The 141869-nt window shown below is 36.6% G+C and overlaps 12 protein-coding genes and 4 long non-coding RNA genes across 59 annotated transcripts in view; 9 read left to right on the plus strand and 7 right to left on the minus strand.

Moving 5' to 3' along the window:
• Window positions 1-4045: 4045 nt before the first annotated feature.
• On the minus strand, window positions 4046-7438 carry LOC112293994 (uncharacterized). Of its 3 annotated transcripts, none has more exons than XM_073540295.2 (6): window positions 7315-7438; window positions 6598-6736; window positions 5738-6196; window positions 5138-5213; window positions 4796-5014; window positions 4046-4620 (listed from the first exon to the last, which is right to left on the minus strand). In XM_073540295.2, exons 2-6 carry the CDS (start codon window positions 6651-6653, stop codon window positions 4384-4386), a joined length of 1047 nt encoding a protein of 348 aa, XP_073396396.1. In that variant the 5' UTR covers window positions 6654-6736; window positions 7315-7438; the 3' UTR covers window positions 4046-4383. The 3 variants fall into 3 exon arrangements, with proteins under 3 accessions (XP_073396396.1, XP_024399812.1, XP_073396395.1); XM_024544044.3 differs by lacking the exon at window positions 7315-7438 and adding an exon at window positions 7191-7280; XM_073540294.2 differs by lacking the exon at window positions 7315-7438 and adding an exon at window positions 6943-7280.
• Window positions 7439-11201: 3763 nt separating this feature from the next.
• Window positions 11202-18572, minus strand: LOC112294255 (uncharacterized). Of its 2 annotated transcripts, none has more exons than XM_024544541.3 (11): window positions 15153-18572; window positions 14881-14981; window positions 14411-14555; window positions 14042-14110; window positions 13822-13867; window positions 13117-13661; window positions 12880-12959; window positions 12517-12652; window positions 12221-12386; window positions 11895-11977; window positions 11202-11623 (listed from the first exon to the last, which is right to left on the minus strand). In XM_024544541.3, the coding sequence occupies exons 1-11, from the start codon at window positions 17151-17153 to the stop codon at window positions 11513-11515; spliced, it is 3483 nt and encodes a 1160-aa protein (XP_024400309.1). In that variant the 5' UTR covers window positions 17154-18572; the 3' UTR covers window positions 11202-11512. The 2 variants fall into 2 exon arrangements, with proteins under 2 accessions (XP_024400309.1, XP_024400310.1); XM_024544542.3 differs by having other exon boundaries at window positions 13117-13652; window positions 15153-18494.
• A 3342-nt stretch (window positions 18573-21914) lies between these two features.
• On the plus strand, window positions 21915-25774 carry LOC112294256 (protein RETARDED ROOT GROWTH, mitochondrial). Its single transcript, XM_024544543.3, has 8 exons — window positions 21915-22336; window positions 22594-23475; window positions 23735-23852; window positions 24019-24175; window positions 24440-24588; window positions 24806-24957; window positions 25162-25276; window positions 25473-25774. Exons 2-8 carry the CDS (start codon window positions 22751-22753, stop codon window positions 25605-25607), a joined length of 1551 nt encoding a protein of 516 aa, XP_024400311.1. The 5' UTR covers window positions 21915-22336; window positions 22594-22750; the 3' UTR covers window positions 25608-25774.
• A 147-nt stretch (window positions 25775-25921) lies between these two features.
• Window positions 25922-29799, plus strand: LOC149987573 (uncharacterized). Of its 11 annotated transcripts, none has more exons than XR_016498014.1 (6): window positions 25922-27279; window positions 27737-27800; window positions 28003-28118; window positions 28520-28579; window positions 28725-28831; window positions 29191-29799. It is a non-coding gene; the product is annotated as an uncharacterized LOC149987573 (long non-coding RNA). The 11 variants fall into 11 exon arrangements; XR_016498019.1 differs by lacking the exon at window positions 25922-27279 and adding an exon at window positions 27290-27587 and having other exon boundaries at window positions 29008-29799; XR_016498020.1 differs by lacking the exon at window positions 25922-27279 and adding an exon at window positions 27290-27587 and having other exon boundaries at window positions 29155-29799.
• A 1840-nt stretch (window positions 29800-31639) lies between these two features.
• LOC149987574 (uncharacterized) lies at window positions 31640-33444 on the minus strand. Its single transcript, XR_016498024.1, has 5 exons — window positions 33280-33444; window positions 32714-32784; window positions 32484-32595; window positions 32088-32227; window positions 31640-31776 (listed from the first exon to the last, which is right to left on the minus strand). It is a non-coding gene; the product is annotated as an uncharacterized LOC149987574 (long non-coding RNA).
• A 1097-nt stretch (window positions 33445-34541) lies between these two features.
• LOC112294360 (uncharacterized) lies at window positions 34542-39907 on the plus strand. Of its 16 annotated transcripts, none has more exons than XR_012219383.2 (5): window positions 34543-35224; window positions 36064-36263; window positions 36866-37547; window positions 37648-37797; window positions 39029-39907. XR_012219383.2 is itself a non-coding variant. In XM_090243882.1 (5 exons), exons 4-5 carry the CDS (start codon window positions 36991-36993, stop codon window positions 37682-37684), a joined length of 594 nt encoding a protein of 197 aa, XP_090100008.1. In that variant the 5' UTR covers window positions 34543-35224; window positions 36064-36263; window positions 36503-36714; window positions 36866-36990; the 3' UTR covers window positions 37685-38664. The 16 variants fall into 16 exon arrangements, 14 of the variants coding, with proteins under 14 accessions (XP_073396242.1, XP_073396243.1, XP_073396244.1 ...); XR_012219384.2 differs by lacking the exon at window positions 39029-39907 and adding an exon at window positions 38487-38664; XM_090243882.1 differs by lacking the exon at window positions 39029-39907 and adding an exon at window positions 36503-36714 and having other exon boundaries at window positions 37648-38664.
• Window positions 39908-44069: 4162 nt separating this feature from the next.
• On the plus strand, window positions 44070-50319 carry LOC112294898 (uncharacterized). Of its 3 annotated transcripts, none has more exons than XM_090243885.1 (3): window positions 44070-44672; window positions 45099-49788; window positions 49918-50319. In XM_090243885.1, the coding sequence occupies exon 2, from the start codon at window positions 45452-45454 to the stop codon at window positions 49550-49552; it is 4101 nt and encodes a 1366-aa protein (XP_090100011.1). In that variant the 5' UTR covers window positions 44070-44672; window positions 45099-45451; the 3' UTR covers window positions 49553-49788; window positions 49918-50319. The 3 variants fall into 3 exon arrangements, with proteins under 3 accessions (XP_090100011.1, XP_024401649.1, XP_024401650.1); XM_024545881.3 differs by lacking the exon at window positions 44070-44672 and having other exon boundaries at window positions 45301-49576; window positions 49700-49788; XM_024545882.3 differs by lacking the exon at window positions 44070-44672 and having other exon boundaries at window positions 45301-49576; window positions 49705-49788; window positions 49918-50211.
• Window positions 50320-52305: 1986 nt separating this feature from the next.
• Window positions 52306-55189, plus strand: LOC112294308 (uncharacterized). Its single transcript, XR_002973290.3, has 2 exons — window positions 52306-53977; window positions 54139-55189. It is a non-coding gene; the product is annotated as an uncharacterized LOC112294308 (long non-coding RNA).
• Window positions 55190-74544: 19355 nt separating this feature from the next.
• On the plus strand, window positions 74545-78967 carry LOC112294856 (uncharacterized). 3 transcript variants are annotated; one of them, XM_024545784.3, is made up of 10 exons: window positions 74545-74685; window positions 75595-75885; window positions 76059-76233; window positions 76466-76581; window positions 76959-77018; window positions 77458-77584; window positions 77822-77885; window positions 78030-78101; window positions 78312-78377; window positions 78560-78967. In XM_024545784.3, the coding sequence occupies exons 2-10, from the start codon at window positions 75621-75623 to the stop codon at window positions 78677-78679; spliced, it is 1065 nt and encodes a 354-aa protein (XP_024401552.1). In that variant the 5' UTR covers window positions 74545-74685; window positions 75595-75620; the 3' UTR covers window positions 78680-78967. The 3 variants fall into 3 exon arrangements, with proteins under 3 accessions (XP_024401552.1, XP_024401553.1, XP_024401551.1); XM_024545785.3 differs by having other exon boundaries at window positions 74599-74619; XM_024545783.3 differs by having other exon boundaries at window positions 74616-74953.
• LOC112294855 (uncharacterized) lies at window positions 78266-83832 on the minus strand. Of its 7 annotated transcripts, XR_016498027.1 has the most exons (10): window positions 83506-83832; window positions 81747-82107; window positions 81380-81526; window positions 80984-81127; window positions 80303-80629; window positions 79967-80197; window positions 79581-79817; window positions 79141-79241; window positions 78845-79009; window positions 78266-78656 (listed from the first exon to the last, which is right to left on the minus strand). XR_016498027.1 is itself a non-coding variant. In XM_073540440.2 (9 exons), exons 2-8 carry the CDS (start codon window positions 82098-82100, stop codon window positions 79212-79214), a joined length of 1470 nt encoding a protein of 489 aa, XP_073396541.1. In that variant the 5' UTR covers window positions 82101-82107; window positions 83506-83832; the 3' UTR covers window positions 78848-78994; window positions 79173-79211. The 7 variants fall into 7 exon arrangements, 5 of the variants coding, with proteins under 5 accessions (XP_073396541.1, XP_090100016.1, XP_073396542.1 ...); XR_016498028.1 differs by lacking the exon at window positions 78266-78656 and having other exon boundaries at window positions 78848-78994; XM_073540440.2 differs by lacking the exon at window positions 78266-78656 and having other exon boundaries at window positions 78848-78994; window positions 79173-79241.
• A 3056-nt stretch (window positions 83833-86888) lies between these two features.
• LOC112294837 (basic leucine zipper 23) lies at window positions 86889-89854 on the minus strand. Of its 3 annotated transcripts, none has more exons than XM_090243894.1 (3): window positions 89473-89854; window positions 87325-88169; window positions 86889-87089 (listed from the first exon to the last, which is right to left on the minus strand). In XM_090243894.1, exon 2 carries the CDS (start codon window positions 88125-88127, stop codon window positions 87348-87350), a length of 780 nt encoding a protein of 259 aa, XP_090100020.1. In that variant the 5' UTR covers window positions 88128-88169; window positions 89473-89854; the 3' UTR covers window positions 86889-87089; window positions 87325-87347. The 3 variants fall into 3 exon arrangements, with proteins under 3 accessions (XP_090100020.1, XP_024401502.1, XP_024401503.1); XM_024545734.3 differs by having other exon boundaries at window positions 87325-88187; XM_024545735.3 differs by lacking the exon at window positions 89473-89854 and adding an exon at window positions 89334-89452 and having other exon boundaries at window positions 86889-88169.
• A 5-nt stretch (window positions 89855-89859) lies between these two features.
• Window positions 89860-93048, plus strand: LOC141046457 (uncharacterized). 2 transcript variants are annotated; one of them, XR_016498030.1, is made up of 3 exons: window positions 89860-90594; window positions 91429-91920; window positions 92215-93048. It is a non-coding gene; the product is annotated as an uncharacterized LOC141046457 (long non-coding RNA). The 2 variants fall into 2 exon arrangements; XR_012219461.2 differs by lacking the exon at window positions 89860-90594 and having other exon boundaries at window positions 91217-91920.
• An 828-nt stretch (window positions 93049-93876) lies between these two features.
• Window positions 93877-95971, minus strand: LOC112294089 (uncharacterized). The gene is made up of 3 exons (XM_024544239.3): window positions 95339-95971; window positions 94736-94967; window positions 93877-94535 (listed from the first exon to the last, which is right to left on the minus strand). The coding sequence occupies exons 1-3, from the start codon at window positions 95505-95507 to the stop codon at window positions 94166-94168; spliced, it is 771 nt and encodes a 256-aa protein (XP_024400007.1). The 5' UTR covers window positions 95508-95971; the 3' UTR covers window positions 93877-94165.
• A 2326-nt stretch (window positions 95972-98297) lies between these two features.
• On the plus strand, window positions 98298-101063 carry LOC112294679 (uncharacterized). Of its 2 annotated transcripts, none has more exons than XM_024545408.3 (3): window positions 98298-98462; window positions 99093-99837; window positions 100022-101063. In XM_024545408.3, the coding sequence occupies exons 2-3, from the start codon at window positions 99202-99204 to the stop codon at window positions 100637-100639; spliced, it is 1254 nt and encodes a 417-aa protein (XP_024401176.1). In that variant the 5' UTR covers window positions 98298-98462; window positions 99093-99201; the 3' UTR covers window positions 100640-101063. The 2 variants fall into 2 exon arrangements, with proteins under 2 accessions (XP_024401176.1, XP_024401174.1); XM_024545406.3 differs by having other exon boundaries at window positions 98300-98699.
• A 3813-nt stretch (window positions 101064-104876) lies between these two features.
• Window positions 104877-107932, plus strand: LOC112294192 (GDSL esterase/lipase At4g28780). Of its 2 annotated transcripts, none has more exons than XM_024544425.3 (5): window positions 104877-105332; window positions 106036-106347; window positions 106512-106639; window positions 106763-107002; window positions 107114-107932. In XM_024544425.3, the coding sequence occupies exons 2-5, from the start codon at window positions 106098-106100 to the stop codon at window positions 107591-107593; spliced, it is 1098 nt and encodes a 365-aa protein (XP_024400193.1). In that variant the 5' UTR covers window positions 104877-105332; window positions 106036-106097; the 3' UTR covers window positions 107594-107932. The 2 variants fall into 2 exon arrangements, with proteins under 2 accessions (XP_024400193.1, XP_024400196.1); XM_024544428.3 differs by having other exon boundaries at window positions 104958-105332; window positions 106001-106347.
• Window positions 107933-139896: 31964 nt separating this feature from the next.
• The window catches only part of LOC112294017 (TMV resistance protein N), a 2298-nt gene continuing 325 nt past the window's right edge, over window positions 139897-141869 (minus strand). Inside the window, 3 exon segments of the mRNA XM_024544097.3 lie at window positions 139897-140034; window positions 140291-141358; window positions 141584-141869. The exon segment at window positions 141584-141869 is cut by the window's right edge and continues 325 nt beyond it. Of these exon segments, the coding sequence (XP_024399865.2) occupies window positions 140345-141358; window positions 141584-141869 (1300 nt within the window). The 3' untranslated portion in view covers window positions 139897-140034; window positions 140291-140344.

Raw genomic sequence — 141869 nt, forward strand, 5'->3', positions numbered from 1 at the left:
AAGAAAATATCGTGGTATAAAATTATATAAGGCCTTGTATGGTTTAAAACAATCCGAACGAATGTGGTATCAACGTCTTCGAGATTATTTAATTACAAATAATTTTATAAGTGATCCACTAATTCCTTGTTTGTTTATCAAATGAGATAAAACTAGTTTTGAGATCATCGCCATATATATTGATGATCTTAACCTAGTAGATACTACATCTGCATGTGTTACAGCTACAAACCTACTTATATGTGAATTTGAGATAAAAATGCTAGGAAAAATAACTTTATGCATTGGTCTTCAGATTATACATGTAACAGATGGTAGCATTTTTCTCTACCAACTAACGTATATTAGACGAATCTTGCAAAGATTTAATATGATTGATGCTTATCTATTGTCTACACCAATGGTTGGACGTGGTCATGATGGTCATGATCCATACCGTCCATGCGAGGAGGAGGAAGAAATATTGGGAGACCAATATCCATACCTTGCAGCGGTTGGAGCACTTTTGTGTTTAGCTACATCTACAAGACCAGATATTGCATTTGCAATTAGTGTTCTTACAAGACATAGTACACGTCCAACACTACGACATTGGAATGATATCAAAAATTTATTACATTATTTAAAAGGTATTGAAGACTTGGGATTATACTACACAAAATCAACGGATCCAAAATTGGTTGGATATTGTGATGCAGGATATAAATCTGATATTGCAACAGCTAAATCTCAAACAAGATATGTATTTTTAAGACATGGAGCTACAATATCATGGAAATCAATGAAACAAACAATAACTGCAACTTCATCCAACCATGCAGAAATTATTATCTTACATGAAGCATCTCGAGAATGTATTTGATTGCAATCAATTGATAAATTTATTCAAACAACTTGTGGATTTTCATATGATGATTCTCCAACTATCTTGCATGAAGATAATAGTGCTTGTATTGTGCAGATGTAAGTTGGTTTCATTAAAGGCGACAGGACAAAGCATATTGATCCAAAGTATTTTAATTATATTCATGACTTGATTACTGATCAAGCACTTATAATTAAGAAAATTGAATCTACAAATAACCTTGCTCATCTCTTCACTAAAGCTCTCCCATTAAGCAACCATCGTTGACTTACTTATGGCATTGGTATGCAGCAACTTGCTTTTCTTGAATATGAAAGTTAATGAGCTCTTTAAATAATTAAAGAAAATGATGTTGTACTCTTTTTCCTTCATCTATGGTTTTGTCTTTAAATAAAATAAGGTTTTCCTAGATAAGGTTTTAATGAGGTAACTATTGTTGATCTTGCAAGATCACAGAAAAGTATAGATCATAATTCTATACAAATTTTATATTATGTAAATATTATGATGAGCAAGGAGGAGTGTTGAGATCATTAAATGTAGCCGGCGCTCTCCATAATATTTACTGTAGACTATAGTAATTACCATAGCTATAATATTTAGAGTCTAGTGGAGAAGTATTGTTTATCCTCTCACTTTTCTCTTCTTGTATACGAGACACAACCAGATCAATAGAGTTGTGTGTGTGAAGCTCTCTCTCTTTAGAAACCCTCTTGTATATATGACTTACTACTACTCTTGTGTATGTGTATGACTTACTATTATTCTTGTGTCTTTTTAAACATTCTCAACAATAATAATATGGAGGTGTTGCTTTAGTAACTCTCTTTATATATATATATATATATATATATATATACATACATATACATAACTTAAATGTAGAGGTTCCAAAAACAACCAATCTCTCTAAATTCTTTAAATCCATAGGTAAAGGCCAAAATAATGTATAGAATTTTGTAAAAAATAATTAAATTATATTTTATATTTTTACTAATTTTTAGTATAATAATATGTATATATATATATATATATATATATATATATATACACAAGAAAGTTTTACATTATTTATGAATCTTACACTCAAATTGATTGTAGAGTCATATTTGATCATTTATTATGCAAAGTACTTAAAAAAATCATAACTAAAGTTTATATAAGTATTAGTATTATAAAACTTGAAAACTTATTAATTGAAATTAGAATTTTAATCTTAAAATACTAATTATTTTATTTTAAACTAAATAAAATAATAATAACTCAATTTATCTCTTAATTTTCTTTTCAAAAGTTCTATATGTCATAGGCTTTTATTAACAAGTTATATATATTTTATTTCTTATATATATATATATATATATATATAAATAAAATATTGACTTGGTTTTTGAATCTATATTTAAAATTTTGATGGTATTTACATTTTTAAATGTCTTATATGTTTAGATTTTTTATGATTTTAGGTGGTTTTGAAACTATCATGAAATCATGGTTGAAATATATTTTTATTTCTATTTTTACACATTGTATCTACATGTATGAACATATGAACATGTTCATTAGTATTATGAATACAAGCTTGATTAAAATAAAAAATATTACAATATCTAAAAGTGTATTTTATCCTATTTGTTAAAATAAACATATATTATTTTTGTTAAAACATTCTTGTTAAAATATTTTCTAAATTTTAACAAGAATACTTTAACAATAATATTTTCTGGTTCAGTTCATTCTCAGTAAACATGAAGTATTATATGTATAAAATTTGATTACTATAAAAATCTCTTAAATACTCCAGTTTCTTAAAAATGCAATGATTCCAATACATATGAGTTTACAACTCAACCACAGATATTTAAAAATAACAAAACAAAACAAAACAAAAAAGACTTCTAAGAGTGTCCACTTCTACGACTTATGTAGCTAACTTTTATTGTTAAATGGTATGAAGTTTCTAATATAAATGCACCACTACTTGAACATCAATGAAGATAAAGTCTTCAAACAACACAGCAACATCTATCAACTTTGTTGATAAATAGACAATGTGTTATATAGTGAACAAACACAATTTTACACAAATATTTAAACCTGAACATTTTGAACAGCAACTTTACAAATAAGTTTGTCTGGTTACAGACACTTTCATTTTAGGTGAAGGTTCTATTATGCATGTCTGCACCTAAAATGAAAGTGTCTGCAGAGTACGTCGTTGACTGCACACCCACAAGGTATTAATTTGCGTGCAAGGATAGCCAAGATGTGATACTGGTCAGCAGTGGTTGTTGAACTAATAGACATGCACGTATCTCATGAAGTAAAACGTAAAGATGCCATTCCCTTTCATGCATTTATGACAAACCAGTTCGTATAAAGGTTGATAGTACTGCTTCTGTGTAAAAAACTGAGGTCGCTGGTTTCATTAACCATGAGAAAAGACAAATGCTCCTAAAGATGTGTATAACCTTGAAAAGCAGGAAAGATAACTAGACTCAGACTTGACCTGAGGTAGATGTCACGAGGATACTCTTCAATACATTTCTCGTCGATACAATACGTTATATACCACAAATTGCAGTAATTCAAACAAGTCAAAGACCTGATAACTACAAGTATGCCAAACATTCAACACAGAATATTTACGGGAATGGAGACAGATTAAGTCCCTGCAAAATCGACTGTTTAATTGAGGCAGACGTTCTTCATAGCATCAATGATCATTAACAACCAGCGTGGACATAAAATTGACAATCTCGCGGACATTGTTCTTTCATTCTGGTCTCATATGCTGAACTATTCTGCAGAGAAGTAAATAGAGGGTGCAGAAGCCGACAAAGGATTCGAGTTATCATGCACTACTTTGAAATACGAATAGAACGAGCCTACAAACACACCTACAAACTCACACATTCAAAATAATTGCAGCAGCAGCAGCAATAAATAAAATAATACTACTACTACAAAGGAGGAACAGAAGGAGGAGCAGAAGGAGCAGTAGGAGGAGAAAAAACACGAGGAGCTTGAAGCACGATAAAGAGGGTATTCAAAGTGAACAACCACTCTTTGCTTGAAGAACTATCTAACATTGTATTAACCAATAGGGATGACGACTACTTTCAAGGTTGATGCTCCATTCTATGGTAACAGTATCGAAACCACAAGTCATACACGATGTTTACATCATCAATACTTCGTTTTTATACATGAAAGTTTGCATCAGTCTCTTTAACTACAATAGCTTAACGGCGTCAAAAACTAAGAGCAGCTGCAAGGATATATCCCAACGGTGCATAATATTGTCCATTTTCAGAACATTTCACATTTTGAAATTCCCTCAAAAAATATTGAGACCCCGGATATGCTTTCTGGAAGTCTCACCCAAAGATAGATACATAACACACACAACGGAAATTACAGCCAACAGGTAAATTGTTTCAGATGTGTAATGTTCCATAGCATCGCTGGTATTCGATCTTCACCCTTCAAACTTCGGGCTTCTGTCTCAGACAGGATTACGCATTCAAACACTCAGTAAAGGACCCATACCACCCCTCTTGAAGGAGATCTGGAACACCAACGCCGTCGAACTGATTCAAGTCAATTGGGTCATAAAGCTCCTGGAAGGTGCCACGCGACACGTCAGTGCTGGAGATGTTTTGCTTCTTATCATCGAGGGTCATTAAAACACTCCGCGGGTTGTCCTTGGGTTGCTCCACACATGTCCATGAGGAAGCTGCCACTCCCTCATCCTGAAAAAAGAAAACCATCAGTTCGAAATATTGCATCTCACTAGTAAATCAATAAATTAACAAAATAACATTAATTAATATAAAAGAAGGAACTTAAAAGAAACAAAGAGAAATTAAAGAATCTTAATGATGACACAAAAATCTTTAAAAGAAAACTTAGTAAGTTGTTACGTACCATATTGCAGATACTAGAATTCATGCTTTTGATCCCACTAGGATTACTAGAATCTGGTGATCCCTGAGCACAGGGCTGTCGGGCAGCTTCCAGCTCTTTTTTCAACTTCTCGAATTTGATGGCCAACTCGTTCTTTTCATTCTTTAAGTTTTTGGCGAGCTGCTCAGCTATCTTTGACCTGCGGGATAAAGTAGCGTTCTCCAAACGCAATTGGGCAGTCTGCAGGGAAGAGCGGTATCAGATAAGAGACTCGCAGGTCAGTGCTGGAGAAGTTTTGCTTCAAGGAAAATTTATAAAGCACTGACCGACATGAAATAGATGGGTTTCGCAGGGTTCTATCACCAAAATTTCGAGCTCATCCAAACGCTTCTGCTTCCTTTGTCTCGAACGTTGCGCCGACGCACGATTCGATGACATCCTGCACCAAAACCCACACAAAGGTCTCAGTTCGAAAGAATCACAACTCTTTGTCTCTAACAAACAATATTTTCTTCCGTGCATCAAAGGGATATGTTCACACACATCTGTGGAAAATTCAGAGGATACACCGCCCAAAAAGTGGGTATACTTAGTAGCGTTCATCTCAACAGTCATCGTTAAAAGAGACAGTAATCTAGTACCACAGCTCATGCTAAGTAGTGAGCTTTCCCTGTCCTTCAGAAAACTGTGACGACACTCACAGCACTTCCAGAAGTTAGAGAAACTAATCTTCCTGTGAAACTTTACCTGTGCCTGTACTTCACTACACCGACAGTTTAATTTTTGCTCTTCAAAAAGTTCAATTAGAATTGGATGAGCACAAATGGGAGTTTCTCAGAGCCGGAAGTGCTGTATCTGTAGTTGATGAAATAAAGGTGGTCTTGCAATATTTCATGACATGCTCCAAATCGCATACCATTAAGAAACCGGTGCACCTGGTAAAAACAGGAACTCTCAACGTACCTTCTCTTTCTTTTCTCGTCGACTAACAAAGGAGCTACACCATCCATCTCGGAATCATGCACAGCATGATTCCGTCCTTCGGTGAGAGCAGACTTGCGAGTTTTTCTGCTCTTTGGTGCAGCCGCGACTGGGTCTGAAGCATCCTGATGCGACAACTTGACAACCAAGAGAGAAGACTTAGTGGGAACCGCCTTCGGTGCAGTGCAAAAGTCATCCTTGATGCAATCAAACCATGTCGAAAGGGATCCAGTTGACGCAATCGCATCGGCCTCCATGTCGTCGACATCCTCGGAGTCCAATTTCCTCACAACTGTCGAATAGTCGTTGACCATATCGACCAACGTATTATCCGACAAACCCGACGAATCTGGCAGTGTCGAGGTGCTGCCATTGCCATACACGCTTGTACTGTCATCGACATGTGTTTCGTAATCGGGCTGATCCTGGTTTAAGAATCCCCTATTAATACAACCATGGAGCATTCAGTAAAGTTACGAAAACTTCTCCGAGTGTGCACAAACCATTTCTTGAGTTAGTTATGGCCACCGCCACGGTAGCCATGGCGATACGAAGATAATCAAACAACTGCAATGAAAAGAATCACTATCAAATGTCGTTTCCATTTTAGTAATTTTTTTGCATCAGGATATAACAAGAAGTATCGTTTTCATGTTATTTTTAAATTTAACGGCCAATTCATAAACTCAAACTACATGCAAAGACTCCTCAAAGAACCGAGTTCTTCCACTAAACCTGCAATACTTACACGACCATTCATAGGACGTCTTCAGGGCCACACAAGCAAGCACAGACATTCCATGACCCGTAAAACGCACAAAATGGAGAAAACCAAGACTCACCTCAAGAGATCGGGTACACAAATCCTGGCCCGCTCTTCAATCAAACCGTGACACATTTTGCTTCAATTGGACTCCACTTGGCTTCAACTTTGTAGCAGATCTCTTCAACCCTCGAGTTTAGAAAGACTACAGAGAAGTCCTGCATTTAACTAAACTTGTCAACATATGGACAATGCCCCTTGACAGCGCTGTAGCACACATCTCCCTAATCCTCCAATTTCACAAGCACGTTTCAAGCATGCATCAACACCATTCACAAATAATAAGATACTTCCTAACATCCTTAGCACATCAACTCTTCGGACACAATCACAGGACAAGAGAAACCTCACAAATTATGCCAACCTTCACCAATAATCCACAAACCCTTGCACACTAACACCGACGGAACCACTCCTCCGATCACCACCTTTGTCGTCTTGTTCACAATTGGATGTAAAATGATACACTGCCGACCTAGAATCTACAAACTCTCACACAACTCCCTCTCATCGACACTCAACAAGCAATCTAACCCCCACTCCACTCCACTCACACGACCACGACTGCAACCAACACAGCTACGCTAAATGAACACATATCAAGCGACGTACCGCAGAATCAAGGGCACACTACTCGCAATTGATCCACCCACGCTCTTTGATCTCACGGCCACATGCAGCAAGCAACTGCACCAATGATGCACAAATCGATCTGTTCCAGGCTCATGGCTCTTGCCTGAATGCAGTTTTCGCGATTGACGACCGAATCCGACACTGGATTTCTCGTCGGTGTTCGTTGGCTCCTTATTGATGTCGTGATCCTGGACTCGTAGGGTTACGTGGATTCTGCTGTCGTTAATATTCTTAAGAGTCTCGCATCCAAAAACAAAAGAAAACAAAACACAAAACACAAAAAAATAAATCATGAAAGTTATATCTGTTTATTTAGAAATTGCTTCACCACTTCGATGTTGCAATTGACACCTCGAGTCTAATCTTCGTTGCACTATCTTCCACTAAATCCACAATCAGAATACAAAATCCGCATATTCGACCATAACATTTCAATCGCCTTCCGCCGCAGCACTCGACAGCGGTAGCGATGTCGCTATGGGAATGAACAAGAAAACATCAACAATAACAACAAAACCATTTGCGTGCTACAAAACCTGGTTGCGAAGGATGTGGTGGATTAATTAATTGGAATTAGTTGGCTATGATGGCAAATTTTGATTGCTGTGCAGGATTTTGATTGTTCGTTTTAAAGTGTTGGTGGAAATTGGTTTGATTGAGTGTGGAAAAGATTTTCATGAGTTATAGTGAATATCCTGTTGTAAAAACGTTTTAAGCACTTTAGGAACTGAGTTGTAATTCATAAAATCAAATTTGAATATTGCCTAACAAAAGAAAGTTGTTATTTTTTATTACTTTATCATTATTATTTATTTCAAGAACATGTATATATATATATATATATATATATACATATATAATTGTTTACATATTCAAATACATATAATATTGTCAAAAACATGAATCTTTGAGAATTGGTTAAGTGATAGTATATTTTTGTACAATTAAAAATATTATATACATAAATATAAATATATACATATATTAATGCAAAGGTCTTTGGAGATCTTGATAAGTAGGTGAGAGGCCACAACTTTTGAATTTTTGATTGGATGAAATCTAGAAGATTTTTAGTTTCAACTTTTAAAAGATTTAAAGATTGTAGCATCTTATCTTAACTCCTAGATATATAGATCTCAATAGAGTTGTTATTCCTAAGTATAAAGCAATTATTTTGTATTTGAAATATAAGATATCACAACAATTGCTAGTTGTTAAAATTATAAAGCATACATAGATACAAACAATATTCTTATTGGTAGACTTGAAAATTGTCAATTGTTGTACAAATAGTACTATCTTCTACCTACATAGATTGAATTTTGGTTGTAAATGCATGCAAATCGTTTAATACTAGATTTTGTTTTTATAAAAATAATAAATATAAAAATAAGACAAATTTTGCATTAATTATAAAAACTTTGATATGCTTAGAATTTTTACATAAAATAAAAATATACAAAACGAGATATAATAAAAATAAAACATTATAAAAATATTTGGTAAAAAAGTAAGAAATCCATGATCTCTACATAGCTTTGATACATGTGTCTATAAATAATTTTAAAACTTTTTCATTAGAATTATTAGTCATTTTAAATTATTAGAAACATGAAATACTACTAAATAATATATCAATGTATAATTTTTAATTTTTATATTTAAAATAAAAAATATTAACATGACTATTGTCTAGTACAAAGAAAATAAATTTTTTAAAATTAAGACAACAATATAAGAAGGGAATTGATATTTCCATCCAAAATTTCACTATTTCTATCCATCATATGTCTACTACCATGATACAATACTTCCACTATGTACATGGAGTTACGAACATCACATTGCATAGTCTTCACATAAGTCTATGATTTCTATCATCTCATTGCTTTCTTTGCCCACATCATTCGACTCCATGCCTAATTATGCCTTTGTATGCATGGCTAATTGGTGTTGCTATGTAACTTGCAATTCAATCCCACCATGCCTTTGCTAAAAAGGAGGCTTCAATAGCTAGTAACATGCTATTAGAAACCAACTATGCCACTTGGAAATGGTTGTTACAAAAAAAAAATGGCAAGTTATTCTATTTCATGGTCATAGTTATGTGATGAGTTGAAATAGTAATAGTATGAGTAGAAATATTAATTCTCTCTAGAAAAAGTATTAATAGGATTAGATATGACCTCACTTTTATCTTTAAGTATACCAACTAATAAGAAGGCTATGAAAAAGCCTATTCACATCCACAAGACTTGCAAGTCAAGTATCCAAATTGTAGGATGATTGCAAAGATACTACTTAGATATGATTTTTTTTTTTTTTTTTTTTTTTTTTTCTTCCTTCTTATAGTGACATAATGATATTTTAGATTTAATATTTCAAATAATCCTGGAAAAATCACTATTGAACCCTCAATTATTTGGTTTTGCTAATACCTCAAGTTTGAACCCCCTTAATATATGTGTATATAATACATACATGCATTCATTATTATATTAATTTTTTATAATATTAAATAATTAATAATATAGATTTTTTAATATGTTTAAAAATATACATGTTTTAGAACATATAAACATAAGTAACAAATAATGAAACATATACCTAAAAATATAGATAATAAATAGAAGTGTTATTTGATTTGATATCTTGTATATTAACAAAGTTACCAAAAAGTTAAAAATTACAAACTAATTTTGAATATTTACTTTTTGAAAGTTAAAAATTACATGTTTAAATCAACTTGATAAAAATAATTAATCATAAAAGTTTTAAATGAACAGTAAAATTTATACCAAATATAAATATTACTAAATAAACTTCTCTAAAGTTATTTTACATACAATATTCTTAATGTAAATATTATAGTTTTTGTTTATTTTTGTATGCAAATTTTGTTTTCTGTTTTCAGAATAACAACTTTTCTTATTATAATTCAATAAAACAATTTATAAGTTTTCTATGTTTTGAATTGGTACAATAAACTATGATCTCGTATTTTCTATTGAGACTTATAAAACTTTAGAGGTGAAGGATTAACCATTTAAAACATTTGTAAATTAAACTATATTTGAATGTTTTCCTAAATATCTTGTTATAAGTGTTTTTTTTTTTTCTGAAATTCTAAGTTTATTTTCTTAGAGCACGTTTAATGTATATTAAATTCAATATATGCACATGTTTAGAAATTTATAAGAGTTGAATCAAAATTTATCAAACAAATGATTAGGTGTAATTTTATACTCTTATAAAAGATATATAGTTTATCAGTTTATATGAGTTCAAGTTGGGATTTGTGAATAGCTATATATATATATATATATATATATTTATATAGATATATTCATTTTTTAAGAAAAAAATCAACTAAACAAAAATTATTTCATACTTTTTTTTACAAAAGATAAATAATTATTGATGAATATGATAATATCTTTAAAGAAAATCAATTTTAGAAATGTTTTAAACTAAGTAAATAATGGATGAATTCTAAAAACGTAAACAAATCAATGTGTTAATTAAAATGCTAGATATGTTTGTATAGTGTGAAAACTTAAGCTTAAAGATTCAACACTTGTGTTACTTGAAAAGTGTTGCACTGTAAAAGAACTTTATACAAGAAATTGAATTGGTGAAATTGGTGGGATAGATTAAATTTTCATTATTAATGTCACCCAAGAACAAATTGCAAACCATTCTGGTGTGCTGAAAGAATCTTCTCATCAAATTTTCATTATTTGAATCTTCCTACAGTATTGATCACAATCATCATTTTTGATACGGATTCTTGAAAGAAAAGAGCAGATAATGTTTTCTAAATTTTCACTAAATTTAGGAAATGTAACAAATTTCTAAGATAGTTTAGCTGTGACAGATGAACCAGCACTTGCAAATCCTAGCCAAAGACAAGTTTTAAAGATCAACATATCTGCTTTTGCAAAAACAACTGCTCATAAATCCTCAGAACAGGAAGTTGAAGAGATGATATAAGAAAAGCTACCACAAGAAACACGCTTGCGCATAGACTGAATCAAATAAATATTTCCGCACAATTTTATCCACACCCTAACACTGTACACCCACTTTCAGGGGAAAAGTATACTAACTATGGTACTGATAGTCTCAGATTATGGGACTCAGGTTCTTTCCTTCCTTTTTTCCTTGACTTATTAAAAAAAAGTCCTGACCTAGGTTAGAAACACTCCACTTCAATTGCATTTCTTGTGTGAATGTGCCATCCTCAACATTTTGGGGGTACCATTTGCACCGTCATTTTTATCATCCCTGGAGAGCAATCGTCACTTGACGCTGCTCCGGACATCAAGAATCAAATCATGTAGCTCTGGAAATGTAGCAAGTAAAACCGTTTCCAAAAGGTTGTAAGCCAGCTGCTTCATGCACACACTAGCCTGCAAAAGCCGCAAACTTAAATGAATCAGTAAAGTGCGTAAATAGCATACCATTCATTTATTATCAATTAAATATTATACAATTAAGAAAATATATTCTACACAAGATCGGATATTTCACAGGAGTGTCCCTGCTTCCGCCACATTCTAGGACTCGAATGTAAACGTCCGAAACTTGGAGGTAGATTAAAACAGAAATCTAAAACAGAATTTCACGTCTATCTCTAATCACTGTCCGAGCAGGACGTAATTATACTTCATGAAGTCTTACCTGGCTGAAGTAGTAAATGTCTTTCGCACATCTTACATACTGCTTCTTGCCGATAAGACTGACTAATGTGGCAGGTGCTTTATCTGCAGCACGAAATGCAGCATTAGAGTTTTCCAAGACTTCTTCTTTCACTCATTGAAGGATACTCAGTATACTACAAAAAGTAGTTGAATAAAGGGAAGACGAGAGTGACAACAGACATGACCAGAAAGAGATAATAAAAAGGAGAAGAAAATTTAACAAATTATTCACAAAGGAGCATACTGGAAAAGCGAACTATAGCACTGCCTGAAAAATAAAATTTCATAAACAAACACAAAAAATACCAACGATGATCTCTCGCAAAAATGAAGCTCGTCGTGCAGCCTCCCGTCTAAGCTCAAATGAGTTAATTGGTGGATGACCCTCGTCAAGAAATTCATTCGCCGAGTCTTCCACAACCGCTGAATTTTTAGGGTGTTTAGTAATAAAAATGCCATCTGGCCATAACACCTGCAAAGAAACAAGAATTAACAATCAATTCTCTTGCCACAAAGTTACAGCTGTTCATCATTTGAAACTGGTTGATCTGCGCAAACTTACGTTACAGCTGTGCATCATTTGAAAAGTACTGACGACTCACCCCCTTCAACCAATGTACACCCGATGCTACGACGTCTTCATTTCGTAGCCATTGTATTCTCGCAATTAGCCAGTCGTCAAAAGCATCACCCATACCGAGCTGAAGAATCTGCTTGGCAATCCATAGAATTTGACGTCTACAAAACAAACACGTTCAATTTCATCATGCACTTGATCATACTACTGGAAGAATACGTGAATACTGAAAATAGTACAAAAGCCTCGAAGGGTACATCTGACTGAGGGCAAAACCTACACATCATTTTGGTGAGAAACAAGTGGTGCGGTTCTACACAGTTAATAAAGAGGCGCAAATCACCAAAAAGCTCAACGTAACTGGAAGCATAACTTTACATCAGCATACCTGATCCAGCCACGGCCCTGAAGCTGAAAAATCTGATCGACCAAATTAAGAATAGGCACGGTAACTTTTGGCGGAGACCACTGCATTAATTCAATCAAGTCAATTAACATAATTAGCGATGACTCTACTGTCAGTTGACACAAACAGAATCTGAATGATTAAACCTAAGAGAGGATGCACTTCATGACGAAGATTTCCAACTAATGATTGCCGCCAGACTGGACTGGAATTGCTTACCTCCTGAGGAATCACCAATTCATCTTCAATGACATCAGAAGCAAATGAATCCGCGGGTGAATGTCCCTCTGAAAGAGCTCTCTCTAAGGGCCTTCCGAACAGCTGATAACCCCTCATTTCCGACTGGCTACTAAAAACAGGTGCCGCAGTCTTTAAAATATTGACCTCGATAGGATCCCTGGCGGTTTCACCATCTGAGTGCCATTGAATTGAACCCACTCCCTGACCAGAATCCTCTAAATGTGTCCCATAATTTCCTTTACACTCCCCTTCTAAGGTCGAATTACTAAGCGACTTTTCACCAAGGTCTCCGTCAGGAATGGCAAGCATTGCTAATGGACCACTGAGTTGAGATGTTGAACTTTGGGAGGGCAAGGTTGTGCTAATCTGGGTACTGTTTGTGGCAACGGATCGACCAAGATCTCCACTGCCCAACGGAAACCTTTGCCGAATCCCACTCGTTGCTAGCTTCAGGGCTCCAGAGATATCATCTGAAACACCTCGAATCTGGCGAAAGACGTCATCCACGACATCATCTACATTCACTGACACATTGATATATGAATAACACAAGAGTAGAGTCCGAACAAATTGCAAGCAAAAACAATTTCATGCAAATTTCTTTTATCTGGACTTCATTGAAGAGGTGTCGTGTTGCCCTTCAAGGGCTAGTTACGAAGATAAGAGCACCCAAGGATAACAGACCTGCTAACGTCTTCATCACAGACGGTGAAATCCCAGGCGAGTAGATCTGTGAGGAAAATTCAGATTTTCAGAAATTCATTCAAAAGCAGCAAGAATGAATGCATAATTCGAGTGCTAAAAATAAAATCGTGACGGTAACCAAAAACAATACTCACGATCTCATTGAGACCATCAACTCTACCAACAGCCGTCATCAAAAAGTGGTTGGTAGAAGTAATACCTGAGAGTTGACGCTTAGAAAATCCCAAATTTCATGCAATTCTGCTACGCTGGGAATTGTTAACAAATCCTGTTACGCCATAAAAGGTAAATGAAGATCAAAGATGTGCACCAATCACATGCCCAGATATGACAATGTCATGAATACGTGTGCAATTTTCATTAGAGCAACACATGAGAACGTAGACTTGCTGACATTATGTGACGGATTGAATGAACAAGAACAGTTGAGGGACTTGAATTGCTACAAATCCAAGCACACAGAAACATAAACACTCAACCCCAAAAGATCCATATTATCAGATTTGAAGAATACTGCAGTAATACATCACAATTGAGCAATGAGGGACCATCTGCTGGCTGCACTTACTTTCAAGTACTTCTCAAGAAGTACACAACGCTCCCGCACAAAAGTAGTGTCAAGGTTGAACGAGAGAAACCTCTTAGGAGGCAGACAGAGACTGTAAGATGGTACATCTTTCAAACGCCTATGTAGCTGTTCAAAGTTGCGATACCTACCCCGGAAACCAAAAACGACAAATTGTATTCAATAATCCAGAATCGAACTACAGTAACTTCAGTACAGGAAAGCGTTCAGAAATTGATTGAACCCACATACTTCAGCAGAACTACAGAATCTACTTATTGTTACGTATAGAAGTTTGCTGTTCGTATTCACAAAAACAAAACCTTCTAAAACCCTAATATTGAACACGCTAGTGCGCACAGAGTAGAACAGAATAGAACAGAATATAATAGAAAAAACACAGAGTATAATAGACTGTAATGGAATAGGATAGGGTGCATGTCTGAACGACACATCCAAAGCATTATTCAGACCTTCTTTGAACTTGCCAGTTTCGATTATCAGTATGTGTCACCTTTATAGTGTACACTACAAATGCCTTAGATCCATTTTTCTCAAAATGTGCTCCCAGGACCTATCTCACAAAAAATAAAACCACTGCACAAATGAGATATGCGAGAGCAGAGTTGGACTGTAACATGACAGCCTAATTTGAGAAGTCCAACCCCGATTGAACTCTGGAACCGAGCACTTATGATTACCAGGCTTGCTATCACATGCAAAAATGATCTCCATTCAAACTTACCTCACACTTCAGCAACATTTGAGAAGTTGATTCTGTAAACAACAGCGAAGCCTGGGCCTTAAGAGACGGGCGAAGTGATTCCTCCACAACGCTGACCTGTTTGCAGTCTGTAATGGATGGATCCCAACTTAAAGGTCTTTCTAGAAATGTCAAAAGACCCTCTGATGGCCCTTCTTCCGACTCTTGCCACCCATCTGGTTCACCACCTACGTTTCTAGACTTTGGACGTGACAAACATCGTGGAGGCCGCTGCACATTCAGTGGTCCATAATCTGATTTCGAAAGATTCTTATAAACATTGCACTCCTGTTTGTCATTTTCTGTAATCGCTTCATTGTTTCTACGGAAAGTCACAAAATCCCCATCACTACTACATCTCGCAAAGTCTGCACTTTTCCAACTGGGAGCAAGTTTAGTAGAACTGCAACCACCTGGTGTTTCAGCCGCCGAGAATCCTATCCCAGGCATTGTTTCATCTCCATCATTTGCATCTCCAAACAATAGCTCCCTGTACTGCTCGCTAGCGCAGCTGGGTTCTTTCTTAGTGTGCAAATCTTTACTGAGGAAAACGACGGGAGTGGGCACTACATTTCCATAGTCTGAACTTGCAGAACTATCCTTGTTTGTGGCAGAAAGTGTTGATACTTTGGTGCTTGATTTGGTTGGTGTGGATTTCTCAGCATTGGCTTTCTTACTTTGAGTGGTGCCACCAAGAGCTACAGATCGTTCACTCTCTCGCTGCTTGTAGTTTCTCCCTTTAGTCCATAAATTGTCCAGATGCTCAGCAGTGAGTGCTTGTGCTCGGTGTTGGGTTACAGCATCCAGAACTTGGGCCCAATCTGCACGAGGAATGAGTCCCCAGTCTCCTACATCATCAGGCTCAATCTCTTGGGACCTTTTTGAATCTACTGATAGCTGTGACGGGGAAGGCGTCCCAATGTCTCCAACTGAAGTAAAAAGCCTTTCATTATTCTTCTGGTACGGAACAATTTCCAATCCTCTCACGGTGGACTGGGATTTTTCCAAACAAATCATCTCCAGACCAGAAATTGAAGGCTTCCTCTGCAATATGCGCTCCGGGATTCGCTGCTTGGCTACTTCGGCTGCCTCTTCAGCCGCTTGACGCGCTCTCTCCTTCGAAGAGAGTGCCAGATTTTCAATCATCTCATTAATGAACCCAGGATTCGCAAGGTTGATGACAGGCCTCAGCACTACACAAGCCAACAACTCCCGTGCCATGATTCTCAACAGTCCACATTTTGCGTCTTGTCGCTTAAGCACTAAAGCAACTATTCCTCCCGTTAGTTTCTTCAAAACCTTGTATTCAGCTTCTGGGGAAACAAGCGCTGGATGCAACTCCCTAGAGGACATCATTGCATATTTTAGCTTTTCATCTCGCTCTTCTGTAGAGAGTGAGCCAATTATGTCGGGTCCAATCTTCGCCTTCATCCGCCGATAGAGCTCAAACTGAGAGCCCACAACATCTACCACGTCCCGTGAGAGAAGAGTTATCAAGTTCACGCGTTTCACACGCTGGGCAACCACGCCTATCATGCCATTGATGAGAATGCGGAGCTCCTCCGGTGCTTCTTCGTCGGAAGTAACGGAAGAATACCAGAGGTTGGTTACCCATTCATCAATTAAGCTCCTGGTGAACTCATCCACAGCAGCCTCGACGGCAGGAGAGTTGAAGTAGTGGCGCCATCTGTTGGCAGCTGTGTGGGATGCTTCAGAAAGAAGCGGATCATGGCTGCTCAGCTGACGTCGATGCAGCATCGGTAACTGTGGAACTGCAGAAGTTTGAGTTGGAGGAAGCCTCCACCGAATCTCAATGTCAAATGAAACACGGCGCAAAGCAGCTAAGACAATGATTGCAATGGGTAGATTGATCCATACGGAGCTGCTCGTCAAAGACATCATGTAGGCAAGAGTAACGGCGACAGCTACGACCATAATTGCCCGACGTTTAGCTTCCTCCAGCAAACTCATCCAAGTCTTCATGGTTGCTCGGGTGCGTCGGGCGCGCCAATAACTCAGTATTTTACACAACTATATGGATTCGATTGGCGAGCATAATTCGCCACACTTGCAGAGCCAATCAGGAGGTCGTGCCTTGGTGTGGGGCACAGAGAAATGCATCACGGCACTAGTTGTTTTGGCTCACACAAGTGCAGGACTGCAACATAAGTATTTCATTCGGTGCCTCTAATTAAACACTGACGCAGCTTCCCTCTTCCTGCTCCCGTCATTCCAGAGTACATTTACGGGAACGCAAAACACACCTTGATTATTTGCACTTTCACTAGTCTGGTCCTCGACGTATCTTCTCAAACGAGATTTCTTATAATCGCTTCACAACTCCTTGCCCAGCTTTTCTCTTGCGGCTTGCATTCTCTACGTTAGACCTCAGTATCAGACTCGGAAAGCCTAGGCCTAATACCACATGTACGAAGTTCACAACACCCAATTTTTTCTCGAAGATCATGGCGCACTTGCCAATGCCAAAACCTAACAACCATCCTGACCAACCTAAGACGAAATGCTTCAGCCAAGCACAACAACTGTCGGTCGCTGCATTCAAAATGAAAATGAAAAAACAAAAAAAAATCTGCAATGACACTTAAATACCTCCCCCAGACTCCTAAATCATGTAATACGACGACTTTCGAAGTTGCTGAAAACTGTAAAGCCTTTTAGAACCCTTCCATTGACGCTGCTACGAACTCATGAGCCGTGAGCATTCTTCACGCTTCAGCTACGCATCACCTACAGGAAATCCACATAATTTCGGCAACGCTAACATCCAGGAGAATGACATCCAATGTCAATTTCCAACAAGACACAGCCACACTACATCCACTGCCAAAACGATTCTCCCGCTAACACTTCTTTGCAACCAGGCCTTCAACACTGGATTTCTGAACGCCAAACCCTAGCAGTAGCAGTAGACGACGAGAACACCGCTCGCTGTAACTAAAATAAAAATCAGTCGTTCGTAAGAGAATCTTCTATTTCAAAACCTGGTGAGACAACGATCTGCGAACCCGCCCAAGCTCCTTGAATCATCCCTGCTGAGGTAACTGTGACCAAGATATTAATCCAACCCCGAACCTAGTTCTAGAATTCGACTTCCAGGGCATGGGGCATCCTCTCAACCTGAGTAAACAGAGATGCAAACTTCCACGCGTGATCAGTGCTGGGTACGAGTGCGCTTTAGAATACACATTGTTCTAGCTGGTGTCGAGGGGGGCAACCGTAAGACGGCTACTCCATGGCGACAACAACTATGGTGAGTATTGTGAGACGGATCAAGAATTCTGGAGCGACCAAAAAGGTGGCGTGCGAGTAGAGGCGAAGAATCAGAAACAGCTGATGATGAAGCTTCTTCACATGAACGCCGCATCAACTTTAACCGGACGTTCAAGACAATCGCTAAAAAAGAAAAATCCAGGTCATTGAAAATTTAGAAAACCGGAGTGGAGTTCATTGAATTTGGCAGCTAATCGTGCGGTATTCTAAAATTATCCATATCGCTCTAATATCTGGTGATTATATGCCATGCTCGGCTCTGGGATTCGCTCATGTTCCAAACACAATTGGCGCTCCATGCGCCACAAAATGTCTGACCAGCTGCACCTTCGGGATGCCATTCTCATTAGAATCTTTTCTATTTTATCAGTGGTGGTGGCAGGAACAATGTATATTACCTGCCCTTTTGTTGATGCGTAATATAATCGAAACTTCAAAGATCAGCAACTCCATAGGCGTGTTGTCGTCATGCATCAGTCGTCAGGTAGTTTTCTACCGCAAGTAAAGAATGGCTGCGATTAAATTATTAAACTAGTGCCTCAAATAGCAAGCAATTTTGTTGATTTTCGAGGGTGGAGGTCGCACCGTGATGGATCAGTTTGGGTGGCGCAAGTTACTGAGACGATGCACGCCCAACACTCGAAGCCTACATTTGTGGGGCTCACACATTCTCACATCATTTTCCACAACGCCACACGGAACCTTGAACGAATCGCCATCACTCGACCCAGCCTGCTCTTAAATGCCAAATTGTCGACCCTGCTGGACGGAGCTTGAAAGACGACTCAAAACCGATTCGAATTCGAAAGGATGGCCGCAATCTCCAAGTGAACTTGATTGACCGCTAAAACTAGGCACGAGCTCAAAATTTGAATCCTTGTCTTCTGATTGGGACAGATTGCAAGGATGCTTACTGTCGCACCTGACTAAAGTATCGCTAAGTACCCCACCTCAGTGACAAAATTTATCTGTCAAGGGAGAGGTTGCTTGAGCCAGTGTGGAAAAGTGAGGCGCAAGGACGTATCGAGTAGCGGGAGCGTCCAAATGATGAGGTGCACTGGTGATGTCCATTGATTACTGTAGTCTTCCGCATGAGATCACTGATGAACGAGGAGTACCGGCACCATTAGAGAAACAGCCGATCTAAATGCTCACTCCACTGATTCTGGATTAAATCCTTTGGCGAAAAAATCGATCACAAGTTCAATTTAGAATGCTATGAACAGAAGAATGCTAGGCTGTAATAGAGATTAAGCATTGAGCTGCTGGCTGATAATGGAAAGCGTGGGATCTTGGCTGGCTCCACCTGAATTTCATTCTGTTCCTTGGAGAGCAAATGTTGGAGTCTTGTGTGATTGCACAACGACCTCCAGGCTATCATCTGGAGCGCCCGCATGATGCGCCGCTGCTTTTCCTGGTACGAATGTGCCAATCATTACTGCGCTCTTATTCAAGCCGCATAGTCTGTAGTGGAGTAATTACTCCCAAACCCAACAAGGGAATGGACATCAACCTCATTAAATGTGAAGCGACCTCCACTCTTCACTGCTTGTCCGGCAGTAATGTTACAACAAGATTAGGTTGTTAGCACGGCCGCCACGATGAGCGACGTCTGAGCACGGAATGCAAGATTAGATCATAATCGCGCTCGGTAAGCTTCGTGTTTGTTCTGTGGAGACGTCAGTGTTCACCGCTGGAATAGCTGAGGAATGATTGGCTCCGACTCAAGCTTTTGGAAATATACTTTGACTCGTGAGTTTTATGGAGCCGTTCTCTTCACTCCTAGGGCTGTCGTAGCAGAGCTCGAGGCAGTACAAACACCTTCTATCACATATTTTGAAGAGCGGGTCGCATCGATTAACGCAAACTCTCTAAACGTTTGTTCTCGTTGGTTTGTAGAGAGGGTGATGGAAGGCTTCATGGCGACCCACATGTTAGGCAATACGAGCTTTTGACAATGTCGGTCATGATGCACTTCAAGGTGTGTAGATGTACTGGAAGTTGATGTACTGCAAGGTTGTGGAGACTGGTTCTTGCGATGTGAGAGACCAGCCTCAAAACAGCGCAGCGATTTTGATGCCGCTAACTCGAGGGAGACGGCCATTTTCCATCTATGGCCAGCGTCGGCTGCCCTCTCTTGGTATCGTGAAAATGACTTCAACGGACGAAGTGAATGGGCTCTAACGCGATTTGCGCATTTTGGAGCTCAGCGCAAGCATCCGAATGGTGGGATTGATGGCACCGGGATTTGGTGCACTTGTAATTTTAACCGACTTGCCGCTTGTACTGGGCAATCTGCAGAGCACTGTGGAGCTGAATGTGAAGCAGGTTATTGTTTACAGATGTGCAGCCTCCCTGGTAGAACGCGAAAGATGATGTCCTAGACTTGAGTCCTCAATCTATTGACCTCACTCCTGCATTGGACTGCGTCGACACGATCCTTGAGCCTTGTGCTGTCAATGAAGTGGCTCTGCGAAATTGATGAGACAGATAGAGCCAGTGGCACCAGGTATAATTATACTGCTGGCTTCTCGCGCAGAGGGAAGAAAGACGGCCAGTTCTTCCGAATCGCAGCAAGGTGATTCAACGTGGTCGTTGGCTTCAAGCAACCTCTGTAAGGCAACAAGCACACCTGTTTGACGATTTATAATTTCCTTGGAAAAGTCTCTTCGCACTGACAACCAGCAGCGCCAGCTATGGTCCGTGGGCGCATCTTGAAGCTTAGCAGCTGGCACAATTTCATGTGAACGACACAATTTCTTGGCGGCAACTATCAGACGCATTAGAAAGTGAACCGCCACCACGGCGAAATACATTCCTCTAAAATAGTCCCTCGAAAGATCTCTGAGCTAATAAGGATGTTTAATTGCCTTAGCAGCCGCAATCTTCAGTTCAACTCAGCTTCTCCTACCAGTTCAGCATGAAGCTCGAGAGCTTGTGGGGAGTATCATGTAGGGATGGGACAGTACTGCCTCTCAGGTCCACAGTTTGGTGGCTTCTTTGTGGACAGGTGACACTCGAGCAAGCAAAGAAAATATAATAATGACCTCGTTCGTCAGCCTAAGCTCAGCAAATTAATACTGCTCCTGTCAGAATTTCAAACTGTCCGATTGAACTACCGACTCTAACTAAATACAAGATCGGTACATTTTAGGGTGAAACTCGAAGTAATGAACACCCAAATACACGAACTCAATGTAGGGCTCGTTGAGTTGACCAAAAATTTGCACACATGGCGTTTACATCTCCTTCTTGAAAATGCAATTTTGACTGGTATTGGTTGAAAATTCCAGCCACGCCTGGAAAGTGTAATTCGGCGTGTTTTGGTTGAGAATTCCAGAAACACCTCGAAATCAATACCCGACTTGGATCTCTTCTATGAATCCTTAGGAAACACCCGATTAGGGTAAGAGCGTTATAACCGAAATTCACAACAACAAATTAATGAACAGAGACAGTTGCGTGTAGTGGAGTTGGGAATGAGTTTGGATGTTTTATAGCCCTTTGGGTGTTAGAAATCCCTACAACGCATTTGGCGTGGGTCACTCCTCCGATTGGGTGGGGCCCATCAGCATGGTTTCATCCACATTCATGCCGATGCAAATCTGCCAGCAATGGAGGGACAGATGAAGATGGCGAACGAACTAGCCCGTAATTTTCTGCGGCGCCGTTAACCCTTCTATTTGTTAACACATGTCTGTAGACTGTGGTTTCGCCTCGATCCACTCCTAGAGGCCTGTTTGGAGTCTCCTCTGGCCACCGTGTCAAAGGATAGGTTTTCGATTCAGGTTTTGGTCACCGGGTGCAGGTTTGATTTTTAATGCGTGTGTTTGTTGCGGTTGGGATTGACCAAGAGCTCATGAGTGCATCTCAAGGTAAGTTCACTAGAATGACACCTCAAGGGTCTGGAAACTCGCGATCGTTTTTTAGGGTTTTGTGGCGTGCTGTGCGATGAGTATTTTTGTATTCCCGGCCGAGCTATTCATTTTTTGGGTCGCAGCGGCGCCCCGCTCACCATGTATCGAGACTGTTTCGTATTGTTTCTTCGACGGGAATGATGGACATATGTTTTCATGGGATTTTAGAAGGCGCATGTCCTGTCTAATGATGCTGATCAAGTAGTTCGGTGCAGTGTTTGTAATTGCGAGATTGATATCGTGGCTGCTCCGCCTTTGCAACACCTAATTTCGGAACAGCTTCATTTCTGTGAGACGATTGGCATCATTTCAGATGTTGCTGAAGGCGCTTATTGTTTTTATGGAAGTAACGGCAGTGGAGAATAAGGCAAAATGAGATCTGGCAGTCAGTGGAAGCATTTGGGCCAGCTTGGCCGGGCTTTCACGGTCAACCACTTTCATCCTGTAAGATACAAAGAGAACCTGATTAAATCGACTTTTTTTTCATGGAGCAAGACCGTGGAACAATTATGGAAATCGAACACAATACTCCTGTCGGGGTTAGACCTAGGAAACAGACACATTGCTGAAGACGCACATCTGAGCTCCCGAGGAGGCCATGGTAGGCGCTTCCGCTGTACATCCTGTCATGAGTTTGTGGGTCAATCACCTGTTCCCACTTCAAAATCCGGTTACACTGGTCCCATTTCCAGAAAGTATTGCCCTCTCAACCTTAGCCAGTACGGAAGGCTAGGGTTTAAGCTCACGCCGGCTCGGACGCAAGTTTCAAGTGCAGCCAGCAGCGAACCTGATTATTGGGATACGTCTGATTCAACGATCGCTTCTGAGCTAAGTCACGAAAGTTCGTTGGTAGATCAAAACAGGGTACTGCGAGAAAGAGAATGGGACCATGATGATGACGAAGGACAGAAAGTTCGAAAAGACTTCGATGGTATGAAGATGTCGAGTGATGTCGACGGCGACGAGTGGGGGCAAGAGCATTTGGGCGTACACGAGGATGAGACGCGTCAGCGGGCAAGCCATTCTACCAATTCACCTCCTAAATTTCACCACGACGATGTCTACATACCTGTGAAAGCTTGCTACATTTCGCGAAGGTGGGTTCCTTTATTTGAATCACTCGATATCTTAGTTCGCAGTATTTTATATCAGTTTTCGCTAACCCTCTGCATTCAAGAGTGTTCCGTGGTATTTGTTGTTGTTGTTGTTTGCTCTATTACTTAAGCATTTGTGAATCTGAATGACAACTAACTTTTCTGTAACCTTGTTCTGAACGCCTGCACAGCTATGTAGTGTGTTGTGAACTGGTGAGTGCGCCTTTGTTGATGAAGTGTGAATGTTGGAGTGGGAATGCAGCATGGATCTGAAGCGGCTGTCGGAGGAGCCCTTCTTGGAGATCACCCCTTCGCGCAACAATATCATCATTCGATTTACCAACCGGCCTGCTGATGCTAAGCCTACCTCAAACAGACCTGTACAGTTCTCTATCTTGTATCTCCTTACATCCCTCACTTTGTTTTTCATAGCGCATCCTGGAGTGAATATTGTATTTTATGCTGAGGAGATACAGCGGGTCGCGCTCATTACCTCAACCCAATGATTGAATAGAGTGGTTAAATATTTGTAGTATTTAATGACAGGGATTTGCAGAAATAAGCCGCTCTCAGGAAAGATATATGGTCGCATTTCAATATGGATCTATTGTATTCTTCAACTTCGGTGATGACGAAGAAGAGGAAGCCTTGGCTGCCGTGCGCAAGTTTTGCACAGATGAATTCCGGGAGACAAGGAAAGATGGTACATGCCATGCCCTTTATTTCTTTCATATTATCTCTTGTGATTCATTTGGTTACTACGAGTTAACCACTTGTAGCCAGTTATGTTTGGATGGTTGAAAATCACATTGCTTCTAAGGCAAGGATATTTAATCATGAAAAAAAAATCAACCCGCTACTCTGTTGGTAATAATATGATTTCATTTATTCTGTCTAAGGTAGCACTTGTCTTAATACGGACGATGATAATGTTAACTGGTGAAACACGGGTTCGTCTCCTTCGCAGATTACGGGGTGCTGGTGCGGCCAACCCTACGTCAGTGGAGCGAGGGAGGACAGGATCGAATAATGTTGCGAATGCTTGACACAGACAACATCCGAGTTATTTCCAGCATCCTTGGTCAAAGTATTGCCCTTGACCACTACGCCAAGAAGGTTCTTGTGCCACCCGTGGCTCCTGTTCTCTTGTTTTTTCTTGTTTGTTTTTGTTTTTTTGGTATTAGCTGTTAATCTTTTTATTCAGTAGTTGACACTTTTATAACATGGTTGTGGTTGCACACAAGCAAGTACCGTTACCAGGTTAAACCTGCTCAGAGAATCACATTGTGGGATTACTTGTTGAATAATAGAATGATATACATAAATGATGCAGGTGGATGAGATGGTGAATACTTTTAGCGAGTTAAATCGAGGAATGGAGAAGACCGGTACTTTCACGATGACTAGGAAAAGCCTCTTTCAGCTAGTGGCGGCCGCCAACACCACCCTTGCCGACGTTATTCTCCGCCTTGGCCTTCTAGAGAGGTCTGTGTTCTCTGCTTACGTTCTTCTCTACCAGTTCTCCCAGTGTCTTTCTATGATGTAGCACTATGAAGCAATGTCTTTCTCCCTTGGCTTTACACTTGATGATTATTTTCAGGCAGATTGAGATTGTTGCTAGGTTGATTGGTGGTTTAGGCTGTTCCGGTGGTTGCTGATCGTAGTTTGGTTTGCAATTTGTTACGACAGGTCAGATGCTGCATGGAAGGATGCAAATTATGCTCAGATTTGGGAGTACTTGCGAGACGATTTTGAGCTTGATGAGCGGTTCGAGAGTTTAGACTTTAAGCTTAATATTATACAGGTGCTTTATTGATAGGGCTCTTAATAAGAGCTTCTCTATGCTTATGTGTGTTGCATCAATACTTCCTGAGGTGATGGTGGTTTCTTTGGTGGCATTGGGGTCCGTTATCTCTATTCTAGAAGTGAGTTGAGTAATGTTACAGCGTATTATACTCCTGAATTGTTAATTGATGATTACGTTTGCTTGTTTTGTGCAGCACAACGTGCGATTCTTTTTGGAGATTCTACAGAATAGGAAGTCAGATACGCTGGAGTGGATCATTATCCTTCTTATTACAGGAGAGATATGTGTTGGTGTATACCAGATTCTTTTGGAGACCAACGTCATCTAGAGCCCATACATGAAGCTTTGCCCGAGGATAGTTCGTCATACATGGGCAAGAATTCAAATTTCATAGCTTTTTAAAATCTGCAGGTAGCTCGCTGATAGTCTACTTTGGAGCGATCAATTTTGTAAATGTATACTATCATTATTTGCAAGGTTTTTTCATTTAAATAATTTAGAAGCTCCTCAACAGTATTTTTGCACTCTATTTTAGCATGTGGTTACGTTTCCATTGCTCAGATCAACTGCTCTTTTAAGATTTCGTATCGTAGTTCACGTTTCATATACTAAGTGGCTTTACTGTGAATTTGGTAGTGGTCTTCCTCACGTTTTAGTTTTCGAATTTCCTGGTCTTTAAGCATTAATTTTCATATTGTCGCCAACTGAGGATCGATTTGAAGATGCTGCATGGCGATTTGGACCTCACTGGAATCGATACTATTGCAACTGTGGAATTTAACAGCAAGACCACAAATACACGAAGGAATCGACTTGTTCCGGAGTTGCAGTGGTGGAGCCCTAACAGGGGGGGGATATCATTGTTTCCATAGCCCTTTTACTTCAACTCCGCTGTGAACTCTGGTTTCCGCGTCCATCTTCACAGAATTAGCTGCCTTAACACTTCAATGATACCCAGGACTGCGAGCGACCGATCATGGCAACCTACACCAGTGCGCAAGTTGATGTGATTGCGGAGGTCGTAGCTGGCGCAGAGGCCTCATGGCTAATTTCAATGCTCTGTTGCACGAGATCTACATCCTGTGAATACATTGTAGGAAGAGGGTAGTTAACAAGCTCTCCGGATTCTTCTGAAACTGTCTGTCTGTCGGTCTTATCGACATGTTATGACAGAGGGGGAATATATGACGTTGCATGTGTTTGATGTGTAGAATCCCTGGCTTATATCTATCAAGAATTAGGGTGGCAAGTTGGAGAAACGTTTGAGGGATCCTTGTCTATATCCGGATTGTTACCGTAAGGATTAAATTTGGGTTTCTGACGAGAGATTGATGTCCTGTGCACTAAATACGCCAGGAACTTGGAGTTACGCGTCTGCTGGAAATTTGATTCGTGCATATGCTGAAAAGAATGCTTTGAGCCTTGATCTAGGCGACGTAAAAAAAAACTTCCGTTGGCGCACAATGGGGTGCTTGTGTTACCGGTAGTCACCTATTGTGAAAGCGTAGGTTTAATCAATGCCTCCGGAAGCGTCCAAAAGCCGAACAATGAAATCCTCTAGGTCTTATTATGATCCGTGTTTTTGAATTTCAAAATGTTTTATTTGCACTGGAAACTTGCAAAAAACCCACCGTCCCAAGTGCGATGCATAGTTCTTAATGTTTACTGGGTGGTTGGACAAGGTGTTACACCGTTACTCCCGACTCGCATCCCGCGTTTCTGTGAGATGAGTGGCTCAAATTCAGCACCCAAATCTAGTTGACTGCATATTTGAAGCGTTGTATAATTATTATTATTGTCATTTGTACGTACAGACGTTTGTGTGACACAATTTGGAGAGACAATGATTTACACGCTGAAGCTTTCAAACCTTAGGAAACTTCTCCAAGAGAGAACAGGTTGTTGAATTACTCAATTACGTTGTATATATATGATGATCTCGAAAGTACAGAAGGCTTCACGTTAGGATGAAACAGTGGCAATCTTCCGATCAACAGTTGGTACGTTGCAAGCCCCTCCTCTCCACGACCAATATCCAAGTCAGTCGTGCATGATGAATGCACAGGGAGGGGTGTAGATTATCTTTGAACGTCCTCTTCGATTCCCCGTGTCTATCTTCCGTTCTTCAATCATAAACGGAATCTTGTTACTAGCCAAGGAGGGGTAGAATTGCGCACACAGTTGTCACTGGACATAGCAATTAGGCTTTATTTTTTCCGGATATACAATCAATGCAGTCAAATTTGTTGGTCAAGTAAATCCCCGAGGGTGCGTCTTTGCTCTGAAGGTTCTAGTAGGTGAACCACAGGTGAACATATTTCTTTGATACAAGGATTGTTCACAAAATAATGCTCCATCTCACGGCTTTTCGAGTTTGGGTGATGCATTTAATCTCAGCAACAAGTATATGAGCCATACACAGGTGAAGTTTGATTTACAATGACATGTTCTGCGCAGGTTTTTCGTTCATTTGCAGGACCTGAGCAAGCAAGTTCTGGAGTAAGATGCTGCAACAACCAAGGTGCCCTTCTTGCTGCTTTGAAAAACTAGTTTTGGCATGTGGTTCCAGGTTTGTACATGTCACCTACTGATGTGATTATTGGTTTCTGGAATGACCAATCGACCCCCACTTTAATTCAAACAAAAGGATGACGTGAAAATGTGCATCGAGCTTTTCACGACTCAGAATCTAATCTACTCATTCTTTTCGATTTCATTCGCAGTGGCAATGAACGGTCGACTGAAGTCCAATTTTGAAAGGAATGCGTTGTTTCTCATTCATGCTGGTGCCAGACTTGAGTCTTTGGAGCCTTGATCTAAACATGGGACACTCTCTACGGTTAGTCTTTTTCTACCAAAGTCACACCTATATCAGTCATGTAATTTTTGGTAGTTTTTCTGTCGATTGTCATTCTTTGGCTTGGAATCCAGACTCTGGAAAAATGAACGTTAATAAAGCCTGAGGATTCCTCGCATGTAATCTGGGAAGTCTGACAGTTATTCGTCAGACAGGTTTATTTCTGCTATGGTGTACAGTATATCTTATCGAGTTTGTAGAGAATATCGTTCAAGTTTGTTGTCTGCCACTTTTCTTTTCTTTTTCCAGGATAAATATTATTCGAAATTTCAAGTGACTTTTACTTCTGTTGTAGCTTTTGTCTCTGCATGTACAGTGAACAGGCTCTCTGCATGTAGGACTTACACAGCAGGTATTCTACTCTTCAAATTGAGCTATGACAGGTTAAAGGGATATCAGCGAGGGCAGCAGCATATCTGTACGCTTTACAAAAAGAGCGCAGAGTTAAGTAATTAGTTTCTAGATTTTGTGCAACATATGGATAATAAGTTAGATCTATGTGCATCTATCCAGATATCCTAGAATAGAGTCCGACTTCGGAAAGCCGCTTACGTATACTCAGTGTTACACCATTGCGTTAATGTGCAGAAAGTGCATACTCAAATGGTTTTTTTCCTTTTCCTCCGAAGCTGAATGCATGTGGCGACAGAGGGCAAGCCTTCACGTTTGTGGTAGACGATCCTTGAAGGCAACAGGTACATTGACAACCCGTATTTACACATTCCCCAATCTTTTCACACACCGACTAGTTCGTTTTCATTGCTGACTCACGATCTACATATCGGGTATAGATCTTATGGGAATGCTGATGTGATTCTTTTTTATTTTATGGGGAACACTTTCTTACGCTTGTTTGTGTGGGCCTCGTAAGGTCAAGCTGAGTGAGAATCACAACTATATCTCCTTGACTTGGATTAGCAACCATCAATGACCTAATTAGGGTTTTCAACCTTACATGCAAAAATGTACTGGGTTCGGACCCCCTTGACGTCAACTTCGTCCTGTGATCGCACTCCAGAACGGCAACCATAATTGGGTTTTCTTGGTCGGGCAGTGCATCCGACCGAGAACCATGAATCGTATACTTTTTGCTGCAGGCTAAGGCTGTAGGGACCAATGCAGCACCTTGTCCAGTAGCACATGTGAAGTATACTTCGGCAGGCTCAACAAGGATTCACCTAAAATGGCTTGATGGGTCATTCAAGATTTCACCACCCAATTGCTCATAGGAATTTTTACAGCGAAAAAAGATGGCAGCTGCAACATTCAACCACTCGGCACCTGAGGACGTTAGTGTTGATACTCTTATATCTTCTGTTGTTTCTCTCAACTCTGCATGTAATTCCCCCATTGCAAGCTTCGAAGCTCTGTAATTTACATTCCTGGGGAGATTGTCTTATCCACGCAATTTTTTAGCACTCTAGCAAAGCTTTTTGTTCGCTTCTCGCACGCCATTTCCATCATCTTGTGGCATTCTAGGGTTGGGGCGGAGATTCTGATGCTCGATTGGGGCTTTTTTTTGTCTGCTCTGTATCTTAATTTGGAACTTAGCAGTGAACCTCATTGATCATTCATGGTGTGAACTACAGCCTTTTCGAAGGCAATGATAAATTTCTTTGTGTATTTGGTTGATTTTTTTAATTTTAAAATTCGCTTTTTGGGTTCTTTGTGTGACTATTGAATCCTTTTTTATCTTTTTTTCTTAAGTTTTTGAAATCTTCAATTTTCTTTATCTTCTGCTTATATTATTTACTTTATTCTTTTACGGTTATTGTCGAAGCAACTACTTGTGATGCACGTGTGCATCCACATTTTGAGCAAACACATATTTTAAAACTAACATTTGGAATATTACAATCAAATTGTATATATTAAATGTGACTTTAATTACATTAAGCCATCAAAGTAATTGTAAAAAAATATACAATATACATGAGATAAGCTTTTTGACTAAAAAAATTGTACGATTGATAGTTCTCGAATAAAAAATAAAGTAAAATAATTAGAATACTGTGATTTTAAATTGTAAAGAGTAATATATATATATATATATATATATATATAGTCTCATTTTAAAGGCAATCTTATTCTGTTTTGAGTAATTATTTCAATATTACTATTAAGAACATAAAATTTATTCAATCTATAAAAATTAAATTTAAACTAGTAGTTAGTAGAATTTTACAAGGATATTGCATTTTAATGAAAAAATTGATATATGTATATATGTATATAATTATACATACATACACTCATTTATTCATTATTCATTTTGTATCAATTTCGTTTTATATAAATATCATAACTTTTTTTTAAAATAAATCATAATTTTAAAAATTGAATACGTGTAAGAAGGACTATTTAAATTTATAAAATGCATATCAATAGATTTTTTATTTTCTTTATTAAATAAATAATATATTGGTTTTCAAAGCAATGAGATTATACAGCTATTGTAAATGCGTTTTGTGGGTGATTTTAGCATGTCTTTTGACCCCTAAAATGTTACTGCTTGCATTAAAAAAAAAATGGGAAGTATTTGATAAGAGATATTTTTGGTGACTGAAAAATACAATCTTTCTGTGCGTATTTCTCAAACAAGCTGAGAACTATTACGTGAAAGCATAAATTTTTTATTGACAGTAAATTGTAGAAGAATAATTATACGAAATACAATTATCTTACATAATGTAATAGACCTATTCCAAGATCTTGGACTTTGAAGTTGGAAATTGTACTCAAAGTAAAATAAAATGTTCATGAATACTAAATATTAGAAATGTTTTATGCAATTGACAATGATTGGTAAAATTGGGATTTAAATTCAAAACTAGAATTCTAATTTCATTCTATGTTTGCAGTTGATGGTCAAATAAAATTAGTTAATAACCATAGAAAATGTCAAAAAATAACAACTTAAGATTCTCACTTTTAAGTATATTTTTATTTTAGTTTGTATATGTAACTATGAATAACATTTCTATACACACACACCCACACACACACACACACATATATATATATATATATATATATTTATATACAACCATAGCTGAAGTAAAAAAGTGATTTCATAACTCAGGCAATTGTTGTTATTAAAATATATTATCTTTGCAATAAAAGCTGAGAAATTTCATTGGAATCTATTGACAACCTATTACAAAATACACATGGGGTATTTAGATGATAATCACAACAATGAAATAAGTAATTCTAGTTAAAAGAAACAAAGATGTATGTGAACATTACGAATGAAATAAGTAATACATTACGAAAATGTGTACGTAGACATTCATTTACTTACTTATTTAATTATTCACGATGCATATCTGCATAAAATTTCACTTGCACAAACCCAATTGGATGAAGTAAATCCCTGATTTCCTCGTTGCTGGAACCTCTGGCCTTTTCTTGAACAGTGTTGCATATCACAAATTGTACTATCAAAGCCTTTTAATTGATTATGCTTTCTTTCTTCTTCTTTTTCTTTGTGCCTTATTTTTCCATTGTTGTAGGTGTGTGACCAATGGTCAAACCCATGACAGCTTTCCAACAAGGAATTTGAATAAGAAGAATAAGCAAAAGAGAATATTATGCTGCGTGGTCTCCGCAGAGAGCAACAATTAGAAGGTGCAGGCCTCTGCTCACAATGCCCACACATGCACATGGAGCCTTGCATTATTATTATGAAAGGAAAACATTAAAATTTATAAATAAAAATGAATAAAAATTAAATGGAGGAAGTTTATCAAACTCCCTCACGTACCCAGTAGACAAGGCAGAGGGAATCATCATCTTCTGCATCCTTACACAACTTTGACCAACATGAACTTCAAAATAAAAAAAAGAAATCTACATGTATATATACATATGTGAATAAATAAATAATAACAATAATAATAATAATAAACAAAAATATGTTTGGGCGTTGCAGAAATCACAGAGTCATACTTGAATTATTTCCAGTCAAACAAGAGCTTCAATAATCTACATGAAAATTTGAAACCCAAAAGGCTGGTGATCAGGGTACTTGGATTCCTTTTGCCTTTTATTGCATGGGGAAGAGCGTCAAACAACCTCGTGTATCACCACTGCAGAAGATTTCATTTTAGGCCAGAGAGACACCCCCTCCCTGCTGCTGCACAATAAGGCTTATGAAATATTTAAATAAATAATGTGCTCAGAGCTTGTTGGCCCTTTTTTGTGCCTCTCTCCCTTTCATTATTCATTTGTGATAAGGTGCAGGACTCTTGGGGTGGAGGGGGGGCTTGATAACATTATGAAATCATGGAGTCCACATATATATATGCATTATATATATATATATATATACATATATATACATACATATTCTCTGCCACCCAGTTCACTGGTCTTCTGAAGCCTGACTGACTGTTCTTTCTATTCTCTGCTTTGGAGCTGAATCCTTTCTTCTTCTGTTATATTTTCAAAGACGTCCCTTATTTTGCAGTCAACAAGGAGCTCAGATGATGGTCAGGTTTGTGGGAGGAGGAGGAGGAGGTCTGACAACAACAACAATAACAAAAATAAATAAATAAATAAATAAATAAAAATACCTGATCCGCTAGCTGGTGCTTACACTGCACTTGTTCAATTTGTCATTCTTTCTTGTGTTTGAATTCGTGTTCTGTTTTTTTATGTCATTTAAAAGGGAGTATGTTAGCACTATATGAATATCCTCTGGTACTTTTTCTCATTTTTGCATTTAATGAAGACTGATCCAAGCAGAGAAAAAACTATACCCTGCAGTTATTGAACACACATCACAGAGATTTGACTTTCTTTTAATAGAATAGTATATATGCGTGTGTGTGTGTGAGTGTCTTTGTGTGTATATATATATATATATATATATCTACACACATTCACAGACACACACACATATACCCATACCCTCCTTGTAAGGTCAGAGGAGCATAAGCATTTCTATCTACATTTCAAACTCCCTCTGAATTCAAGTAAGGTCCCCTGAATTACTACCCAGTTGTCAAAATCAGAATGTTCAACAAATTAATTGTCAACAATCTCTCCTTACAGTATGTGTGTGTAGATATATATATATATATATATATATATATACACACACACCCACACATACACATAATTGCATGGTTATACATACAGTTTGGAGCATGACAAAAGGGCTTCCATGATCAGGAGAAAGGAAGATTAAAAATTCTTCTTCTTCCACTGCAGAAATGCTGGCAGAGGGTCTTATTCTGCTGGAATAACAGCCCTTCTAACAGCAGAGAGGTAGGTAGGTAGGTACCCAGAGAGGAGCATGACACCAACCAATGCTTTAGTGAAGTGAGTACCCTGGAACAAAGAAAGAAATGATGGAAAGCATGAGGTGTGGTGCCCCATTTAGAAAGTCAACTTCACCACCATAAGTGTATATATATATATATAGCCAACAGGTGTGTGTCTCTGTGTGTGTGCAAATATCAATATTTATTTACATATAAATATATACAAACATCAATCTATCAGCCTTTTTTTATTATAATAGTAGTAGTGATAATACAGAAGGAAAAACTTTGTTGGTTGCATGTGCAAATTGGATGGATTTCAGACTGATTGATTTCTCTGTGGAATGGGATTCAGCAATAAGTTTTAGAGAGACTCTGCAGCTGCTTTATTCACTTGTTTTTCTTGTCATACTGTCCTTGTTTGATTTTGAAAACCTTTGTGTGAGACTCATCACAGAAATGAAACCTTTCTTTTTCTCTCTCTATGAATTGTTTATTTATTTATCTTCCTCCATTTTTCGTCCTTTTTTCCTTTTGATGGCAGAGGGGTATTTGTGTGTGTATTTATTCCAGTATGATACCTGGATTGAAAGCTGTCTGTGTATTTGCAGAATGTGACACCAGCTTTGTCATACCCAATCTCAATCCATGCATCTTCTCACCTTCCCAAACTTCATACCATCAAATGCTCAGATTTTCTGCACTTTTTATGCTAGAAACTAATATCAACACTTCTTGATATCAGCTTCAAACAGTTTCAAACTGGTCAGCAATCACACTGAAAAAACACTGCAAAAAAAACACTTGTAGATCTCCCAACACACACACACACACACACACAGTCCACATGCATTACCAAAATGGCATCAAGAAGCAAGTCAATTCTGCTCAACCAAAAACTGCCAAACTGCACAGAAGAAAGGAATGGGATTCAATCCAAAATTCCTGCTGCCAAGCCAATCAAAGATTTGATGCAGTCAGATTCACTCAATCACAATGATTCATTAATTGGTTTCTCACCTTCTTTTTTTCTTTTTTCTTTTTTTTACTTTTGCTTCTTTTTTATACTTTGGGGGTGATTAGTTGATTTATTCAACCCAGGGTTTAGTTGACTCCATGTCCTTATGGGGTGGTGGTGGTAGTGGTGCCTGCAACCCTCTTAATAGGGAGGTATTTGATAGTGCCCTGGCAGGGATAGAACTGGGGAAGAGGGCTACATCAACTCCACCAGGGGACTGATCAATAATATATCTTTCACAGATGGGATCGTTGCTGGAAGGGGAGCACATGAGAGCAGCAGGCAGGCAGGCAGGCAGACAGACAGACAGATAGACAGACAGGGAGGGAGTGAGCGAGGGGCCCCGCACATTGCCATGCAATTTTAGAGAGACAGCCCCCCCCCTCCCCTGCCAGCAGAACCTGATGGCTCTGAATGCCACACACGCCCCACCCCCCATTCTAGTTGAGAGCTCTCTGTCCATTCACATTCATCTCTGGCACAACCCTAACCCTAACCCTAAACCCCCAGCCTGTCCTCCCTCAAGACCAGAAAATAACCAACTGGGTGAGAGACATTCACATGTGAGTGCTGCATCACTCATTTGCAATGTGTATGACCCCCTCTTTTTGCAAGCTTGTTACAGAGCTGCTGCAATGACTGCGTTCTAGGGAGTGAGTGCTCTTGTTGTCTTAAGGAGGAAGTGGGGGTTCTCAAAAGAGTGCAAGTCATTGTCTAAGGGGGTTAATAGAGCTCTGCCAGGGGAAGAAGGAGGAGTGGGCAAGCACTATTCTCTCATTGATAGGAACATGGAGCCAGTGGTACTTACTCTGACTCCCCCCCCTCCCCATTGTGCATGATTTTGGAGCCCTTGTAATCCATGAAGGCACTTTGTTTTTCTTATTTTAATGAAGTGAAAAAATACCTCCTTTCCCTTGGTCATGGATGTGACTAGATACCCCATTCCATGTTGTCTTTAAACTCTCTTTTTTCAGTGTGTGTGTGTGTTTATTGTAATGTTTGTTATTTGTATTCAAATCTAGACATTTATTAACAAGGCACCACAGAGCAAGGGGAAGGGGTGTTTGTCCAGTCAAAACAACCCTTCATTCATGCAGTAATGATTGTGGAGAGTTAATTTTTTTTTTCATTTTAAAATGCTCTCTCAATGCCCCTCACTGCCAATGGATAAAAGCCTCTAGTGCCAATCCACAAATGCATGCTTGATTCTGACTCTTTACACAGACATTGAAAAGAACAAGAGAGAGAGAATGAGAGAAGCTTTCAGACATTTCCACAAAAGTTGATATTACTTAGAAGGATCAACATTACATATCTTCTTCTGTTTTTTAATGAGTGAACCCAACATCTGCAAACCTACCTGTGTACTAAATAAGTTGACAATTAACCTCAATCTTGATTACAAGTATAAGTTCAAAACCATGAGAATCACTCACATTTACTTTTGTCATTCTTTATTTTGTTTGAATGTAATACTTTTTTTTCTTCTGATGTTGGTGTCTCATATTGTATTGTTGATTACTGCATTATCCAATAGCCTCATTACCCATTTTTGGTGCACATACAGAAAGCCTGCATATATATATATATGTATATATATATGCATGATAAAATTAAATCTGTTCAGGGGTGGGTACAGGGGGTCCACATGGGCCAAGGAGCCCCTTAAAACATGGTTCTGGATTCTCATGGGATAAAGCAAATTAGCTTACAAGTCACCAGGGGTGTTGGCATAGTACTTGAGCCCTTGGCTAGATTTCCAATTGGGCTCTGAGAATGAGTTTAATTGTGGAGTACAGATCAAGGCTGTTTCCAGCAGTTGTTGGTGTGTTCCCAGAGGTACACAAAATAATAAGTTCCCTCTCCATTATTGTTCTGCTGCTGTGCGCATAATAGAGTATATATGTGCTATGTATTTGTTTTGGTGATGTTAAGTAAAGAAGAAAAAATAAATGATAAAATAATCTGATAAACAATTTGATGAATAAAAGAGAAAGAGACAGTCCTGTTGCAGTCTGAGTTCACATGGATCCAATAACACATAAATTTCATTGTCTCAAATGTTGCGGTTTTATCAGATTGCAAACCAATACTTTTCAAGAATAATGAAATCCAATTATCATGTAGAAGAATTGAGTTCATCTTTCAAATCACAACATTTTTTTATTTTCTATTTTTTTTCTACTATAAGAATTTCTTTCTTTCTTTTTTTCGTTTTTTGATACCAAGTTGTATGAAGAGCACCACGCACAAAATCTGCAACACAATCTTGAAATGATAAGATTTCAAGGTATTACCATGCTGTTTTACCTATTTCAAATGCAACCCATGGATGTTTCAATTCATCATAGCAATTCAATCCACAGCACATTGTAAAGTCTTCATGCGTTTAACACCTTGATTTTCTTTTAACAAAACTAACTTAAAACCACAATCTGCAGCTCCTTCACTCACGTATGAATGTTATGAATTTGGAAATTGTTATTCATGCTCTTAAGATTGATTGACGCCGAGTTGTTGGCAATAATGGAGGGTTAGCGGACACAGCTGAAATGAGGGGCATCGGATGATTGAGAAGCAGAGAAGCACCCTGGGATTGGTGGACATGCAAGGGAACATTCCTCATCAATACGTCAGCGCAAAGGCCAACGCGAGCAAGGGATATGGACGAAGACGACGACGACGACGACGCGGCGCTTCTGTTGCGCGTCGCGCAGAGCTCCCACACAGAACTACCGGTGGGTACACGATACCATCTCCCATCAAGCGCGAAAGGAGGGAGAACCCTCAAAGCAACAACAATGCCTGCGCGTACCCACCAGCAGCAGCCGCGACAGTCGAATCGCCATCCCCACAACGGGAAGAAGAGCAGAGGAGGAGGCTCTGGCAGATCCGCATTCGCCCGGAACGTCGTCTCACGACGTGCCCAGACAGACCCATTGCCAGATCTACAACCAACAATGAAACTCGACCTAATCTCCTACCTCCCTCCTCCTGCTCCTCCGCGAGATGGTGTCGATGTCCAGCTGGGCGAGCGATGTGCGCGACGATTGCGACAGAGCAGCAGGCAGGGGGAATCTGGTATCACGAGACCCTGACCCACAATCAGTGCGCGATTGAATCGTGAGTGATTGAGTGAAAGATCGATTCTTTCTTTTCCCCTGTTGAGGGCGGATTCGTCGAGGTTGGTTTGGTTGGACTCATCATCCCCACATGAATGCAGAGCCAGGAGGATTCAAACCTCGTCTTGGATGTTATGAAACACGGAGCCAATGCCGAACGAGGCTTGTGTCGTGGAGGAGGAGCCCCATTCTGGAGTCTCTGGAGACATAGATATATATATATATATATGATTATTATTATTATATAACAGGTATGTTTCTCAATACTAATATTTAAATATATTCTTTAAATATTTAAATATTTAGAGTTGATTCTTTATATGGAATTAACTTTATAATTATGTAAAATTAAATATCTTTAAAATTTTTTCGTTGTTTTTTCCAATTGCAAGAATCTTTGTTTTTGTGTAAAAAAATATATCTTTAGCTCAATGCATATCACTTTTGTGTAATTTTGTTGCTTTTCTCTATGTATGTATGTCTCTCTATATATATATATATATATATATATATATACATCAATTAATGTAAACATCATATTATGTTAATATGTTCTACACTTTATATATGGATTTAGAGAGTTTGAATTATGTGTATATTATAATCTTAGCCATAATTTGTTCTACCCAATTTTAATTTGTATATTTAATGCCCTTTATAAGATTGCAGTAATATATATATGTAAATATGTATATATGTAAATTTAGAAAAATATTTACGAAAAAGTGTTAGAATCAATTGGTTGTATTGCACTGAATTTCCACTTTGGATTATAGTATTTTCATCTTAAAAAGAAAAGTTGCTCTAAATTCTTTCTCTTGGCTTTGAAGCATATTTACTATCATAGTTTGATTTCTAATAGGGCTTAAATATTCTCTCTATCTCTATATACTTTAATTAATTTTAATTGCACTTTTTACATGTATACATATATATAAAGAAACCTTATTAAATTGGTGCTTATCACAAGAGGAATAATAGATGAGATTGCATCATGCAAAATCTCAACTTTAATTCAAAATTTGAATAATTTATAGATTTCATTTATCATTATTCAAAAAACGATGTTACAATTGTAATGTGAATATTCCATTTATCTATTATTTTTCTAATAATAACATATGAGTAATGGCTCATGCATGTATCATCCTTGCACAATTTTTATCTTACAGAACACACATGATAATAATTTTCTACTAAACAAGTAGTTTGTTTAAACTGTATAAACCACAAAATACATAACATAAAACACAGTAATTTACATAACATTTTTTTACTTTAAAAATGATTACGAATCATGCCAAAAGATGAAAAATGATCCTTATTCATTAAGTATGGTAAAATAAAAAAGGGAATGAAGTCAGGAAATTGTTCATGTTAAGCTTGTGAAGCAATGGTACCAACAACCACTCACTCACTACTCCACCATCCACATGATTTAACCTTTTTCTTTTCCTCTTTCTATTCTATGTTAAATTCCAGAGATAACTGCTATGGTTGCACCCAAGGCAACAACAACAACAACAACAACAACAGCAACAACCCAAGTCATTAGAATTTGTAAATAAAAAAAACTTCCCCATTGGCTCTGTTTCCAAAACATGCTTCTGGCTCAAAGCTTTGAATGAATGCATCATTCATTGATTCTCTTCACATAAGAAAGCATTATGGTAGAGACATGCACCTGGGTTACAATACCCAAGGGAAGCACTGTGTAAGAGGTATGGGTGATTCTCCTTCATGGATGAATGATATGCTGTCAGTGGCACAATTTGGATGAATGATATTGGAAACAAAGTTAGTAGGAAAGATTATATAAGTGAAGCCAACTGGAGCCCTACTCTCGTCATGGCTGTAATGTTGTATGATTGATAAGTGGGGGAGGGGGGGCAGGAGAGAGAGGGTGCCCATTCCGCCTGAAATTGTCACTCCCCCCCCTCTCCATTGTGGCAGAAATGGGCACTTCTTCTTCATAAGCCGGAGGATGTGATGCCGACTTCTTCTTCTTCTACATCTCCCGTCCCCGTCCTCGTCCTTGTTGATTAACTAGGCCAAGGATTGTGCTTAAGCAGTAGGGGTTTAGAACACAATTTGATGTGGTGGACAAGGTAGCTTACAACAAGACTTGGACAGGTGGGGGAGGAGGAGGAATCATAAGGTTTTATTATTATGTTATTATTATTATGATGATGCATGCAACAGCAGCTGCTACTGTCCTTATTATTATGAGCACCCCTCTTCACTAGACTACCACCCACTCTGGCCCTTCTTTGCTGGGCTTTTGGACCTCTCTCCCAAGTTTGCAACTCTTTCTTGTATGTGTTTATGTCCTTTTTCAAAACTTATTTATTTATTTATTTATCCTTGATATATATATATATATATATATATATGTTGTTGGAATGCCATTAATTGTCAACTGAAGGTTTTTCAGCCATCTTGGGGGGTTTCTTTTTTGAATCACAGGCTAAACCATCTGTAATCACAGGCTAAACCACCACCTCCATCACACAAAACCACTGCCTTTGTAGTTGTTAAATTTGCCGATCATTGGTGGGCTTGGAATCCATTTGAAATCTTTTTACAATGTATTCCAACATTATGAAGCTCATGAAGCTCAACTCATGAAGCTCAAAGTGGGTTTTATTTTTCTCCATGATTGGATATACTGTAGTTGAGTGTTATGCCCCCAAAATGATGGGTACACTATTCCCATTAGATTTTTTTGTTTTTTTGCTTTTTTTTCCTTCCTCTTCTTTCTTCCAATGAAACTATGATGAATAGGGTTATGAGAGAAAGTGGGAATGTGGGTGAGGAGGAGAGGCCACCAACCAAGCAGTGGTGGTCATTGTTGTTGATGGGTGTTCTTTCTTCTTCTTCTTCTTTGAGGGAGTTGAAGTAGAAGTACCACTATCAAGGTTGGCCGAGAAACAAACTCTCAAGTGTGGCAAGATTATTAGCATTGCCCATACATATGAGTACACACACCACCATTGTAAGAAAGAATTGTCACCAACCATGCCAAGTAGAATGGGGGAAAAAAATAAAATAAAAAAAATAAAAAATAAAAAATAAAAACAGATGATGAGAAGTCCTTTTCTTTTATCCTTTCTGGTGAGATGCAATAGATTGGTTCCACAAGAGAGTGAGGACGTACAAAACCCATTCATAAGTAACACCATCTGGTTCTCTACATCCACAAGATGTAATCTCCCCACCTTTTTCTTTTTCTTTTTCTTTTTGGGTACATGGAATGTTAGAGTGTGATGTGATGTACCCAACAAAAAAAGAAAAAAAAAACATGCTTTGAAACCCCCCCCCTCCCCCTCCCACACACACCCTTGAACCCTAAATCTCAACAATAATCAGGCTATGAATTAACTAATTAAGTGATCTCTCAAATGAAGATATGAAAAACACTAAGATAGAAATCCATAATACAGTGAAGAAGAGATCTATTATGGGAACATGATGCAAAGGGTGTGTGTGAGAACCCAGTTCATATGAGTGAGTGAGTGAGTGAGTGATGGCCCCCACTTCAAGAGAATGCTAAATTCCTTTCACATGATCTGAATAAAAAAAGATAGAGTAAGTAAGCAAGTGTGTGTGTGTGAGAGAGAGTGAGTGAGAGACAAAGACATTTTGCGTCAATTATGGAGTGAGCCCCTTAATATCTATGAATTGGGCTTTACGAAGCTGGTGTAGATTATTAATTCATTTTTGATTATTTTTATTTTTTCGAGGGTCTCTATGATTATGGGGGTGTTGTCATGCCATGTCCAGCTAATCAAGTGGCCATTGATAAAAAGACAATAATGTCCTTTGCCCTTGCTCAGCATTCAACCCCTTTCACCTAATTCAGACACAAAGGTTGACTTGTGGAATTCATGTTTTAGAGCTAAATTCAAAGAAGAAAAATACTCATCTACGTGATTTCATTATTGGCTTTTCTTTTTGTTTTTCTTGTTTCTGTACTTTTACAAGTAATGGGGTTTAATCTCATTGCTGCACCACAGACAAAAGAAGAATACAGAAAAAAATGAAAGAATAAGAAGAAGAAAATGGCAGAGGAGGAGAAACTTTTAACTTTTTTATTGGGTTTTAGCCACTTCATTCAGTGTAGAGTGAAAAAAGAAAACATGTTGCTGACAATGGTAATTTTATTATAAGACTTCATTCAATGAATGGTGGTTATCTTATTCATTCATTGACAATGCATCAGCTACATGATCCCATGTAAAATGAAAAAGAATTAGGCTGGTAGTGTCAAACTATTTTGCTGCTTAGCATGAGAAAACACACATGAAAAAACACACAAAAAAATGACAATAAATAAAATAAAATCACGATTTTGATTTCAATCAGATCTCAAACTTATATTATTCTTTGAAAATCTGCAATAAAACTGGAAATGAAAGTATGTTTCTTTAACTTCAAATCAAAGTTAACTTGTCATGTATGGGCCCAAAGTATCTAATGATTTCCCTTGCAATAACCCCATTTTCATTTGATTTCAAGTTTAAGGTTAAACCAGGAAATTTTCAACATCAATAAAGAATGCAATTCTACAAAACTTGGTGTAATAAACGTAAAAAAATTCAACACACATGTGGAAGCCAGGCAACAACATCTGAATCTAACACATTTTGTTCATTGTAGTAATGAACCTCATTAGCCATGGAAGCCCAAGACACCAAACACCTCAGAAAAATTCCACACAATAAATCCAGAAGGTTCCATGGGTTTCATTAATGTGTCTCATGGCTATTGCATTTAAAGAAGCAGAAACAGGATTGCAGAAGAAGATGAAGAAGAAGAAGAAGCAGTAGAAGAAGTGGAGGTCATAATATATTAAAATATACCTTCAACTATTACAAATACTGGTTGACTCCATCTGGCTAGACCAAGAGGGGGTTGTCATAGTGGAACAAAAAACACAGCCACATCGTTTCTGTGATTATGGCTCTGCCTGGACTGAATGAGCTCCTCACAAGAAGGAAAAAAATTAAAAATTAAAAATTAAAAAATGTTAACAAAACAGAAAGGGAAAATCTAATTCTATGGGTTCTTTTTCCTGTGAGGAAATATGAATTTGAGCTGGGTTAGGGCTAAGCTTAGACAGCCTATAACAGGGGGAGGTTTAGAGTTAGAAGGAGGACACATGCTTTTGGGGAGTAATGCCACTGTATTGTCAGTTCTCACTGTGGGCATAATGCATTGGAGTTGGAGCTCTTAAAGCTGCAGAGAGGGAGGGAGGGAGGGAGAGAGGGAGAGTGCATAGGATCTTCCTCAAGCCTTTGTCTTACTAGAGAACCCAACTGCCACATACACACAGAGCAGGATTAAAAAAAAAAAAAAAAAAAAAAAAAACTAAAAACTTAAAGAAGAAGAGGGGAGAAAGAGGGTGAGAAACTGATGTTCAGAAGAATGTGCTGCTCTCCTTTGGGATAATTCAAACCTTTGTTTGTTGATCTGTCTTGTGCACCCAAAAAAGGGAATGTGCATTGGTTGATGCTGTGCTTGGAAAAGAAGATACTCTCAGGGGTAGTGTGAATTCATTAAAAAGTGATGTGGAATCAGGCAGGTTCTGAGTTTTCCAGATGGGTGTTGCACAAGCACCATGAATGCCCTTGGGGTTTGATGCTAGTTGGTGTGCATTCAACCCTGTGTTTGTGTCATGGGCACAACCAAGTTTTGATGCTGTAATGCAAAACTTTTCAAATTCTTTATATATAATTTCAATCTAAAACTTAGAAGTAAGACACCTAGAATGACAAGGTTGTTGAAGTGAAGAGATAGTATAACCACAACATTTGGTCAAACCACCATGTATACACACATACATACAAAGACACTATCTAAAACAAGCTTCTGTTGGAATATTTCCAAAGAATATTACAAAACATGTGAACTCTAAATGACAATGAAAGAGGTTTGAGGCATCATAAGGTGAGACAACTTTGCAATGTAATATCACCAAGTGCATGAATTTGATGTGGCAGCAACTTGGACCCCAATCAGTAGAGATCCACAGAATCTGATTTCGAGAGCAAAATTGCGAGCAGAAGCTTCAAGAGAAAATAATCAAGTCACAAGACGAGTTTTAAAATGGCTGAGAAACCTGGTGGAGACAAAATTTGGGTCGTGAAGCTTGAAGGAGTACAAAGCAACAGCCGTATGTACACAGATCCGAGCAAAGGTATTATTATTATTATTATTTATTGAATTGGGTATCCATCAAGGCCCTACTACTGTGAGACGCAAGGAGAGGCAAAGGGAAAGAATCTGGTTGACTTGGTAGAGAGACTGATCTCGGAGAAGATCTGAGATTGTTTTTACAAAAAATGCGTTTCTGGAACGTGGGCGAAGTATGTCAGATCCGCGGGCCCGCGATTCTGACACCGGGAGTCAGACGCTTGGGCACCGCAGCCATGGCTGCACTCAAGCGAGGAGGAGGAGGAGGAGGAGCTAGGCAATGAAGAAAACGAACTGCAGACAGACGGGGGGGCCCCAAACCCATGCTGTACCAGACAGACAATTGAGTAAGCAGAATCCCGCACAACCTTCCGCCGCTTGGATGTTGCTGTTTTAATGTAGTCGTTTGCCACCAGATCGTTTTACTCGAGTGGCGGTGTCGGACCTGTGCTTTCGGTTTGCATGATGCTAGCTGTGAGACACTGGTTGCGGAGGGGCGGAGGAGTTTGATGAGCTGTGTGTTAAGACTATCTGTGGAGATGCGTTTAGGAGCAGATTTCTGCTGGTTTTCAGGGCTAGTTTGCGGGCTACTTTTCGGAGTCGGTGTGAAGGAGCCACGGACATGGTGAGTGAGTGAGCTGGAGGGAGTGTACTTGAGGTTGAGGGTGCGTTGCCACCCACCGCGCCACCAGCTGCGAAGCACCGTGTACTGGAGAGTGTCCCTTCTAGAAAGTAGTCCTGAGGCGGGGATGGGATCGAATCGGCTTCGCACTTGACAAGTTTTGTGTTCTAGAATTCGACCCATGGTTACACAGAATGTGATGCATGGGCAGCGGGCGCTTGGTTTTTGTGTGAATCAGAAGACGTAATACTCGCCTATCCACGCAGTCGCGTCGGGGCGATCTTGAACATCGGCGCCGCCGCATGCGAGGTGAATATTTTTTCTGTTCTTTGGATCAGCTGATAATAGTTCCTGAGCAATGTATTCTTAACGTCAAGTTCCATTTTTTTTTTTTTTTTTTTTTTTTTTTTTCATTCTTCCTTCTTCTTCTTCTTCTTCTTCTTCTTCTTAATATCGAGCAGTATGTGTTATCATAATTTTCGGAAAGCTGGAGGAGCGTTAGCCAATCGTATGCTGAATCCCGCGAATGTTGCCAGAGCCTGCAGTGTCGATAGTACTACTGCTTGAGTATTGAGCTAGCTCAAATTATTGCATATGAATAGGCTAGTGATGATGGAGTCTGTGTTGGAGCTGTTATGATCATCTTGGAGCCTTTTGTGATTGCGTTTAAATGCCGGTCAAGATGTCCATTTGTCTCAGCAAGACGCCGTTTGATAGACACAGATTTTTTTGCAGATATAAAATTGCATCTTGGAATGCACCTGTTGGCGATTGTAATTGAGCTAATATGCTTCTGAAATTTTAGAGGCGCGCTCAACGTGGGGTTAAACTGCGCTTCTTCCTGTTTCTCAATCGATCAATTTTTGCGAGTTCCAAAGCGAGTCTAAGGAATTGCCGACGGGGCTGACGCTTGTTAGGCAACGACAGAATGCGAAGATCAGTTTCAGTAACCATCGACCGGTCCCAGAATACTTGTACTCAAGATGAAGAAAAGAGGCTCTGACAAGCTCCCGAGACCATAAACGTCCAGCCATCTAATCTGGGGTAAGCTCAGATCACACAGGATCATTAAACGAGAGTATGTAATTATGCTCGGTTCGTTGCAAATTCTTGCTACAATGACGCCAACAAGGGTGATGATAATCGCCGTGTTGTTCATGTTTGGCCTTGCATCATTCTGTCCCCATGCCTCCGCCCAGTCAAGCAAGACAGACTTGGAAGCGCTGCTTAATTTTAAAGCAAGCATCACCAACTTCTCCCCGGAGATGCTCCCCGACTGGAACCCCTCGGCGTCCTCTCCTTGCTCGTGGGTAGGAATCACTTGCAACAGTCTCGGTCAAGTCACGAACGTTTCCTTGTATGAAATCGGATTCACAGGTACCATCTCCCCCGCTCTCGCGTCGCTCAAAAGCCTCGAGTATCTCGACTTGAGCTTGAACTCCTTCTCCGGGGCTATTCCTGGGGAGCTTGCCAACCTGAAGAACTTGCGAGTTCTCGATCTCAACTCGAACAATCTTCTCTCGGGGACGATTCCTGAGAGTTTCTGGACAGGTCTGTTCAAGCTGGAGTATATGGATTTGAGCTACAACATGATCTCGGGAAACATCCCCATGGAGATAGAGAATTTGAAGATGTTGAGCACGCTCATCCTTGCCGGGAATTCCTTCACAGGGGTGATCCCGCAGCAGCTCACCGGGCTGATAAACCTCGTGCGATTAGATTTGAGCATGAATTCCTTCGAAGGCGTACTTCCGCCACAGTTGTCTCGATTGTCGAACCTGGAGTACATCTCCGTGAGCTCGAACAACTTGACTGGCGCGCTTCCAGCCTGGAACGATGCGATGTCGAAGCTTCAGTATGTCGATTTTAGCAGTAATTTGTTCTCCGGACCTATTTCGCCGTTGGTAGCCATGTTGCCGTCGGTGGTGCATTTGGATTTGAGTAACAACACGTTTACGGGAACTGTGCCTTCTGAGATCTGGACCATGGCAGGATTGGTGGAACTAGACCTCGGGGGGAATCAGGCCTTAATGGGAAGCATTCCTCCCGAAATCGGCAATTTGGTCAATCTGCAGAGCTTGTACATGGGCAACTGCCATTTCAGCGGGCTCATTCCGGCGGAGCTTTCGAAATGCATTGCCCTGAAGAAGTTGGACCTGGGCGGAAATGACTTTTCGGGAACTATCCCAGAATCCTTCGGCCAGCTGAAAAACCTCGTCACCTTGAACTTGCCCGACGTCGGGATCAATGGCTCCATTCCGGCGTCCCTGGCCAACTGCACCAAGCTCGAGGTTCTCGATGTAGCCTTCAACGAGCTCAGTGGGCCGCTTCCGGACTCGCTCGCTGCTCTTCCAGGTATCATCTCGTTCTCCGTGGAGGGTAACAAGTTGACAGGACCGATTCCGTCATGGCTCTGCAACTGGCGAAATGCTTCTGCACTGCTCCTCTCCAACAACCTCTTTACGGGGTCAATCCCTCCAGAGCTCGGCGCCTGTCCCAGTGTCCATCACATCGCTATTGACAACAATCTCCTCACGGGCACTATTCCTGCGGAGCTATGCAACGCGCCCAACCTCGACAAAATCACGCTAAACGACAACCAGTTGTCTGGAAGTTTGGACAAAACTTTCGTCAAGTGCTTGCAGTTGTCCGAAATCGAGCTCACAGCCAATAAACTGTCCGGCGAAGTGCCACCGTACCTCGCAACGCTGCCGAAGCTCATGATTCTGTCACTGGGGGAGAACAACCTGTCCGGCACCATCCCCGAGGAGTTGTGGGGTTCGAAGTCGCTGATTCAGATTCTTCTCTCCGACAACCAGCTCGGCGGGAGTCTTTCTCCTTCAGTTGGAAAGATGATTGCCCTGAAATATCTCGTCCTGGACAACAATAACTTCGTAGGCAACATCCCGGCAGAGATCGGTCAACTGGCGGATCTCACTGTGTTCTCGATGCAGGGCAACAATCTGTCAGGGCCCATACCTCCAGAGCTTTGCAACTGCGTCCGCCTCACGACTCTTAACCTGGGCAACAATACTCTCTCGGGAAGCATTCCTTCCCAGATTGGGAAACTTGTAAACCTCGACTACTTGGTTCTCTCCCACAATCAGCTCACTGGACCAATTCCCGCTGAGATTGCGGCCGATTTTCGCATCCCTACCTTGCCCGAGTCCAGCTTTGTGCAGCATCATGGCGTTTTGGACCTCTCGAACAACCGCTTGAATGGGAGCATCCCGACCACCATCGGAGAGTGTGTGGTGTTGGTGGAGCTCAAGCTCTCTGGGAACCAATTAACCGGGCTCATACCCTCTGAGTTGTCGAAGCTAACAAACTTAACAACACTGGATTTCTCCAGGAATAGGCTCAGTGGAGACATTCCTACCGCGCTCGGGGAGCTTCGAAAGCTTCAGGGAATCAACCTAGCATTCAACGAGTTGACAGGGGAGATTCCAGCGGCTCTCGGGGACATCGTCAGCTTGGTGAAGCTGAACATGACGAACAACCACCTCACAGGCGCGATTCCCGAGACGCTTGGGAATTTGACAGGGTTGTCCTTTCTTGATTTGAGTTTGAATCAGTTGGGTGGAGTGATCCCTGTCGCACTTTCGAACCTTGTTTCTGTTGTAGGGCTCAATTTGCAGCAGAATTTCTTCTCAGGAACTATTCATGGTCTCTTGTCGGAAAGCTCCGTGTGGCATCAAATGCAAACACTCAACTTGAGCTACAATCAACTCAGCGGCGACATTCCGGCAACGATCGGCAACCTTTCCGGGTTATCGTTCCTTGATCTGCGAGGAAATCGTTTCACGGGAGAAATACCGGATGAGATTGGCAGCCTTGCGCAGCTAGATTACTTGGACCTCTCTCACAATCACCTCACAGGACCATTTCCAGCAAACTTGTGCGACCTCCTCGGTTTGGAATTTCTGAATTTCTCGTATAACGCCTTGGCTGGTGAAGTACCCAACCGCGGCAAGTGTGTTGCACTCACAGCAGATCAATTTCTGGGCAACAAGGCGCTGTGTGGCGATGTCGTGAACTTTGTTTGCCGAAAGCAGAGCACTTCGAGTATGGGCATAAGCACGGGAGCCATTCTGGGGATCTCCTTGGGAAGCTTAATAGCGATTTTGATTGTGGTGTTTGGCGCACTCCGCTTGCGCCAGCTGAAGCAAGAAGTAGAAGCCAAAGACCTGGAGAAGGCGAAGCTTAATATGAACATGGCCTTGGATCCTTGCAGCTTGAGTTTGGACAAGATGAAGGAGCCTCTGAGCATCAATGTAGCCATGTTCGAGCAACCCCTGCTTCGTCTCACTCTCGCCGACGTGCTCCGCGCCACAAACGGCTTCAGCAAGACGAACATCATTGGCGACGGCGGATTCGGGACGGTTTACAAGGCCCATCTCTCGGACGGGCGAATTGTCGCCATCAAGAAGCTAGGTCACGGCCTCTCGCAAGGGAATCGAGAATTCCTTGCAGAGATGGAGACGCTTGGTAAGGTGAAGCACAGACATCTGGTGCCGTTACTCGGCTACTGCTCCTTCGGCGAGGAGAAGCTACTGGTTTACGATTACATGATAAACGGCAGCCTTGACCTATGGCTCCGCAACCGAGCAGACGCGCTTGAAGTCCTGGACTGGCCAAAGCGGTTCCGCATCGCTCTAGGATCCGCCCGTGGCCTTTGCTTTCTCCACCATGGATTTATTCCGCACATCATCCACCGCGACATCAAGGCAAGCAACATCCTCCTCGACGCAAATTTCGAGCCTAGAGTTGCGGATTTCGGGTTGGCGAGGCTGATAAGCGCTTACGACTCCCATGTAAGCACCGATATTGCGGGGACGTTTGGGTACATTCCTCCAGAGTATGGCCAGAGCTGGCGATCCACCACGCGTGGCGATGTTTACAGCTATGGCGTGATTCTTCTGGAGCTCCTTACGGGGAAGGAACCGACGCGGGATGACTTCAAAGACATCGAAGGGGGGAACCTCGTCGGCTGGGTTAGGCAGGTCATAAAGAAGGGGGAGGCTCCCGAAGCGCTAGATCCCGAAGTCTCGAAAGGGCCATGCAAGCTTATGATGCTCAAGGTGCTGCACATCGCAAACCTGTGCACCGCGGAGGATCCCATTAGGCGCCCCACCATGCTCCAGGTTGTGAAGTTTCTCAAGGATATTGAAGACCAGGATCGCGCATAGCCTTCCAACGCTAGATCCATCATGGCAAGCACTTCCCCTATACACCTCTCAGCTTCTTGTTAGCTGATCCATCACATGCCGAGCATGTTTTTTGGTGGCAATCCAAGCCCCCGTTCTAACATCCGGAGATTTTCTTTCGGTTTTCAGTGCAGAATTTGTTTGCTACAGAGCTTTTAGATTCAAAGTCCTATCGCTGGAATTGATCTACCCCCCCCCCCGCGTGCTTCATTTTCAAGGTGTGTATGTGTGTCTGTGGATAGATCTCAACCTGGCTTGCAACATTTCTTTGTGTTGTTTTTGTGATGATCATGGAACATGTTTTTTGTGATTCTCCCTTTTCTTACAGTCTTCATCTGTCTGCGCAGTTCCCACGATTCTTTCACGCCCGGGGTGTGCCATTGCGGCTCCACCGACACTCCCCCATATACAAATTAGGTGCTGCACTTCGATTGTTTTTGTCAAAGATAACATAGTTAGTAAACAGATTTGTATCATTGTTTAGACCCGCTGTACATGTTAGAGCATTTGATAGCGCCACGAGAAGGAAATGAACTTTTAGCTCCGAGTGGCATTCTCGAGACATTGGGCGCCATGCAACATTCCTGCACTGCAATCTATAAATTGAGTTCATTGAGTCAATGATCATTTATACCTTAGAAGGGTGATCGGTCCCAGAGCAGTGTACCCGTTCGAGGACTCATTCGTGTAGCAGCTTGCTGTCACCATTGAGCTAAATAAAAGCGGATTCCACCGGCAAAATTGAATAATCTTTTTCTTATATATAAAATATAAAATATATAAAAAAAAAAAACACACCAAAACGCTACAACCTCGTCGCTGAAAAGGTAGCAATTCAAGTTCATTAATTTCCAACGCTCCAAGTTAACACCTCTGAGTAAACCAATCAATACAGACCCAGTACTAGAAGCTACGTAGGCACTACAACATTGAAACAGAAGCTTGAGCTGCAGCTTGAGCTGGAGACAATGCGTTATTTTTCCTTGGAGCTGGAATCTGGCACACGAACCTAGTTTGTCGAACCCATCAGTTGACAGCCAGCCCTACTACAACCAATCTGACAACGCTCTGCTGCGTAGCACCGTTTTGCACCGACACAGCCCAAGGCTCTCGTCAAATCGCTCAACGCCTCTAGTTTTTATTTGTCATGGTCAGCATGAGTGAAAATATATACCGATGCTCCTGAGTGAGAAAATAACTGGCAACTCCGCTCCCACAGTGAATGCGTAACGCACCCTAGTGAGATAATCCACTGTCTGCAGCAAAATCAGCTGGCTACTGCTCCTCCTCTGATGAGGCCATGCTTAAGGAACAATCAAAGGAAGCAGAAAAGTAGAAAGCCAGGAGCAGTTTTGGTTTTTTTGTTTTTTTTGGTTTTTTTCTGGAACATGGATGGCACAGAGAGATATTCTGGCATGAAATCCACTTGGAACTCACGCATTCTGAGATTGCACAATGGCTTCCTTCAGGTATGGATTGGTGAAGCTTAACCCTGCGTGGGTTTAGTGATGCTTAACTTAGCTCAAGTTTTAAGCACCTCAGAAAATAATATGCTGCAAAACACATTCATAACACCTCTGCCCAAGAAATTTTGCTCCACATGAGCAGAGCCTTGACACAGGATCATACTTTCTGATCTGTTTTTGTAACACACATGGGATCACGTGCATCTGAGATCGTTGCGTTTCAGTTTTGAAGCATTTGTGGGGGTTTTAAATGAGGATACTTAGACACAAGATTGAGAGGAGGGCTGTCCACAAGATTGCAGTGTGGGGTAGAAGAATATGTATGTGCTCTAGTTTACTTACAAAAACGAGACATTGTGGGCTGAGTTGTTGGTCGACTTCTCACAAGCTTTGGAATTGGCTTTGCCTTGGCCAATGTTTGTCATCTATTATATTTTAGCTTTTGATACAGTCATTACACTCTAATCTCTTTTGTACTATTGTATGTGTTTTAAATTTTACATAAAATTTCCTTGTAGAAACTTTACCACTAAGCTTATATTTATCTTTTGATACATGAAAATTTGTAAAACACATTATTTATAATATTTTTTCTATAATTCAAACGGAAATTAAATCATGTCAAAAATTAAATATTGGGAATATAAATAGAAATATAAATATTTGCATAATACTAAAAGAGTTTAAAACTTTTTTAATACCTATAAAAGTAATAGTATTATCCCTTACTATAATTTTCTTTAAGAGTTTATCATCACTCATTTTCTTTTTTTTCTATTTACTATATAAATAATATTTAATGACTTCTTTAGAAGTTAATATTTATATATAATAATATAATAATATAATACCTATTTTTATCAAAAATAAATTTATAAAATTAGATTGTTATTTTTTTCTTTAAATTTATATTAATACTAAAATTCTTAGAAAAGATTTTGTCAAAGATTTACATATGTTTCATAGAACTTCTACTATCTTTATATTTGAATATAGTAATATAATATATTTTTTAAAAAATACATATATATATATATATATATATATATATTAAAGAAATTCTATTACTTAAAAACTTTACTATATAACCAACTCTTTAGAGAAAATACTTTATTTGTTTCATTGTAGAATTCTTTGTAAGAAAACTCAATCAAATTATAACCTTGGTTCTAAAACTTTTTTTTTTTTTTTTTTTTTTTTTTTTGTTTGTTTGTGTTGCTAACATAAAATAATCCTTTATAAAAATTTATACAATAATAAGCAAACAAAGGCTTGTTCTTTATATACTTGATATAATCCATTTTTTTTTATTTCTATTAAATTTGTATATGTCAAATTTTGCTATAGGATTTTATTTGCATCACACATTTAAAATTCTAATATTTATATTAATATTTAATTTTATAAAATTAGCAAATAACCAAAGATAATATATACACATATATATAATATAGGTATAATGTAATTCAATTTAAATTACGTTCTTTAAAAAAGAATAAAAAAGAATAAAAGATAAAATCTTATGTAGAAAGTTGAATAATAAATATTTTATACTAATTACTATTAACATTCTAATTGTAATTTTATTAAATACAATATAATATAAATAAATTTTATATTAAGTTGTAAGAGATTACTAGATTAAAATCTTCTTTCCTTCTCTTTTCATAATTGGGATTAATAATTATCATGCAAAATACATGCTTATTTTTGGTACTATATACAATATTGTATTAAATGAATGAAGAACTGATATTGACATCAAATTAGTTTTATTAAAAGTACCAATTTCAAAAAAAAAAAAAAAAAAAAAAAAAACACTGCTTTGTTATCGAATATAAAATTTTAAGAAAATACAAGTTTACTAAAAAATAAAAATACAAAGTATTCAAATGTCTTGTGCACCAATGTGAATAAAGTATTAATTTTCATACACAAGAAAAAAATATTTTATTTTAATCTAATAATTATTGGATTTAAATATAGAATTGAAATAGTTAATTTCAATAATGAATATGTTACTTATAGTTGTGATTATTTTATGTAGTGGTGCATATATTTGTTGCAAGTATTAAATATTAAGTATTAAAATTAGAGGTTTGATTTTGCAATAAAATCATGAATCCCATATATAAAATTATAATTTAAATTAGGAATTGGATAATAGTTGAAATTCATTTAATTATTTGTGATTTACAATTAGAATCATTTAGTTCGTAATTAGAAAGATAAAAAAATATAAAAAAATATTAGTGCACTAATAAGTGTTGTCACTTATTTTGATATTATTAGTAAATAAGTAGTAATTTTTTAATTTTTTAATAGATGAATCATTGAAAATAAAAATTTAAGTTGTAATTTTTTATTTTATTTAAATAATAAAAAACATATATCATACTAAAAAAAACTTTACTATCTTATAGATGTACCACCATAGATTACTAAAAGCATTAAAACATAGGACTTATGTTAAACTGGAAGGATTTATTTTACATGACAATGTGGCTAATATTAAATACTGACTAAATGTTTCATGTCTGTACCAATTGCATAGGGATTTTAAAATGAAATTTGGATTCCAAAATCATTTACACAATCACAATGTTGTAATTTCAAATGAAAATATATTTTATTATATTGTAAAATATTACTCATCAAACAAAGACATAAATAGACATAGGTAGGGCATGGATGAGGCGTATGGGGGTGCTAGTGGCTGCCAATCGGTATTAGAGACAGATGTCGCCGGAGATTCTCGAGCGTGTATAAGACCGTGAATTAGTGCGACTGTGGTTCTGAATTGCGGTTGAAGAAGTGCAGTGTCGCGGTGTTCTGGCGATTCGAGTGCTGCGGTCGGTAGTGCTGTGCAGCAGGGGATTCCAGCACCGTGTCTTTGTGATTTCTTCCTTCAAGTTACCATCGTAGTGGCGACGTAGTCTAGGTTCTCTCCTTGTGCGATGAGGGTGGCTGCTAATGTACTATTACTTCCGTCGTATTCGGTGTCTACCGCACTAGTGCGGTGCTGTGGTGCTATTCAGCGCCACTCCTGGTTTTCTCCGTGTTTGTGTTTTTGCTGATCTTGTTTGAGTCGTCGTTGGGCAGGGCTGCGGTTGACGAGTTGGATTACTAGTGCATTGCGGGAGCAGCATTAACGTGCTGGTGGCGTCATCTTGAAGCTAGAGCTCTAGTTGTTCAGATGGCTAATTAAAAAATTGGGGTCGTATGTTGAACTCGGCAACGATTTTTTGGAGCTCCGATTTTTCTGGTCTCCGCATTGTTTCGAGGGGCTTGCATATTGCGTTGCGTGGCTTTCGGCGTTCCCACGCGTATCATGATTGTTGAGATACCTCACTTCTCCTTTCAGTCTTCAGTGTGGGATGGCCTTAAACCATTGATTTTGTGCCCCTGTAACCTGTATTAATTTATTCCCCCTCTAGGTGTCCTGTCGGGCTGTAGTGTCAAGCCCCCGTGGTTTAAGGAGCATGAGCGTTGTGTGGAAGGTGATTTCGTGTCTGCACGACTGATCCGTTCCCTGTGCCGAAGAGAGGGTCCAGTCTGGCTTGAATGGAAGTCGCGAAGTGCTTTTTGGTGGAGAGTATTTGAGGCGCTCGAGGTTTTGTTGTATTCTTCAACGCCTGGTTCATGTGTATTTGAGAAGCGGCGCTGAGCGAGTCGTGGTGGATCATTTGCGGACAATCTGGACAATGAGTTGTGATTTTCTTAAAACCTGATTGAGAAACGGCGATCTTGTTAGTCATCCAATCTCCAAGGGAGATTGTTGAACTGCAATTGAAGAGCCTCTTTCGGAATCCTCTACGACAAAAGTTATCGAGAGTGACTTGTGTACTTTGTTACATAGATATTTTAAAGGTTTGAACTTTGCATCTTGTTGATAGATTATTTTAGTTGTGTATAAAAGTTTTTAGGTGGATTTCTTTAAGTAGAAGTAATTTAAGGTTTTGATTTTTGACTTAAGATTAGTATTTTTATAAGTTGAAATGAGATGATTAAAATATGTACATAAATGAAGCTATGTATATAGGATTATTTAAGAGTGATGGTTTGGTTTTAGAAACATAGATTCATTTTGTAGGAAAAAAAATCGTATGGTTTGTGGAACAATTTGTATAAAAGATAAGTTTTTTTGATTAGTTTTTTTGAAATTCTAAATAAATTTAGAATGTATTTTATTATAGGTGGTGAAATTTATTTTGTTCTTTTACTAAATCAAGATGGGATGGCTTTTAGAATTATAGAAGAAAATATATATATATATATATATATATATATATATGGTTTGGAGCTATTTACATGGTCTTTCTATGACAAGATCTTGAAGCACTATGGAACAACATGAAGAAATAACAAATATGCATGGTATTTGTGGAGATATTTGGAAAGGTTTTAAAATATATATTAAAGCATCCAAGGTTTTATTGAAGAAAAAAAATATGTTGAATAGAAACCAATGTACTAATTTGTGCAAGAAAATTGAAAATGTTACAAAGTTTTTTGACCACCTAATGACTTGCACCAATGATAAATTGGAGTTTGGATTTCTATTAAGTGAGTTATTTTTTATATTGAATAAATCTTATTCTTTAGTAAAGAAGTGTGGAAAACCAAATTGGTTTGAAGAAGCTATCTTTCAATCCAATAACAAAGAGACTTTTAGAGAACTAATTTTGGATTTAAAATGTTGTTGTGATATTGCAAGTAATATGCTTTTAAAGCATTATCCCAACAAATTTGAAGATATCATGTTTGCTACTTTTAGTATTGCAACATGTCAAGAAGTAGAAGATGATGTTATATTTAAACATGAGAGATTGATCCATGTAAGTAAAGAAGAAGATTTTGAATATCATGCATTAATAAAGCATCTATTATAAAGATGCAAAGACTTGTATTATATGGAAATTGGAGAATTGGATGCTTTGAATTTCACAAAAGACATGAGAAGTCTTGAAATTATAGAATGTGTGAAGGAAAAATCTAGATCTTTTGGAGAAGTTTATAAATCTAAGTGGTTGGGACTTTTGTGTGCAACTTAAAAAATGGATGTTGCATTTGATAAGTTCTTCATCAAAGAAGTGAACATTCTAACAAGTGTAAGCCATCGAAATTTGATAACATATTATTTTGCAATGAAAGGTAGTATTAATGGAAGTGTTGAATCTTTTGAAATAAAAGACAAAAAAAAATATTTATATATTGAAATGGAATTGATGCAAAATAATTTGAACAATATGTTGGAAGAAGAAAAAGAAGTATCTTATATTTTTCTTATTGACATCATGCATCAAATTGCAAAAAGAATATGTTACTTGCATGACATACACATTGCACATCGTGGTCTAAAGCCTGAGAATATTTTGGTTAATATTGTAGAACCAAAGATTAAGAATAAGATTATTCGACATACTATTGTGAAAGTAATTGACTTTGGAATGTCCAAGGTTGAAGTTGGAAGAAATTCAATAGCCACAAAGAATAATTACATTTATGGTAGTCCTAAATATACGGCTCTAGAGGCATTAAAAAATAGATTTCAAACAATGGAAATGTGACCTTTTGAAGTTGGTGTTTACTCATTTGCAATAATATGTTCTAAGATTCTTTCAAAGAAAGATCCATTTCATGATTTTTGTGACACAAAAAGAATATTAGAAAGAATTGAAAAAGATAAAAGACCAAAGTTACCTTCAAATTGTGTTGACTTGATAAAGCTTATCAAAGAATGTTAGAGGTTGTATCTCTGGATGACATATTTGCTAATAATGATACCACATTGATTGCAACCACTTGAGATTCAAAAGCAATAGAGTATTAAAGTGAAGAGGTTCGTATAATAAATATTGAAGAATTTGATGAAGAAATAAGTATGAAGTTGTTTATTATTCATTCTTGTGGCCAAGAAAATCTACCCAATGAATTAGTTAAAGTTAGCAAAAAGATTGTAAGAGCTTGCAATGACCTACCATTGAGTCTAAAAGTTATGGGAGCTTTTTTGAGTGAGAGTAAGAGATTGAGATGTTGAAAGCAAGCTCTACAAAAGTTGAAAAGTGGAAGAGTGTTAGATGGAGATGAAAACAATAGTAACTACAAGATTTGGAAGATACTAAGAGTAAGCTTTGATAATTTGAAAGTTGAAGAGAAGAAAATATTTTTGGACATATGTTATTTTTTTAGTAGTAATGTGTACCTACAAGGCATGTCAAAAGAAAGAGCATTATGAATGTGGGCCAATAGTAAAAAAAACATATTTGAATATGATGTGAAAGTTATGTTAGATACATTAATTTATCAATCATTGGTAAAAGTAGACAAAGATGGAATTATAAGAATACATAATCAATTGCAAGACATGGGTAGAAACATTGTTGAGAAGGAAATGGATTATAAATATGCACAAATGTGGAACTTGAATGTAGATCCATTTCATGGATTATCAAACAAGGTAAGTTTATATAACTATTATCTGAATGACATATATAAAACTAATAATAGTATTAAAAAAATCAAAAATTAAAAGTAAGAGGTTTTTTGATTGTATATTATATTATTTATATTATATATTTTAGATGTATAGATGTAAAGTTATTATGTAAAATATGAATCTTTTATTATAAATAGAATTGTATATACATTAAATATAATATTGATATAAAAATTGTAATATGATTGTATATTTAATTATGTTGGTTTTTAGTTGGAGGGGTTATTTTACAATAACACAAATAACAATATTATAAGTGAAATAAGAAGTGATTCTTTTTCATCACTTCAATTTTTAAGTTGTAGTATTGGTGAATTTGCATCTAATATTATTATATTGATACTAAACATATTTTTTGTGTTGATAAAATATTCTCTTAGTTTAAAATATTTTATATTAAATATGCCATAGAGATATACTTACCAAGAAAATTAGCAAAAAAAGCATTGCAAATGCTATATGACATAGATGTTTGGAAAAAGTTTGAGAGTTTAAATATCTTGCAATTGAGAAATTATTCTTTTACAAAAACATCTCTTGATTCATTTTTTAGAATATCTACATTATTGGAACTTGACTTAGAAGGATGTTCAAACTTAACTACACTACCAAATGAATTTGAGTATATGACTTCTTTGAAGATACTTAATTTAAAAGATTGTATACAATTACATTCATTACCAACATCAATAAAAAGTCTTCTCTATTTAAAAAACTTTCATATAAGTGGGTGCTTAAGGTTGACATCATTGCCAAATGAAATAGGCAATCTCACATCTTTGACTATTTTTAACATAAGGAGATGCTTTAGATTGAAATAATTGTGAAATGAATTAGGCAACCTCACATCTTTGACTACCTTTGATATAAATAATCAAGCTTGACATCATTGCCAAATAAATTAGGCAACCTCAAATCTTTGATAACTTTTGATATTAGTGATTGTTTAAGTTTGACATCATTGCCAAATGAATTGGACAATCTCACATCTTTGACTACCTTTGATATAAGTGAATACTCAAGCTTGATATCATTGCCAAATGAATTAGGCAACCTGACATCTTTGACTACCTTAAATATAAGTAAATGCTCAAGCTTGACACCATTGCCAAATGAATTGGATATTTTGATATTTTTAACTAACTTTGATATAAGTGGATGCTCGAGCTTGACATCATTACCAAATGAATTGACCAATCTCACATCTTTGATTAAATTTGATATAAGTGAATGCTCAAGTTTGACATCATTGCCAAATGAATTGGGCAACTTCACATCTTTGTCTACCTTAAATATAAGTAAATGCTTAAGCTTGATATCATTACCAAATGAATTGGATAACTTGAAATTTTTAACTAACTTTGATATAAGTGGATGCTCAAGCTTGACATCATTACCAAATGAATTGACCAATCTCACATCTTTGACTAAATTTGATATAAGTGAATGTTCAAGTTTAAAATAATTATTAAATGAATTTGGCAACCTTATATCTTTGACTATCTTGAATATATGAAGGTGCTTAAGCTTGACATCTTAGCCAAGTAAATTTAAAAATCTTGCATCTTTGACTTCCTAAAATATAAGTTGGTACTCAAACTTGATATCATTGTCAAATGAATTGGGCAACTTCAGATCTTTGACTATCTTTATCATAAATAAATATTCAAGCTTTACATCATTGCCAAATGAATTGAATAACTTCACATCTTTGAATACCTTTTATATAAATGAATGCTCAAGCTTGACATCATTGCCAAATGAAATGGGCAACCTCACATCTTTCACTACCTTAAATATAAGTTGGTACTCAAGCTTGACATCATCGTCAAATGAATTGGGCAAACTCATATCTTTCACTACCTTTATCATAAGCAGGTACTTAAGCTTTACATCATTGCCAAATGAATTCATCAATCTCACATCTTCGACTACCTTTTATATAAATGAATGTTCAAGCTTGACATCATTGCTAAATGGATTGAATAACCCCACATCTTTGATTACTTTAAATATAAGTTGGTGCTCAACCTTGACATCATTGCCAAATGAATTGAGCAACCTTTCATCTTTGACCATCTTTAATATAAGTATGTGCTTAAAATTGACATCATTACCAAATTAATTGGACAATCTTACATCTTTGAATATCTTATAAATGGGAGAGTGTTCAAGTTTGACATCATTGCCAAATGAATTGGATAACCTTACATCTTTGACAATCTTAAAAATGAATGAATGTTCAAGTTTGCTATTATTGCCAAATGATTTAAAGACTATTTATTATTTTTAGACTAATTGAATATTTTTGTATACCATGTTAAATTCTAAAAATTAAAAAAATATATTTTTTTAGTAAAAGTTATATTAATTAGTATTTGGAGTAGTAATTATAAAAAAAAGGTACATATGTAATATATTAAGTAGGAAGATAAGGCTAAAGCTTTGTGGCTCTCCTAAGATTACATAAGTGTATTTGACATTTTTGTCTCCTTACTTTTTATTTTGGCTTAATCAATCCTACTTCTATTTTTGGTGTCTATATTTTTAATGGGATAAATAACTTATTTTTAAGTTTTTAGTTTACAAAATATAATAACTTCAACTTCATTTTTAGAATCTTGATTTTTTTTTATAGAAAGATTTTTGATAATTTAAAAAATACTATTAAGTGTCTTTAAAGGTTGTTAATTTTATGTATGTATTCAATTTTTTTCTAAATTATAGAAATTAAAAATTTGACCATTTTGACTTTTTAAGTTGATTTTACAAATAGATAAGATTTTATATATTTTGATATGATTTATTGTTCTCTTTTAGGATTTTATAAATACAATGGTATACTTAGAAAGCTTTACAAGTGTCAAGGATAAGAAGTCAAAGAATATAAATAAATAAATAAAATATTTTTTAAAGAAAGATGATAAAAAAATAAAAATATATATTAAAAAAAAAAATGGCTATTGCTAAAGACTAAGAAACTAAAAACTCTTGAAACTAAACCAAAATTAAGGAGTTGATAAGAGTAAAAAAGGCCCTACTTTTATCTTTATATATAATATCTAATAAGGATATACATTGCAATATTTTATATGACCTCTAATACGTGTCCAACTTTCAAGACATGTGTTTTATTTGCAAGACATTTTTTTTTTGTATGTACACCATATGTCTAACTTGTACAATATGTAACTAATTAATTGGCTAAATTTTTAATATATTAATTACGTTCAAATATGTATAAAGACAAATTCATGTCCATGAAGTTTTTAAAAATCTTTTCCGTAAAATATTATCAAATTTATTTACATCTATTTACTTTTATATATTCATATTATTTAGATAATTAATAAAATAAATATGTATATTTGTGATATTACCTTTTTTTCTAAAAACTAGTTCATGAAAAGTAGTGATTACATGTTGAAGAAGTTCAATATGCAATAAATTGTATTTGCTACATATTTTGATTTTTGTTTCATTTTAAGGTAATTGATAAGTCTTTTTAGCTATTAATGGTTTATTTAAAAGTTAATTGGATTAGAGGAGAAATATAAACTTGATTTTGTCAATTCAAAAAAAGATTAGAAAAATAGAGGAAAGAATTAGAAAGAGAAGAAAGAAGGAAAAAAAAAAGAAAAAAGAAAAAAACGTAGGAAAGCAAAGGAAAAGAAAAGAAAATAAAGAAGGGAAAAAAAAAAAAAAAAAAAAAAAGATGGAACAAAGAAAAGGATGGGTTGGGAGGCAAAAGGTTGCCCCGAATTTCCGACAGCTGATAAAGGTCCGGGCCGCCCCGAACCCAAACTCTCTTTTTTTCTTTTTTCTTTTTTTTTTTTCTTTTTTTTTTCTGTGGTTTTTCTTGAGCTTCGATCCTTACAGAGTTCTCTCTCTCACTCCTCTGTGTATATGGTGGAGCTCCGAAATTGTGGAGGGAGGTGTTGTGGTGCAGCATTGCTCCTGAGGGTACTATGGTTGGAGCGGTTGGCGTTGTGGTGGTTGAATCGAGCGGCTGAGGCGTGGAGCCTGGAAATCATAAGTTCTGACTCCAAGAGTTGCCTGCGGCGCTGCTGCGGTGAGAGATTGAGCTCCACATTGCAGTGATTGTAGACGAGCTGGTCAAGCGGCTGGAGCTATTACGCATCGTCCGAGTTGGTATTGCAAAAGACGGAGCGCCGTAAATCTGTGTCCTTCCTTGTTCCGGTGCAGCAAGTGTGTATTTTTTTTTTTCTTCTTGTCGTTGTAGTTCCTTTTTTCCTGCAACATATTGCGACAAGGTAGGAACATGTTCAAGCTATATTGGAATTGTGACATTTGCTCATAGGCATCCCTTGAATTGATTGCAGTAGAAGTCACCCTCGGCGATGCTCCAATTGCTTTTTGGTTGTCATTACCGTCACATTCTTGTTGTCACTGTTGTAAAGCGTTCGTTGTCAACAATTGGCGCCACTTACTACTCTGAGGTGCTTGTTTACTGCGGGGTTGGTTCAAAGGTGCCGGTTAAGGGGCTCTAGACTTTTTCCTTCAATTGCTGCGGTGGTGCGCGGTATTATTGCAGTAGGCGTTCTTCAACGCCCGTTGATGTTGGTCCAGTCAATTACTTTAGAGGCGTTGATTCTTGTAGCCGCTGCCATCGTTGTAGATGGATTGATCTTAAGTCAATTGCTCGGGTTGATGCTATCATGTTAAGCACTTCCTTCCTTGATATCGTTCTTGGATCTTGATGTTATAAGAGAGTATCGACTTGGAAAGTGCCGCACACAATCCTCTTGCGAAGTTCGACAAGATGGAGTAAATTATACTTGCTACTGAAGCCCTTGGAAATGTAATTAAGTGAACGCTATTGGCGGCAACCGATCAACAAAATCATAGAAGTGGCTTTTAAGGTGGCTAAAACACCCAATTGAATAGTTCAATTTGGATGAAAAATTGTGGATGATAATTGATTGAGGTAGATGAATTTTTATTTATGGATAAAAAGTTATTTGTGGATGAAAAATAATTCATGGATGGAAATTTTTTTAGATGAATTTTTTATTTTTTTGGATGATAATTAATAATATATATATATATAAAAATAAAAATAAAAATTAAAAATTCTATAGACTTAAATTAAATCATCTAAAAAATTATCTTTTGAGTGTGAATTTTTGTTGAATTAATTGAGTGCCTTATATTATTCAAGTGGTTGTATTGTTGTTATTGAGAAAGTTGAAGGTGGAATTTAATTGGTAGAAATTGAAAAGTTAAAATAAAATAGGAGACAACTTAATCAATTAAATTATAAGCTAATTAATATTGATGAATTAGAATAAATTACTTATTAGAGGGATTTATGTCGATCACAATTAGGATTTTATTTGGAATTGTTGAATATTTAATCAAACAACAATAAAAACTTGTTAAAAAATTTAGATGATTAAATCATTATGAATTAGAATAAATTCCAAACTATTGGAAGTTTATTTTAGGTCATAGGACACATCTTCAATTTTAGCAAAGAAAGAAGAAGATGATGAGAATAAAAATGTTGGAAATACAAATCAAGATAAAGAGCCAAAAAAAGTAGATAATAGTGTGTCTACAATTGCTAGAACCAACAATCAAGATGTTGAAGTTGATGATAATGAGAAGGAGTACCAACCTTTAAATATAAAGAGACAAGTTCTAAGAAAGAAGAGGGTTGCAAGAGACTTTGAAATGCATGAAGGTGAATCTTCATCAAGTAAAAGGAAATATCTCTTAAGAGATAGAAAACAACTTGGTACATTATGGATGAATCACATCTTTTTTCAAGTAAGTGAAGCACATATCAATGTTCCACTCTTTACTGATCTATTGAATTTGTGTGATACAATGAAATCCATGGATGCTATGAAGTAGGAGAATGCTATGGAAGAAGAGTACAAATCACTTATGAACAATGGAACATGGAAATTAACTCAACTTCTACCAAATCGATCTTCAATTGGTTGTAAATGGATATTCAAAATCAAAAGGGATATAATAGACAATATTATGAGATACAAGGCTAAATTGATTGTTTAAGGCTTCTCTTAAGTTGTTAGTGTTGATTTTAATAAGACTTTTGCTCTTATGGCTAAATTTACTAATATTAAAACTCTTATAGTTATTGGGATATCAATTGACTTAGAGATGCATTAAATAGATGTAAAGGCAATATTCTTGAGTAGAAATTTGAAAGAAGACATCTATATAGATTAACCTCAAAGATTTATTGAAGAAAACAATCAATATTTTTTTTGTAAGTTGAAGAAATTCTTGTATAGGGTCAAGCAATTACCAAGGGTATGGTAGCAATATATTGACATATTTTTTTATAAATGAAGGATTTGTAAGAAGTGAGACTAATCATTCTTTGTATGTGATACAATCAAATGAGTTCATATTGGTTGTCATCCTCTATGTTGATGATTTGATCATCTTAACCAATATTTTGAAGATGATAGATTGATTGAAGGCAAAGTTAAAAAAAAGAGTATGAGATGAGTGATTTGAGAGAGCTTTACTACTGTTTTGGAGTGGAATTTGTGAAAGATCGTGTTAAGAAGACTATTACAATGAGCCAAAGCAAGTACATTAAAGAGGTGTTAAAACAATTCAACATGGAAGAGTGTAAGCCTATATGTATCCTTTTAGAGGCTAATTTGAAATTGATGAAGCTCACAGATGAAGAATATGCTAAAGTTGAAGGTTAAATATAAGGTGTTCCATACAAGGCAACAATGGACTCACTTATATATGCAATTATTAGCATAAGAATAGATCTTGCATATGCAATGAGTATTGTGAGCCAATACAAATCAAACGTTGAACCAATCCATTGAGCAACCATTAAAATCATTATGAAGTACTTAAAAAGTACTTTGTACTTCAATTTGACTTTTAGAAGTAATAACAATACTTTGTATGGTTGTCATTATGCGGATTGGGCTAGAGATACAAATGATAGAAAGTCAACAACAAGATATGTATTTGTTATTGAAGTGGGAGCAATTTCATGGAATTGTAAGAAATAACTAATAATTGCAAGGCAAACAATAGTGTTGGAGTACATAGTATCAAGCCATAGTGCAAATAAAGTAATATGACTAAATTTTTTTTTGGAAGATATTGAAGTAGTCAAATGGAAGTAATTCTAATAGAATATGACAATCAATAATGTCTTGCATTTACAAAGAATCCAAAACATCATCTAAGAATCAAATTCATTCAACATTATTTAATAAGAGAGAAGATTGAAATGGAAGTGACTGATATAAAGTATTGTACAATAAAAGACATATTTGTTGACTTATTAATAAAGGCATTAGTTAAAGATAGATATCACATTTTGACCAAGGCATTAGGATTGAAAGCCTTAGATCAATAGCAAAGTGAGAGTATTATAGTAAATAAGTAAAAGTAGATGATATTATTTAAGATACATTTCTCATGGTCATAGGGTCTTAAAATCAAAAGATCATAAAGAATATTTTAAGATATTCTAAGATATACTAAGATATGTTTAGATATCTTAGGATATGCTAGGATCTTAATAGATATGTTAAGATTAAAAGATCATATAAGATCATAGGAAAATAAAAGATATGCTAAAATTATATTCTTACAATAAAAAAGATATGAAAAGAATGTAAAAATTAACTATAAACATTGGATGTTGGAAGTAAGAGATATCTTACTCTATACTCTCTTTATATGCAATCTTGTTGATGTTTTGTGTTGTAACTTCAAAGTTTATTTTTCTTCAATAAGAAGTTCTTTATAGTGAATCTTATACTTAATCTTAATTGTTGAAAATATTTTTGAATAAAAAGCTATTGAATAAAGTTTGTCATTTGCTTCCATTTGTGATAATATTGCATGTAATATAAATTTTGTTTCATTTATTTCTATAAAAAATACTTGAAAAAAATCAATACCATATAAGATTGGTACAAAAGTAAAATTTATCTTCAAAATTTCAAATGCTCTTTCAATTTCTTTAATCCATTCAAATTTGTGTTTATATGTTAAATATATAAATGGTATTGCTACTTAAGAAAAAATATTGATAAAAAATTGATAGTAATTAAAAAATTCCAAAAAGTATTAGACGTCTTTTATGATTCTTAGAATCTTTTAATCCATAATAGTCTAAACTTCTTTAGAATCTATCATAAGACCATCATTTAAAATAATATATTCTAAAAAGTTAATTTAAATAATATAAAATATATATTTTTTTAACTTTTTATTTTTAAAATTGTATATAATTAATATCATATTACATTTTTATTCCAAAAAAAATTATTATAATAATATAATAAAAAAATATGTCTAATATTAGTTAAGATAAATAAAAGAAAAGATTTAAGAACAAAAAAAATTCCAAAAACAACATCATTTTAGAAGTGATTAGTCTATAATTTCTATTATACTTATGTATTATTAAGAGAAAATAATACTATATTTTTAATCAAGAAAAGATGAAGCTCTAATATTATAAATGCACTCTTTTCAATTTGTTATGGATAAAAACTCAAAATATTTAAATAAACAAGTGAAAAGTTTCTTAAAGAAAGATGACAAAAAAAATAAAAATAAAAAATGTATATTCAAGAAAAAATTAAAATAACTATTGTTAAAGACTAAGAAACTAAAAATTCTTGAAACTAAACTAGAAGCAAGAAGAAATTGGCAAGAGTAAAGAATGCCTAATTCTTACCTCTATATATAATATCTAACAACAAACTATGTAACAATATTTTGTAGGGCCTCCAACTTATGTCCAACTTATAAGATATGTGTCTATGTCACGGACACAAAATACAGACTTGAAATCTAACAAGAAGTTCAAAAAGAAGTGGCAGAACTAGATTAAACAGATGAGTACAAGAACAACACCAGAAAGGTGAGCTAGAACTCCAAGAGATGTGTTGTCGAGACTGAAGAACTCTTCAACCTCGATCCCTATATATACTCCTACTTAGGAAGCTTCTCGAGCTACTTCTATTAACTAGGAAGCTTCTAGAAAGTTCCAGAGGCTTCCTTTCTAGAAGCTTCTAGAAACTTCTCTTCTAGAAGGTTCCAGAGACTTCCTTTCTAGAAGCTTCTAGAAACTTCTCTTCTAAAAGGTTCCAGAGACTTCCTTTCTAGAAGCTTTTAGAAACTTCTCTTCTAGAAGGTTCCTAAGGCTTCTCTTCTAGAAGATTCCAGAGGCTTCTCTTCTAGAAGATTCCAAAGGCTTGTTTTCTAGAAGGTTCTAGAAACTTCTCTCTAGAAAGTTCTAAGGAATATGTCCCTAACATCACCCCCTCCTTTAGCTTCGAGGTCTCTGAGAAGCAATGTTGTTGATCAGTACCAACGCAAGAAAATGAAGATCTGTTGCATAACTTCTGCTATGAACTCCAACTATTGTTCACGAGGTAAATGGTTCATCGACCCTTGAAGCCAACGGTAGTGGCCCACGCCTTTGACTTATGATCAAGCATGAACTTCCGTGTCCTCATTGTGAAATTGTCCTACAAACACGACTTTTGGCTTCTTATATTGTTGGGAGAACAAGCTTCAGAAAGAAGCTATCGTCGAATTGATTTAGGTTTATCGAGATGTCGTTGATGAAACTCCTGTACCTTTTGTGGCGCATTCACAAGATTTTCAGCTGGCTCCCACGTTCGCTCATTAATGTCATAGCCGCACCAATGAACAAGATATTCTAACTTTTCCCACCTTCGTCGTGAATCCAATACCTTTTCAACCTCGTATTCTTCGTGATTCTCGATTTCAATACTAGGTGGCGGACATTGCACTCTTTCAGGAAAAGGTGACTCTCGATAAGGTTCCAACAGAGAAACATGAAAGACTGGATGTACCTTCATAGAAGCCGGTAACTCCAGTCGGTATGCCACTGGATTAATTTGCTTCTGGATGATAAATGGTCCCAATCTTCGATAGTCCAACTTATCACATGGTCGCTTGGTCTTGATATTTTGTTGAAGAAGCCAGGCTTTGTCTCCAACTTTGAAAGTAGGTGCTTGATTCCGAAATCTATCTGCAGACGTCTTATAGAATTCTTGAGCAGATTGTAATTGAAGCTTCAACATAGTTTGAAGCTCTGATAGTTGCTTCGCAAATCCTTCAGCTGCTAGATTGTTATTTGTTGACGGACTCAATAAATCAATCTTTGGATGATATCCATAGTTAGAAAATAATGGTGTTTGTTGAGTCGACGCATGGAGGGTGTTGTTATATACAAACTCGGCTAGCGGTAGATATGTAGTCCAATCGTCTTACTGATAGTTGATGCTGCATCGTAAGTACTGCTCCAAGACTTGGTTCACCCGTTCCGTTTGGCCATCAGTTTGAGGATGAAAAGCTGAAGAAAGCTTGATATCCACCTTCAATATCCCAAAGAGAGATCTCCAAAACTTTGACACGAACTGGGTACCTCGATCTGATATGATATCATCTGGTAGTCCATGATATCGATACACATTATCGAGAAAGAGTCTTGCTATGACTTCACTGGATGATGTCTTCTTACAAGGAACAAAGTGTGCCATCTTTGTAAGCCAATCTACCACGACAAAGATGCTGTCAAATGAGTTTGATGATGGCAAGTCCGTGATGAAGTCCATAGAAATTGAAGACCATGGTCGACGTGGAATTGGCAATGGCTGTAGAAGTCCATAAGGGCGATGTCGAGGATTCTTGGATCTTGAACAAATGTCACACGAGAGGACAAAATCTTTCACATCCTTCCACATTTGGGGCCACTAAAAATCTCGAGAAATAAGCTCCAAGGTCTTGTTGAATCCAAAATGTCCCGCAGCTGGAAAATCATGGCGAGATTGAAGAACTCGGAGTCGTGCTAGTCCTTTTGGAATATACAATCGCTCTTCAAAGTATAAAAGATCTCCCTCCACCTTGAACTTGTCGTCATTGGTACGTTGCTTGATATCAATGGCTACTGAATCTTTAATGGTCATAGCACGTACCTGGTTTAAGAAGTCAGCATCAAATGATACAATAGTAGCACAAAGTTGAAATCTCTCTGGCTTCAATAACGTTGTACATTGTTGATCAAACGCTACTTCTTTAGCCTTTGGTGCAAGATACGATCTCCTTGATAAAGCATCGGATAGTCCTTGCTGCCTTCCAGGTCAATAAGTGATAACAAAATTGAATCTAGATAGCGACATATTCCACCGAGCTTGACGCCGATTTAAAACTCGAGCTGACAAGAAATACTCCAAATTCTTGTGATCCATATACACGGTTACTGGATGTGCGGCTCCTTCAAAAAAGTGACGCCATTCTTCGAAAGAATCCACTATAGCAAGAAGTTCCTTATCGTGGATCTCATAATTGATTTCAGTAGCAGAGAACTTCCGAGAATAGAATACAACTGGATGGAGCTTCTTGTCTTCACTCATTTGTAAAAGCACAGCTCCCAAAGCAAAATCTGAAGCATCAGTTTCTAAATAGAAGGCCTTTGTAAAGTCTGGATGTACCAAAATTGGAGCTGTAGTAAATGCTGTCTTCAAATCTTGAAACGCCTTCTCCGCCAAAGGTCCCCATTCCAACTTATTCTTGCATGTTAATCGAGTGAGAGGAGCAGCAACTTGAGAATAATTCTTGATGAAGATCCGATAGAAGTTAGCAAAACCAAGAAAGCATTGTACGTCTCTAACCGTCTTCGGAACCTCCCAAGACATGATTGCTTCTACTTTCTTGGGGTCCATCTTCAAACCTTCTATAGTCGCAATGAACCCCAAAAACTCCATCTCCGTCTGGTGAAATAAACACTTTTCTAATTTGGCATATAGTCCTCGCTTGCGTAGTTTCTCCAAGACCAAACGAACGTGCTCTTCATGCTCTTCCTCGTTTTTAGAGAATATTAGAATATCATCCAAGTAGATGACAACAAAATCATCAAGGTGTTCTCGAAAGATGTCATTCATCATATGTTAGAAAATCGTTGGAGCATTGGTAAGACCAAAAGGCATGACATTATATTCGAAATGACCATACCTTGTACGGAATGTTGTCTTTTACTCATCTCCTTCCTTGATTCGTACGAGATTATAAGCTCCCCTTAGATCAATTTTTGTAAAGATCTTCGCACGTCCAAGTTGTTCTAAGAGACTAGAAATCAAGGGTAATGGATAACGATTTTTCTTTGTTACCTTGTTGAGGCCTCGATAGTCCACACACATCCGTAATGATCCATCTTTCTTCTTCACAAATAAGATGGGTGCTCCAGCTGATGATTTTGAATGACGAATGAAGTTCTTGGCTAGATTCTCGTCGATGTACTTTTGCAACTCTGCCAACTCCGTTTGCGATAGATTGTAGATTGGGCCAAAAGGTGGTTGTGCTCCTTCTTGCAAGTCTATGGCACAATCATATGGTCGATGTTCCGGTAGTATGTCGGCGTTCTTCTTTTGAAACACGTCTTCAAAATCCTTATATTGCTCCAGTATACTTGCTGTTGAGATCTTTTCCTCGGTAGTTGGAGCCGCATAAACGACAAATGGAGTGCCTTCCTTAGATGATCTTATAAACGCTCTTGCTCCAATGAATAAAGATTTCTTTTTTTGAGGTTTTTTACTAGGTTTTTTCTTGGGTGGTTTTGTAGGAAAAGTCATCTTCCGCAACCTCCAATCTATCAATGGATTATGTTTTTCCAACCAAGAAAGACCAAGAATAATAGGATTTGATGGAGTTCTAATAATATTAAAAATAATATGACTACTATGGTCTTTAAACGTTACTTCTATAGGTTTTGATTCATGGGTGATGCTACCAGACAATAAAGGTCGCCCATCTATGACCTCAACATGAACAGGTTTTGATTTTTGTACTAAAGGGATCTTATGACGCTTTGCAAATTCTTTGTCTAAAAAACAAGCAGATGCTCCTGAGTCTAGTAGTGCTAAGTTTCTTAGTTTTTGAGGGCCGATAAACAGAGGGATTGTAAAACAAAGTGTAGGTTGGGCAGAAAGAAAGGAACCTGATTGTTGTTGGGATATTTCATTGTCCAGCCGCATGGTTCCTACTGTGGCTGGGCATCCTCGTTTTCCTGAACAAATACTCCCCTAGTCTTGACTATGCCTCGATTTTACTTTTTGGAGCAGTTTCTGACTTTGTGGCCTTCTCCACCACAATACAAGCATAAATTTTCCTCCATACGTCGCTTTTTTTCTTCTATAGTAAGAGATTTGATACGTACCGCATCAATTTGCACGTCTTCTACCTCTGAATGCGAATTCACACTACTTGCCGACACAGTTGGAGCATGGCGAATTGTATGTTGTCTTGAGCATTGGTCTTGGCGACGTTGGAATAGGCGATTATCGCACTTCACAGCTTGGCTAATGGCTTCATTGAGCGTTCGTGGATCAGGAAGAGTTAACAGCAAATCCTTCACATCATCTCTTAAACCCCAATAGAATTGACTCATCAACGCTTCTTCATCCCAATTGATGTCGCATACTAATTACCTGAAATCCGAAGCATAGAGTGATGTAGAACGCATCCCCTGTCGTAGCGACCGGATCTTTGTTGTAGCCCATCGAACCTTATCGTGTTCACCAAATGCTTCTGCAAATGCTTCCAAAAAGGTTTCGAAGTTGTTTAATATGGATGATCGTTTCTCAAACAAAGGGGCAAACCATGATAGAGCTTGTCCCGTAAGTAAGGTTCCAACAAGCCCAACACGTGACTCCTCCGTTGAATATCGTTCGGGCTGTAAAATTATTATCAACCTGATTTGATTGACAAATCCTCGAAACTTGGAACGTATTCCATCAAACTTATCTGGAAGGCTAACTCGAGGCTCCTTATGTTATAGAACTAGTGGTTCTTGTCGAACCTGAGGTAAAGTTGTTTCTCCAAGTGCAGAAGTTTGAGGCTGGTGTGGTTTAGATTGTGCTATCCCAGATACTCCATCATTATGAAGCCTTGCCACCACTCCTTCAATCTCTGCAGTTCTTTGTGACAACATAGCGAGGGCATTCATAATAGCATCTAACTTAGACTCTAAACTTTCTGTCATACTAATGTCTTGATCTCCGGCCATTCTAAAAGAAGGACAAAAATGAATCTACAAGAGGCAATATTGGTTTATAGGAGGGTAATCCACAACCTATAAAACGCCTTAAGAATTTCAAGAAGAGGGGTAATCCACTCTCTCCAAGAAGAATAAGACTCCAATATTGTAACAAAAGAAGTATCAATTTAGAGAAGGGTAATCCGCAACCTCTAAAAATGCTAGTATACCTTCAAGTAGAGGGGTAATCCACACTCTACTAAGAAAGAACTAGCTCTAATATCTCAAGTTAGTGCAGTCTCGACAAACTGTCACGAACACAAAATACAGACTTGAAATCTAACAAGAAGTTCAAAAAGAAGTGGCAGAACTAGATTAAACAGATGAGTACAAGAACAACACCAGAAAGGTGAGCTAGAACTCCAAAAGATGTGTTGTCGAGACTGAAGAACTCTTCAGCCTCGATCCCTATATATACTCCTACTTAGGAAGCTTCTCGAGCTACTTCTATTAACTAGGAAGCTTCTAGAAAGTTCCAGAGGCTTCCTTTCTAGAAGCTTCTAGAAACTTCTCTTCTAGAAGGTTCCAGAGACTTCCTTTCTAGAAGCTTCTAGAATCTTCTCTCTAAAAGGTTCCAGAGGCTTCTCTTCTAGAAGATTCTAAAGGCTTCTCTTCTAGAAGATTCCAGAGGCTTGTTTTCTAGAAGGTTCTAGAAACTTCTCTCTAGAAAGTTCTAAGGAATATGTCCCTAACAGTCCAATTTATAAAGCAAGCTTCTTATACATGTGTCAAATATCCAAATTGTATGACAAACGACCAATTTATTGGCAAATTTTTAACCTACTAATCACCTTTAGACACATATGAAGAAAAATCCACATCTATGAAGCTTTTAAGAAGCTTCTTCACAAGATATTATTAAATTTATAAACTTCTATTATATATATATATATATATATATATATAGGTAATTGATGGAATAAATATATATTTTTATAATAATAAATTTACTAACTTTTAGATATAAGATTTTTTTGTTGATTTATTTTGCTTTATATTTTTAAAATTTTGAGTTGAGCTACTCCTTCTTACTCTTTTTCCTTCCTTTTTCTTCTCCTATTTGTAATGCTTTTAATTCTAATAATATATTTAAAATCTTTGACAAATCTTTAATATAAAAAATAGAAGTTTTTTAAAATTACATTTTTTTTATTCTATATAATAAAATAATATTATATATAATATAATTCTATATATATTTTGACATATTTATACTATGATAATGAAATAGATAAATTATATAAGTATATATTTGCATTGTGGTTGTAAAATTTTCTATTTAGATTTATTTTAAATATATTTATTTATTTATTTATTGATCTGACTTAAACCATATAATCTATGTTTTCATTGCATAGGCTTAAAATATAGATTTGTCTTTATACATGATCATCCCAATTTGTACAATACTCTCAAATGAAGTGGCAAGCTCTTCTAATAAAATTTTATACATTCTTTTTTTCTTCTAATATCCACCACCATTAGTCTTCTTCAAAGTCACTACATCTATACATCTATCTATCACCCTATTATTAAAAGATTTAGAATTTAGGATTTGGAATTAGATTTTGGATATAGAATTTAGTGTTTAGAGTTATATAAATATATTTGATTTTCTTACCTCTTTATTTTTTGATTTTGACTTGATCTACTCCCTAATTTTCAATGTCTACAATTCCAATGAAATAAATAACTTACTCTACAAGTAATTAGTTTGCAAGACATATCAACTTTGACTTTGGCTTTATGATTTTGACTTTTGTTTTAGAAGGATTTTTAAAAGTTTTGAAAATGTCACTTGGTGCATTTGTAGGTTGTCCATTCTAAATATGTCTTTAAATTATTTTAAAAGTGTACAAATTTCTAGATATTAATGATTTGACTATTTTAAATTTTAAATTGATTTCTAAAATAGATAGGATTTTATAAGATTTGATTTGACATATTTTCTTATTTTAGGAATCTATAAAATCAATTTTAGACTTAAAATGCTCTAAAACTTTTTTTAATTTGTAGATATAGAACCTTTGATTTGGTATTTTTTTTCTTTTTGTTTTTTGATATTATTATTGAATACATGAATATGTTAATTTATTAAAATATCGTATAATTATATAAAAATTTAAAAAAAGACTAACAATGAATATATTTTTAAAATGATAATAATTTTTTATTATGAATATTTTTAGAGCAAAAATTAATAAGTCTTCAAAAAAAATTGAGATATAACAAAGACATTGATATGATTGAAGATGGACTTAGTGTTACCATCATCTATAGTAGATAATAAGAAGGCTATGTAGTAGATTCTTTATTGCTATAGAGTTTGGCAAACTAAGTTTTTGTGTTATAAGACACTTCTTTAGTAATTTTATTCTTAAAAAAATCTTCTAAAAGAATTTTATTTAGCCATACGGTACATCTAAGAACACTAATAAATCTAATTTGCATCAAACTTTTTTTTATTGACGTTTCTTTTTTAAGACATTATTTACTAAATGTTTATTTGAATATTTGGAGTTTTTTAAGTATTTTAGATCTTTCTAACCATTGTAAGTAAAAACTAATTTGATAAATTTTAAAAGATAATAAATAAATATAAATCTTGTGTAATATACAATTGTATTGATTTCTTTAATTATAATAAAATTTTGGTATTATATTGATAGTAAGATTAAATATAAAAATTTATAAAATTTAAACTAAAGCAAATTTGAGAAAAATGAGAGAATATACAGTTGTTTTGTTGGAAAAGTCCAAGGAAGTGCGCTGAAGTACAAAATGAACTAGACGTGTCTTCACACAAATTTCAAAATAGTGATGAGCAAAGTGCAACTTTTGACTGTGCGTTGAAAGTCGGGAAAACAAGGAAGCGAGGAAAGAGAGAAGAGGGTGAGGGAGAATGGAGGATGCGAGCCGAATTGAAGGGGAGCAGCGTGACTCCGAGGAAATCAGTAGTTTCTTTCGCCAGGTGCGGCAGATTTTGGCCTTTTCCAGGAGGACCCACATCCTTGAAATGCATCGTTCAACCCTGTCGGTATGCTAACTCAGCTGTGCTTACAACACACACACACACTCTCACCCGTGTTTGCTTCTGATGTTGCGGCGTGCCATTTCGTGAGCTGGGCCATGCGATTAGGTCTGCACTGCATCTCAATTCTCGGAGGAGAGGACGGTGGAATTGGTTGGTGCATCTTGAGAGTTTTTGTTTTTTCTGCTTCAGAACTTGACGTTTAGGGCACTCGCTTGGAGCTTGCTTTCAGTGCAAACTGTGATTTTGCTCGCCTCCCTGCTCATCCGCTGAGGTGCGTTGCTGCTTGTGTTTGTGAGGTGTAGCGTTCTTCATCTTTCTGTAGTTCAGGTTTGTGAACATGGTTTCTCGGTGTGTATCGATCCAAGTAGGATGAGTGCTATTTTGTAATAAAACGCGCGGGTTGGAAATGCTCCTGCACCTGCAATGCTGTTCGTTACTTGTCATGAAAATCCTCTTGTGCCTTGTGCCGAGGAATTGAGAAGCGCATGAGATTTTAATGTCTCACATTAGAGGGTGATCATGTTGAGTCACCTGGACTTAGTTCGTATGCGCTAGGTTAGGAGATTGATTGCTTCTTAATTGTAATAATCAGCTTTGCATTCATTCTAAAGCGATAATTGTGGCTTCTAACTGAGGCTCAACACTTTCGACTTAGAAAGTTGTCAATGTCGCCGTGCCTTCGGTTCTTTTTTCTTTTTCTTTCAACCATCAGATTGGTGCATCCTGGCAAACGCGGTTTGTTGTTAATCTACGTTGCATTTTGAGATGGTTGTCTTCGTTCCACAGGGGTTTCGAAACTAACAAGAGTGTATTTTGTTAATGTCAAGCTTGCTATTGACAGTAATGTCTTGAGTCTTTATGGTTTTAGAATGGCCTTTCGGTCTGAGGCGAAATGATCGCATCTTTTCACAGGATGTAATCTGATACCTACATTCAGCATGTCTACAAGTGATGGATTATCAAAAATGGAGCTCAATATCCAAATATCTTCTCCGAAAGGACGTCTATTGAATCGACTATCAAGTTTTCCTAGCAATAGTTCCCCACTTCATTCGAAGGGTGTTCCTCTTTCATCTGACAACAACAACAACAACAACAACAATTGGTGGGAATGGGGAGGCTCAAACCTTTCGGGCGTTGCCTGCATGGTGATCTCATCTATATCCTACAGCTTCATGGGCCTGTTTGTGAAGCTTCTGTCAGGTTTCATCCTATTCTCAAATTATTCTCCTTCACGTAGCTCTTGCTGGTGTTTATACTTTCAACTATGTCAAAATTTTGCACACTTTATCTGCATGTATGGAAATAACAGTTCAGTTCCTTGGTTTGCTTCATGCTCGTTGGCTACTGCACCTAACAACTGTCACTTCTACCAGTGAGCGGAGTCCCATCTTCGGAAGTAGTTTTGTGCCGGTGTACAATTGTAGCAGTATTGGCTGGAGCAGGGCTGAAGAGGATGAGGCATCCGTTACTAGGAAGTCCTGAAGTGAGGCAGTTGGTATTGGCCCGTGCATTTGTAGGTTACATTGCCCTATCCACATACTTTTACAGGTGGAATTTCTGAACTTATAAGTATATTAGTCGAAATGATTGTAGTCTCTACGAAATCTTCGCTCGCGTAATGAGACATTGTCTTGCTCATGAGTCCATACACTGTGATATGTAATCCAATGTTAACCTTGGAAGGTGTTTTTAGTTGAAATTAATGTACACTATGCGTGCTCTCATTTCACGATATCTGAGGACAAGTATGATTCTATGAATTTGGTTGAAAAGTGTGCAGCATTCAAGTGTTACCTTTGCGGGATGCAACAGTGCTCAACTTCACAATGCCCATCTTCACAGCAATTTTGGCAGCTCTTATGTTGAACGAGAGATGGGGAAAACGTGAAGCTGCCGGTAAATCATCAAAGTAACTGATGCATGTTTGGCTCTCGTGTCGTTTACGGTTAGCAAACATGTCTTAGATTTACTTATTTTTAAATTCTTCGTAAAATTTATTAATCACAATTTTAATGACACACTTTTTTGGATAATGTAATGCAAAAATAGACTATCGTTAACCAAACATGCTAGGATTGTGTTGATGGATAACTAGGAAGTCATTGTAGCGGCTGCAGAGACCTCAATGTCCTTAATGTCCTTAATGCCGTCCATGTTCATGTTCGTCTAAGTAAATGACCTTCATGTCCTTAACATTTGAACGCACAATGTGGTGGTGACCTTCATAACTAGTTGATGAATTTGTCTTGAATATTCATTTCTTGATCATGCAGGGACTTTTTTCAGCTTTCTGGGTGTCATCCTTGTTTCACAACCGCAGTTTATGTTCTCAGGTTTGCATATCCCTTCACATCTTATTATCAACCTTTGATTAGATTGCATTCCTTTCCCTATCATGTTTACGCCCTGGGCTCAAGTTCTGTAACTAAATCGAGGATTTGTAATTTATCCATGTAGTTAGTATCATTTGGAAAGCACATTTTTCATCTACGCAAGATCAAATTTTTGTATGAGGAGCTGTTTATAGTCGAATCATTGGGTCGATGATTTGTGCAGTGTCTTGTATGAGGACATATCTGTACCACTTGATAAGTATTAGCAACCACGAAGCTGAGAAAATTTGTATGCAGTGCGCGGTTCGTTATGCAAGGTGTGAGTGCAACAAATATGATAAGGATTTTTTTGAGTTGCCATTCTTATTTTGTTTATCCCGAACAATGATAGTGTTTACTTGCACCTCACCGATGGTGTGCGCCGTGCTGGTTAATTCAGGAGATGCAACAGTGGATCCCATGAACAACATCGCCGTGGGTATTGTAGCGGCCTTATTAGGGTCCTCTTTAGGAGCCCTTTCATATGTTATTGTGCGATCAATTGGTCGACAGGGTGAACCGCCACTGTAAGATACTGTAACTCATGATGCTTATCTGTCAGACAATCTGCAAACTCTTTCACCTCAAATGCCGTTGCTGCAGGTGTTCATGCATTGCATATTGAAGAAGTCTAGGTGCTTTTAATAGACATCGAAGACCAGCTCTTCTTGTCTCTGGCAAAGCAGGGTCCAAATTGTGTAGTTACCTTTGTACGTAGCCATAGTGGCAATCCTTGTGACTAATCGTGGGTTTTACTGACACAGGGTCTGCGTCTTTGCCTTCGCTGCTTTTTCCGCGCCGTTTTCTGCAGTGGCCATGTTTTTTCAGGTACCTCTTCTATGATAGAATTTCTCTACAGAGGCCTGATTCATTGAATGGCCAGTTAACGAGTACTTTTAGGCAGAGTTATAGTTTCCCTTCGTATAGTTCTTTTTTGTATATAACACCTAAGTTCGAATTTTTACCATCTAGGGGCTCAAAGTTCCGATCCTAATTGAGGCAGCTGGATTGGTGATGGTGGGATTGACAGCATTTACTGCACAGGTTTGAATTCTTTTAACCTCCTTACTAGAGTCGAAGCTTCACCAATATCATACAAACTATTATCGTGGGTGTTTCTTTGGTTGTTTTGATTGCTACTTATGTGCACGATGCTCTCACTATCAGATTCAAATTCATACCCAAATTTAAGAACAGTAAGAAAGATATTCCTCCAACGAGAAGAAAAAGCTGATTTAGGATGGTATTTGGCAGGTATTTTTGACAAGGGGCCTGCAATTGGAAAAGGCTGCGAAGGCCTCCTCTCTTCAACATCTTAAAGTACGAATCTGTCTCATCTTCTAGAGAAAACTCACTTAGCCTTTAGGAGAAGACGTGCATGGATGTCCTATATTTTCCTTCATCGCGCATTACGTCTCATTTGAGGCAGTTCTCTCTGCATCCTCTCATGTGTTTACATGTGAACACTTATTATTTTGTTTGCTGTTTTTTTTTTTTTTCAGGTAATCTGTACCTACTTGCTTGGAGTGGCATTTTTGGGTGAAACTCCGTCGCTGGTAAGTTTCCTTGGGGCCTTGCTTGTAGCTGGCAGTGCGATTTCTATCACAAACAGCAAGAATTGAACCAAAGCAACAATCAGCCTTCGCTTGAATCAGATACATCAGCAAGGAGAAGCTGTCAGCATACAGCGAGGTTAGGAGAATCCTAGTCTAATCCTAGTCTAATCCTAGTCTAGTATCAGTTAAATACATTAATTAGTGTATGGGTACATGACGCAATGGGAAAACCTCTTCGTGAAGGTGGAGCTTGAAGCATGCTTTTAAGTTCGGTCTGCAACCTTATTCCACATGAAAGTGGATGTAAGTGCCATGACATGATAATTGATACTGGTTGAAACGGTTGAGTGCCAAGTTGTCCACCGTGATGTATTTCTGACCCTGAAGCAAACACCACTGTGTTCGGTGTGAATTTTCAAATCTGTGAGGACCTACATGTTCAATGGTTGTTTTCTGTGCGTTTGACGTTACGGACATGGTTACTAATTCCCAGTTGTTATAGCAAACAACCGGTTCATCAGCGATACCGGTTCTAAGATAGTCGTATTCAGTATGTTACTTGGACTGCACCAGTCACCGAGATGTCTTGCAACATTCTTCACAGTTGGCTCCATTCATAGCTGCGCACCTGGGGCAGAGTGTACATGTGTCAGAAGAGACTGAATTTGGTGCAATCTACATCACATGCTGTTACTGCACGTTTTAAACACATTTCGAGAGCATGCTGAAAGACCCAGTCGGTTGAGATTTGGAATTGCACATTTACTATTTCATAGATTTACTTGGCATTGTAGTAGGTTTCTTCGAGAAGAAAAAATAAAAACAAAACTCAACAAAATTGCAACTGCTATGTTGATTTGATGTGTCTCAATCTTATGCACAAAACTTGATCGTAGCATCGTTTTTCTGAGTCTATTCATGGGTCAACCATAATTGACCACTGACTGTCGATGTATCCATATTGTACATCAAGAAGTGCTCTGCTTAGACGCCCGCATAGGCTGAATGGCTCTCCTCCGGATAAATCTGGGAGCGCAGCTATTCCAGGTGGCTTAGCTAGCCAGTACTTCGCAGCCTCCTCGTTAAATGGAATGGCGATCTCAGTGTGATCTTTCTTTACGAGGCCCATCACTGGCTGTATCATGCAAGCTGTGCCTGTACCGAACACCTCCAATAATCGACCGGTTTCCGCAGCTCGCTCCAGCTGCAGGTGTCCAGTGCCAAAAGATGCATGAGTACTAATCCACAACTTTTCATGCACAACTGCATGCCACTCAAAAAATATCAAGATTTCCGAGGATCAAAGGACTGTTCAGCAAGTACTCTAACGTAGAAATGACAGTCGAAAGTCACCTCATCAAAACGAAGAGGCCTCTCAGACACCTTCATGCCTCCAAATCCCCGTGCAAGTGTGAGCACAGTGTCCCTTGTAACGCCAGGAAGTATGAGCCCATCCAAAGGAGGAGTCACGAGTTCCAGATCACCATCCTTGCCCTCTTGTCGGATGAGAAAGAACATATTCATTGAACCTGACTCTCCAACAAGACCGCCCGTAGAATTTCCGTCTTGCAACACGAACAACACCTAAACAACACAGACAATGTAAGCTTCACTGCTTGTGCAGTTAAGAGATCTCAGCAACTGATTGTTAACCTTTAAATTCACACTATGAGAGTAATGAAAACATACTTGCGAACAGCCCAGATGAGAACCATTCAGTTGAGGCAGTATAGTTGGGGCGTAATTACCACCTATCTTCTTATCTCCTACCCCTCCTGGAAAAGCACGCACGTTCTGTGTCTCGACATACAACTTAATGGGTTTCAAGCCACTGGGAAAATATGGACCAACCGGTGATAGAACAACAAACAACAGGGCTTCTCTTGTTGGACCGACGCCGAGAAACGGGTGAGTGCCAATCATCGTCGGTCGAATGTATACTGAAAAGCCCTCTTTGTCAGGAACCCAGTCACGCTCCACTCGCAGAAGCTCTTTTATGCATTCCAGCAACTCCACCTGCATAGCGATTACAAGAGATAGTTTGGATTCTGGAGGATTACTCTCGATACAGAAAGGACTGCTTTAAAATGTATCCTTGGAAATTAAGTTTCCAGAAGAATATTGGAGCAAGACATCACATGGCAAAAGTCATTTCTAGACAGATTAAATCCTCAACCAAGCAGATGGTGATATCAAAAGAAATTTGTGTCAATGAAGCAGAGTATCTAGACCTAGACAAATCCTGGAACAGCATTTCGAGTTCTGCTGTAAGAAAGTATCTGAGAAAATTGTCCAGTCATATCAATCCTTACCAAGTGCGGACCGTGTACGTGAAGTCCTCAATCCAAAGATAAGTTCAAAACATCAAACCTTGTCAAAATGAGGCAATGTTAGACGAGCAGCAGAACGCGCCAAACGATCCATATTCATATCAGGACGAAAAAGTCTCAATCGCCCATCCTTTCCCTTGTAACATTTCATCCCCTCAAAACATTCAACCGCATAGTGCAGCACCTGGAGGAAGAAACGCCAGATTTTTGTCAATGAACTTCTTCACAATTGACTAACGCAAGTGTAGCAGTTTTAAATCCTTTTATATAGATTTCATTTTTTGAAGAAACAAAGAAACTCCTACAGTATCTTCAATTAACAGATACATGTACATGATGTAGCTGAGGCTTAAATGTCAAGGCCATACACCTAATGCAGACTCAAATGCCACTTTAAACCATGCAGAAAATAGACAAACAAGGGACAGGAGCTGACTTGTGCGCATGGATGGAGGGAAATGGGACCCAGTGGATCAATGGAGGGGGCCGTCCAGCCAAGACCATCCTTCCATGAAGCTTGCAGCATGTGGTCACTATATACCGCTCCAAACTTGAGTGTTGTCGCATCTAGTTTGGGTTTCACCTGCCATGCATTGCAAACGCTTCTGAATCATATTTTGTTTCTAAAGGCAAAGGTGTTAGGTGTTTCGCTACTAACTAACTCTCTCTAGGTTGCTCCATCATAAGTGATGTCGATCCCTGAGCCTCCACAGGATTGCAATCTAAAGCTATGGTGCTCGGATCTGGAGAAAAGCACATATCGAAAGCTCCACTTTTCTACCTCGATCCACAAAAACACTAACCTGAAGGTGCTTCGATCTTGTAATTACGAGGTCCTCATAGCGAATATCTGATGGCAGAGGAGCCAGGTCGGCCATCATCTCTGACATCCCTTGTTGTAGCGGGTCTAATACTCGAAAACCTGTAGTGCTGAACACACGATGCCCGCAGGAGATTCCCCTTTTCAATATGTCATTTTGGAAGCCGGAACATTCTCCATCCAAACCAGTGAACTTACACAGCTCTGTCAGGGCGGGACCCTTCCGATGCGAGTGGTGGGCTCCAGAATTATCTACGAATTTTGAGAAATCTTCATTTTGGTATTTCGCTATGGAGCAAGTTCTTCCAAGAAGTCGTCGGGCTGAGCGAGTCAGCATATTGTGTCTGTTGATAACAAAAGGTCAGTGCCTGGAGAATAGTGAATATACATGATATGCACTTCAGGTGATGAGAGTTTCGATATAACGGGTAACTTATTACTGACATGCTTAAGCTGGCAGCACACAGGCTTCACGATGATATTCAAATGAGATGCGAGTCTTAAGGATATCAAGTGACCTCTGGCATAAAGGCTTGGGCTAGCAACAGAAGAAGAGTCTCAGATTCCACTAGGAGGACACCCATCTTTGAAAAAAAATTACCCCGTGCACCACTGACATGACCACTGAACAACTTATCTCAACAGTAACACGCTCGCTATAGAAATAAAAAGTATACTGACCCAACAGAAAATGACTACGAGGTTATCCGCGCGTATTACCAAATATTCAAGTTCGTTAATTCTCTGGATGACAAAAGGACGTGCGTACGTTGCATTTCCACCTAGGTCCTACTAGATCATCAGGATAAACAACAAAACGGCGGTCGTGTTTCCACATTATCAAAGGCCCCTTGCTGCTCTCCAATTGAGTTGCTAGATAAATTGCGGTTGAACTTTTAGACGAATTCTTCCATAAACCTTCATTTAAATTTAGGATGAACAGACCAATTGTGACGACCTTATGTCCTTGCAATAAGGATGTGTCAATAGCTACACCGAGATACTTTTCATGCAACTATAAAAAACAACTTCAAATCACGCACAGAATTCCTAATGCAGCCTGGAGAAGAACCCTACTGTAACCAATAGGCAAATCGTCCCAAGCACATTCTGAAAATTCCCAAGAAAATTAAAAACTACAGAATTATTTCAAGTACAAGTGCTTCTTAATTACCAATAAAAAGCGAGCTTCCAGTACATGACACAGAAGTCGTCTTCGAGCCATTTCGCTGTAATAGCCTCACAAACAATCCACTAGTGGATCCACTGTACATGCAACGATCCAGCCAAACCTCGCTTCCGCCACGATTGCAATAAAAGAAAACCAGACAACACTAGAATTTCGTCACACACCGTCCGCAAACACTACACGAGATACACATAGTGAAGGCGAAACATTAGCATGGCATAACTACTGCTCAGTCTCTCCGGGTACAAAGAAGAAGAATAACAACAACGACGACGAAGACAAGAGCCTTGACAAGGACCTATCTAACCAACGCTCCGAGACGTCCATGCAACCAAACAAAAAGGAAGTACATGAAGCGCAGCTACAGATAACAGACAAGGAATCCAATGCAGAATGGCAGGGCAGTGCCAAGAAGAGTGGCCACTGAAAACCGACACCAAATTCCACCTCACCATCACCTCCCTCCCAAGAAATTCACCATTCCAAAAAGAAAACAAACACCAATCCATCAGTCCACCTCCTCCAAAACGATCACCACCCTTCCAGCACGCACCTGCAATTTAAAAACCGAAGCCGATTCGTTCTACGTCGACGTGGCACACAGGCTCACCCGAAAACTGCAACGCTTCACCAAGTTCGAAATAATCCCCTCGATCCACTACCTTCTCTTCCTCCCTCGCTCCCTCCCTCCCTTAAAAAATTCTCTCTCATAGAGCTCCGAAGCCAAGCCAACCGCCGGTTCGCGGAGAAATTCGCACAAGTCAACAAGACCAGGCGGAAGAAATGCGTGCAATCGAGCTGGCTCGAAGGCTCGTGGCTTGGCGGTCCGTCTCACATGAGCGATGGCCATTCGTAGTAGCATGGAGGGAGGTGGAAAAGTGCGAAGGGAAAGGGCAATGAAAGCATTAGTGGCTGCAGCTGCTGCGATGAGCGTGGAGAGTGGCCATGAAGCTTCCCTCCCAGCAAACAGCGACCGCATCTCTGCCATCGCTACCCCGTCCTGTGACCCCTGCTGCGCCGAATCTTGTGCCTCTCTCTCCCTTTGCAACCTGCACGTGACCCCGGCTCGCCTAGGCCCTGCAGTTCGATCTTTCCGGTTTGGACTAGGTCCGGAAGTTGGTGCGACTCGGTTCGGACTTAGGCCCGTACCGGAGCTATTCCTCCAGTCGTGACTGAGCATTCGGGACGCCTCTGGCGGGCTCCTACGTGGATATTCTTCTGCCACGGTGGAGTCCACGGCCTCCCTCCACGTCAGCGTCCACTTCACCACTGTTTGATTGCATGGAAACATAAGTTTATATACGGACAGCAATGTTTCAGTGTCCCCTTTGGATATTTTCGTCTTCTTCCGGGCTATTGCCCTTGGGAATATCATTGGGAATTTGTTCTCAAGTTCTTAAGTTGAACTTATATTCTTCTTGTGTGAAAAGAACTTTTGGGGGTACCAAAATATTTAAGGGGAATGCCAAAATATCTGCATTTGTAGAAAAATGCATAAGTTGTATTTTAATACAAGGCAAAAAAAATTTAAATTAATAATTTTCTAAATTATATTTTTAAAATGCACAAGAAATAATTAAAATATTGCAAATATATAAATGATAAAAATAATTTATAATTAATTTATAATAATTATATGAAGCTTGAAATATAAATATATATATATATATATATAGAAAAGAGAATGTTAAAATGACCCACCCATTTACTAAATCAACCCACCATATTGTAACCATAGTTACAATCATAGCCCTCATCCCAACCCCCTTGTTCTCAACCCCCACTCTCTCCATTCCTACCTTCATCATCTTGACCCCCTTGTTCTCCTCCCTTTGTTCCCAGCTCTCATCCCAATCCCCCTCATCCCTCCCTTGTTCTCTCTTGTTCCCTCTCACTCACCCCTCGTAGGGTGGGTTGATTTGGTAAATGGGTGGGTCATTTTAACATTTCCCTACACATATACATATATGTATATAGAACAAATTAAATTTTATTTAAACTTAACATGCATTTCGAGCTTCTTCAAAACTTAAATTCTTATTTATGAACATATGCAAACACATAGTATATTATTATTACTACCATTCTCTATATATACACATGTTTATGTATGCATATATATATATATATATATATATATATAAAAATTTATGCATATTTTGTGTTATATTTTCTTCAAAAAAAATCTCATAAAACAAAATAATCATAAAAAAATCTTTAAAAAATAAATAAATAAACATGCAATTCTCGAATAAATCATTAAGTCTAAAAATAAATGTCAAATAACATTAATTATAGCTTTTATATTGTATTTTTTCATGCAACAATTTTTTTTTTTTAGCTTATTAGATTTTAACTAAATTTTATATTTATTTTCAACATCCTATAGAATTTTTATTAATAATAATTTATAATATATTTTTATATATTAATGGTAATATAAAAAAAAAAAACCAAGTTTTTTAGACAACAGCCAAAAAAATTAATATTGGTTTTACTGTTTTTTAAATTCAGAAATTTTAATTTATTTTTAATATTTTGACAAGAACAACTACAACAATGTCAAAGTACATGTTCTTAGGATTTTAAGATTTTAGTATCATATCCTAAAATCCTAAAAAAAATGTGACATTTTAATTCGATTGATTTTTTTTTAATTTTCGAAACGTTGATTTTGCTTCATTAAAACAACCACGTATTTCATAAATAACTGAGTCTTTTAATAAATTATCTTCAAATATAATCCAATGAGACCTGCAGCAAAAGTCCCCCTCGACCTATAACAATTCGACTGATTTCGAGTTTCTAAGCGTGGCAACAACGGTAATGTCGGAATGGAAACATAATTTTCTAAGATAAGCCGAAGACATCTGCACTAGGCAACTAGTCATTGATTTGAGCTGGAATGGGCTTCAAGTGGTGAATAGCAAGTGTTTTCTAGACAAGTGACTTCACTGCTTAACGATGCTCGCAAAATCCAGAAAAAACCACGTGACATTAAAAACTGCCTTATGATCAATATGAACTGACCAATGTTACCATAAACAACTGTAGGCAAAACACTGTGCATATTCCATGACAGAAAGCAGCAGCCGAGGCTAACACTGCAAAAAACCCACTTGGGCTCCATCACAGCCATCACTTGCACCATTGTATTCGCGGTTGATGGGATTGTTACGGCCCTGCTTGTGGCTTTGGAGAAATGTCCTGTAACTCTGCACGACGAATTCGCCTCCACCGCGACCGCACTGGCTTTTGATAGATTCGAAGAGCTGAATATTCCTCCCAATTTGCGGGAGTTCTTTGCAAGAGTGGTCAAAGGTAGAACGTGTAAAACTCAAAAAGACCTGTAAAATCTCCAAAAAGGCTACTTGACAATCGCCCAGTAAACATGTTAAACCCTCACATTGCATGTAATGATCTGACCACACAATGCTAGGAATCGTGGTTGACAAGAAAACGTTTCAAGGGCGTTAATAGAACTGACTGCATCATCTAATAAACTATTCGAGAGCCTTATGAGGCAAGTGAATCGTTAACCGTGCTTCAAATACTGTAACTTCGAATCTGTATCACAGATTCCAGATCCTGATTCGTTCTCGGCGAGAGAGAAAATTGGTCAAATGATTCTCGCAGGTACCACTGTACTATCTACGTGACAGTCGGTTTCTTAACATAAATAGTATAAATTAGATAATTGAATAGATGAAAAAAATTGGTACTGTGTGGTATTGAAATAGAATAGTACCACAATGAATTGAAGAATAGGATCGTTCCATAACGAGAGACGAAGCTGATGCCAAGAGATGCAGTCCCGGAATAATTAGCACTAGAACCACATTGAGATCGGAAGTTTGAATACACCCCACAAGCAAACTCTAATCAATCCCAGAGTTAAACGCAGACCCTGATTATGAGACTTCTTGGAACCACGTATACATCGTAACTCGAAATATGCTTCAACTCAATTGAGGAATTAGTGCATCCAGGCACCTGAAAGCAAAAGCCCTCTCAAAAAATATAGTCGGTACCACAGAGGATAGTACAGCGCGTACTGGTTATGTACATAATCTCACGAGCAAGAGATCGCTGGAGCAATTGAATGGATATACCGACTACACTCTTCCAACTGCTACTCTGCACATTCGCGAGTAGATTAATCATTCAATAAATGCTTCAAGACCAATACTTTCTAAATTTGAGGTTCTCTAAAGAATCCCCCGGCTCATTACTAAGAACTTCGAAGTGCCACTGCTATCCTTCAGCGGCAGTAAAGGACAAAAACAATGCGGATGAGGAGAACCCCTACACGAAACGTAGTTTTGTCTTCTGGAGGATCATTCAAATAGTAAAGACAAAGTCTTGGGTCAACCTGAATCGATTTCCAAGCCCGCTTTAGCTCATGTGCATGGCAGTGGAATCTGAAGGGACGCAATCCGACGTTGGGCTGTTCCCATGCCATTTGGCTGGTTCCGAACTCGGCGTCATGGGAGGCCGCGACAGGGAAGTCCCAGAGGCTGAAGTGTGCAAACAAGGAACATCAGTAACACACGGGACTGACACTGTGTTGAGACAGAAGCCACCAGAGAGGGGCTGAACTTCACACTCGCCATTAGGAACAGTCTTTGCGACGAGTGCAGTACTGGTAGGGCACTTCGATGCTTGGACCGGGAAGCTGCCAATCTCAGCGTCAATTCGACCACGAAACTCTGACAGAATCGACCGCAACCGAATAACCTCGCTTTCGAGAGAAGCTTGCCCTTGAAGACGCTTCACAAGCTGTTGATTGAGAGCTCGGAGATGGTTGACTTGCTCTTCAAGGTAGGCAGTGTGAGCCTTCTTCTTCTCCCGGTACTTCCGCACAGCTTCCCGGTTACCTAGAGGTCGCTTCTTGCTGTTGTGGCCACTGGTCAGAGTTTCGGACTTGTCGGCAGAAGTTTCCTCCTCCCCCGCTGCAAAGAGATGGGTGTGTGTGTGGTAGCACGTGTGTGTGTGGGTGTTGTCCGGCCCGGGTGGATTGCACGTGTGCGTGTGAGTGCAGGCATGTGTTGATCTCAGTATCTCGTCGAGGAAGCTCTCCATAGAGCCAGTTGTGGTTGGGGTGGATGGCAAGTCGCAGAGGCTACAGCCCGCGAACACATCATGGTCTGTGAATTCCAGCTCCCCGTCATCCATCGGATACACACGCTCTTGAACCAAGCCTTGAGATCAATTGCTCTAGCAAAACCAACCAATCTATAAATAAAAAAAGGTGAGACACACTAGAAAAAAGAAAAAAAGAAAAAAGTGAAAAGTGAAAACGAAACAATCCAGTGAAGTCTAAAAGTGTCGCACTTGACAATCAAGAGGATAGTACGACACATTCAAGGAGGTGTTAAAGTTTTCACATATTCTGCAATCAACAAATGTAAGTTCGAGACAATTCGTCATAAGGACAGTTGGTGGCAGAATGAGCTATTGGTTTACGGTCAATACCACAAGTGATTTCGACACCTTCAAATAACAACAATAATAATAATAATAATAATAATATGGTGTTTTCATTATGATTATTATTATTATTGTTATTACTATTTCAGAAATTATCATCAAATAACGAAGCTTCAAAGTATGTCCATCTTATCTATCCCACTACAACAATCCACATTTGAAATTTTACAAAGCTAAAGTAGGTCTAGCATAACCCACAAAATCAACAGTATACTTCAAAACACAACTTAATTCTACTCACAAAATCAGGATTCCCTCACGCGATGTGAAAACCTCGATAACTTAACGAGGCCAATTGCAAATTCTGACCTCAAACTACTACTCTCCCTGCAAGACGAGCCTCCAACTTTAAAACTCAAGCACTCGAGCCTTTGCAAAGAGAGCCACATCACGGCTGATTTGAAAGAATGGTACCGGCTACAAGAACCATCCACTTAAAGCTTTTCTTACGTTAACCCTCGGAATTAGAGGAACTTAAAAACGCATTTTATCTTTCAAAACACATCCACCACCTAAAAATTAAACCTCCCTGTACAGCACATGTGCATACGCTAATAAGGGCAAGGATACGATTCAAGGTAGAACCTCGAGAACAGGGAGAAAGAGCAACGGGCGCGAGGGGAACAGGAATGCAACAAGTACGCTCGGAACGTCCACAAACCCGCAACCAGTCACAGACATTCTAGAATCAAACTAAGCGACATGCTTAGCAACCTCATCAGCGACGAAGGATTGCAAAAGAACCACACATTGCTTCACACGAAGGCCTAAACCCACCCACGATCCCCGGGCAAACCAACGGAAGCGACCCACATCATGACAGGAAAGAGAGGACAAAGCAAACGACGCAACCCAGCTCAGGAAAAAAAAGGGGGGGGGCAGATTCCAAACCTCCCCGCCGATCACAACATCTCACGACCAAGACCGACAACCCACAAATCACACCCCACCCTAAAATCCGCCCCACGACGGGGTCACGAAACCAAAACCCCTAAACTGTCAACCAGAGCTCATCAACGCAGGGATTTACCTGAAAGACGGCGAGAATTCGTGTCATCAGCCACGCATCATTCTCACCCACCTCAGCGCCAGCTACGGAATGGCGACAACAACCCCCACCACAAAGACTAAATCCAGGGTCCTTCTTCTTCTCCTCCTCCACCTCCTCCTCACAAACGAAGCGAGAGACAAAGGACGTGAAGGGCAGCAGAGGCAGCATCACTACGACAACGACGGCGATGGGGAGGAGTAAATTAGTACCCAGTTGTTGTTGTTGTTGTTGTTGTGTGGCATGCTGCTGCTGCTGCTGGATTGCTGCAAGATGCGTGGTCCAATGGTTTGGTTGTCATGCTAGAATTAGGCGCTGGTGGAGCGAGGCGGAGGAATCTCCGCAACCCCTCCCCAGAATAGGGTGTCCCTTCCAAGGCCACCCACTTTTGAGAGCACCCAATGGCCACATTTTTGCATTGCTTTCAGCCCAATGAAGCACCATCAGCAGCACCACCACAACAACAATGATATAACGTCGGAATACCTTAAACCAACAACTTAAAGTTTTTTTTGGAAAATGAAAATAAAAAATGTAAATAAATGGTAGAGAAATAAGGTTCTGATGTGCTCCAAAACTTATATATATACAAAAGTCGTAGTGGTTTAATTGATATTTAATTTCATAGGGTCTTACACTTTTAGACCCTGAACCAACATGTAGACTTGGCCAAAATTGTCCATAAAAACACATTAAATCACCCACCTCCATCACACTAAACTACCAACTTCATCCTTGTAAAGTTTGTTCATCATTAGTGGACTTGGAATGGACTTGGAATCTTTCTATAAGAAGAATGGTTGGTTTTGGTTTGTGCAAAGGCAGCTTCTCACAAGGTCTACTGGTTGGTTCAGGGGCATGACACAGTTTAAGATATTTGGCATTAGTAACAACAACAACAACAACAACAACAAGTAAAAAAAACACATGAGTCTTCATATTGTGTGTTGTTGTTGTATCTATTGGGTAATGTGCCTTACTTGGATGGAGATCACGAGGGGTTGGGTTATTCAATTTCCGTGTTTGTTAGGTGGGGATGCTTTTTGAAAGGATTTAGTGAATGCTTTATTTTGTGGATTGACAGCTTTGAAGGATATGTAGAAGGTATGAGTTTGTTTCATTCTTTCTTTTTCTCATTCTTAGTTTATTTTTCAATTAGAAAGTTTTGAATGTTTTCTCTTAGTTGCATGTTTGTTTGGTAAATGATTATGTGTACTAAACTGTATACTTAAATAAAGAAGAGAAATAGTTTTTTTGTTTTTTTTTGTACCTTACTGCATAAATATTGAGTGTTATTTTATTGAGTTTTTTTTTAATTTATGTATTAAAGTGTGAGTGTATATATATATATATATATATAGATTGTAATAAAATGACCTTGATAATCTGGTTTTTTCTTTTCTTTTCTCTTTTGTCTATTTATCTAATATAATGTAGGTGGTTTATTTCATTCCACATTCAGATAAATATAAACAATTTGATACCATTGTTGGTTCTTTTTACTTGTATGTTTATTATTTTGAAAATTTCAGAAAATTAAATAATCATAAAATCGATTTTATTTCGAAAAAACATTTACAAAAATAGGGAATTCAAAAAGAAATTCTATATTATAAACCAATAGAAAATTGCCATGCTAAATTTCAAAGATTCAAAAGTTGCAAGATTAATATGCTTAACAAAGGCATTCACAAAAATTATATATATATATATATATATATATATATACACACACACACAAACTTTGAAACAAACAAGATAATTTTATGAAGATTTCAGATTTTTTTATTTTGAAATGACCTTTTTTCTTTCTTTATTTTTTATTTATTTATTTAAATTCTAAGTAGTCTGAAGCAAAAAAAATAAAAAATAAAAAATAAATTATTGGCACATGAACAAAACATGAATAACCATGGATATCTCATGTATTCAATTCAGAGCCATTTCAAGTACAACACGGTCAAATGAAGGTTGGAAACTATGCATGGAGATAATGGGTGGTCTTCTGCTACTAAATCAAACCATCTCCAAATTGGTTAGAAGAAGAAGAAGAAGAAAAAAAAAAAAAAAAAAAAAAAAAAAAAACATCACTTCAAAATTCTACAGGAAGTATCATAATTAGACGTTCTCTCTATGTGTGTAGGTATATATATGATACATAAATTTTTTTATATTTCTTTTAATTTGTTGTGGCCTTTTGAGGTCTTGTGGTATTCCAAAAGACCTTGTGGACACATGGAATTTGCCCAAATTAAAACCATACATACTTAAAAGGTCTTATTGTGGGGTCATAGAGTCCTTTCTTGCCGAAAAACATTCTTCAGAGAAATCTTAATTTGATTTATAAGGTCTATCCTGACCAACTTGAAGGTAATCCATAAAAAGAGTCTTCGAGCCGCAAGTTGTTAACTTCAGCAAATTTGTGACTTGGTATGTGGACTTTGTTTACCATCTATTATGGAGTATTGTAAATAAGAATATAACTAATAACAAATTGCAGTTATATAAATAGACTAGTCAGGTTCTATAGAGTATCGTTGCAAATACTGGCCACATACAAATTAAAATAGACTTCCAGATGCTCTGTGGATGTTGTGAAAGAACACCGATAGAAAGAAAGTATTACTTCAAGGTACTTCAAAATTATTTATTGCATTTCCAATGAATTTATTTTAAAAGTAAGAAATGCAATATATGATTTTTCATCAATATGTATTTTTACAGATTTGGTGGAGTCAGTAGACCAAGAGTTACATCAAAAGTACCCAACAATTTCTATTTAATTGAAGTTTTGCTTCAGGAGTTCTATTTCAAATCACAATTGTCTGAGATTCAAAAGTGCTTGGAAAACCAACCTCTTAGAACAAATTTTTTGAAGTCAGAATGTTCACAACTGTAAATTTGATGTATTACAAATATACAGAAATAAATAACTAACTAAAACAATATTCCTTTAAACAGTGAGTTGAATTAATTCTTTAATGAATAACATATTGTTGAATACTAACAAAAATTAGTGATATATCACTTGCTGAATTTTAAGTATAAATATATATATATATATATATATATGTGTGTGTATGTGACTTAAAAAAAGTTATAAATTAACTGAGGAAAAGGAAAATTTTATGATTGATTTTAGTGTTCTAGAAGTGATTAGAAAATATAAAAAATAATACAAACACATATGAATATTGCAAAAGATACTGTAAATAATGGTTTTTTCCTTCATTTTGATCTTGATAATATCAAAGAAGCAGACACGACTTTCAACGTCATTAGGGCATGGCTAAAAAATATTGTGATAAGTTTTGTAAGAGTGTGTAGGCCACATTAAGAGGTGGTAACGAGGAAAATATTGGGTAGTAGAGAATATTTAAAAACATAAGGATTAATCTGGACTGATGCAAATATAGTGTATCTAGAGTACATCCATGTCCTCGAAAGGTGCAACCATTAATTACAAACATATTTTTACAAATAAAGAGAGGCTCACTTTAGTCCAATCAATGTCTTCTTCTTGTAATTTTAAAAAATAAAAATGACAATTTTCCTCTTCTTATTTCTTTTTAGAATGGTACATTATTTAATGATTAAAATTTTTAAAATGTGATCTTTTTGGTTTACCTTGTTTCTAAGAAGTGTTTTTTTGTGCTGTAATGTCTACTATTATAGATTGAATCCTTTCCACCACAAAATTTATGCTCATAGTTACTTGAGAGAGCTCCCAAAAAGAATCTCTACTATTGAAGGTCATCCAAAGGAGTTGTGGATGTGTCAGAGGGATGTGTAGGAGTCACAAGGTGCTTGCAAGAACATACATTTTATGTAAATTTTACTATCGTAAATAAGAAGAGTAAGAATATTTTTACGTAAAACATAAAATCTCAATGAGTTTTTTAAAATTGTAACTGTGCATTCCGTTAGACCAACAAACATGCTTACATTTCAATATATGTTTCTAAGAATTGAACTTTTGAACTTTGTTTACATTTTGGTATGTGTATATGTTTGAAGAGTATGTTTAAAAGCCATGTATTTTTGGTCATCTAAAGAGTAATAAAAACTGAAAATTTCGCGTATATTCAGAGGGATTAAACCAAAAATGGATAAACAGAGTCTACATGTTCTCAAATCGAGTTCTTCAGTAAATTAATTAAAAAGTAACAACTAAAAGCTCATGCATTGTAAACCAAGCAGTTGCTGTAAGTGAAACTTCTCAATATAGATGTCCTGCGCAAGTTGTCGCTGCAATGACAAGTCTCAAGCACCGATGCTCATGCAACGAACGATAACATTTGTTGTACTCGATCCAATGGTATTTTTACAGATCCTGAGCGTGATATACTAATACAATATCCACGTGCAAGCGAAGACAACAGAATGAAAGTTGAATTCCAGACGTTTCTGATAAGCCAATATTATCACACAAAGGTGACTAATGTTTCATTACCAGCAGCAGTCGCCTCACTAAGTGATTTAGATTAATTCCTACCCTTCAATGATCCGGGTCGAACACTACGCTGGCTGTACCTACATATATACAGTGGGGAGAAAAAGGCAATACCACAAAGAACACCGACATCAACCTTCAGACTAAGCGGTAGTCCTCTGCAGGTAGAGCTGGAGGCTCAGTTTCAAGAAGTCTCCAACAGTACCCAATCAAGAAGCAGCACTATCTTCTCCTTTTCTCCTTCTTCGAGTGCTTGTCCGAATCCTTGGACTTGCGCCTCTCTTTTCTTTTCCTATCTTTTGACTCCCGATGACGTTTCCTATCCCTCACCTCGCCATCATCGCTATTAGAACTGTGTACCCTTTTCGATTTCCCATTCTTGTGCTTCTTGCTGTCTCGCCTGGAGTGTCCATCTGCATCCGCAGCAGGAAGCCTTTCCGGCAATATGGAAGGACCAGCTACAGGACGCGACGCTACACGTTCCTCCCATTCCTCCTGTTGACGAGTATCAGAAGCTGGGCCTGCTGAACGAGCACAGTATGGCCCGGGCTCGTCCATCCGGGAACCCACAGCTCCACGCCCTCGTTTCACTCTGTCATCAATTGCAAATGAGAGTCCATCATTCAGAAATTCAAGAACATGCATTACTCAATTGTAAAAAACTTTCGATACGCGAGATCATCCACTCATAGAAACAGAGGACATGCTATGGACATGTACAGAAAACAAAAAAAAAAACAAAAAAAAGAAATAGTAACAGAAAGGGAGAGAGATAAGCTGGAGAACCCATACCTTGAATGTAAGAACTTCTCAATGTCTTCGTCCTTCAAGCCGTCGTCCTGGTCAGAGGAAGAGGTATCAGAACCTTCTTCGTTTAAGTTCATTCGCTCTGCATGATAATCTCTGTCTGCCGACCTCACTTCAAATCGCTCGTCCCTAGTTTCACGAGAAGACTTGTCCCTCCTTGCATTGTTTTCGAGATCTCTCTGCCGCCACATCTCTTCCATATCTACTATGCGATTAGCTGCAACCATGACCCATTCCCGTTAGGTAGTGAGACATGGAGTCGTTTGCGTGAGAGTTTGGTTAACCCCTAAAAATCCACGCACTTCCTCTGTATGCGCTGTGCCCTCGAACCAGAAGGCTCAACACTTTGGGCATGTTTGAAGCACAAAAATGTATCTTAAAAATAATTGGTCCTAAACAATTACCCAAGAACGTTAGCATGCTGAATTCACCCATATTCTAAGCTGGAAAACTCCTACGAAAGTAAATCTAGTGACGCTTTTAATTAAGAAGAAGAAGAAGAAAAAAAAAAAAAAAAAAAAAAAAAAAAAAAAAAAAAAAACTTCGGGATGCTACAAGAACCCAGAAAGAAAAGTAAGACGCACGAACCGTGCTGGACACTTCGAACCATGGCACTCAAAAACTGTCTGTTAGGCCGCGCCTTGACGACGGGCTTAGCGAGATACGCGCTAACGCCGTCCGTCTCAGCTCGCTGTCGCATCATTTTGGCTTCCTCCATGATCAGAGCAGCCAGTCTCCGTTCCGTATCCGGATTCATCTTCGCAGAGACGCACTCTCTACCCAAACCACTCACCCGTCACTAGAATCCCCTGAAACACACAGAAATCCCGCACCTCGTACAACAAAAATGGGAACCCTAGACCACAAAAATGAGTGAAGGCGTTCGGCAGTGATCAATCATCCTCTACTGCAACTGCTGCTAGGTCCGATGCAACACATGTGATTCCCGGATCGGTCTGCACGTCGAAGTTTGCCTACTCTGCCAAATTCAAGCAAACCCTAGTCATAGAGCGAACGCTTCATCATGCAATCGGACCTCCATTGAGTTCCGACGCTCAACACACCTCTCCAAGCCTCGTCCGCCCGATCGAGACCACCTCGAAGGAGTGAGTGAGTGAGTGCGGGATTGATCGATTCAAAGCTCACCATACAAATTGCATACCCTCGATCTCGCTCGATAACCCTAAAAGCGCACCGACTCGAGGACAAGCTTCCGAGCAGGGGGGTGGAAGCTTGTGGTGGTGGTGAGGGTGGTGCACGGACACGTGGCGGTTTCCGCCTTTACACGTGACGGTTCTTGTGAGTTGTTGACAAGCCTCACATCAACTATTTAAGGCCTTTGAATGCGGATGCTATTTTGTCACGCTCTCGCTAAATTCAAATTCATGTTTTGATTTATTCTTAAAAAAATTATGGAAATAAAATTGTTATTGTTTCTCAATACATATTACTACTTTTTAATTGTCAAAACATGTCATTGAAAGGTATAATAGTAATTATATTAATAATAAAATAAATAGGGATATGGAACTTAAATATAAATTTAATTTATATAATGTAAAACAAATTTTAACTAAAAAAATAAAAATACTCTGAAAAAAAATTTAAAATACAAAAAATAGATGTTTAAAATTGAAATGAATTAATATGGTCCAATGGTTGATTATTAGATTTTCTTTTAAGTTACAATCTTTTGGCACCTCACAACATATATGGAAGAAGAATGATTTATAATATAGACTTTGGTAAGACCAATTTATGGGATTCTTTACACCTAGAGGCTTACTTTGAAAGTTATTGGACCAAACGTCTTATTAAGATTTTGTGCTTTGTGAAAGAAAATTTTCATTTAGAAGTCATAATTTGTAGAGATATTATAAAGTGATCAAAGGTCATAGAATATACCAAACCATCTTCCTATTTTTATTCTAAATATAAGAGTAGACGTTATGATTATGAATTTCTTTACAAAAATATAAGAATAATTTTAAATTATATTATAGGCATTTTTTAGTAATTTTTTACTTCACTTTTTCAATTTTTATAAAACTACATCTTCATAAAGACTTGATACAAATGTCAAGAGATGACATTTTTTATATTATGGACAAAAAAAGTGCATTGGACCTTTTTTTTCTTCTTAAGGTATTTTTGATGATTTTCTTCAGTTAAGGCTCTATCAAAATTGACTTCTTATTTTTAATCATCCATAGCTTTAAAAGTTATAGCCTCTTATCTTCATCTTCTGATCATTAAAATCTGCTAGTAATTGTTTTAAGATATACAAGATTTTTTAAAATTAAGTTTAATTATTTTTTCATTAAATAATCTGGAAAATAATTAATTTGGAGTTTCTTCTTTACATATATATATATATATATATTTCTTCTTTCTTTCTAATATAAATGATCAACTTCCTTTATATCTTTTAGCAATGTATATTAATATGCAATATTAAATTATATATATATATATATATATACATATATAAATATAGCAACTATATTAAATTTATTTATTTAGTTCTGCTTTGAAAAAGAAAAAAGAAAAACAAACAAACAAACAAACAAACAAGCACACTTTAGCAATATTTAAAGTTTGAATTTAATATTATGATTTAACAATACAAAATTTTAAATTGACATTATTTTATTTGAATACTTTGGTATTATAAATAAGATTTAGTTAAATATTTTGATTTGTAATTTTAGTTATAAAATCAATAAAAGAATAAAGTGTTGTACTTTAAAATATAATAAAATGTAACATTAAAACTTGACATGACAAAAAACCATAAGTTTTTAACTTTAGGAAATATAAAATTACTTTATTAAAAATAAATTGTATATATGTATATATAGTTTATAAATTTTTATTTTAAATATAATATTAAGACAACAAGTTTTGTAATGATTGGTTCTTTTTATTTTTTTATAAATATTATTTTTTATTCAATATACTTAAATATTTTAAAGTACTTATAATATTTATAAATATATTTATACCTATAATTGGTACTCTTGCTTTGTATCAAATTTCTATCATGCTCATTACCCATGTCAATTCAAATGGTATCCAGAAAAAAAAACTTAATAATAATTATTAAACTATTAATAAATTATATTAAATTAATAAGAAGTTTAACTTAATTTAGAAATTCAATTATTAATAGTTGGTATACAAATTCATCTATATCAAATTATTAGAATGAGCCAAAAAAAACAATACAACATTTTCACCAATAGAGAGTGTTACAAAGAAAAAAGAAAAAAGAAAAAGTTACGTATAACACATCTTTAGAGAAATAGTAGAAATAGTGTTGTAATGTAAAATCACACATACACACCATTTTGATTTGTATGCAGCACAAATGGACAAACACACTCTCACACTCACACACACGCACAGTCGATGATGATGTTGAGGAGGAGGAGTTGCGTGAATGGAAACGACACCACAACTCTACTTTTGACGTGGGAAAGAGTGTAGGACAGACATTCGGGGAATTGGAATTGAATTAGTTGATGTTGTTAGTTCCCAAATCTCACCATTCATGCCTCAAATTGCGAGCTCGTGTTGCAGCTTTGAGAGGATTTTGTTAGGGGAAGGAAAGAGGAGGAGGAGGAGGAGGAGGAGGAGGGTGTTGCAGCATTGTCATTTTCGTCGTCGTCGTCATGGTGGTGGTGGTGATGCTTCGACAACTGGGTCACATGTAAGTTAAAAAGGAGGGCAGATGCTCTGGATGCTTTTTTAGGGGAAGAAGCGACGACGTCCCATGGTGGACGTGGGCGACGGTGCTCGCACTTGGATCCCCCTCACAGAAGTTCACGGGATGAATGAGGCGATGCAATTTTGTTTGCATGCTGGGTGCATTGTAGCTGATCTGTCTACGTTCCGGCTTCTTCCTCTGAGCTTTGGTGTCCTTCATTCTTGCCTGTGCTTGTGGTCGGTGAGTTTCTGTGTCCGCTTTTCTCTCGAGCGGCGTTGTGATCGATGAGTGCTGAATTCGTGCCGGCGTTGCGCTTAAACTCGCTGGAAATTGGGATGTGTGTGACTTGTGTGTGTCTACAGTTGTGGCTGAGAATCGTGGAGGGTTGTGGTTTCGTCAATAGATTGTTGTGTGATGCATTTTCAGAAGCTCTGATTCGATTCTTAAACATTTGGGTTCGTGTCGTTAGATTGTATTTCCCCTCACATGCCAAGAGCGACTTCCTGATTGATATTAGATGGATCAGTATGCGTCTTGAAACTGGAAGTTAGCTAAAGCAGTGCGAATTTTGGACGGGTGTAAGGGTTTGTGGCTGGGTTTTGTTCACATCTGAATGGAGAGTTTCGTGTGTAGGATGTGAAGGTTGAAGCGGGTGACACAGTGGTGGGTCATTGAGCATCGTTGCTTGGAGAATTGGACTATTGTTTTTGGTGAAGGATTGGAGAGCGATCGTGTGGGCACAATGGGTGAGCAGAAAGAATTCGATCCCCTGGCGGCGAAGATTGCTCAGTGCCGGCCATTTTTGCGAGAGGATTACGAGTCGATTGATTCGCGCCTGCCAGGGCTTCTGAAAATTCTGCACGCCCGAGGTGCTGGGGAGTGCTGGCACAAGCACGGGACATTCTACGAGCATTTGCTGCACACTTATCGGATTCTGAAGCTCTGGGGGTCGTCCGATACGGTTGCCCTCTTTGGACTTTTCCACTCCTCTTACTCAAACTCGTACGTGAACCTTGCCATCTTCGCACCCGACGTCGATCGCAGCGTTCTGCGTGGCCTCATTGGTGACGAGGCCGAGGAGCTAGTGCACATTTTTTGCGTCATCCCTCGCCAGGAGCTTATCTTTGATCGCCTCCTCCATACCATCACCGATGACGACCTCATCGCCAGTTTAAAGCAGTACCAGGGCACCAAAGTGGGTGAGTCTGAGGCGAACGCGAAAGGGGGGCATGACAAGAGGAGATTGTTTGTCCCAAAGGAGGGGATGGTGGTGAAACACATTCGCACCGGGGAGGATATATTTCTTCCTCGCCGTCTCGTTGCTCTTTTTGTGCTTCTCACCATGGCTGACTTCGTCGACCAGTTCTATGGCTGGCAGGTACGCTCACGGCTGGGAAAAAGCCATGGCTCTCTATCTTTTGGAAGGTGTCGTTTGTTTGATTGGCATGTCTGTTAGGGCTCAGCCAATTTCTTCTTCAGGTGTGTGCGTTACAGAGGCAATTAGGAAGAGGAATTTGACATAGGACTTAATGTGTGACTCGTTTGCGATCCCCAACATGCAGGACCAGCTGTTTAGAAACGATGATGGTGAATTCCGGTACTCTGGAAACGACTGGCATGCTCTCTGGCCAGGAAATTGCAAGCCCGGCCTCTGGATCTCCATCGCCTCACGCATGGGCGTGCTGCTTAACATACTCCTCTTGGAGGACGCCGCCGAACAGGCCGAATTGCACTCTGTCCCCAACGGCTTGCCGGAGCGGCCGTTTGGTACCCTGGAGATCTCCCTCCCACCAATCTTCAACATGTGCACCGAAATCCTGCCTCCTGTGAATCAGAACCGATCTCTTGAACAGTACTGGGAAGCCGTCAATATCGAAGGGCGGGACCGTCTTGTGAACACAGCCGTTCCGCTGCTGCAAAGCTGCTGCAAGCTCAACCCTTTTGTTGCCGAGCCCCACCTTCTTTTGGCACAAATCCTTCTCGGAGAGGGACAGTACGAGCTTGCAGAGACCGAAGCGGACGAGGGCGTGCGTCTCCTGTTGGATTGGGCCACGAACTGGGACAAACGCATGACATGGGAAGGATGGCTGGCATGGGGCCGAGTGCTGCGAGAGAATGCTCATGAGAAGTCCTGGCCTCGGAGCGCCTTCGGCGTCCTCAGCCTTGGCCTGGTGAAGTGAGAGCTTCATCACCATCGTAAATCATCTGTCTGCGTCCTTACACATGCTTATCAATGTTTACTAATTTCACGTACATAAACATGTAGATACCGTATGTCCAATCAGATTGTTGGATTAAGATTCTACTCACAGCAGCTTCTTGTGAATGAACCCAGAGTCCTAAAACAATCTTCCTCCTCAAGTATTGGACTAAGATGGACGGGTTGTCTTTCAGTGGTCTAGAGCAACATACATGTGAAACGGCAAATCGGACTGTTAGTATATATCTACACATATATACACACATATTTTGTGATTGTGTTGCCTGATTCCTGTTCCGGTGCTTGTGTCCGTTGAGGTAGTAGTACCCTGCTAGATACCAGATGCTTTGTGTGACAATAGCAAAAAACCTCATTTATATTTCATCGTCCGATGGTTTCTGCCATGCCAAGTGTGACCTCTGAGATCCCATTATTTTAACCCCATGGTTACTGCTCATGGTTAAGGAAGCTCGTGATCCTTATCAGCTATGCTCACGAATTCCATGATGTGGTACACCCTTATTTATTATGTCCTCATCAAAGTTAAAATTCAGTTAATTATTGTGATGTTAGTTATTTGGTGAACAGAGCAACAGATTGTGGGTTGTGTGCTTGTCGAAATAACAAGAAATATACCTATTTTATGAGGTACACTCTAAAAAATAAGACATAAAACTGAACTCTTTGGCTCTTTTGCTCTCATTGTGAGTTTTGGAATTGATGGCTCAATCAAGTCATTAGACTGAATTTGAGAGACTTGCAAAAGCTTGACATGGTGTTTTAAGAATTAATGAAGATGTACAGATAGTATGCTTGATTTTCAAGTCTAGGTTGGATTTGTACTGAATTGAATTAGCCTATCACATACATTTAATGCATGTTTTATGATACAAATTCCTACAATGCAAATTACAATGAATCAATGTTATAATGGAGATTTTAATTTTTCCTCAACTATTCAGTAAAATTCAATCAAAATGTAAGATCTGAATATTGCTGTTAAAAAATGCTTTCAGTAAAGGTTCCTTTACAAATTTACATCTTTGCTTTTATTTACCTATTTAATCTTTATTTTGATATATAACTGAAAGATAAATATTAGATTTTTTTTGTTTTATTTTGTTCAATGATGAATCAATAACATCCAAGATGATATTCATAAATTGATATATTAGTATTAAAATTTGTTAATTAAGAAGTTTATTGAGAACAAATTTAAGTATAAATAATTTGGTATCCTTAAAATATCTAATTATTTTAAGATGCTAATGTATTTTTCAAAATTAATGCCAGTTGTTTCATATTCTATTATGCAACTTTCTATTATACTTAACTGGTATTATATATATATATATATATATATATATGCACACATATAAATAGACATTTAAATTTATTTTCTTGTTTTAATTTTTAATAAGGAATTAATCATTTAAAAATTGTGTTTGAATACTATTTGATTTATATAAATTATAAAATTATAAAATTGAAATCAAGTCTATTATGCAGTCGATACAAAAGCATTCATCAACATCTCTAAGTTGCATTTTGAAGTAAAGTCAAATCCAAAGAAATATTTTTGACACACACAAGGAAAAAGTGATGAAGAAAAAAAAAAATACTGTATACAATAATTATAGTTATAATTATATATATATATATATATATATCACTCTGAATAAAACCCAATATGCTGAAATAAGTGAGAGCATAAGTTAAATATACCTTGATTATTTAGATAAATCAAAAGATGTATAAAAAATCACTATTAATCATTGTTTATAATTAGAAAAAAATAATTTTATGTTTTAAGAATATAATAAATAAATATATTTTACTTGTTCTCATTATGATTTTCTATTCTCATGATTCGAATCTTCAACCTCATGAAATAAATCGCTCATCTTGGATATTGTCTTTTTAATTAATAATAATCACATTTTAATTTGAATTCAGCAGGATTTTTACATATATTTTGGATAGTATCAAAATATTAGTGTGTGAAGTAAAAAAAACCTGTTTTTCTTGAAGACTCACAACAACAAAAAAAAGTTATAATGAGGTGATGTCAAGTACAAAAAAATAAATTTAAGCAAAATAATTTACTTCTTCAAAACGAGCAAAATAATGTAAATAAGATTAGAACCATTAAAAAAAATGTAAGTAACAAATATAACTATGAGAGATAATTTAGCACACCTTTTATTATTATTATTGTTATTATTATTACCCTTGTTCTCTTATGGAATCAACACTTTATATTTTCTTAAAGGATTTTGAATTTGTACTTTCTCATTCTATCTTGAAATAATTTTACTAATAAAGGTTACAAAAGTTAAAGTTATAAAGACGTAATTCTAACAATAAATGTCAAAGTAATTTTTTTCAATAATAGTTTTACTGATATTAAACCAATAAAATTAAAAAAAAATCTTTTCTTTAATATTGATTTGCAAGTGTAGTTGGTATTATTTTAGAAACTAATACAAGTAATTTTATTAATAATTTTATCATTTTGAAAGAAGTACAAGTAAAATTCTAAATAAATTATTGGAGTGAGTATATTCACACATGCATACACATATCATTTGATATTGCACAAAAAAATATTTATTTATTGAGAAATATCTCTATTTTAAAGATGGTTTTGGTTCTTTATAATCCCCTCTACACATTCAACATTGTTTCTACATGTTTACAAATTATATGATAAAGCACTCGCTTTCCTTTCAACTACTGTCTTTTAATATACTTTTGGAATGAACAGCACTCTTCCCTTAAAAACTTGTTAATATTCTTTTATCCATACTTGTTAAGACATCTCTTATGTCAATTTTGTGTAAATAACTTGGTAATACATCCAAAATTATGTATTCTATTGCAAAATACTTTAAACATCTTATTCCTTCCTTCAATTACTCGAAATTAAAGTGATATTAGATGTGAATGTATTTTTTTGTCAAATTATATACATGATTTTTTTTGCAAGCAATATGAATTTTTAATTAATTTATTATCCGCATTTCTCCACCTTGAAGACATCTCATATCTGCCAGTACTTCATGCAAGCAACATTGTTTTATCAGCACAATAATTCATCTCTATAGTTAAAAGTGAAACAATTGGTTGTGCCTTATATTTACAAAGCAATTTCTTTCAATGACAAAACATGCATTTATTTGTAGAACTTAAAATAATTGGGGTGTACTTTTTTATAACCTAATTAACAATACCCAACCATTTTAACACACTCAAACTCTAGTATAATGTCAATGGTACATTTTGAGCAGCACATCATTTTTTAATCACCATCTAATAAATTCTGTTTTAATTTTGCTATGTGTTGACTCAATACTCCAAAAAAAACATCATCCCAAACCCTAAGTTGGTCAATAACATCAAAGTCTCCATTGTAGTTGCTTTCAGTACAACAACACTGGCCCATATGCAGAGGTAAATAAAACCTTCACAAGACAATAAAACCCTATTTTGATATTTAGCACTCACCTCACTATCCCCACCCAATTTTTTTTATTTTTAATAAAACAAAAAACCAATGAAGCAAATGCTCCATGCCTTGTGGGCATATGAAAGGGACCATAACTTGTAAGTGTCCCTAAGCCATCAATAATTTGTCCTTGAGGGCTCGTCCTTCACCTGTAAGTTGTAGAATTATGTAGCCATAGTTGCCTCACGAAACATAACTCTGCCTATTCAAAGCAGATTGATTGGGAAGGGGGAGGGAAAGGGAGGGGGCTTCCAGTGTGAATGGGGATTTAATAGAAACGGCACCAAAATCACCATAAGCTCCGTCGCCGTGTGAACGCGAGCCACATTCAAACTGGGGGGAAGATACCCTAGGCTGTGCGGTGTGAACGGGGCCATCGAACTAGAGCTGACGTGACGCTGCGCACACGCCACGCTAAGCCACGTCACGCTTGTGCCACATCAGCACGCCGCTGACAAGCCCAGCCGAGCCGTGACATCGAGAAACGGAGCTCACTCGCTGGCATTGCAAAGTAAACGCTGGTTGTGGGAAACGCCGCACGCCGTGGGAAGTCAATAGTAATAGTTAAATGCTAGTAATCTGTATGTTTTCGCAATGAATAGTGCATCGGAGAAACCGTGCTTACTGTTAAACGCTCGGAGTTTGAGGGTGCAGGGAGCACAGCGTGTCTGTCCGCCACTTAAAGAGCAGGTGGGAGATGAGGAGGGAGGAAGAGGAGGAAGAGGAGGAGGAGGCAGAGATAAAGATGTCAGAGACGGTGGGGGAAGAAGCTGTGAATGTGAATGGTGCAAAATGCGGAAGTTTGGAGGACGCAGTAATGGATACAAAAGTGGGTACGAGAGAGAGGTTATGAATGGTGTCGCGAAGGACTGTGGGAAGAATTGGAGTAGTGCGTTCCTCTGCCATCAGAAACATTAATGAAGCCCAGCTGCCCTATCAACCCCCTCCCCTCTCCTCCCGCCCTCGTCTCCCCCTCTTCTTCATCACTCTCCTCCTCGATCAGGCTCTCATTGCAGCAGCAGCAGCGGCATCTGCGTGGTCTGCAGATTGCTGCTTCAGTCCACATTCAGCTGGCTGCAAGGTGGGAGGAAGAGTGCCGCTCGTTATCACCGTGTTTTTTTTATTCTTCGACGTGGGAGAGTGGACTCTTCGCGTCTCACTGTGGGTGAGTGAGTTTTTCCCTCCCTGGGTCCCAGTTTTTTCAATGATTGGTAGCTCATGTGTGTGTACTGCAGGTGTGAGTTGCTGGCGAGTGACACTCGAGGTTGGTCATGGAATAGAGGCCTTCGTCTCGTGTGTCCTGTACTCGTTGACTGTGAGCTGAACCAATTGTAGCTGAGCGGTTTTGACGATGGTTTCGGTTTCTGTTTCTTCTGCTGAATGTCCTGCTGTGTGTGAGTGGAATGTCTGATGTTCTGGACATGTCGAGCTCTCAGTAGACTTGAGTTGCGTCATACTTGCCGGCTCAGTCCTCCAGCTCGTTGGCAGCCTTCACCTGACTGAGAGTGGTATGTAGTTTGTTGGTTGAAGGTTCGATAGACCCAGGCACCAGCTTGTGTGCAGGGTTTGAACAGTTCCGTTGCTCGACTGTGACCATATCGCTGCCTTTTGTGGTTTATTATCAGCTACTGTGACCAGTGTCTTCTATTCCGTCTTGAGCTCAACTTGCGTTGCGGTATCGTAGGAGTTTTCTAGTGTTTGTTTGTTGGAGCTATCTACCTTAGTCACACTGAAAATTTGATCTCTACCACATGGAGTCTTCACGACTTAGTTAAGTGGCTTCACACTGAATGGAATGAATATTTTACGTGAGTTCTTGGTTGACATACTCAGCGTTCATGCCAATACTTGTGGGTTGATCTCGACAGTACTGCTACGAGGTTGTATTCATCTGTGACCTCGGCTACTGAGGTGAGAAAGAAAGGCAAGCATGAAAGGCCAGCTGATAGTCTTGCTCATTGGAGTGGTAATGGCGGTGGCATTGAGCGGCACTTGTGTAGAAGCGCAGGGGAAGAAGCCCCCGGCGACCTTCATCCTGGGAGACTCTTTGGTGGACGTAGGCAACAACAACTACATCTTCACATTGGCCGCCGCTAATCACAAGCCATACGGCATTGACAGGGCGGACAAAGTCGCCACAGGCAGATTTTGCAACGGAAAAATCATCCCCGATCTTGTCAGTAAGTCCCGTTTGCTGCTACCTTAATTCACAACTTGCATTGTCCTCTTTCTTCTTGTAGATTAAATCATCACCATTTCATGTTGAAGATAATTTTCCTTAGTGCTACTGTTGGCATGAATTCGTCACAAATAAAGCGTGCCGGAACTGGTTCTTGCTGTGCAGATGATTACCTGGGGACTCCATATCCTCTTCCAGTGCTCGCTCCTGAAGCGGCTGGAACTAATCTTCTCAATGGTGTCAACTACGCGTCGGCTGGTGCCGGCATCCTTGAAGAAACAGGCTCAATTTTTGTAAGATAAATGACATTGACGTTAAAAGTTGATGCTAAGTTTCTGATTGTGTGAATAGGTTGGAACAAACGCCTAGCCTAACGATAGATTAATTATTGACACCACAAGCGCATTCCTGTGTAGATCGGGCGTGTTACCATGTCGCAGCAGTTTGGCTACTTCCAGAAAACGAAGGAGCAGATTCAGGGGCTTATTGGACAACCAGCAGCCACGCAGCTTATCAACAACGCCGTTTACGCTTTCACAGTAGGAGGGAACGACTACATCAACAACTACATGGCAGTCACCACCAGCACCAAACGGAGATACACACCTCCACAGTACCAAGATCTACTTATCAACACTTACAGAGGCCAGCTCAAAGTGAATAATCTATTCCTTTAACCCTTTTTTCAATTGAGATCATGCGAATCATGTAAGGCCCGGAGATTGCAGTACAGTCTTTTGAATTGCGTAATCCTTTGCTGGATACAGACTGCTTACGGCTTAGGAATGAGGAAGTTCATCATCTCCAACATGGGTCCCATCGGCTGCGCGCCTTCCGTTCTCTCTTCGAAGAGCCAGGCGGGAGAGTGCGTCACGGAGGTGAACAACTACGCCCTAGGTTTCAATGCCGCCTTGAAACCCATGCTGGAGAGCCTGCAAGCCGAGCTTCCGGGGTCCATTTTCCTCTACGCCAACGCTTTCGACATTGTGAGGGGCATCGTCGCAGACCCGTTGAAGTTTGGATTCACAGACCCAGTGACCACAGCCTGCTGTGGAGTGGGGAAATACAATGGGATTGACGGGGCGTGCCGCACCATCGGCAATCTCTGCGCGGACAGGTCGAAGTCTGTGTTCTGGGATGCTTTCCACCCCACCGAGAAGGTCAACAGGATCTGCAACGAAAAGTTCCTCCATGGCGGCACCGACGCCATTAGCCCTATGAACTTGGCCACATTGCTGGCCATGTGAATGTCTCCGCCAAATTACATACAAGCTAGGTCCTAGTCATAGAGTTTTCATTATAGATAAAGATTAAGAGATCCTCAATAGTGCATTCAACTATTTGCTTCTTTCTGGAGGGTATGATCAAGTTGTGCTCATCCACCAATTTATTTTTGACAATAATCTTCGTCCCTGCTTTTCCAATTTAGATTGGGAAAACGCTCTAGGATGAGCGTACAAGTATCAATCCAAGTGTGAATGTTAAATTCGGTACCGACTTGTACTGAAATGTGTGGGGAAACAGACAATGTTGTATACGATTTATGATGGACACTGTGTCCATCCATTTACTGATACACCAACCCATACTGCGATTATCTATGAGAATGGTAACAAGTTTTCACACACCGCCCTCCCGTCCTGCCCGTCACAAGAAACTTTCAATTTTGCAGCCGTCTTAACAGTCAGCCTGATGAATGATTGTTGTGAAAAAAAACCGAGCGTCTCAGTCTTCTGGCGCCCTCAGTTGTCATTGTCGCTAGCGCTGAATTAATCTTCCCGCGTCGGAAATATACAAAGGTTGTCGTCACTCTCTTGAAAGAAGTCCCAGATGGTTACAGTTATGGGCAGATGGAGGTTGACGAATGATACACCTGCACCTACGCGTAACAATGCAGGCATACATGACGGTAGATTGTTTCTCGGACAGGGGCTATCAGTCTCTGACGCCGTTAATTTCAGCACTCCCTCAATCGCTTTCACTGCTCCTCCCTCCTGAAATGATATGGAGGAAGACTTAGCTGGACATTAATGAAGCCTGGAGTTAAACCTAGGTCTACCATCTACCTCCAGTAGCAGTCAAAAACACAAATGCGACAAAGGAGTTGGTGGCTTGCATTATCACAGTTCAAGTGGATCTTATCGAAACAGTGAACAACTGTAGCAATCGTGTGATCAACATTTCCGCAAGTGGTTAGGCCAAACAACTTGTCCTTCAAATCTTTCTCACAGTGCCTAATTCTTCACCCAATGTGCCGTGCTCACGCTTCTCCGGTGGAAGCAATGTCCGGCACCATCCCTCACTCTTCGTTCACTCATCGCGGTGAAAACATCCGTCATATACAATAGCACCGCGCAATATGAACCACAACCATTTCTGTGAATTCTCACCACACTGCAAGATCGCACAAAACTGATTCAGACATCGTAGAGTTGAAACAGCATTTGTGGGTCGGTCAGATAAGTTGCAGACCGTGTCGATCTTGTAAAAACTCAACAACACCGGACAACCAAATTCTGCAGCAAAAACAACAACTGGTTAACACTGATTCAGTCTAGACATAGTCAGTCTGTGGAGCTTTCCTGTTTTATATTGCCCTAATCCTACAACTCAGTTTGCAGTGTTGCTGTTTTAGTTTTTGGTGCCCTATGTCTTGAATATACAAATGATATCTTTGCTGAACACTGTGACACATTGTTTTTGTGGATTTTTGTGACAAACAACGTCTAGTTTCTAGTCTTGCTTTCTTTATGAAAGTACATCCGTTGTAACGTGCAGTTGTTGCGGCATTATTCCTCCTATTTGTTGCTGAATGTGCTGTTTGGTTTTTGTCTTTCTTTTGCACGGATCCTTCTGTTCGCTGTTTCTTGGCTTCACTGGATTTGGTGGTCTTTGTTAAATTTCCGGAAGCTGCGTTGCTCTATGAGCAGTTGTCTCATGGCAACTTTGGAGGAAAGGTGCCTCACTGATCCTAGTTTCTAATGGTCTTTCGTTTCGTTTTGTTTTGTTTTTTTTGTCTCTAATGGTCCTTGGGTTTGCTTGCAGGTGGGGTTGTTGTTGTGAAGTTGCTTGCTTTTAGGGTTGCTTGTTGTTATGTGGGTGAGATTGTTGTTGTTGTTGTGAAGTTGCTTATATAGTTGCTTGTGGCCTCAGTGCAATGTTGTCTTTCAAGGTGGTGTTGAAGAAGTTTGTGTTGGATAATTTAATGTTCATTGTGTTCCTTTTTGTATATTTTGATAATGAAATTGTTTGATTTTTTAATTTTTTTTATAGATCATCATGTCATAAGAAATGATGGATGACATTTATCATCTTTTGTGTAATTGTACTATTATTGATTTTGTTTAATTTGTAAGTTAGTATTATTATGATCAATCAAACACAGAATAAATATGTGAAGCTATAAAAAGTAAATCTAATAATATATATCTATTATAGTATATTTCTATTTACATTGTGAATTATTATTTATATGAATTACAAACTAAAACAACAAGGTTTAGACACCAAAACTGTAGAATATAATAAAAAACAAGCTGGCTTAATGTATTGTTTGTGGTCATATCCTACTTGATAGACATTGGGATTTTTTAATTTTTATTTATATAATATACTTTATTTTTTTTTAAAAATCACACTTTCACAAAATTGAAGTACAATAAACATATGATTTTAAGTATGTAGAAGAAAATAATAATAGAAAAACTTCAAATAATTTTAAAAGAATGTGCTTAGTATTTTTTTTAATTAATATCTTGTAGAATACCAAACCATTTTAGATCACTTGCTAATATGCATAGATTTGAGCTATTTTTCTAAATAGAATAAACCATAAAATCAAATAAAAATTAGATCTTCAAATAAAATAGGACCACAAACATTGTACAAATAAAAATATAACTAATAACACACTTTTAAAAAGAAATCAAAGCTAAATTTTGCCGAATAACTTTGTTATTATCAAGAATTTGTATAAACTAATATATTTTTTTCTAAGTATAGTATTTTAATTTTTTTATAAATAATATTTTTAGCTACATCATATATATTTTAAAAAAATATCTATTAATTTTATCTATCTTTGACTATCAACTCTTTTTTTTGAATTTAATTAGGATTAGAAAAATTCTATATTCTAATCTAAAAATTAGACTTGTAATTATTAGAAATTATAGTTTCTATTTTAGATTTAGAATTTAAAATATTTAGATATGTATTTTTTAATGAATAATAAAAAAATAAAAAAAATATCTAAGTTTTCTATTAGAAACTTGTTTTTAATTACCTTCTTGTATAAGGTATAATAAAGATACTATTGCCTAGTCATGTTCATAATAAAAAAAATTAAACATATTTTATTATAATACATATTGATTTTATTTTTATTTTTATTTTATTATTAAAATAAATATAGATAAAAAATATAATAAAAATACATAGATCCTAAATTCTAAAATCCTAAATTTTAAATCCTAAGACTCTAAGTCTAAATCTTAAATTCTAAAATCCTAAATCCTAAATCCTAAGATTCTAAATCTAAATCTTAAATTCTAAAATCCTAAATCCTAAATCCTAAACCTAGTTACATAAGAATGTATCAAATGCAAGATATGTTAGCAAAGTTGGAAGGAATATCAAAAGATATGTGTAGAGATTGTCTTTTAGGTATTAGATTAGAAATCACTATTCATACAAAGAAAGTTATAGATAGACTTAAACTTTGTAATAATCTTAATTTTTTTTATTTTTATTTCAGAATAATAAAAGTATATTAGAAGCTCTTCTTAATAATGAAGAAGGATTTATAAAAAGATTCTTTAAAACATGTCAAGTTTCATAAGAAAAGTTGAAAAATGTGATTCATAGAAAAAATTCATGTCTACCTTCTTTTTGTATGAAAAGTATGTTAATTTTTACAAGACAAGTAATAGGATAGAGTAACAAGCATATAAAGCATCAACTTTAATAAGCAAGGAAGTAAAGAAGTGCCTAATCACATCAACAAGCATTGATATAAGAGAACTAATTTCTCTATGATAGTTGGAAATAAGGTGATCAATGTAATTGTCACCTTATTTTTAAATTTATTCACAATATACATTGGTTTGTTTGCAATAGAATGGTAGATAGAAGTATAGATGGAGTGATATTAAAAAAGACCAATAGTGGTGGATATTGAAAGAAAAAAAAGTATATGAAGATTGTATTAGATGAGCATGTGACTTTATTGAAAATATGGTGCAAATCAATATGATTATACCTTTCATTGCATAATTTTAGAACATAAGTTATATAATTTTAAGTCATTTATATTTATAATATATTCAAAAGTTAGTCTAAATATAATATTTTCAACTGCAACAAAACATATGTTTATATAATCTATATATTTTTATTGTCAATATGTAAAGAAATCTATGTATAATTTGTTTTTGTTTTTATTTTTGTTTTTCTTGACATACTAAATAAACTATAATTTTATAATCTTAAAAATCTAATATTATTTAAAATATGGACTTTTTAAAGATTTTAAACATACTATTAGAATTAAAAGCATAAAAAATAGAAAAATAGATTAATTTTATTTTAAAAAATAAAAAAAATTTAATAAAAAATATTGAATTAAAAGTCTTATTTTTAGAAATTAATTTTTTAAAAAGAATTTTAAGTATTCACTAAGTTTGTAGATCCTTAAAACAAGGAATTAGGTTAAATAAAAACCTATAAAGTCTTACCTATTTTCAAAGCCAACTCAAAAGCCAAAATAGTAAAATCTTCAATATTTACAAATATATATATATATATATATATATATATATATATATCTTTAGAATAATTCATATATATATATATATATATATATATATATATATATATATATATATAAAATAATCAACCATCAAATAAATTTAAAGGTATTTTCAAAGTTTTAAAAAAATCTATATATTATAAAATAAAAATTCTAAAGCCCAAGTCAAAGTTGCTACATTTTCCAAACTAAAAAATTGTAGAATAAGATAAGTTAAGTCAAAATTTAAAAATAAGAAGATAAAAAAAATCAAAGATTATTAAAGAAACATAAGTTAGAAGTATCAACACATAGCAGCAATAAAGTTTCACACAAAGAGAAGTGTAGCGTAAGATGATTGTCACTTCTAACATCTATTATTTATAAATAGTAATTATTTCCTTGAGAGACAACTTCCATCATTTGATTTTTATATTTATCAAAAAATATATCAAGTATATCTTTAGCCATCTTACATAATTTAAAGATATTTCTTAGTATATACTTTGTAATTTATTTTAATTTTATTTTTACCTACTTATTTTAATATTTTTACTTTATTATTAATTAAAAGCTTTTAATTCTAATATATTTATTAATATGTGATGCTTATCTTTCATTAATGCCTTTGTCAACAAATTAGCAAGTATATCTTTTATAGCACAATACTTTATGTCATTTATTATGTTTTCAATCTTTTCTCTTATAAAGTGATGTTGAATATCAATATATTGGATTCTTGAGTGATGCTTTGGATTTTTTGTAAAAGCAAGGCATCCTTGATTGTCAAATTTTAATAGAATTACTTCCAATTGTATAAATCTAATATCCTCTAAAACTTATTTTAGCTAAATTGCTTCTATTGCACCATGGCTTACTACTATGTACTTTTCCTCTATTATGGATCTTATAATTGTTAGTTTTTTTATTGCAATTCTATGAAATAGCTTCTACTTCAATAATAAATGCATATTCTATTGTTGACCTTCTATCATTTGCATTTCTTACCAAATCCACGTGATAATAACCATGCAAAGTAATGTTATCACCTCCAAGACACAATTTGAAGTACAAAGTACCTTTTAAGTACTTCATGATCCTTTTGATTATTGCTCAATGGATTGGTCTAGCCTTTCACATGTATTGGCTCACAACACACACTGCATAGACAAGATCTATCCTTGTGCCAACCATTGTATACATAAATGAGTGTACTATTGTCTTATTGTTAGGGACATAATCCTTAGAACCTTCTAGAGACAAGTTTCTAGAACCTTCTAGAAGCAAGTCTCTGGAACCTTCTAGAAGCTTCCTAGTTGGTAGAAGTTGCTTGAGAAGCTTCTTAAATAGGAGTATATATTGGAATCAAGGCTGAAGAGTTCTTGAGTCTCGACAAGACATCTCTTGGAGCTCTAGCCCACCTCTCTAGTATTATTCTCATCTGATTAATCTAGTTCTTGTAAGTTCTTCTTGAACTTCTTGTTAGATCTCGAGTCCGTATTTCTGTGTCCGTGACAGTTTGTCGAGACTTCACTCACCTCAGATATCAGAGCTAGTTTTTCTTTGTTAGAGTGTGGATTACCCTTCTGCTTAGAAGAGTACTCGCATTTTAGAAGTTGCGGATTACCCTCCTCTAAACTGATACTTCTTTTGTTACAATATTGGAGTCTTATTCTTCTTGAAGAGAGTGGATTTCTCCTTTTCTTGAAGCTCTTAAGGCATTTTAGAGGTTGCGGAGTACCCTCCTCTAAACCAATATTGTCTTCTTGTAGAGTCATTTCTGTCCTTCTCTTAGAATGGCCGGGGGCCAAGACATTAATATGACAGAAAGTTCGGAGTCCAAGTTGAATACTATCATGAATGTCCTCGCTACGTTATCGCAAAGAACTGCAGAGATTGAAGGAGTCGTGGCAAGGCTTCATAATGATAGAGCATCTAGAATGGCATAATCTAGGTTGCACCAGCCTCAAACTTCTGCACTTAGAGAAGCAACTTTGCCTCAGGTTCGACAAGCACCACTGGTTCTACAACATAAGGAGCCCCGAGTTAGCCTTTTGAACAAGTTCGATGGTACGCGTTCCAAGTTTCGAGGATTGATCAACCAAATCAAGTTGATAACAGTTTTACAGCCCGAACGCTATCCAACGGAGGAGTCACGTGTTGGACTTGTTGGAACCTTACTTACAGGACAAGCTCTATCATGATTTGCTCCTTTTTTTGAGAAACGATCCTCCATACTAAACAACTTTAAAACCTTTTTGGAGGCATTTGCACAAGCATTTGGTAAACACGACAAGGTTCAATGGGCTACAACAAAGATCCGGTCACTACGACAAGGGATGCGCTCTACATCAGTCTATGCATTGGACTTCAGGCAATTAGCATGCGACATCAATTGGGACGAAGAAGCGTTGATGAGTCAATTCTATTGGGATTTAAGGGACGATGTGAAGGATTTGCTGTTAATTCTTCCTGATCCACAAATGCTCAACAAAGCTATTAGCCAAGCCATGAAGTATGATAACCGCCTATTCCAACGTCGCCAAGACCAACGTTCAAGATAACATATAGTTTGCCATGCCTCAACTATGTCGGCAAGCAATGTGAATTCACATTCAAAGATAGAAGACATGCAAATTGATGCGATACGTATCAAGTCCCTTACTCTAGAAGAAAAAAAGTACCGTATGGAAGAAGGTCTATGCTTGTATTGTGGTGAAGAAGGCCACAAAGTTGGAAACTGCCCCAAGAAGCAAAATCGACGTATTGTCAAGACTAAGAGCATGTTTATTCAAGAAAACGAGGATGCCCAGCCACAATAGGAACCGTGCGACTGGACAGTGAAATATCGCAACAACAACCAGGTTCCTTTCTTTCCGCTCAATTTGCCTTTTATTTTACAATCCTTTTGCTTATTGGCCCTCAGAAATTGAGAACCTTAGCATTATTAGATTCAAGAACATTTGCTTATTTCTTAGACAAAGAATTTACGAAGCATCATAAGATCCCTTTAATACAAAAATCCAAACCTGTTTACGTTGAGGTCATAGATGGGTGACCTTTATTGTTTGGTAGTGTCACCCATGAATCAGAACCTATAGAAGTGACGTTTAAGGGCCATAATAGTGATATTATTTTCAATATTATTATAATTCCATTAAATTTTGTTATTCTTGGTCTTTCTTAGTTAGAAAAGCATAACCCATCCATAGATTGGAAGTTGCAGAAGATGACCTTTCCCACAAAACCACCCAAGAGTAAGCCTAGTAGAAAACCCCGAATAGAGAAATCTTTATTTATTAGAGCAAGAGCGTTTATAAGATCATCCAAGGAAGGCACACCGTTTGTCATTTATGCGGCTCTAACTACCGAGGAGAAGATCTCGACAACAAGTATACCGGAGCAATATAAAGATTTTAAAGACGTGTTTCAAAAGAAAAATATCGACATGCCACCGAAACACAGACCATATGATTGCGCCATAGATTTACAGGAAGGAACACAACCACCTTTTGGCCCAATCTACAATCTATCGTAGACGGAGTTGGCGGAGTTGCGGAAGTATTTCATTGAGAATCTAGCCAAGAATTTCATCCATCATTCAAAATCGTCAACTGGAGCACCCATCTTATTTGTGAAGAAGAAAGATGGCTCATTGCGGATGTACATGGACTATCGAGGCCTCAACAAGGTAACAAAGAAGAATCGTTACCCGTTACCCTTGATTTTTGGTCTCTTAGAACAATTTGGACGTGCAAGGATCTTTACAAAAATTGATCTAAGGGGAGCTTACAACCTCGTACGAATCAAAGAAGGAGATGAGTGGAAGATAGCGTTCCGTAAAAGGTATGGCCATTTTGAGTATAATGTCATGCCCTTTGGTCTTATCAATGCTCTAGCAATCTTTCAACATATGATGAATGACATTTTTCGAGAGTACCTTGACAATTTTGTTGTCATCTATTTGGATGATATTTTGATATTCTCCAAAAATGAAGAAGAGCATGAAAAGCACGTTCGTTTGGTCTTGGAGAAACTACGCGAGCAAGGACTATATGTCAAGTTGGAGAAGTATTTATTTCACTAAATAGAGATAGAGTTTTTGGGATTCGTTGCGACTATAGAAGGCTTGAAGATGGACCCCAAGAAGGTGGAAGCAATCGTATCCTAGGAGGTTCCGAAGACGGTGAGAGACGCACAATGCTTTCTTGACTTTGCCAACTTCTATCGGATCTTCATCAAGAATTACTCTCAAGTTGCTGCTCCTCTCACTCGATTGACATGCAAAGATAAGCTAGAATGGGGACGTCTAGCGAAGAAGGCGTTTCAAGACCTGAAGACCGCATTTACTACGGCTCCAATCTTGGTACATCCAGACTTTACAAAGGCCTTTTATTTAGAAACTGATGCTTTGGATTTTGCTTTGGGAGCTATACTTTCACAAATGGGAGAAGACAAGAAGCTCCATCCGGTTGCATTCTATTCTCGAAAGTTCTCTGCTGTTGAAATCAATTATGAGATCCACGATAAGGAACTTCTTGCTATAGTAGATTCTTTCCAAGAATGGCATCATTTTCTTGAAGGAGCTGTACACCTAGTGATCGTATACACAGATCACAAGAATTTGGAATATTTCATGTCGGCTCGAGTTCTAAATCAACGTCAAGCTCGGTGGAGTATGTTGTTATCTAGATTCGATTTTGTTATCACTTATCGACTTGGAAAGCAGTAAGGACTATCTGATGTCTTATCGAGGAGATTGTATCTTGTACCAAAGGCTAGAAAAGCAGCGTTTGATCAACAATGTACGACGTTGTTGAAGCCAAAGCAATTTCGGCTTTGCACTACTATTGTGCCAATTGATGCTGACTTCTTGAATCAGGTACATGCCGCGACCATTAAAGATTCAGTAGCCATTGATATCAAGCAACATGCCAATGACGACAAATTCAAGGTAGAAGGAGATCTTTTATACTTTGAGGAGCGATTGTATATCCCAAAAGGACTAGCACGACTTCGAGTTCTTCAATCTCGCCACGATTTTCTAGCTGCGGGATATTTTGGATTCAACAAGACCTTGGAGCTTATTTCTCGAGATTTTTGGTAGCCCCAAATGTGGAAAGATGTGAAAGATTTTGTCCTCTCTTGCGACATCTGTTCAAGATCCAAGAATCCTCGACATCGCCCTTCTGGACTTCTACAGCCATTGCTGATTCCACGTCGACCATGGTCTTCAGTTTCCATGGACTTCATCACGAACCTTCCATCATTGAACTCATTTGACAGCATCTTTGTCGTGGTAGATCGACTTACAAAGATGGCACACTTTGTTCCTTGCAAGAAGACATCGTTTAGTGAAGTCACAGCAAGGCTCTTTCTCGATAATGTGTATCGATATCATGGACTACCAGATGATATCATATCAGATTGAGGAACCCAGTTCGTATCAAAGTTTTGGAGATCTCTCTTTGAGATATTGAAGGTGGATATCAAGCTTTCTTTGGCTTTTTATCCTCAAACTGACGGCCAAACGGAACGGGTGAACTAAGTCTTGGAACAATACTTATGATGCAGCATCAACTATCAGCAAGACGATTGGACCACATATCTATCGCTAGTCGAGTTTACATATAACAACACCCTCCATGGGTCGACTCAATACACACCATTCTTTTCCAACTATGGGTATCATCCAAAGCTTGATTTATTGGGTCCGTCAACAAATAACAATTCAACAGCTGAAGGATTTGCAAAACAACTATCAGAGCTTCAAAATACGTTGAAGCTTCAATTACAATCCGCTCAAGAATCCTACAAGGCGTCTGCAGATAGATTTCAGAAACAAGCACTCACTTTCAAAATTGGAGATAAAGCATGGCTTCTTTGACGGAATATCAAGACCAAGCGACTATGTGATGAGTTAGACTATCGAAGATTGGGACCATTTATCATCCATAAGCAAATCAATCCAGTGGCATATCGTTTGGAATTACCGGCTTCTATGAAGGTACATTTAGTCTTTCATGTTTCTTTGTTAGAGCCTTATCGAGAGTCGTCTTTTTCTGGAGGAGTACAATGTCCACCACCTAGTATTGAGATCGAGAACCACGAGGAATATGAGGTTCAAAAGGTACTGGATTCACAACGAAGGTAGGGCAAGTTGGAGTATCTTGTTCATTGGTGCGGCTACGACATTAATGAGTGAACGTGGGAGCCAGCTGAAAATCTCGCCAATGCATCGCAAAAGGTATAGAAGTTTCATCAACAACATCCTCATAAACCTAAGCCGATTTGACGATAGCTTCCTTCTGAAGCTTGCTCACCCAAGAATATAAGAAAGAGGGAAAGCACCACCAAAATTCGTAGTTGATGTAGTTATTTTCTCCAAGATAAAATAGAATTTTTTTAGTAGCCAAAGTTTGGTCTTTTGATATGGATAGCCAAGAGATAGATACTATGCCAATCAGATTATCTCAACCAACTAGCTCACAAAGGCGAATCCGAGATGAAGAACCACCTACACCACGACGAAGACGGAGGATATCGAGTAACCGATCACTAGTGATTGTATTTGAGTCTGAGCTTGCTTACGATGGTCAGCCAGAAGGCATATTTACAGGACAATTTCATAATAAGGACACGGAAAATCATGCTTGGTTAGAAGTTGAAGGAGTGGGCCACTACCATTGGCTTCAAGGGCCGATGAACCACTTACCTCGTGAACAACAATTGGAGTTTATAGCAGACGTTATGTGACAGATCTTCATTTTCTTGCATTAGTACTGATTAACAACAACATTGCTTCTCAAAAACCTCGAAGCTAAAGAAGAGGTTGATGTTAGGGACATAATCCTTAGAACCTTCTAGAGACAAGTTTCTAGAACCTTCTAAAGACAAGTTTCTAGAACCTTCTAGAAGCAAGTCTTTGGAACCTTCTATAAGCTTCTTAGTTAGTAGAAGATGTTAGGGACATAGTCTTTAGAACCTTCTAGAGATAAGTTTCTAGAACCTTCTAGAAGCAAGTCTCTGGAACCTTGTAGAAGCTTCCTAGTTAGTAGAAGTTGCTTGAGAAGCTTCTTAAATAGAAGTATATATTGGAATCGAGGCTGAAGAGTTCTTCAGTGTCCACAATACATCTCTTGGAGCTCTAGCTCACCTCTCTAGTATTATTCACATCTGATTAGTCTAGTTCTTGCCAGTTCTTCTTGAACTTCTTGTTAGACCTCGAGTCTCTATTTTTGTGTCTGTGACACTTATATAGAATACGTTGCATTTGATCTTCAACTTCAGCAAATTCTTCATTGGTGAAGTTTATCAACTTCAAATTGATATCTAAAGGTGTTTAAATATGCTTACACTCCTCCATATTGAATTGTTTCAACACCTCTTTAATGTACTTGATTTGGATCATAGAAATAGTCTTCTTAGTATGATCTCTTATAAATTGTCAGGGACACAAAAATACTGTTGAGAATAGAACTCTTTAAGTAGTTGCTAATGGTCAATAGAGTACAAGTGTTGTTAAGGATATCCCATAAGGTAGGGTGCTGGTCTATAGTACATTAGAGTACAAGGGGAGGGCTGATCCTAGGAGATATCCCATATGGATTGTAGCACTTGGTACCTTGGTACTAGTATATAAGAAAAGGGTTGGCATGGGAAGAATTATCTCATACCACACTCTATTTGTTATAGTGCAACCTTGCTGGTCCTAACTTACTTGTGTGGAGTATGCTTTCTATGTTTCAATAGGTTATGGGCCCACATTCTCTTACCAAGTAAGTTGTTCTTGCGTTTTATTTTCTTTGTTGCTTGTTTGGTGGTTGAGATCTTATGGTGTAGTATTACTAGTGTTTTTTTGAAGTCATTACTCCTGAATTTGTGAGTGTATGAGGTTAGTGCAAGACCTTGATAGTGTCTTTGCTGAAGTAACACTAGTATTTGAGAGTTTTATGAGAAATTGAGTCATTTTGAGTGAGGTGATGTAAGGGAGATGTTTGAAAGCCATAGAATTACATGTCATAGCATTTCCCACCATTTAGACGTGATTTGGACTCAAAGTATGCAAAAAGTTGCAAAACAGCGAATTCTGAGTTTGTAGTTTAGCAATCTTTGAGTAGTCATATCTTTTGCATTACAACTCCAAATCAAGAGATTTTTGGACCTACTTGTAGCTTGAGATGGCATCTTTTGAGAGTGATAGCTTAAGAATGGTAGAAAAGTTTAGAGGTGACAACTTTCACCACTGGAAGGCCAAAATAGAGCTACTTTTGGCGTCATTGGATCTTTGGGAGATAGTATGTGAGGAGGAAGAGGCACCTGGATTAGAGGCAAGCATGAAGGAGCAAAAGGACTTCAAAAGACGAGAGAAGAAGGCTTTTGGCATAATTGCCACCAACTTAGATGAAACCAACTTTGCTCATGTCATTTCTTGCAAAGGAGCAGCAGATGCATGGAAGACTCTTTGCAATGTCTATGAGAGTAGGAATCTTTCCAATGTGCTATGGTCAAGGCAAAAGTTCTTCACCATGAAGATGGAAGAAGGTGAAGATCTCATGGCTCATGTAAATAAGGTAAAAGCACTTGCAAACCAACTTGCTGTTGTTGACAAGCCTTTACTTGAAGAAGATGTTGTGATGACATTGCTCTCAAGCCTTCTGGACTCCTATTCCTCCCTCATTGTGGCATTGGAGTCCATTTCAAAGAAAGACCTCGCTTTGGACTATGTCACGGCAAGACTAGCCCATGAAGTGACCAAAAGAAAGCAAAAGGAGTCTATTGGGGAGCAATCAGCACTATTTACAAGACCAAGTAAGGCAAGTGCCCCTTTTCAACGTTATCCTCCTAAAACTTGTTACATTTGTGGAAAACCAGGCCATTTTGCTAGAAATTGTTTCAAGGCAAAGAGAGGAGAAAGAGAGAATGCCAACAATACTTTTCATGATCATGGAGGTGAAGACTTTGCATTCATGGCAAAACAAACTCCTTTCATGTTTGATATGAGCAAATGGATTGTGGATTCCGGATGTACCAAACACATGACTCCATACAAGTGTTCATTTAACACTTATCAACCAATTCAAGCAACCAACGTTTGGTTAGGTGATAATTGTATGGTACAAGCCATTGGAATAGGCACCATTGTAGTGGACGTGGTGGTGAAGGGCATAAGCAAGAGAATTACTCTCAAGGATGTGTTGCATGTGCCAAAGATGAAGAAGAACCTCCTTTCGGTGAGTAAACTTGTAACTCATGGGTACAAAGTGCAATTTAACATGAATGGATGTTTTGTGAGAACCATGGAAGACAAAGAAGTAGCAAAAGGGACTAGGAATGGCAATCTCTATATTATCAATTGCAAGAGGATCAATGGAGTGGAGGTTGCTGCCTTTGCTGAATTTCCATCAAATGAAGAGAAGATGGGCATTTGGCATCAAAGACTTGGGCATTTGAATGCCAAAAGCATGAAAGGGCTTCAATCCAAGGTAAATGGCATAGACCTTGTACATTCTACGATGAATCTTGCTTGTGAGGGATGCATTCAAGGCAAACAACATAGGACACCATTTCTTAGAGGAGTTGGAACAAGAGCAAACCAATTGCTGGAGCTTGTGCATTCGGATGTTTGTGGATCCATGAGGACACCATCTATGAGTGGTAGTGAAAAGTGGGAGATGTGTCCAAGTGGGAGTAGTGGTGTGTTTGTGGACACATCTTCAATTCCAACAAACAAACAAGAAGATGAAGAAGTGCATTCTCAAAGTGAAGAAGGAAACGAAGTTGCGATGATAGAAGAGTCCAATACTATAAAGACTTCAATTCCAGCAAGATACAACAAGGACAATGAAGAGAATGAAGATGAAGAATACCAACAAATGAGTAAGAGAAAGCACTCCATGAGTCATACAAGGCAGCAAGAGGTGCAAGAAGGCTCATCTTCTTTGCATAAAAGAAGTTATCCAACACGTGAGAGAAGACCACAAGGTGAATGGTGAAAGAACCACATCTTTCCACAACAATTGGATGTAAGTGGGTGCTTAGAACTAAGAGAGATGCAAACGATTGAAGGTCAACAATGGGCTATGTATTCTTTGTTTGAGTGGGAGCCATATCTTTGAATAGCAATAGACAACCAAACATTGCAAGGTCCACAATAGGGGTGGAGTATTTGGCAGCAAGTCATGAAGCAATGGAGGCAATTTGGTTGACATTGTTATTGGAAGATATTGGACTTGTGCAATTTGAAGCTACTCCATTGAGGTGTGACAATCAAGGATGTCTTGGTTTTGGAAAGAATCCAAAGCATCATGCAAGAACTAAGTACATTGATATTCAGCATCATTTCATAAGAGAGAAGATAGAGATGGAGGTTATTGATATGATGTTTTGTGAAACCAAAGACATGTTTGCTGATTTGTTGACAAAAGCCTTAGTTAGAGAAGGACACAACAAGTTAAGTAAGGCATTAGGATTGATAGCTAATTAACCAATAGCAAAGTGCGAGTGTTGAGAATAGAACTCTTTAAGTAGTTGCTAATGGTCAATAGAGTACAAGTGTTGTTAAGGATATCCCATAAGGTAGGGTGCTGGTCTATAGTACATTAGAGTACAAGGGGAGGGCTGATCCTAGGAGATATCCCATATGGATTGTAGCACTTGGTACCTTGGTACTAGTATATAAGGAAAGAGTTGGCATGGGAAGAATTATCTCATACCACACTCTATTTGTTATAGTGCAACCTTGCTGGTCCTAACTTACTTGTATGGAGTATGCTTTCTATGTTTCAATAAATACAGACTCGAGATCTAACAAGAAGTTCACGAAGAACTAACAAGAACTAGATTAATCAGATGTGAACAATACCAGAGAGGTGAACTAGAGCTACAAGAGCTGTATTGTCGAGACTGAAGAACTCTTCAACCTCGATTCCAATATATACTTCTATTTAAGAAGCTTCTCAAGCAACTTCTACTAACTGGGAAGCTTCTACAAGGTTTCAGAGACTTGCTTCTAGAAGGTTCTAGAAACTTATCTCTAGAAGGTTCTAAAGACTATGTCCCTAACATCTTCTACTAACTAAGAAGCTTATAGAAGGTTCCAAAGACTTGCTTCTAGAAGGTTCTAGAAACTTGTCTTTAGAAGGTTCTAGAAACTTGTCTCTAGAAGGTTCTAAGGATTATGTCCCTAACATCAACCTCTTCTTTAGCTTCGAGGTTTTTGAGAAGCAATGTTGTTGTTAATCAGTACTAATGCAAGAAAATGAAGATCTGTCACATAACGTGTGCTATAAACTCCAATTGTTGTTCACGAGGTAAGTGGTTCATCGGCCCTTGAAGCCAATGGTAGTGGCCCACTCCTTCAACTTCTGACCAAGCATGATTTTTCGTGTCCTTATTATGAAATTGTCTTGTAAATATGCCTTCTGGCTGACCATCGTAAGCAAGCTCAGACTCAAATACAATCACTAGTGATCGGTTACTCGATATCCTCCGTCGTCGTCGTGGTGTAGGTGGTTCTTCATCTCGGATTCGCCTTTGTGAGCTAGTTGGTTGAGATAATCTGATTGGCATAGTATCTATCTCTTGGCTATCCATATCAAAAGACCAAACTTTGGCTACTAAAAAAATTCTATTTTATCTTGGAGAAAATAACTACATCAACTACGAATTTTGGTGGTGCTTTCCCTCTTTCTTATATTCTTGGGTGAGCAAGCTTCAGAAGGAAGCTATCGTCAAATCGGCTTAGGTTTATGAGGATGTTGTTGATGAAACTTCTATACCTTTTGCGATGCATTGGCGAGATTTTTAGCTGGCTCCCACGTTCACTCATTAATGTCGTAGCCGCACCAATGAACAAGATACTCCAACTTGCCCTACCTTCGTTGTGAATCCAGTACCTTTTGAACCTCATATTCCTCGTGGTTCTCGATCTCAATACTAGGTGGTGGACATTGTACTCCTCCAGGAAAAGATGACTCTCGATAAGGCTCTAACAAAGAAACATGAAAGACTAAATGTACCTTCATAGAAGCCGGTAATTCCAAACGATATGCCACTGGATTGATTTGCTTATGGATGATAAATGGTCCCAATCTTCGATAGTCTAACTCATCACATAGTCGCTTGGTCTTGATATTCCGTCAAAGAAGCCATGCTTTATCTCCAATTTTGAAAGTGGGTGCTTGTTTCTGAAATCTATCTGCAGACGCCTTGTAGGATTCTTGAGCGGATTGTAATTGAAGCTTCAACGTATTTTGAAGCTCTGATAGTTGTTTTGCAAATCCTTCAGCTGTTGAATTGTTATTTGTTGACGGACCCAATAAATCAAGCTTTGGATGATACCCATAGTTGGAAAAGAATGGTGTGTATTGAGTCGACCCATGGAGGGTGTTGTTATATGCAAACTTGACTAGCGATAGATATGTGGTCCAATCGTCTTGCTGATAGTTGATGCTGCATCATAAGTATTGTTCCAAGACTTAGTTCACCCGTTCCGTTTGGCCGTCAGTTTGAGGATAAAAAGCCAAAGAAAGCTTGATATCCACCTTCAATATCTCAAAGAGAGATCTCCAAAACTTTGATACGAACTGGGTTCCTCAATCTGATATGATATCATCTGGTAGTCCATGATATCGATACACATTATCGAGAAAGAGCCTTGCTGTGACTTCACTAAACGATGTCTTCTTGCAAGGAACAAAGTGTGCCATCTTTGTAAGTCGATCTACCACAACAAAGATGCTGTCAAATGAGTTCAATGATGGAAGGTTCGTGATGAAGTCCATGGAAACTGAAGACCATGGTCGACGTGGAATCAGCAATGGCTGTAGATGTCCAGAAGGGCGATGTCGAGGATTCTTGGATCTTGAACAGATGTCGCAAGAGAGGACAAAATCTTTCACATCCTTCCACATTTGGGGCTACCAAAAATCTCGAGAAATAAGCTCCAAGGTCTTGTTGAATCCAAAATATCCCGCAGCTAGAAAATCGTGGCGAGATTGAAGAACTCGAAGTCGTGCTAGTCCTTTTGGGATATACAATCGCTCCTCAAAGTATAAAAGATCTCCTTCTACCTTGAATTTGTCGTCATTGGCATGTTGCTTGATATCAATGGCTACTGAATCTTTAATGGTCGCGGCATGTACCTGATTCAAGAAGTCAGCATCAATTGGCACAATAGTAGTGCAAAGCCGAAATTGCTTTGGCTTCAACAACGTCGTACATTGTTGATCAAACGCTGCTTTTCTAGCCTTTGGTACAAGATACAATCTCCTCGATAAGACATCAGATAGTCCTTACTGCTTTCCAAGTCGATAAGTGATAACAAAATCGAATCTAGATAACAACATACTCCACCGAGCTTGACGTTGATTTAGAACTCGAGCCGACATGAAATATTCCAAATTCTTGTGATCTGTGTATACGATCACTAGGTGTACAGCTCCTTCAAGAAAATGATGCCATTCTTGGAAAGAATCTACTATAGCAAGAAGTTCCTTATCGTGGATCTCATAATTGATTTCAACAGCAGAGAACTTTCGAGAATAGAATGCAACCGGATGGAGCTTCTTGTCTTCTCCCATTTGTGAAAGTATAGCTCCCAAAGCAAAATCCAAAGCATCAGTTTCTAAATAAAAGGCCTTTGTAAAGTCTGGATGTACCAAGATTGGAGCCGTAGTAAATGCGGTCTTCAGGTCTTGAAACGCCTTCTTCGCTAGACGTCCCCATTCTAGCTTATCTTTGCATGTCAATCGAGTGAGAGGAGCAGCAACTTGAGAGTAATTCTTGATGAAGATCCGATAGAAGTTGGCAAAGTCAAGAAAGTATTGTGCGTCTCTCACCGTCTTCGGAACCTCCTAGGATACGATTGCTTCCACCTTCTTGGGGTCCATCTTCAAGCCTTCTATAGTCGCAACGAATCCCAAAAACTCTATCTCTATTTAGTGAAATAAATACTTCTCCAACTTGACATATAGTCCTTGCTCGCGTAGTTTCTCCAAGACCAAACGAACGTGCTTTTCATGCTCTTCTTCATTTTTGGAGAATATCAAAATATCATCCAAATAGATGACAACAAAATTGTCAAGGTACTCTCGAAAAATGTCATTCATCATATGTTGAAAGATTGCTAGAGCATTGGTAAGACCAAAGGGCATGACATTATACTCAAAATGGCCATACCTTTTACGGAACGCTATCTTCCACTCATCTCCTTCTTTGATTCGTACGAGGTTGTAAGCTCCCCTTAGATCAATTTTTGTAAAGATCCTTGCACGTCCAAGTTGTTCTAAGAGACCAAAAATCAAGGGTAACGAGTAACGATTCTTCTTTGTTACCTTGTTGAGGCCTCGATAGTCCATGTACATCCGCAATGAGCCATCTTTCTTCTTCACAAATAAGATGGGTGCTCCAGTTGACGATTTTGAATGATGGATGAAGTTCTTGTTGTCGAGATCTTCTCCCCGGTAGTTAGAGCCGCATAAATGACAAACGGTGTGCCTTCCTTGGATGATCTTATAAACGCTCTTGCTCCAATAAATAAAGATTTCTCTATTAGGGGTTTTCTACTAGGCTTGCTCTTGGGTGGTTTTGTGGGAAAGGTCATCTTCCGCAACTTCCAATCTATGGATGGGTTATGCTTTTCTAACTAGGAAAGACCAAGAATAACAAAATTTGATGGGATTTTAATAATATTGAAAATAATATCACTACTATGGCCCTTAAACGTCACTTCTATAGGTTCTGATTCGTGGGTGATACTACCAGACAATAAAGGTCGCCTATCTATGACCTCAACATAAACAGGTTTGGATTTTTATATTAAAGGGATCTTATGATGCTTCGCAAATTCTTTGTCTAAGAAATAAGCAAATGTTCTTGAATCTAATAATGCTAAGGTTCTCAATTTCTGAGGGCCAATAAGTAAAGGGATTATAAAACAAAAGGCAGATTGAGTGGAAAGAAAGGAACCTGGTTGTTGTTGCGATATTTCACTGTCCAGCCGCACGATTCCTATTGTGGCTGGGCATCCTCGTTTTCTTGAATAAACATGCTCTTAGTCTTGACAATACGTCGATTTTGCTTCTTGGGGCAGTTTCCAACTTTGTGGCCTTCTCTACCGCAATACAAGTATAGACCTTCTTTCATACGGTACTTTTTTTCTTCTAGAGTAAGGGATTTGATACGTATCGCATCAATTTATATGTCTTCTACTTTTGAATGTGAATTCACATTGCTTGCCGACATAGTTGGAGCATGGCAAACTATATGTTATCTTGAACGTTGGTCTTGGCGGCGTTGGAATAGGCGATTATCGCAGTTCATGGCTTGGCTAATAGCTTTGTTGAGCGTTTGTGGATCAGGAAGAGTTAACAGCAAATCCTTCACATCGTCCCTTAAATCCCAATAGAATTGACTCATCAACGCTTCTTCGTCCCAATTGATGTCACATTCTAATTGCCTGAAGTTTGATGCATAGATTGATGTAGAGCGCATCCCTTATCGTAGTGACCGGATCTTTGTTGTAGCCCATCGAACCTTGTCATGTTCACCAAATGCTTCTGCAAATGCCTCCAAAAAGGTTTTAAAGTTGTTTAGTATGGAGGATCGTTTCTCAAAAAAAGGAGCAAATCATAATAGAGCTTGTCTTATAAGTAAGGTTCTAACAAGTTCAACACGTGACTCCTCTGTTGGATAGCGTTCGGGCTGTAAAATTGTTATCAACTTGATTTGGTTGACGAATCCTCGAAACATGGAACGTGTACCATCGAACTTGTTCGGAAGGCTAACTAGGGGCTCTTTATGTTGTAGAACCAGTGGTGCTTGTCGAACCTGAGGCAAAGTTGCTTCTCTAAGTGCAGAAGTTTGAGGCTGGTGCAACCTAGATTGTGCCATTCTAGATGCTCTATCATTATGAAGCCTTGCCACGACTCCTTCAATCTCTGCAGTTCTTTGCAATAACGTAGCGAGGGCATTCATGATAGCATTCAACTTGGACTCCGAACTTTCTGTCATACTAATGTCTTGGCCTCGGCCATTCTAAGAGAAAGATAGAAATGACTCTACAAGAAAACAATATTAGTTTAGAGGAGGATACTCCGCAACCTCTAAAATGCCTTAAGAGCTTCAAGAAAAGGAGTAATCCACTCTCTTCAAGAAGAAGAAGACTCCAATATTATAACAAAAGAAGTATCAGTTTAGAGGAGGGTAATCTGCAACCTCTAAAATGCTATTATACTTCTAAGCAGAGGGCTAATCCACACTCTAACAAAGAAAAAACTAGCTCTGATATCTAAGATGAGTGAAGTCTTGACAAACTGTCACGGACACAAAAATACAGACTCAAGATCTAACAAGAAGTTCAAGAAGAACTGGCAAGAACTAGATTAATCAGATGAGAACAACACTAGAGAGGTGAGCTAGAGCTCCAAGAGATGTGTTGTCGAGACTGAAGAACTCTTCAGCCTTGATTCCAATATATACTTCTATTTAGGAAGCTTCTCAAGCAACTTTTACTAACTAGGAAGCTTCTAGAAGGTTCTATAAACTTATCTCTAGAAGGTTCTAAGGACTATGTCCTCAATATCTTCTACCAACTGAGAAGCTTCTAGAAGGTTCCAGAGACTTGCTTCTAGAAGGTTCTAGAAACTTGTCTCTAGAAGGTTCTAAGGATTATGTTCCTAACATAAACTCCACTTCTAAATAATAGTAAAATTCTTTCATATCACTCATCTTATATATTTTTTTTAAACTTTATTTTTAACCAATCCATCATCTTTAAGGTTTTCATTAAGATGATTAAAGCATCAACATAGAAAATAAAAATCAACAAGAAATTATTTAATTATATTATATATATAGAAATATCAATCTCACTCCTTACAAATCCTTGATTTACAAAGAATGTATCAATATGTTGGTACCATGCCCTTGATGATTGCTTAAGCCTATATAAAAAATTTTGCAACTTACAAATAAGATGTTTTTTTCTTTCTTCAACAATTCCTTAATGTTGATCTATATAGATGACTTCTTGTACCTCTTTATTTAAAAAAACCATCTTTATATCTATTTGATGCATCTCTAAGTCTATTATTGTCCTAATTGTTATAATGATCATAGTAGTAGTAAATTTGACTATAAGAACATAAGTCTCATTGAAATCAATACCAAAAACTTGTAAGTAGGCTTAAGCAATTAATCTTATCTTACATTTTATAACATTATCTATTACATCCTTCTTAGTTCGAAACACGTACTTACAACTAATTAAAGATTAATTTAATGGAAGTTGAGTCAATTATATGTTTTCTTATCCATGAATAATTTATATTCTTTTTTTATAGCCATCTTTTACTTTATAGTATTTGTGGACTTTATTTTATTATTTAAATTCAAAGAATTTTTAAAAGTATAATATTAACATGTTTTTTACTTACTTGAGGAAAGATGTGGGTTTTCTATCATTTAATAAGTGGTCTTCTTTCTCTTATAAAATATATTTTTTTATGTAAAGAAGATTTTCTTTAATAAATTCCATGGTTTTTTTCAAGCTATTTTTTTCTTAAAGCTTCTTTCTTCTTACTTAAAGATTGATACTTCTCACTATTATCATCTTGAACATCTTTATTTCCTTCATTTTTAGACTTAGAAATTATAAAGATTTTCTTCTCCATCTTCTTTGGTTCTTTACTATCTTTTACATCTCTACTATCTTCATTGTCTTCATATTTTTTATTTTTTTATTTTTTTCTAAAATTAAAATTATATCTACAAATATACCATTATTTTTACTTAGACACATCTCTAAGGGCTCACAAATACTTACATGTTCCAAAAATTCAATATCACAACTTTTAATGATCTTCTTGATATCTAAATATATTAGCCTATATATCTTGGTATCTTTATAATATCCTAATAATATATATTTTTTACCTTTTGCATTAAATTTGAACCTCATACAATCTGATTTAAATTTCTTATGTATAAAATATAAGGTTTCATCAGACTTCAAGGTTCTTTTTGAATCATTAATATGAGTGTACTTGTTGGGCACTTATTTTTAATATATATTGCATTGACCATGAATTCCTTCCAAAATTCATACTCAAAGTTTTAAACATGATACATACTTCTTGCTATCTCTACAATGGTTCAATTTTCTCTTTTAACAACTCCATTTTGTTATGGAATGTAAGGAGTAGAGGTTCATCTTCCAATTTCTTAAATCTCCAATAACTCATTAAATTTTTTTAATAAATACTTACATCTATTGTCCTTGTGTAATAATTTAATCTTGCATTCATATTACTTTTTCACAAGTACCTCAAATTCTTTAAATTTTAAAAAATACTCATTCTTTATTTTAAAGATGAAAATTAATACCTTTCCTAGGAAATCATAAATAAATATGACAAAGTACTTTGCTTCTTCTATTGATGATGTTTTTATAGGTCTACAAATATCAAAATACATAATCTCTAATAATTTGGTTACATATGTTGTAGTTCTAGTTGAAAATGAAGTCTTTTATTGTTTGCCTTGACTACAACCTTCACAAGGAAGAGTCATGGTATTGTTGCATGATCAACTAAGATTTAAGCTACTTATTATGGATTGGAGCTCTTTCATAATTTTGGCATTTAAATTACTAAGGCATTGATGCCATATGCCATACTTATCTTGATCTTATAAAAAGCCAACAACTATTGCCACTTTAATTGTATTTTTCTTCTTATAATTGATAAAGTTAAGGTTTCCATTTCTAAAGCCTTTTGTACAATCAAGTTTACTTAATGTTTTTATAAAACATCTATTTATGTCAAATTAAATCTTTCAACCATGTGATATAAGTTTCTTTACTAAAAAAAGGTTTATTTTTATCTTTGATATATAAAAGACTTTTTTTAATTTGATCTTTTTATTTTATCTTTCACAACAATCTCTATTAAAATAGAACCAATTTTAATGTCTTGCACTATGCCATTATCTTCCAATCAAACTCTTGTTAGTGGAATCTCTTTATAAGTATCAAATAAACACTTGTATAAAATCATTTGCTTAATAGCACTCAAATCAACAATCTACTTAGACATGGTAGTTATAAATATGCCTTCACCTATTATGAATTTATAATTAGGTCTTCTAATTTATTATTTTTATTGTTATTATTCTTTTTATCTTTTTTTTGGCCTTGTAAAAATTTCTTATAAAATGGCTTTATTTTCTATAAATGAAGAAATTTCTCACATTGTTTCTTACATTGTCACATTAATTGAAATAACTACCTTTTCATTGTCTTAAAAAGAGATACAAGTCTTTGTTTTGATACTTATTTATTTTTTCTAATAACTTCATGAATAAGTTTTACCGTAACATAGTTTAATATAAGTTCTTATATCTTGATGGACTTCAATGCCACAATAAGGTAATTATAGGATTTGAAAAGGCTCAAAAATAAGGTCATGATAATGTCATATTTATCTTTTGACTTGTCAAAAATTATTAATTGATTTGTAAGAACTTTTACTTTATTGATATAAGCCATGAAGTCATTACTTTCTTCCATCCTTATTGTTAAAAATTTCTTTTTTTTCCATAGAATGGTAGAAAGATTCTTGATTTTGTAAATATTGCAAAGAGTCTTTTATGTTTTTGCAAGTCCATTATAAGAAATGATATGAGAGAAGTTGGCATTATCAACATTGATTGTAATTAAATCAAAAACCTTCTTTTTACAACGTTTATATTTCTTCTTTTCTTTCATATTAACATTGGTGTTTGGAAGGTCTTCTTTTTTATCTATAATATGCTAAAGATTTAAACAAGCTAACAAAAGTTCTATTTTTTTCTTTTAATGGTAGAAATTATCTCATCTAAACTTCTTGATGATCTTTAAATCATCACTGTTACTTGAAGCAATACTTAAAAAGAAGGTGCATTAAAAAATATAAAAAAAAGAGTCCTAAAGCTTTCAAAATCAATAAGATGGTATTATTGTCTTAGAATTCTAAAATGCCATGTTTATAAATAAATTAGTGATTTATTCTCAAATCACTCTCAATTTTATTTTTAATTTTTTTACAAATATTTTTAATAATTTAAATATCTACCATTAAATATTCCACTCTTCAATTACTTCTATTCTTAAAAATCACCTCTTAGCACTATAAGAGGTCTTTTAAGCATCTTAAGTCTCTTAACTATATGAAAGCACAAAATTAATCTATTAAAGATTTAATTTTAATTTATTAAATATTTTAAAAAATATAATATTAATATTTTAAATTATTACTTAAAGATATCAAATAAATTCCAATCTTAATAATATACTTAATAATAAGTAAAAATAATCTAACATCAAAAATTTAAAAAAATAAGAGATTCTAGATCTTAATATGAACAACAACATGATCTATTCTTTATAATAATAAAGATTTCATAGAACTTCAAAACTCACAAGTAAAGATCATTAGACATATAATCTATTAAAAAAATAAAAGTTAGAAGTTCCAACATATAGTATCAACAAGGTTGCATACCAAAAAAAAATGTGAAATAAGATGATTTTTACTTCCAACATCCATCACTTATAGGTGGTAGTTGTTGCCATAAAAGATAACTTCTATCCTTTAACGTTCATATTTATCAAAAGATATATCAATTATATTCTTTGGTATTTCATATATTTTAAAGATATTTTTTAATATATATTTTATGCCTCTAAGATCTTTTAATATTTCACCAACCATAGAAATATCCTATGGCATATATTTTATATTTTTATCAAGTCTTTGGATATTCTATGGTAGATCCTTTATGTTATGGATCTTATTTCTTGGTCCTTGACTTTATGACTTATCTATAGGTTGATTATTGTATATCCTAAGAACCAATCTTTTAATTATTAGAAATTTACTTAAGATAATATTTTCTAGAATATAATTTATTTTAGTTTTATTTTTATATACTTACTTCAATAAAGACATCTATCAATCCAAAATTATCTTTAAAAATACTTTTAATTCTTAAATCATTTAATATTATTTAAAAGAAAAAATATTAAATTTTACATTCTTAATAAGATATAATTTAGAAAAAAATTAATAAAATAAATGTTAGTATATAAAAAAAACAAAAAAAACAACGTAGTGTAGAAAGAAGAAGAAAAGAAAATAAAAAGAAAATAAAAAGAGAAGATAGTATACAAAGCAAAGTAGTTAGCTATCGATGTACAAAAAAGACAAGGTGGTTAAAACCACCTTAGGAAGTTAAAATCACTTTAGGAAATTAGAACCACCTTTGATAGTTATGATAGTTAGAAATAAATTAATTTTATTATATTTAAATAATATTAAAAGAAATTTATTACAAAAGCTATAAATAGCCTCAAAATTAATGCCATACTTAGACTTATTAAAGTCACATTTTTTAAACCTTGTAGTGATTTATTTTATTTTATTTTATTTTATTATATTCCATGCTCTATTATTATGCTCTAGAAAGTAGCTCGTCATTGATGTCCAACTATTTTATCTATTCTACATACTCAAGTCAGTATTCAATATTGTGGCAGATAGCCTTGCTTGGACTGCTCAAAAGTATGGAGGGCAGTCCAATCTTAATGCTAGTCACATTTTCATTCACACCTTGTGCTACTACTCCATTGTGTTCAATTCTTTATTGCACTATATTGAATTCCTTGGAGGCACTGTGTTCAATTCTTTGAATGTACTTTATAGAAACATCATTGAGAATCATTGCTTTGGCATCCAAATAAAGAGTATCATTGCTCTAGAAGATGTGGATTGCAAGATTTAATGCATAAAAGCAAAGATCTAGCACTTGTATTTCTTTCAAGTTAAATTTTGAGTAATGCTTATGAGGAGGTATATTGCAAATCAAGCTCAATTTTTACTCAACTTATTCATAGAATATTCATCACCTTAGTACTTTTCAAGCTCTTATACCTCTTCTCCTTTCAATGAGGATTTGGAAGAGCAAGTAATTATCTTTTGAGAAGAGATTCACTTTTTTTTATTTTCTAACTATGTCATTAATATGATAGGTCAAAATTGAAGTAAATTGGAGTAAATTTAGTTTCTTGAGTTGGTATAGATGCTTGAAGAAGTTCAACATACAACATTATTAAATCTTCAATGGAGTAGTTCTACATTATCCTAGTTCATTGCCTTTGAATTCATTATAATTTAATTTAAGTCTATGATAGTTTTTTTGGACTTGGAAGTTGATCAAGTTGAATATCTCCATAGATTAAAAAAAGACCAAAAATATGTAATGTGTAATTTATTTGCAATGAACTTTAAGTTGCTTACTATCTTTGATTCATTGTCTAAAGATTGACAATTCAAGATTCAGCATGAAATTTGTACATGTAGTATTACAAAATAACATTTTCTAGCATATATGAAGAGAAAAGAATGGTTCCACATCATTCTACAAATTAATAATCTAACAATGTCACCTCTAGAAGAATATCACTAAACTTTAAAATTTAGATAATTATATTGTATAATTTATTTTTATTTGAATATTAGTATTAGAACTCTTAAAAATAGATTGTAGAAATAAATCAAAGATTCATGTAAGAGTCCTAGAATATGGCCTAAAAAATATTCCTTTCTATTTGAAAAAATTGAAATCCTTGACTAATTGCTTTGTGTAAATCAAGTAGGACAAACTTGTCATGACAACTAAGGACATAATGTAAGGTGGTGCATAATCCAAATATCTTTTATAGCCTCTCAATCAATGTTTATAAATCATTTAACAATGCTAACAAACTTAGTGATCCTATTGCTATAACATAAACATTGGATGTAGCTTAATAAGTCAAAACAAGAATAATCTAATCTGTAGGTTGAAATGTGGCATCTTCTCACATTTTCTTTACACCTAATTCATACATGCTTTCTATAAGCATAATATAGTCATGCAACTGTTTAATATACTCCTTTCTATTTTTGACCTATATTGGCAAGCATTATATATATTTTTTTAGTTAAGATTGATTTTTTGGCCACCTTCAAAAATCTAGAATCTTACTTTAAGCTATTAGGAGTTGTCTAAGGATTTTTATATGAGACAATTATAAATGTATCTTTGAGTCTAATCTAAATAAAAGATATTCCAATCCATCCATTAAGCCACTATTTATAACACAATTGTAGTATGACTATGTGACAAAAATGGTATTGAAAAATTAAAAAAATTCATAAAATTATGATATCTTAATTTTAAGTTCTTTCAAATACTTAACATGTAGATCTTACCGAGGACTTAAAAGTGGTGTATCAAAATTTGAGAATGGTTCTTCAAAAAGTAATAGTCTAATAATTACTTCTAATTTCTTCCATGCTTCTAACTCGGCTTTATACTTGCACTTAGGATAAACTATCACCATCAAAACTTCAACAAAATATAATATGAAAATATTTATTACTAGTCAATTAATTTTATTTTATTTTGATTATGTTAAGGTATCTCAAGTATGCTTACTTGACTTTTTAACACTTCCTTGGTAAGATTTATACTACACTAGCTATACTTCAAAGTATGTTTTTTTTTCTTGATATTTTTATCCTCTCTCTTAATCTTAGTAATTTATAAATATTGTTATGTATACTATATTAGTAATATTTAAATATTCTTTAGTTGTTTGATGAATCCTTTTTATTCTTTGAAGACCTTAGCTATGCTAAAAAGTTGTATGAAGGAGTTTTCAATATAGTACATTTTTTTATATTTTGATTATTTTTTTTGATTGTTTATTATCTTCTATTTTTAAAAATGATGATTTTGTTGATATTTTCAATTTAAACCATTGCATTAAGTATCTCAATCAATCTTTAGTCACATTTGGCTTTCCATGTAGTCTTAATCTCTATTCTATCAAACTTGTAAGCTTTTCTATTATTATCAAGTATCTTGATTATTAATAGCATATATATTTAAGACTTATTAGCAACATGCTTTCAACATATCATAGGATTGAAATATAATGATATACTTGCAAAGCCTCATCTTTAATAGTGTAGAATGAACATTTTGAAATCATTGGTATTAAGGTAAAACTAAAAGTACATGCAAGTATAAAATATGATAAATAAAGGTAGATGTGATTATTTTGTTTCATCTAGTATGAGATGAAATAGATAAAGATATCAAGGATTTTTTGTATACATTCTTTTTTATAATAATCTTTTTTATCATATTTTTTTATTGAAATAATTTTTTGTATGATGACTATTTTATAAATTTTAAAATAAAAAATATAATTGTATTATGCATTGTCTTCTTTGAAAATGCACTAGGCATCTAGCTACAAAAGGTGCAGTTATATTTTATAGGTATTCAAAAAATCTTAATAGGTTTCACCTATATAAGAAGAATGCAATTTAAATTTTAATTCAAAAGTGCTTAAAGTTAATACAAAGTACTCAAAAATACTCTTTTTAGTAACTTCAATCATACAAAAATTCTAATTACCTTATTACTTTCATAATTAAGTAATTTTGATTTCTCTTGGCAAGTCCTAATTCTAGTTAGTGAACTTCAGTAAGCTATAATTCCTAATTTGATTGTCCACTTGGTGTAAAATTTTGCATACAAATTCCACTGTAAGTCTTTTACATTCTTCAAAAAATTCAGCTCAATTTAACTTACAAATTATAAAAAAACCTCCAAAAAACTATACTAATGTCACTTAGTTGCCAATTCAATAAGTAATATAGATGTTTTAGTAGCAATTTCTCCTTCTTCAATTATTAATTTCAGCTCAAAATTGATATGTAGCTTGATCTTCAAGTCTTCTAATACCATGCCAAATTTCACCTTATTCCAATTATTAGATCTTTAGATATTATAGAAACTCTACCTGATCCCAAATTGCCAACTTTCAATACCTTCTTGTATCAATAACCGGAAATTTCTCAATTGTACCATTAAATTAATTAAAAAAATTATATACACTTAGCACATCTAATCGACTAAGTTTTTTTAAGTTTTGAACTATAGATGTGATACCATTTTCACAAACTAATCAAAAGTGCTAGCCTTAATTGTATTGCATAAATCTAAAGTCACCAATACAAATCTTGATTTTGAACAATAATTGCAAAGTTATTTTAAAACTTATGAAAACAAGCTTTATGCCTTTGAAACAAGCTTAAAGCTAGCTCTCCAATTCTAGTTGCTAATTTCCAAAATTCTCCATACTTAGCTCTAGATAATCATTTTAGTAGCTAGGGATCTTATTTTGATCTTATCCTACAAACTATCAATCCTTTGATATTAATCCAGCCTATCATGGGAATGTTTTAGCTCGACCCTACCTTCAACTTAATCCTAATATTAGGAATAATAATTATTTATCTCTTTTATTCTATTTTTACTAATTTATAGTCTTTTTTAAGTAATAAAAGGATTTCTACAATCTAAAAGGTAAAATTACTAACCAACCTTTAATCTACTAGCTATTAAGACAAGAAAATAAACTAAAATATTTTTATAAAAGTTATATTTAAATACCTTGAATTATTATTAAACCAAGATGATTAGATATTAATTAGAAATTTATTTTTGATCATATTTTTATAATATAGTCATGTTTTAATACAACAACGTCAAAGATCTTCATTTGAAATGCTTCTTCTATCCAAATGTGAATACACTATATTGGAGGGCCTTCTCCAAAGTATTTAATCTTTTGCATATTTTTAAGGCTATGCAGTGGTGAAAAAGCCATCAATAAATAAAGTCGAAGTTTATTTGAACTGCAACCATAGTAATCAATATATTGATAAATCAACAACTAAGTAAAGATTTTGATACATACGTCTTTGTAATTATTCATTTGATTTATATGCTAAGAAATATAAATATGGTCTTTAGCAATTTATTGTTTGAAATTCTATTCACAATCATCCACCTTCTTTAAATATGGCAACACATTCTATAATAAGATATTTATCTTTTAGGATACAACAACATGTGCAACAACTTTACTTTACAGAGATTAAGCCTACTACAATTTTAATTGCTATTTGGTAAGAAGAGCCTAAAATTATGGCAACATCTTCAACTATTTATAATCAATAGAGAGCCATGCAAAATTAATTGTTATAAGGATGTATATCTATTGTAGCTTTTTTAGACAAAATAAAGGGATCACATTTTCAACATGAAAATTATTATGATGAAAGCAATGCTATAACTCAATTATTCTTTTTTCATCTTCTTTTAGTGGAACTTATATGAAAGTATCCTTATGTTCTCTTATTAGATTATACATACAAGTTTAACAAATTTTGAATGCCATTCCTTCATATTGTAGATGTGACTTCTTTGAATTCCACATTCTTATAATATTTTATGTTTTTGAAAGAAGAGAAGGAAATAGACTATGTTTGAATATTAGAGATGGTTAAATCAATCTTTGATAATGGAATGACACTACTTACATTAGTGACTAATAGAAAAATAGCAACTTTGATTGTAATTAAATAAGTTTTTCCTATATTAACTAACTTTCTTTGTGTTTGACATATTAACAAGAATATTTTTACAAATTATAAGCAAAGATTCTTTATCAATGAATGAACAAACTTTATACAATATTGAAATCAAGTTGTTGGTGGTCGTATAATTTATCTTTTTTAATTCAGTTGGTAAATACTTAAATAAGTTTATACTAGATTTTTTATTGTTGTTGGTTATATAATAATAACTTAATTGCCTTGAAAGAAGAAAATTGTTGCTACCTAATATGATGTCAAGCTTAAACAACTGCTAATATTAAAGGTAGTCAAAGATGTGAGGTTGCCCAATTCATTTGATAATGATGTCAAGCTTGAATATCAACTTATATCAAATTTAGTCAAAGATTTAAGGTTGCCCAATTCATTTGGTAATGATGTCAAGCTTGAGCACCAACTTATATCAAATTCAGTCAAAGATGTGAGGTTGCTCAATTTATTTGGTAATGATGTCAAGCTTGAGCACCAACTTGTTTCAAATTTAGTCAAAGATTTAAGGTTGCCCAATTCATTTGGCAATGATGTCAAGCTTGAACAACCACTAATATTAAAGGTAGTCAAAGATGAGAGGTTGCCCAATTCATTTGATAATGATGTCAAGCTTGAGCACCAACTTATATCAAATTTAGTCAAAGATTTAAGGTTGCCCAATTCATTTGGTAATGATGTCAAGCTTGAGCACCAACTTATATCAAATTCAGTCAAAGATGTGAGGTTGCCCAATTCATTTGGCAATGATGTCAAGCTTGAACAACCGCTAATATTAAAGGTAGTCAAAGATGTGAGGTTGTCCAATTCATTTGGCAATGTTGTCAAGCTTGAGCAACTACTTATATCCATGTTTTTCAAATAGAAAAGCCTTCATGTTGATATTGATAAAGAACATAATTTTTTGACAATATTGTAAATTAAGTATCTTTAAAGAAGACATACCCCAAATCATTTGGTAGCATGATTAAGTTAGAGCATCCTTTTAAGTCAAGTTCCAATAATGTAGCAATTTTAAAGAATGAATTTAGAAATGTTTCTATAAACAAATAATTTCTCAATTGCAAGACATTTAACCACTCAAACTTTTTTCAAACATCTATTTCGTGTAGCATTTGCAATGCTTCGTCTATTAATTCTCTTGATAAGTTATATTTCCATTGAATATTTAATAAAAAATATTTTAAACTAAAAGAATGTTTAATCAATACAAAAAAATACTTAATATCCTTATAACATTATTAGGTGTAAAATCACCAATATTACAACTTAAAAATTGAAGTGATGAAAAAGAATCACTTCTTATTTCACTTATACTATTGTTGTTTATGTTGTTGTAAAACAATCCCTCCACCTAAAAACAACACAATCAAATACACAATTAGATTACAATTTCCACATTAATTATACATTTAATATACATGCAAATCTATTTACAATACAAGTTTCATATGTTTGCAAAATAACTTTGCATCAATATAAATCTAAAATACATAATATAAATAACATAATATATAAGTAAAAAACCTCCAACTTTTGATTGTTGATTCCTTTTTAATACTATTATCAATTTCATACATGCCATTTGGATAATAGTTTCGTAAAATTACCTTGTTTGATAATCCATGAAATGGATCTACATTCAAATTCCACATTCCTGTGTATTAATACTCCATTTCTTTCTCAACAATGTTTCTACCCATGTCTTGTAGTTGATCATGTATTCTTATAGTTCCATCTTTGTCTACATTTACTAATGATTGGTAAGTCAATGTATCTAACATAAATTCTACATCTTGTTCAAATATATTTTTTTGACTATTGGCCCACATTCGCAATGCTCTTTCTTTCGACATGCCTTGTGGACACACATCACTACTAAAAAAACATATGTCCAAAAATATTTTCTTCTCTTCATCTTTCAAATTGTCAAAGCTTACTCTTAATATCTTCCAAATCTTGTAGTTACTATTGTTCTCATCTCCATCCAACTCTCTTCCCCTTTTCAACTTTTATAGAGCTCGCTTCCAACATCTCAATCTCTTATTCTCTCTCAAAAATGCTCCCATAACTTTCAGACTCAATGGTAGACCATTGCAAGCTCTTACAATCTTTTCACCAACTTCAACTAGTTCATTTGGCAAATTTTCTTGGCCACAAAAATGAGTGATAAATAACTTCATACTTGTTTCTTCATCAAGTTCTTCAATATTTATTATACAAACTTCTTCACCACAATGCTCTATTACTTTTGAATCTCGAGTGGTTGCAACCAATGTACTACCATTGCTAGCAAATATATCCTCCATAAGCACAACATCTCCAATTTGGCTTTGATTCTTCACATTCTCAAAGACCAAGATGGTTTTGTTTTCTATCAAGAATGATTTCAACATTCTATGAGCTTCTTTGATATCATTTGGTTTTAATTTGACTTTGAATTGTTCTAAAATATTGCAAGAAGTTGTGAAGCAATCAACTCCATTTTCAATGCACTCAACAAAGCATGATGCATCATACATGTCTATTACATCGGCCAATATAGTCTTCGCTATTGTGGTCTTCCCTATTCCACCCATACCAACAAGACATAATGCCTTCACTTTATTTGCACATTGTTGTTTTATTTGAGATAAACATTGTATTCTACCAAATATTTCTTCATTGCATAAATCAACCTACAATTACAAATTCAATCATTTATTAACCAAAGAATAATAATAATAATAATAATAATAACAATAATAATATTTATATTATATCTAGTCTAATTTTACCAACTTAAGTTCATGACAAGACATCTAGCCATTACTATAAGTATACAAGAGTGTGTGCCAATACAAAATACAATCAATCTAATAAATTTGATACATACTTTCTATAGCTTTTCATATAAGTCTTACCATTGGAAATTTTTTAGGTGTTTGTAGAAATTCTTCATTTTGATAGTAGTTGTTCTTTGATACTCCAAAATATGGTGCATTTGGCACATTCATTCCAACTAAAAACTTGCATTTTAATATGTCCAATCTTTCACAAATGCTTGCAAACTTTGGTCGATGCAAAGGATTCAACCTCCAACATTCTTTGATAAGCTTTATCAAGTCATCACAATTTGAAGGTAACTTTGGTCTTTCATCTTTTTCAATTCTTTCTAATATTCTTTTTATGTCACAAACATCATGAAAT

Source organism: Physcomitrium patens, chromosome 17 (genome assembly GCF_059467195.1).
Source record: "Physcomitrium patens ecotype Gransden chromosome 17, ASM5946719v1, whole genome shotgun sequence".
Classification (NCBI taxonomy): Eukaryota; Viridiplantae; Streptophyta; class Bryopsida; order Funariales; family Funariaceae; genus Physcomitrium; species Physcomitrium patens.

Coding starts and splice junctions, on each gene's coding strand:
- LOC112293994 (XM_073540295.2), bottom strand. CDS start 6,653: ATGTGTCACGGTTTGATTGAAGAGCGGGCCAGGATTTGTGTACCCGAT. Junction 5,015..5,137: donor TGGATGAGCTCGAAATTTTG/GTGATAGAACCC, acceptor TCTTCCCTGCAG/ACTGCCCAATTGCGTTTGGA. Junction 4,621..4,795: donor ATTCTAGTATCTGCAATATG/GTACGTAACAAC, acceptor TTCTTTTTTCAG/GATGAGGGAGTGGCAGCTTC.
- LOC112294255 (XM_024544541.3), bottom strand. CDS start 17,153: ATGAAGACTTGGATGAGTTTGCTGGAGGAAGCTAAACGTCGGGCAATT. Junction 14,982..15,152: donor AAATGTTGCTGAAGTGTGAG/GTAAGTTTGAAT, acceptor TTTGTGAGATAG/GTCCTGGGAGCACATTTTGA. Junction 12,387..12,516: donor GTGTACATTGGTTGAAGGGG/GTGAGTCGTCAG, acceptor GTTTCTTTGCAG/GTGTTATGGCCAGATGGCAT.
- LOC112294256 (XM_024544543.3), top strand. CDS start 22,751: ATGAGATCTGGCAGTCAGTGGAAGCATTTGGGCCAGCTTGGCCGGGCT. Junction 24,589..24,805: donor TTGACCACTACGCCAAGAAG/GTTCTTGTGCCA, acceptor TAAATGATGCAG/GTGGATGAGATGGTGAATAC. Junction 24,958..25,161: donor CGCCTTGGCCTTCTAGAGAG/GTCTGTGTTCTC, acceptor TTGTTACGACAG/GTCAGATGCTGCATGGAAGG.
- LOC112294360 (XM_073540141.2), top strand. CDS start 36,991: ATGATTGAGAAGCAGAGAAGCACCCTGGGATTGGTGGACATGCAAGGG. Junction 37,548..37,647: donor AATCAGTGCGCGATTGAATC/GTGAGTGATTGA, acceptor ACATGAATGCAG/AGCCAGGAGGATTCAAACCT.
- LOC112294898 (XM_090243885.1), top strand. CDS start 45,452: ATGCTCGGTTCGTTGCAAATTCTTGCTACAATGACGCCAACAAGGGTG.
- LOC112294856 (XM_024545784.3), top strand. CDS start 75,621: ATGTCTACAAGTGATGGATTATCAAAAATGGAGCTCAATATCCAAATA. Junction 75,886..76,058: donor GTTTGTGAAGCTTCTGTCAG/GTTTCATCCTAT, acceptor CACTTCTACCAG/TGAGCGGAGTCCCATCTTCG. Junction 78,378..78,559: donor CCTCTCTTCAACATCTTAAA/GTACGAATCTGT, acceptor TTTTTTTTTCAG/GTAATCTGTACCTACTTGCT.
- LOC112294855 (XM_024545781.2), bottom strand. CDS start 82,100: ATGCTGACTCGCTCAGCCCGACGACTTCTTGGAAGAACTTGCTCCATA. Junction 81,527..81,746: donor CAAGATCGAAGCACCTTCAG/GTTAGTGTTTTT, acceptor AATGCATGGCAG/GTGAAACCCAAACTAGATGC. Junction 79,818..79,966: donor GGCCTCTTCGTTTTGATGAG/GTGACTTTCGAC, acceptor GGACACCTGCAG/CTGGAGCGAGCTGCGGAAAC.
- LOC112294837 (XM_090243894.1), bottom strand. CDS start 88,127: ATGGATGACGGGGAGCTGGAATTCACAGACCATGATGTGTTCGCGGGC.
- LOC112294089 (XM_024544239.3), bottom strand. CDS start 95,507: ATGAATCCGGATACGGAACGGAGACTGGCTGCTCTGATCATGGAGGAA. Junction 94,968..95,338: donor GGTTCGAAGTGTCCAGCACG/GTTCGTGCGTCT, acceptor TCATGGTTGCAG/CTAATCGCATAGTAGATATG. Junction 94,536..94,735: donor GAGAAGTTCTTACATTCAAG/GTATGGGTTCTC, acceptor AATTGATGACAG/AGTGAAACGAGGGCGTGGAG.
- LOC112294679 (XM_024545408.3), top strand. CDS start 99,202: ATGGGTGAGCAGAAAGAATTCGATCCCCTGGCGGCGAAGATTGCTCAG. Junction 99,838..100,021: donor ACCAGTTCTATGGCTGGCAG/GTACGCTCACGG, acceptor CCCAACATGCAG/GACCAGCTGTTTAGAAACGA.
- LOC112294192 (XM_024544425.3), top strand. CDS start 106,098: ATGAAAGGCCAGCTGATAGTCTTGCTCATTGGAGTGGTAATGGCGGTG. Junction 106,348..106,511: donor AATCATCCCCGATCTTGTCA/GTAAGTCCCGTT, acceptor CTTGCTGTGCAG/ATGATTACCTGGGGACTCCA. Junction 107,003..107,113: donor CTTACAGAGGCCAGCTCAAA/GTGAATAATCTA, acceptor TGCTGGATACAG/ACTGCTTACGGCTTAGGAAT.